We start from the raw sequence: 121896 nt of genomic DNA on the forward strand, positions 1-121896 counted from the left end.
CTGGCTGGAGACATATAAGGTTCTTCTTGCTGGGTGAGTTTTCCTGGATGCAATTCAAAGATCCACATGACTTAGGGGAGGGGAAAGGGCTACAGATCCCTCTGCCATGTAATGTGAGTCTATCTTGATGAAAACAGCTGAAGTTCAAAGCACAGAGCTATTGGGCATTCCTTGCTGGTGACCTGCTGCCCCCTTCTGGAGACACTGGGAACTGAACTCTTTTAGTTCATCTCTGATCTTCATTGCCTTGGCTGTCTCACCCAATCGTGTTTTGCCGGAGTATGAAAAAATGTCTGACTATAATCGGCAGTTTATTCAGTGAGTTGACTTCAAGTAACACCAGGATCTTTTTTCATTTCCTGGCTGGAGGATGGATCTTCAGTTTTGTGAGCATTCTCTTCTGCTTCATCTCTTTTTCTATGAAAAGGTTTAAGCTAAAGCCCTTTTTCTTGGCAGTGCTGGACTGGCAGTGTTCCCTGACTTGGCATCCTGCCTGCCTAGTCTTGTCCTTAAAAGGGGGAATTTGGACTTTTGATTTCTAAGCTCCCCCAGGATCTGATTCCATTAAAAAAAAAAACACAAAAAACTTTTACTGGTGAGAAGTAGCTACCTAAGGTGAATATTAAAAAAACAACAACCAATAAACAAAAAAAAACACCTTTGATATTAAATGCACTTTCCCTCTATTTATTTGTTTGTTTGCCAGTCCTGGGCTTGAGCTCAGGGCATGAGCACTGTCCTTGGGTTTTTCTCAAGGCTAGAACTCTTACCACTTGAGCCACAGCACCACTTCTGGCTTTTTCTATGTGTGTGATACTGAGAAATCAAACCCAGACTTCGTGCATCCTAGGCAAGCATTTTACCATTAGGCCAAACTCCTGGGCCCTGTATTTTATTTACTTTTTTTTTTTTTTGGTAGGTCATGTGGCTTGGACTCTGGGCCTGGGCACTGTCCCTGAGCTCTTCAGTTCAAGGCTACCGCCCTACCCCTGGGCCTGAGCTGTCTTCAGCTCAAGGATACTACCCTGCCCCTTGAGCCACAACACCACTTCCAGTTTTCTAGTGGTTAATTAGAGATAAGGGTATCACTCACAGTCTTTAGTGCCTGGGCTGGCTTTGAACCATGGTCCTCAGATCTCAGCCTTCTGAGTAGCTAGGATTACAGGCATGAGCCTCTGAGCCCAGCTGTACTTTATCTCTTAATGAACAAGATTTCAGTGGAGTTGGGAGGGGGGAAAACAAGTGTGATTGGAGTGGGGGTTGAATTGCAAAGGACATCTTCAAAGTAGAAAATCAATCATTAGGAGGCGATGTTGATGTGGAGTTTACTTACAGGAAGCACTTTACTATGTAACTCTCCAAGTGAAAATATTTTCCAAATCTTTTTTTAACTTTTTTTATTGTAATTAATAAAAGGGTTACATGATATTTGCCAGATAGAAAGTGCATTAATTCACATACATTGATACCCTTTCACATGTCTTGGTACCCATTACCCTCCCCCCCACCCTATCAAATTTCAAATAACCAAATACAAATAAATTCAATATATCAGATAACAAAGTGAGATACTGTAACAATATGAGATACCCAAGGGACAGCAAAGGAGATGAGAGACAACATAGTACATTAAGGACAACAATCATTCATTATATGACTTATGTTTCAATATCCTAGAGAGCCTTTCATTTAGCGTCCTACTATATGGCCTTATGTATCAAGATTTTGCTCTATTGCAGATCTCTGCTAGTAGAGCCCAAGGTTTCTACTGATTATAACGAATGAGGGAAACCATTGAGCCTAAGTTCCTTTGAGTCTGGCTTACTTCACTTAATATGATTTTTTCTGTCTTTCCATTTCCTATCAAATGGGGCAATGTCATTCTTTCTGACAGCAGCACAGAATTCCATTGTGTACAAATACCACAACTTGTTTCCTAGCCAGTGCAATAAGGCAAGAAGCAAGCATAACGGGGATCCAAGTAGGGAAAGAGGAAATAAAACTATCCCTCTATGCAGATGACATGATTCTGTATTTAAAGAATCCTATAGACTCTACTCCCAAGCTCCTTGAGCTGATTCAAAACTTTGGAAGAGTAGCAGGCTATAAAATCAACCCTCAAAAATCAACTGCCTTCCTTTACGCCAACAGTGAGAGGAACGAGGCAATAATCAGGAAAGAAACTCCTTTCACAATAGCCTCAAAGAAAATAAAGTACCTAGGAATTAGCTTAACTAAGAATGTAAAGGACCTTTTTGATGAAAACTTTAAAACCCTAAAAAAGGAAATTAAAGCAGAACTAAGGAAATGGAAAAACCTCCCATGCTCCTGGATTGGAAGAATCAACATTGTGAAAATGACAGTCTTGCCAAGGGCTATCTACAAATTCAACGCAATACCCATCAATATCCCAATGACATTCTTTAAAGAAATAGAAGAGGCAATTCAAAATTTCATATGGAATAATAAAAGACCCCGTATAGCAAAAACACTTCTTAGCAGAAAGAACAGCACTGGAGGAATTTCAATTCCAAACTTTAGACTCTATTACAGAGCTATAATTCTCAAAACAGCTTGGTACTGGCACAAGAAGAGGCCTGAAGAACAATGGAATAGAACTGAGGACCCAGATATTAAACCACAGACCTATGGCCACCTAATCTTTGACAAGGGAGCCAAAAAAATAGAATGGAAGAAAGACAGCCTCTTCAACAAGTTGTGCTGGCAGAACTGGTTAAGCACCTGCAGAAAACTAAAGTTGGATCCTTCTTTGTCACCCTGCATTAGAATTAACTCCAAAGGGATCAAAGACCTGCAGGTAAAAGCTGACACACTGAAAACTTTACAGGAAGGAATAGGAGATACACTAGGCCTCCTTGGCACAGGTCGAAACTTTCTTAATAAGGACCAAGAATCACAACAAATCAGAGAAAGGCTGGATAAGTGGGACTGCATTAAACTGCAGAGCTTTAGTATGGCAAAGGACATAGCTAGTAAATTAATTAGGAAGCCTACAGAGTGGGAGAAGATCTTCACCAACCAAACAACGGACAAAGGCCTCATATCTAAAATATATCAACAACTCAAAAAATTGAATCACTCCAAAACTAATCTCCAAAGTAACAACCATCCCATTAAAAAATGGGTCAAAGACTTAGAGTCTTCTCTGAAGAAGAAACAAAAGTGGCCTATAGACACATGAAGAAATGCTCAACATCTCTGATCATAAAAGAAATGCAAATCAAAACAACTCTAAGATTCCACCTCACTCCAGTTAGAATGGCCAGGATCAGGAAAACAAATAATAATAGACACTGGAGGGGATGTGGCCAGGAGGGATCACTACTACACTGTTGGTGGGAGTGCAAACTCGTTCAACCACTATGGAAAGCAGTGTGGCAGTGCCTCAAAAGGCTAAACATAGAACTCCCCTATGACCCAGCAATTCCACTACTTGGCATTTACCCAATCATCCAGAAACAAGGGCATACTAAATCCACTAGCACAACAATGTTCATTGCAGCACTATTCACCATAGCAAAGATATTTTCCAAATCTTTATGTGACGGTAACACCTCTGTATAGCACCTTTATAATAACAATTAAAAACTAATATCTTCCAAATCAGAGACTATAGAAATAACTAAGGGTTACAGTAACTTCTGTGGTGATAAAATTCTAAAACATATACTAAAAGGATATGCTTATTTCAAAGTTCATTCTTATTTTACCTCAGCCACATGCAACCTTTGAGAGGTGCTGGTCTTGCTTTTCTGAAGTACTAACTAGGTGATTAAATCTTAGAAAGAAGGCTTTAGAAGCCACTAGCACAATAATGTTCACTGCAGCACTATTTACAATAGCAAAGTTATGGAAGAAACCCCGATGCCCCTCAGTAGACGATTGGATCACGAAGATGTGGTATTTATACACAGTGGAATTCTATGCTGTCACCAGAAAGAATGACATCTTCCCATTTGTAAGAAAATGGAAAGACTTGGAAAAAAATCATTAAGTGAAGTAAGCCAGAGGCAAAGGAACATAGATAGGCTCAATGGTTTCCCTCATTTGTAATAATTAGTACAAACTTAGGACTCTCCTAGCGGAAGACTACAATAGCTCAAAACCTAGATACATAAGGCCGTGTAGGATGAGGCTAAATAAAAGGATCTTCAGGATGTGGGAACAAGAGCTTTGTATTATGTGATTGTTGTTCTTGATGCACTATGTTATTTCTCTTCTCTTTTGTTACCCTTTGGTTAATCTCATATTGTTACAGTATCTGACTTTGTTACCTGGTACATTGTATATTCATATATTCATTTGTTTATTTGAAATAGGAAAGGGAAGGGGGGGAAACAAGATGATTGGGAGGGGTAGGGAGAGGGAAATGGAGACAGAAACATGAGAGGGGGTGTCAATGTGTGAGAAATAATGTACCCTCTGTCTGGCGAATGTAACTGTGACCCTTCTATACATTACAAAAAAAGAAGGCTTTAGAATTTTTTCTCTTAAATATTACTCCTTTAAAATTCCAGTGTAGTTGTGAAGTTGGTAGCATTGTTACTCTGTTAATAGATAATTGAGGTATAGGGATTCCATACAGAACTAAAACTGTAGAAGTAGGATAAATATCAATTTAAGGTAATCTCATTGCTATTTATTTATTTGTACCAATCCTGGGTCCTAAACTCAGGGCCTGGGTACTGTCTTTGGGCTTTGTTTGCCCAGGGCTAGAGCTTTACCCCTTGAGCCATAGCTCTACTTCTAGCTTGGTGGTCAGTTGGAGACGAGTCTCATGGACTTTCCTTCCTGGGCTGGCTTTGAACCACAATCCTCAGATCTCAGCCTCCAGAATAACTGGAATTTATAGGCATGAGCCACTAGTGCCTGGTGCTTTTCTTTTCTAATAATTGAGAAAAATCATAATTTTAAATCAACTCAGCCCATCCAGGAATCTTCAGATAGCAGCATGACATCTTACCTTTTTTATTTTTGAGCAGACAGGGTCTTACTGTGTTATCCTGGCTGGCCTTGAACTTTTTTTTAAATTGTTTTTTATTGTCAGGATAATGTGTAGGGGGTTAAAATTATATTCGTAAGGTAATGGCTGCATTGCTTTTTTTTTTTTTGCTGGTCATGGGGCTTGATATCTCTTCTCATGTTTTTGTCCCCCTTTCCCTCATCCCACCCCTTTCCAGTCATCTTTGCCTTGAACTTCTGAGCTCAAGTGATTTTCTTCCTGTGTCTGGAGGAGCTGGAACATGGGCACATGTTTTTTTTTTTGTTTTGTTTTGTTTTTTTTTTTTGCCAGTCCCGGTGATTGAACTCAGGGCCTGAGCACTGTCCTTGGGCTTTCTCAAGGCTAGAGCTCTACCACATGAGTCACAGCACCACTTCCAGCTTTTTCTATGTATGTAGTATCAAGGAATTGAACCCTGATCTTCATATGTGCTAGGAAGGCACTCTTACAAGTGGGCCAAATTTCCGGACCTGGGTTTATACTTCTGTGCCTGGCTACGAATTTCTTTCCAGTACATTGAGGGTTGCCATATTCATTCTAATGGTCCTGTATCTTCAGGCATGAGCTCTCATGGAAGACTATATAATAGCGTTCAATCTATGAATCCTGGCTAGTGTTTGGAAGATGTCCATTTAACAAAATGAGTATCAGTTGCTCAACTTGTAATCCTATGTGCTCAGGAGGCTGAGATATGAGGATTGTGTTTCAATGCCAGCCCAGGTAGTAAAGTTCATAAGACTTTTATCTCTGATTTACAGAAAAGCCAGGAATGGAGCTATGACTAAAACAGTTGGGTGCTAGCAGTAATCAGAAACGCTCAGGGACAGTACCCAGACCCCGAGTTCAAGCCCAGGTTTGGACTGGCGTGCGCACCTGCATCCCTACCTCCACACAGTATACTTTTCTGAAAACTACGATATTAGCTAGGCTAACTGCTCTTCAGTCTGATTTAGGTGAGCCCAGTTTTGAGCAGTGTGAGGGGCAACATGCCACTCTTTTCTCCTTCCCATTGCTGGATGTGGCTTAGCAGTAGGAGTGAGTTAGGAAATGGAGAGAATGTTGGCACTCTTCTCAGGACTATGGATATTTAATGGCTACTCTCATATATAACTTTTATATAATCTTACATTGAAATATTCCATATCTGAAGAGTCCAACAGCAGTATTTTACAAATTGCAGGTCAAAACCATCAGTGAGATCTAGAGATATAGCACAGGGTAGGGTGCTTACCCAGTATATATAAGGCCCTAGAGTCAGTCCCAGCACCATAAAGAAAACCAATCAGCCATTAGTGTCATAATAATCAACCTGGATGCTTTTATTAATGAACTAGGATGGAAAGCAATAGGAAATACCAGAATATATCATACATGTTTCAGGTGCTCTGTATTGCATGTTCTACTGGGTCATTATATAAATTGTTTCTTGCTAGGGTTTATGTTCAAAAGAGCTTGGAAGCCATTATCCATGGCACCTTATCAGTCCCCAGAAAGTTGTGTCATTTATGACAGTTGATGCCTCATCTTCCTTGTACCTAACTTCTTGTTTCACTTCCTGCAGTGACTTCTGCAGTGCCTTACATTTGATAGACTTTCCTGCTGTAGTTTCTAAGGAAACTCCTAACACATACTTTTAGATTTGTCAAGTGCTATTTGTGATTCAATTTTTTTCTGCTAATATCAGATCTCTGTTTAGGCTGCATTAGTCAACATAACCATTCCATTTTGGCCATCTTTTTCTTATTTCTGATTATTATGGCCCAAACATAGAGGAATGACCAAAACTAGTTGTGTTATGGCTATTGTGCCCATTTGAACTTTTGTCTCTCAAAGAGCTCTCTCAGCTGCTGCTCTGTTGTGGCTTCCTTCTGCTGCATCAGCTCTGCTGTCCCTTTGGTCACTCCCCAGGCATCTGGCTTTGACATGGAAGGGTTGTAAGGCCTGCCAGAAGCTATCCGAAGGTTCTGCCAATACTCCTTCCGGGCCCTGAGGGAGCAGAACACACAGTGGCATTGTAGTCGCACAACATCAGGCTCCTTCCTTAGCCTCAAGCTCCTCCCCCAAGCTTCTAGCCTCTGCCTAGAATACACTCATCTTTGGAGCCATCTTTGGACTCAGTGTCTCAATGAGGGCCCATGAAGGTGGATACAAAGATGTATCCACTCCTAGAATCTGTAGACCTGTACTATATATAAACAACTGTATCAGGTGGATATTTGTATCTAATTAATATCTGCTATATGAAGTAAATCTGATCCCTCCATCTCCTTCATTTTCTGGCTGATGGAATCCTTCAAACCCAAACCTCCCAAATCTCATCTTCTATATTTCTATTAGGCAGATAGTGGTTGTAAGTTTTTTTTTTTTCTTGTCAGTCCTTGGGCTTGAACTCAGAGCTTGAGCACTGTCCTTGGGCTTTCTCAAGGCTAGCACTCCACTAGCACTCCACCACCTGAGCTACAGCACCACTTCTGGCTTTTTCTGTGTATGTGGTACCAAGGAATCAGATTCAGGGCTTTGTGTATGATAGGCAAGTACTCTACCACTAGGCCACACTCCCGGCTAGATTTTTTTTAAGTCTATGCTTCTAGTAAAACAGTTTCACTGGCTTTATTTTCCCCAGTAGTCAGCAGTCTCCAAGTCAGGGACCACAACTTTCTTTAGTATTCCTAGTTCCCAGCAAAGGGTCAGATATTACATGTATTAAATTGTTTATTATTCATCTCTAGCACTGGAATGTAAGTTCTGAGGGCAAAGACCTTGCCTATCTTATCTACCATTGCATTCTCAGCTCTGGAAATTTGACATAAAACAGACATTTAGTGAATATTATTTTAAGGTTATTATTTTTAAAAATCAGGGCCAGGAGTTTGGCCTAGTGGTAGAATGCTTGCCTAGTATGCATGAAGACCTGGGTTCAGTTCCTTGGTACCACAAAAATAGAAAAGCCGGAAGTGGTGCTGTGCTTCAAGTGGTAGAGCTCTAGCCTTGAGAAAGCCCAAGGACAGCCCCAGGATTGGCAGAAAAAAAAAAATCACTACAAGGTCTGAGAATATGGTTTAGTGGTAGGAATGCTTGCCTAGTATGCATAAAACTCTGGGTTTGATTCCTCAGTATCATGTAACCAGAAAAGGCTGAAAGTGGCACTGTGGCTCAAGTAGTAGAGTGTTAGCCTTGAGCAAAAAAAGGACAGTTCTCAGGCTCTGAGTTCAAGCCCTAGGATTGGTCAAAAAAAAAATCCACTACAAGTCAATATTAGCATAAATGTTGCTTTACTAGAGTACAATGTGGTGTTCATCATTTAAATGATTTACATTTTGTATTCTTTTTTTTTTTTCCAGACATGGGACTTGAACTCTGGGTGCTGTCCCTGAGCCCTTTAGCTCAAGGCTGGCTCTCTCCCACTTGAACCACAGAGCCACTTTTGTTTTCTGGTGGTTAATTGGAGACTCTTATCTCCAATTAACCAGGCTTTTGTGCCTGGGCTGGCTTTGAACCACAATCCTCAGATCTCAGCCTCCCAAGTAGCTAGAATTATAGGTGTGAGCCACCAGTGCCTGGCTACATTTTATATTATTATTATTTTTTTTTTGCCAGGCCTGGGCTAGGGCTCAGGGCCTGAGCACTGTCCCTCAATTTTCTCAAGGCTAGGGCTCTACCACTTGAGCCACAGTACCACTTCTGGCTTTTTGCTATGTATGTAGTACCGAGGAATCTAACCCGGGTCTTCGTGCATGCTAGACAAGCACTCTACCAGTAGGCCAAACTCCAGGCCCTACATTTAATATTCTTAAAGCATTTTCCAGAAAGCATCCATAAGGAAGTTTTATAAACACCTCTGTAGAAAAATTTAAAGAGGTTGGGGCCGGGAGTTTGGCCTAGTGGTTAAAGTGCTTGCCCAGCATGCATGAAGACCCAGGTTAGATTCCTCGGTACCACATACATAGAAAAAAGCCGGAAATGGTGCTGAGGCTCAAGTGGTAGAGCTCTAGCCTTGAGAAAATTCCAAGGACAGTGCTCAGGCCCTGAGCTCAAGCCCAGGACTGGCAAAAAATAAAAAATAAATATAAAACTGTACTTAAAATACAGTGTAAGAAGAATAAATTCAGAAATAAGAAAAACATACAATAAAGAATAATAATAATGTATAAAAAAAAAAGAAAAATTTAAAGAGGTTGACTAACTCCTCATCTTCACAGAGCCAGGTAGTTCCTTCCTGCCTTTCAGTGGCCTCCCTTAGACATCTGCACAAGTTTGGGTCAGCAGCATTAGCTGAAAGGTACTTACCTTGCTCGTATCCAGGGTTTGGTGTGCATGTCTAAACCGCTTCCCCAGCTACCATGTTTTTCTGAAGCTGGTGGCAAAAAACCACGTTCTGGGGCCAGTTCCTCTGCAATTGCCCTGATGTGGTAGGGCTCAAATCCACAGCAACCACCAATGTACCTGACCCCTAGGTTGTAGGCCTCTCGAGCATATTTTTGAATATCCCATCGGGTGGCAACTCTGGGCTCCAGTCCTGTAATAAAAAGCATCATATTTGAATTCTTAGTAAAGACCGTTAAGTACTTTGTGTTTATACGTCTTAGTTTACATTGTGTGACTAGTTAGCAACCTTCTGGATAGTTCTCAATGATTGCTTTCCTGCTTCTCAGGGATGGTCTGTGAAATCAGAAATACAGGGCACAGAGAATAGTCCATGACTCTAGGTGGCTTGGTTATAGAGAACATCGTTTCTGCTTTGCGTTTTCTTAGAGTACCCACCCTTGGGGAAGGCAGCTGCTGTGTTCTTATGTGTTGTAAGAACACTCAAGCATCACCATGAAATGGCTCATGAGCTGTCAACAGACAGCAAGAATGTAACACCAACAACTTCCAAGGGTCATCTAAACCGTAGCTTCTTTCAGGCCTTCTGCTGCCTGCAGCACTGGCTAACATCTGGACTGTAACCTTTTTTTTATTTTTTGCCAGTCCTGGGCTTGGGCTTAGGACTGAGCACTGTTCTTGGGTTTTTTCAAGGCCAGAGTTCTACCACTTGAACCACAGCACAACTTCTGGCTTTTTTCTATGTATGTGGTACTGAGGAGTTGAACCCGGGTCTTCGAGCATGCTAGGCAAGCTGTCTACTACTAGGCCAAACTACCAGCCCCCTGGGCCATAACCATTTAAGAGATCCTGAAGGAAAGCTCCCAACAGCTGCTATTCTTGAATTCCTGACCCACAGAAATGGCAAGGAACAAACACAATTTAGAGTAATATATTGCACAGCAAAAGTAACAAATGCTTTATTGCCCCTCCTATCTGGTTCTTCCAAGTCTTCATCTTATGTCTTGCTTGTCTGAGCATCTCCAGGGAATAGAGGATATAGTCTTAAGGACTTTATAATAGGATGGGAAGCTTGTCTGTTCTGGCACCTCTATGGCCTTTTCCCATGCTTCTCGGCCACAGTGCCACCAAATTTCTGGCAGTTTGCTTTGTCTCATCAACATCTGTTATAGAGCAACCCAACCCAGCCCAAAGGCTTTGGAGTGTCTGAGCCATGTTTAAAAGAAGGAAACAAGTTTGGAGATCATAACTTGTTCTGATGAGAAAATAAAGATCTAGAAGAGTTTTTGAAGTTCTTGAAGTTACATGCCATAACAACAGAATTAGAACCACAACCAAGTCTCTGGTGATCCCAGCCTGAAGGGTAACTTTTATTCAACCTCAGAGCTTTTCTGATGGATTATCACACTTTGGGGAGAGAGTTGTCTTATCTTGTTTTGTAGGATTACAGGAATGAGCCACTGGTGCCTGGCTATAATCTAGCTATTTTTTAGATAGATCTTTCAATTTTTCTTCCTTCCTTCCTTCCTTCCTTCCTTCCTTCCTTCCTTCCTTCCTTCCTTCCCTCCTTCCTTCTTTCTTTCCTCCCGCCCTCCCTCCCTCCCTCTTTCCCTCCCTCCCTTCCTTTTTTCCTTCCTCCCTCTCTCACAGCATATTCCTTCTACCAGTGTGGTTAGGATTATGTGTTTACTGCTACTACTATACTGTAGAGATGGGGTCTTGCTTTTTGCTTAGGCTAGCCTCCTGATCCCTTGGATTACAGTTATATTCTACCATATCTCATCCAGACATGTCTTTGCTCTTGAAATTTATCAAACAAATATATTTAGACAACTTATAAAAAATATCCATCTTAGCTGGGCATAGTGGCTCATGCCTGTAATCCTAGCTACTCAGGAGGCTGAGATCTGAGAATCAAGGTTCAAAGCCAGCCCGTGCACAAAAGGACCTGAGACTCTTATCTCCAGTCTCTAGAAAATGGGAAGTGGGGCTTGTCTCATGGATAGGGCAATAGTCTTGAGCTGAAGAGCTCAGGGACAATGCCCAGGCCAATTACAAACCCCATGACCCACAATAAAAAAAATCCATCTTTCTGGGTGCCCGTGGCTCGTGCCTGTAATCCTAGCTACTCAGTGGGCTGAGATCTGGGGATCGTGGTTCAAAGCCAGCCCAGGCACAAAAGTCCATGAGCCTTTTATCTCCAAATAACCACCACTGGCACTGTGGCTCAGTGTGGTAGAGCAGTAGCCTTCAGCTGATCTGAGTAGCTTAGGGACAGCACCCAGGCCCAGAGTTCAAGCCCCATGACTGGGAGGTGGGGGAAGGAAAGAAAGAAAAATGTCTATCTTACCGAAGGGGAATTCTGGGAGATCAATAAATCCCTGTTTGCCGCAGTCAGGGGTATGGTAGGCCAGGGGCTGGCTCATCAGGTAAGCTTTCAACCCAGCGGCCTCCAGTCCCTCCTTCATGAGCTTCACTGTTTGTAAACTAATTGTGGGATCAAAGTGGCAGTTCACCCCAACGATAGAGGCTCCTGTAAGTGCAGAGAACAGGTCAGCATTAAGGATATATCCCATACCAGCAAGTCCCATGCTCCTCTGCTCATAGAGAAGCTTTGATTGGGATGAATCTGAGCCATACCATTTGGTCTTCCCTTCCCACAAACCTATCTCACTTGTGAGCAAGAATGATGGCTAGCCAGCAGGAAGTACTTTGTGAGAAAAGTGCTCTGGAGACTCTGGTATAATTGAAGTGTCACTTAAGCACATTTGGTTGTCCATCTTTTTATCCAAAAAAATCATTATTAGAGGTGCCTTTTTTCTTGTTTCAAATTTTAGCAATTTTTCAATGTTTGACATTAGGTTGCAAGCACAGTAATTTTTCAACATCCCAAACTGCTAGATGGTACCTGTGTTTGCCATAGTGCTTCTCATTTGAGGCATAAATAAATGTTTCCTCTTACCATGTCCATCTAATAATTGCAGCAGGCTTCTTGGGCATAGTAGCAGAAAGTAATTTAGGTGAAAGTTTCAGAACTCTGTTTTCTAGAAATGATTTTGTGTCTAGGACTAGTGACTTGGAAAAAAAAGTCTCAAAAATCTTTTGACTTGAGCTAATCAATATGTGTGACATCCTATCTATCATTCAGAAAAGTTTTCATTTGCTATTCCCTCCCCTGCCCCCAAAACTTACAGCTACATGAAGTTATCTTCCTAGGGCTTTCTTCTATGTGTGTGTGTGTGTGTGTGTGTGTGTGTGTGTGTGTGTTGTGTACGTGTGTGTACTGGGACCAGGACTTGAACTCAGGGCCTGAGCACTGTCCCTCAGCTTTTTTTGCGCAGGTTGGTGCTCTACCACTTGAGCTACACTTTGACTTACAGTTTGTTATTGCTAATTGGTGATAAGAGGCTCATGGATTTTTTATGCCCAGGCAAGCTTTGAACCTTGATCCTCATGTCTCAGCCTCTGAATAGTTAGAATTATAGACATGAACTCTCATGCCTGGCTCCTGTTAAATTTGATTTAACGAGAATAAACTGTGTTTTAAAAGATTTTTTTGAAAACTTTGCTCACATTTTTACTTGTATCTAGACCAAGGATAATTTATCATAGCAATTACTAGACATGATTTTGGAAATTTTCTTCTCCAGAAGGTGTAAAGATCTATCTAGACAACATACATTATTCCATCTTCTCACAATGTGAGGAATTCCCAAATAGAATCATTCCTGCTTTGGGCTTTAAATTTTTTTAAACTAAGGACTTTAAAATTTTTGATAAGTATATAATAATAAGATTGGCCATTTAAATCATTTTAAGTATACAGCTCACTGATGTTAATCCACAATAGTTTGTAGCCATCATCACTACTTTCAAAGCCTTTCCTTGCATCAAAGAGAAAGTTTATACCCCCCCTTAAGCAATTTCCTCCTTTCTCTTTGCTTTCTGGTAACCACGAATCTGCTAAGAATAGGACTTTCCATTCTAAATATATAAATGAAATCATAAAATATTTGTTATTTTGTGAATGGCCTAACTTGTGATGTTTCCAGAGTTTTTCCCTGTGTAAAATATACCACAGCAGTAGTTGTCTTCATGGCTAAAGAGTATTCCATTGCATGGATATACCATGTTTTGTTTATTCATCTATTAAAGGACTTCTGTGATGTTTCTTCCTTCAAAAAGGACTTCTTTTGGAGCACCTGAGATATTACACCTACACAGACATACCAAGAATAATGGCAGACAAGAGTCTTGCTGGATGTAATGAAACATATCCAAACCCTAGAAGTATCTAGTATTTAGGACAAGTGACAGGGTAGGCCTCACTGAGTTGAGCCTGCTGTTTGCACTTCATTCTTGTTCCAGGTAGACTTCACTCTCCATGATTCCTCAGCAATAGATTTTGTCAACCCCTCCCAGTGTTTTCAGCTCTGCTGATCTACCATGTGTGACTCAAAAACTCCCACTGATCCTCTCCTCTCCATCTTCCAAGACGCCTGCACTATGAGTGGTACATTTTGTATTGTATGAATTCCTTTTAAGCCTGTACTATTCCAGGATCCTGCTTAATCTGCTTCTCTTCTCCATTTATACCTACTTTTTCAGCCCAGGGCTTTAGTAGCATGTAAACCCACATCTCTCTCTCTATCCTAGACCTTTTCATGGAGTTTCCAAGGTGTACAATTCAACAGCATACTTAGTATTTTCACTTGGGCTATGATTATTGTTTAATTTTATTTTTAATTTCTGCCTGCCAGGGTTTCTCTTTTTAACTTCATTACACGAATGAATTAGTGATGCAGTGGCTATTTTTTGATGTCCATCTAGTGTATGGTTCCATATAAAAGGTTATGGGGAAATGTACATATATAGGACATTGCTGATGATATCAAAGATTTTTTTTTTGGTTGGTCAAGGGACTTGAACTCTGGGCCTGGGTGCTATCTCTGAACTCTTCAGCTCAAGGCTACCGCCCTACCCCTTGAGCTATAATGCCACTTCTGGTTTTCTGGTGGTTAATTGGAGAGACGAGTCTCACGGACTTTAGTGCCCAGGCTGGCTTTGAACCATGATCCTCAGATCTTAGCCTCCTGAGTAGCTAGGATTTTAGGCATGAGCCACTATGCCCGGCTTTACATCAAAGATCTTATAAGTTAGCTCAGAGCTTCCCAAAGTTTAGTCTATAGCAATACATTTTTATGTAATTAGGTCAGGTGGCAGCTCTTTACTCTATTACCTTCTTGGAGAATGAAAATATACACAAATGTATCAAATATTCTGCTTATTTCCTTTCCCCCCTACCCCCCACCGGTTCTGGGGCTTGAACCTCTGGGCCTGGGCACTCATTGTTCTTGAGTTTCTTTTTACTCAAGGAGAGCATATTACCGCTAGAACCACAGTACCACTTAAAACTATTTTTGAGTAGTTTATTAGAGATAAGAGTCTCATGGAGTTTCCTGCCTGGGCTGGTGTTGAGCCATGATCCTCAGCTCTCAGCTTCCTGAGTAGCTAGGATTATAGACACAAGCCACTGGTGCCTGACCTATGATAATTTCTACAGTATAGATACAAATATACGTGATTTAAAAAATGTTTTGGGGGGGCCTGGAATTTAGCCTAGTGGTAGAGTGCTTGTCTAGCATGCACGAGGACCCGGGTTCAAGTCCTTGGTACCACATACATAGAAAAAAGCCAGAAGTGGTGCTGAGGCTCAAGTGGTAGAGCTCTAGCCTTGAGAAAGTCCAAGGACAGTGCTCAGGCCCTGAGTTCATGGCCCAGGACTGGGGCCAAAAAATGTTTCTGAACTCAGGGCTTACTCAGGGTTACTGTCCCTGAACTTTTGTGCTCATAGTTAGTGTTCTATCTTTTGAGCTACAGCTCTATTTCTGGATTTTGGTTTTTAATTGCAGATAAGAGCCTCATGGACTTTCCCGCCTGGCTGGATTTTAACCACAATCCTTTGATCTCAGCCTCCTAAGAAGCTAGGATTACATGAGTGATCCGCTGGCACCTGATTTTTAAAGTTTTAGCATGGATTTATTTTAGTTTAAGTAGCTTATAGTAGGGAAAAATAGAAAAGCAAAAATATTTCCTGCTCTCCATGCAGGAAATGGGAGTTGAAGACTCCATGACTTGTTTCTACTGTGTTTGTTTCTTGTTGGCTCTGGTAGTATTGGGGCCTGAATTCAAAGCCTTGGTGTAACTAATAGCTAATAAATATTATTATATAAACAGGAAAAATTAGGTAAAATGTCTTTATTATTGCTGAGAGGGGTTGTGACCACTTAGGAGAGATGACTATATAAGCATCAACAAGTGTATAATTTAAACTGAATACTGAAAGATGAACTATATTAATTAGATAAACAAGTATAACTCTCTTATTCACTAGGCACAGGGCACTTAGTGCTGAACGAAGCAGACATGGTCTTTACCTTTGTGGATGTTATAATCTAGTAAGGGAGTCAGATATTAAACCAATAAACAATATGAGAAAGGTTATGAAGGACATGGGGTGGGTGGTGGTATAGAACATGGAGGGCATCTAAACAGAATGATCATGGAACTATGGGGTAAATGCAGGCTAGCATCCCAGATCCAACCCCAAGCCCTAAGAAAGGTCTTTTGGAATCTTTCTTGAAAACAATTAACTTGTTCCTCATCAGCCCTATTTTATATTTCCTACCCCAAATGAGGATTATACAACTCAAATCCTAAACATAACTATCTGTTATTGTTATTGACAAGCATGAAAAAATATTTTTATGAAAAAAGCCAAGTGTTGAGTAAAGAATCAGACATTAAATCACCATTCAAATTTTCTCCATTTCATAGTGACTTGGGTTCTTCCCCAGACACTGAATCAGTCCTTGGCTTTAAAATAAGGCAGTTTTGAAAACAATCCCTATAATTGAAACAAAATCCAATGCTAGGAATGAAAATTGTATAAAAAGATATATTAGGTGGTCAGCATTTCATATCAAAGAGGTTTTTTGATTTATTATACCAATTATAAAGAGCAAAACATGCGTATAACTTATGAAATGGAAAAACTTGGGCATAGAAGACAAGTAATTTTCAAGTTATTAATGTTTAAAAGCCTGTACTTGAGACAACTTTAAAATAAAACACAATGGTTCCTAATATTTCTCTTGACATACCAAAGTACTCTTCTCATTTCTATGTGCTCAGGTTTCTAGCAAGGTCTGTTAGCCTCCTTCTAAGGGTGCATATGCGTGTGTGTGTGTGTGTGTGTGTGTGTGTGTGTGTGTGTGTGTGTGTGTGTGTGTGTGTGTGGTTTTTGCATATGCGTGTGTGTGTGTGTGTGTGTGTGTGGTTTTTTCCTAAAAATCAAATCAACTCAGTTCTGTTGCCATATATTTCCTTGGAGTATGCCAAGGAGTACACATGGATTTTTTTTCAGAGATGTATGTTTGGGAATGGTATTTTAAAAGATTCATTAATTGCAAACAAATTACCTGCTTTCACCAAACGCACTGCACACTGGCCAGGGGTCACGCCGTGCAGATCTCCTTCAGGGCCAATGCACATGGTAGCAGCCACTGGCTTGCCAGATGCTTTCAGGGCCTCCACTGCCCACACAGCTTCTTCCACGTGTTCAAAATACTGAAATTAGTTAAGGTTGTAATACTGTTAACCATAAAACACTGATAACATCTTCTATTGTTTAATAAGTTTTCTTTTTTTAACACAGAATAGAATGGTATCATAATTAGCGTGTTTCAGTCATAAGACTTGAAAAGAAAAACTATGTATATTAGAACTAGATGTGTTAGCATACTCTCATAACCCTAGCACCTGAGAGGCTGCAGTAGGAAGATTGCAAGTTTGAGATTGCTTGGGCTTCCTAGGGAGACTACCTCTTAACAACTACACATCCCCCACCCCGACTGTTACACTCACTGAATCAAAGTCAACAGAAGTCTTACATTGGCAAAAGATTCTGCAGGACGCTGGTGGCCAACCCCTCTAACCCTAACTACTCAGGATGCTTAGATCTGAGGATTATAATTCAAAGCTAGCTCAGGCTGGAAAGTCTGGAAGTGGAGCTATTGATCAAAGTGGTAGATCACTATTCTTGAGCAGAAGAGCTCAGGAACAGTGCCCAGGCCCTGAGTTGAAGCCCCATGACCACCACTACCACTACCAAAAACAAAAGATTCCAAAAACTAAGTATGGTCTTTATTGGCTCTGGACTCCACAGGGACAACATGAGATCAACAGGCAGGGAAAAGTGCAGTTCATTTATCTGATGTTGGATCACAAGTGCTTACCTCTGCAATGAGGAAGTCCACGTTCTTCTTCATGAACACCTCTAACTGCTGAGTAAATATTTTCTTTACTTCAGTTTCACTCTTGCAGCTAAGATATGAAGGTGTCTGACTCACGCCTCCTGCCACCAAAGCATCTCCCTCATCAGCCACTTGCCGGGCAATGTCACAAGCAGCTTCGTTGACTTTCTGTCCCTGAAATGGGTGACGATACATCTGCATTTGTATATGAAATTAGAAACTATCATTGGCTAACCCCCCACATCTCTCTCAACTTGGTATTTACAATTGTAATATTACTCCAGAAAAGGGCAGATAGCAAACAGTCAGAGTTTTGCAAGGTGGTGCAGCAATAGCAGAATCAACAGTGCTAAAAATGACAGTGCCAAGGAACCTAATAGTAGTAGACAATAAATGGAGGCTATAGAATTACAGCAAAGGCCTGAGAGAGGGTAGAATATATGGAAATATCACAATGAAACTCCTTTGTGCAATTAATATAAGCTTATTTTTAACTGTTTTTTCCTTTCATAAAAGATCTGATAGAATATCTAGGTATAGAATATCTGTATCTAGGCGAGACCTGAGTTAGTAATGGTGATACTGGTGATGATAATGCCTGGCTTTGATGATTAATAAGCTTAAGGTTTAGCTACAGCTTAAGGTTTAGACAGAATTTATGACATTTGGTGGTTTTGCATTTTCTTTTTTCATTTTTCTTTTTTGCAGTCCTTGGGCTTTTTCCTCAAGGCTAGCACTCTACCACTTGAGTCATAGTACTACTTCCAGTTTTTTCTGTGTATGTGGTACCAAGGAATCAGACCCAGGTCTTCATGCATGCTGGGCAAGCACTCTAACAGGCCAAACTCCCAGCTGCTGTTAGGCATTTTCTCAGTTGACAAATGCAATAAGGTTTTTGCTAATTATTTTGACATTGAAAATTGACCTTGGGATAGAGGTTAGAAGTTTTGTGGAAGAAGGCTTCACTGTGTTACTCAGAGTAGCCTTGAATTTTTAGACCCAAGGCATCCATCTTTCCACCTCAGCTTCCTAAGTAGCTGAGATTATGGGTGGTACTACCAAGCCTGGCTGGCCTGGGGCTGAGGCCAGTGGCAGAGCACTTGCCTCACATTTGTGAATCCTTGGCTTCCATCACAAAACGAAAACAAAGTAACAACAAAGAAAGTTTTATCCTCAAAACAACAAACAGTAACAACACTAATTAGAATGGAATGTTAGATCTCCCTGTTTATTATAGAGAAGAAATTGCGCTGGGAAAAATGGTTTGCCCAACAACACAAGATATGATTGTAGCTGAGTCAGGCACTATTCCATGAGTTCCTATACTGCTTGAGCCTGTGATCTTTCCTGACACTGTGCACATTAAAAAGTGCAGATTTGTAGAGATGTCTACTTAGCAACTTAATCAAGAGACTGGCATGATGATTAATCATTAAGTAGTTTTCTTTAATCTGCTTCATTAAACACTGTTCTGTTCATTTGAGAGATTCTAGCTAAAACCCAACACTGTTATTCACTGCCTTTCTTCTTTTTGTCAGTGGTGGAGCTTGGACTCTGTGCCTGGGCACTGTCCCTCAGCCCTTCAGCTCAAGGATCCCTCCCTACCCCTGGGATTGGCACTGTCCCTGAGCTCTTCAGCTCAAGGCTACCACCATACCCTTGAGCCAAGTCCCACTTCCTGTTTTTTAGAGGTTAATTGGAGGTAAGAATCTCAGGTCCTTTTGTGCTCAGGCTGGCTTTGAACCTCAATTCTCAGATCTCAGCCTTCTGAGTAGCTAGGATTTCAGGTGTGAGCCACCATGCCCAGCTTGCCTTTCATTTTTATAGTAGTAGACACAAAACTCAGAAGAGGCTGTAGTGTTTCCCCATGAAGATTTGGGTGGTGGAGAGAATGTCTCTATGCTGTCAGGGCAGGTGCCACTCACTGATATCTTTTCTGCAACATAGTTTCCTCTGTTCTCCAGCTTGTCTTCACTGGCATAGAAGGTGAAGGTCTGCATGACATTTGACCCGGCTCTGAGAAACTCTCGGTGAAGCTGTCGAACTGGGAGATTGCGTAGGAGAAAACCTGTCATTTCTGTCCATGTATTTATTAATCCACAATATTTTCAAAAAATTCAGGTAAACAGACATTAAAAATGACTCTTGAGACTCTTAGTTGTGTCACATTTGGACATCTTGAGGATTAACAAGAGAGAGATCTTTACCTCCTATTAACCTGATATGGCTTAGTAGCTGAAGCTGGAGGCTTATAGTCCTGCATTTACTCTTACAGATATTTGGTTTCTATTATGATTATTGTTAACTTATTCCACATTTACTGGCTCTTTTTGTGCATGGCACTCAAGGAAGAACCGTCCTATCCTCAGAAAACTGAGGATTCAAGAATAACTGACTGTAGATGGACAATGTAGCAGGAAGAAGGAGTTTCAATCAGAGCCATGGAGTAAAGGCATGAAGAAGGTCCCATAGAAGAAGAGTCATCTGAGCTACACTTTGAAGAATTCAGTGCTCCTAGCAAACATGGAAGGTGCTAAGGGCATTCCCTTTAGAGGGAACAACTTGAGCAAATATAGAAAGGCAGGAACAAATTGGGTATTTGTGGGGGATGACAGTCTGAGACAAGCCAAGTTTTTCCTATGATTTTTATAAAATGAGGAAACTTTAGTTCTCAGTGGGAATGGAACTTTGAAAGCATGCCTAAACTAGTGAGCTTCAATCTTGTTTTGTAAAAACATCTTTTTTTCATATATTTTTATTGTAATTAATAGAAGGGTTACATTATATTCACCAGATAGAAGGTTCATTACTTCATAAACATTGAAACCCTTTCTCATGTCTTGGCCCCCATATCTCTCCCCCCACCTTGTAAAAACATCTTACAGGGCTAATCCCTGCCTAGCTATGTGATACACCCAGTGCAGCTGTTGGTATGAAGAGGTCTTACATGGGGTGGTAGGGTTATAGGATGCCTGTGTGCGAGCCTAACCATTCACTTGTTCTGAAGGTAGATTTCTAGAGAGCTCATAAAAGCATCCCACAAAAATGTGCAAATTTTTTGTACACATGTGCATTTTGCAGTGCATTAAGACTATACTGTCATCAGACTTTCCAGAGGTCAATGATGCCAAACTGTTGATGACAACTTATTCTGAATTGATTTGCTTGTTTCCTCAGGCTGCTGCTTCTTTTGAGGAGGGAATACTGGGAAAGGAACTAAGGGCCTTGTATGTATTAAGTGCTGTACTGCTGAACTATGTTCCCAGTTCTTGATTTTATGAGACAGAAGAAAAAGCAAATAGTAAACACATGTAAGCCCAAAGTAAGCTGGATATACCTGACCAAATAATAAAAATGAACTGTTTCTCATAAAGAGGAAAATAGAGCCTAGACAAAGGACAAAGGATCAACTGGTCTTGGAGTAGGGTGTTTGAGACTTCAGAGGTGGGCAGCTCTTGATGATGGCAAAGTCTAGGAGTAGGTGGCTAGTTGGGGGTGGGGGTAACTACCAGGCAAAGTGCTCATGGATCATCTGTATGGATATTGAAGTCAGGTAGACTGGTGATGAGGGAGTCAGCCAGCTCTAAACTCATATAATGTGAGGCAGGAGTCAGGAGGTCTGTAGCTGACAACAGCAGGGAGGGCCATGGTGCTAGATATTATGTAAATCTATCTGGACTTAACTAGCAGGGCCCAGCAGTTTATATTGCATTCATGTATCTGTTTTTACTTTCCTCGTGGACTTGGATCAATAGAAGGTCATTCTGAGAACATAGAATAGAGCTGTGCACCAACCTGCCTCAGGGTACTCCACGGCAGCTTCAGGGGTCCATGGGCCAGCCTTTACGTAGCCCCGCTTCTCCAGTGCAAAGACAAACCCTCCATCTCCAATCACAACCTCGCCTGCGTTTAAACGTTCTAGGATGCCCTGAAATTATAGATGAGGATAAGAAAGGAATTTGTTTGTTTGTTTATTTATTTTTGTTGGTCATGGGGTTTGTACTCGGCCTGGGCACTGTCCCTGAGCTCTTCAGCTCAAGACTACCACCCTACCCTTGAGCCAAGTCCCACTTCCCATTTTCTAGGGGTTAATTGGATATAAGAGTCTCAGGTCCTTTTGGGCCAGGGCTGGCTTTGAACCTTGATCCTCAGATCTCAGCTTCCTGAGTAGCTAGGATTACAGGCATGAACCATCTCGCCTGGCTGGAAAGGAGGTTCTTTTTTTTGTTGTTGTTGTTTTTGTCCTTTTGCCCTGCCAGTTTTTTTCCCCCCAGCAATTCATTTTTTATTTAGGATTGGTTCTGAAATGTGTTACATACTTTCTAAGAATTTAGAAAAGAGCAACAAAAACACAAATCTTGGTCTGAAGGGTAACTAGAGGAAGCACTAAAATAATTTTTAAGTAAATCCTTTTTGAAAGTCAAAAAAGTTTTTTTTAGAATATTCTCAATGTAATAAGCAATGCTTCGATCCAAATGCAGCTGTACTTTCTTATTCCAGTAGTCATTCCTGCTTCGAAAGGTGTTTATTTTTAAGACAACTTTGAGTTTTAGTGCTTTTGCTAAACATCCTTGAGAAAGCATAATTTCTTTAAAATTCTCAGGAAAAATACATTAAATACACATAAATTCATGGAAGAATACTCAGAGTAAAAATGTGTGTATTTATGTGTATGTGCTGTGTGGGGTAGGGTCTTTCAGAACATATGAAAGCATATTCAGGCTGGTGGTGTAACTCAGTGGTAGAACATTTGCCTAGCTCACCCAGGCTCCTGGTTTGATTCTCAGCACACCTCCTCCTCACCACAAAGGCACATTCTTTTATTTATTTACTTTTTGGGGGTCAGTCGTGGGGGCTTGAACTCTGGGCCTGAGAGCTGTCCCTGAGCTCTTCAGTTAAAGAGTGCTGCTCTACCACTTAGCCACAGCTCTACTTCCAGTTTTCTGGTGGTTAATTGGAGATAAGAGTCTCACAGACTTTGATGCCCAGGCTGGCTTTGAACCAAGATTCTCAGATCTCAGCCTCTTGAGTAGCTAGGATTACCGGTGTGAGCCACTGGCACCCAGCTAAATGCACATTCTTTAAAATGTTTACATATAGGGCTGGGAGTTTGGTCTAGTGGTAGAGTGCTTGTCTAGCATGCACGAAGACTTGGGTTCGATTCCTCAGTACCACATACATAGGAAAAAAAAAGCTGAAAGAAGTGGTGCTGTGGCTCAAGTGGCAGAGTGTTAGCTTTGAGGAAAAAGCCCAAGGACAGTGCTCAGGCCCTGAGTTTAAGCCCCAGGACTGGTACAATAAAAAAGTTTACATATAAGGTTATTATCAACTGTAGTTATCCTAATGGACTCTCTTTTTTTCCTTTTCATTCTCTTTCTGTGTTGAGGATGAAACTAGAGCCTTGTGCATGCTAGGTAAGTACTCTACAATTGAGCCACACCAACCCACAGCCTTAACACACATGTTCAGTGGTGACTGCTAGGATGCCTGTTCTACTGGAGGATTAAAGCTGTTAAAGAGGGTGCTCAGAGTTTGGCCTAGTGGTAGAGAGCTTGCCTAGCATGCACAAAGACCCAAGTTTGATTCCTTGGTACCACCTACATAGAAAAAAATCCAGCAGTGGTGCTGTGGCTCTAGCCTTGAGAAAAACCCTGAGGCTAAGCCCAGGACTGGACTGGCAAAAAAAAAAAAAAAAAAAAAAAAAAAAGCTGTTAAAGAGGTAGAAGTTCTTACAATACTATTTACTCATTTCAAAGACTGAAAAGTCACAAGACACTCGGAACAAACAGAAGGACAAAGATTCTAACATAGGTGACTAAATCCTTTAAAGGACTTTTCTCTCTGGCATGAAAGTTCATTTTCCATAGCAGCAGCTTTGCTATACATCCTGGAGACTGAGATGATTTATATCCTGCACCACACCGAGAACAGGAAAAAAGATGAGTAAAACATTTATGAAATAGTTTCTAGCCAATTCTTCATACCTATTCCATTTGTAATACTCTGCAAGAATCACCCTGACTTTAATGTTTAAGAAATGAATTTTGAATTGAATATTTTAAAGGACTTCATACACTAGAAAGCTATTTACTAGCATAACTATTTTTGTTTGTTTGGTTTTTTTTGTTGTTGTTTTTTTTTTTTTTGCAATTTTGGAGACTCATAGACTTCAAATAAAAGGTACTCTACCTTCAATCTAGGTTGCTGTTTCTGGTTTTATAAATGAGAAATTAAAGCCCAGAGTCCCTGAGTAATTTATACAAACTCTTTTTCCCCTTAAATGCTATCCTAGATTTGACTATAAATTGAATCAAGGGGGAGAGTGAGACAACCTTGAGAAAACTGGACAGTAAAGAGGAAGTTGGAATCTAGTCACTCTCATATATTACTAATACCAGTGGACAATTTTTTTAAGTGAATAGAGCAAGGACTGTGTAAATGTGTGAGGCATTCATAGGATTGTGTACCCAAATTGTCTTCATTTTCTCAGAGCCTTTCTCACTGTAATCCTCTTCCTTTCCACAGCCCCATTCCAGGCCATTTGGACAGCAGGTGCTCAGAGAGAAGCCAGGAGCAGGAAGTTAAATGGAGGATTATAGTATTCTTAAATACCTTTTTTAACCAAAAACTTTTCAAGCCAGCCTGGATGACCATAGGTTACCAAACAACACGTAATTATCTGCAGGTGATTTTTGAAACCCAAATATTTGGCATGATTGCAATATGTCTAAATGCTTGTCTTAAAATAGCAGCTTTGATCATTGTGATCTAATTAGCAAGAAAAATTTGTCTGTCTACACACACACACACACACACAGACATTTCTACCAGTGCAGTTATGTCCTAAACATGAAAAGAAACACATCAGTGAGTTGTAACTTTTTACCAACTTTTGTTTTGGTAAATAATTCATGAATTCTGGCAGTTGATACCTCTCATTAAATGTGTGTTTTCAAACTTTAGTATCACAACATTTTAACACAGCATCACTGTGTTAAATCTGCTGTTTGGTGGCAGGATAAGAGGGGCATTTCAATGAATATACAGGAATGTGCTCTGAAAAGGATACTATTTCATGAAAAAGTACTGTGTGTGTATGTATGTGTGTGTGATCAGCCCATTTTTGTTGAAAAAAATGCCTATTTGCCTCAACAGCAGCTAGCAGAATGTTTCTAGTTGTATTACTTGTTGTTTATAATAAATTTGCATTAGCCTTGCAACATATTTTATACTCATACACACAAACATGTCACTGTTCACATTTTATCGCTGATGGGAAAATGAGGGAAACTCTTTACCCCATTGGATCCACCTGTTGCTTAGTTAATTCTTTAGAGACCATTCTTTAAAATGTTGAAATTTTTGAATTTGCAACTTGAGAGAAGAGGTTAGAATCCATGGCTATAGAATGGGGCCAAACCAAGAAAAACAATTAATTTATCATTCTTTCCAGTCTACAAGGACTATTCACTTAATAAAATATATGTGAAGGGGCTGCCAGTACTTCTTAACCTACATCAACTGATAACAACCTGTAATTTGTCATCTCAGTGTTCAGGCCATGGCCCTGAACATGTTTTATCAAATGAACCTTTTCTCCTATGAGGAAGACTTTTCAGTTTGTTGGTGGTTCCTTTAGAAAGTGGACAACCCATCAAGGTTCTGCTGCCCTCCAGGTCCTCACAAATCAAAGGCTAACAGTTGGCATGGATCATGCTGCCTCTCAAATATTTTCTAGTGCCAGGTGTGTGTGGCAGGTGGTTGTGGCAACAGCAGGTCAATTACGTTTTGTCCTCCCTCATCCTTCTCTTCCTTCCCCCCATCTATAGGAGATGCTGGTCTGCCTCTCCCAGAAAGCACTGGGAAGTGATAGACTTGTTAGGAGCTAGATCGGCTAGGTTTGGGCTTAAAAATTTTTTAAACAGCAGATTTTCCACATCTTGCAGTGATTCTACCCAGTTTTTCTCAAACTGTTTTTGAAGCTGGTGTGGTGAATTTTTCTGTGATTGTTGAAACAAAATTGTCGGTGAAACCTACCATCACCCCACTGAAGTCTGCCCTTGTTGTGGAAGCCACCAGACACAGGAAGAACCAGCCAGGCAGGGAAGCGCCTGGGGACTCCGCGGCTCCCGCTTAGCTCCCGCTCCCAGGCGCAGACCGAAACGGTTGGACCTGGGTCCTCGAGCTCCTACCTGCCTGGCTACAGCCCAGCTTCTACTCTGTGCAGGCCGCAAACCGCGCCACCTTCAAGGGCAGGAAATCGAGCCTGCGGGTCTCTGAGGAGTAATCTGGTCTTGGGACCCTGGGTTTCGGAGGTGTCTTAGAGCTGGGAAGTACCTTTGGGCACTTGTGGCAAGGGTCGCTGGGCTTACTCTGGTCCAAAGTGCAGCTGGGGATGGAGAGGAGAGAGACGAACTCCAGGGGCACTCTCTGGACTTAGAGTTTGTAGTAGGGGCTTAGAAGTCTGTGGCGCCTGGAAGGAGGACATTCTGAGTTGAGGCCGCAGAGAGGAGAGTGCTTCGTCTGCAGCCGGGTTCCAGGGACCCTTCCGCTCCCCCTGACGTTAGGCTGGCCAGTGGAACCCAGAACACCCTGGCGCTTCCGGGACACTCACCTTCTTGGATTTTTTCGCCCCAGCGGGTGCCATCTTCGTGATGTGGGATGGGCACTCAGCAGCTGTGGACCCACCAGGCGAGCCTTCCCTCTGGTAAAGCTGGTGCTACAGCAGCCCCAGCCTGCCTCAACCCTTTATACTACCTGGCTCGCCCGCGGGGTGGATTTCCACCCCAGGCTTGGTCCAACAAGAGCCTTGGGCAGGGAACACGCCCACCAGCCAGCGATTCGGCCAGCTGATCATTAGGAAGCTACCCGCTGAAGATAAGTGGAGATTGTTTTCCCAAGTGGGTGGGAACACTGACCAAGAAGATAACGGGAAAAATGAGATTGCCATTTGCCCCAACCTTGATCTAGTGCTCTCTTGCCCAGGTGCGCGTACCTTTACGTACGAAAGTCACCAGAGGAGCCCCCTAAGATTTCCATTCGATACTCAAATATTTGTTAAAGGTCAGGAACTCTATTATTGAGAGAGGAAGAACTAAGTTCAGTTTGAAGTGTGATCGGAGTGACACACAACCAGATTAACATAACTATGGCATTTACAGAAGAGGCTAATGCTAACCCTGAAATTATGAATATTTCCAAATGATTACTACCTTATGTGCAAACGTGCTTTGCAATGTCTAGTGGTACAGTAATTTTTTTGCATGCAATATTTTTATGCTGTTGTTTATACAGTAATTTATAATGTGAATTTCTTTGCAATATTTAAAAAGGAAAGATCAATTGGCATTTATATAAGAAAATGGAAATGTATTTTGAAGTCCTCAAAATTCAGCATGAACACTTTATATATACAACTGTATAGATCTTAGAGCTGAAAACAAATGGAAATGTTAACAGTAAGCTGTCTGTTGGTGGTAGAACTAGTGCTTGTTATAATTCTACATGTTTTATAGTATTTCCCAAAATATTTTTATGTTCACATTTTTCTAGTACTGTAGATTGTACTCAGGGTCTCATTCGTACTTCATTACTGCTCTACTACTTAAGCCAAGCCTACTGTCCTACTTAAAAAAATTCAAAATCGTTTTCAAAACTAATTTTTGTGGTATTTTATTAGCTTACATTTTATAAGGAGGTGTTTCATTGTGACATTTCCAGGTATGCATACAAGGGATCTAGATCAAACTCACTTCCTCTATGCCTACCTTCTATCTCCTTCTTCCTTCTTTGGACCATATTCCTCACTTACCTTCTCCAGAGCCTACCATCTTCCTGCTATTATTCTAGCCCGCTTCCCAAGAGAGCCTGTTTTACTTTTATTTAGTGTGTCATTTCACCATGTTTTTCAGATGTGCACATATTAAGTTTTGCTCAGAATTAACCCTTTCTATTGCAGTGGTTCTATCAGTCAATAAAGGGTGACAGCAGGCCTTACCAATTTTTCATGTTTGTCCCAAGGTAGCATAACTTTGAAGAGATTTTAAACTAGTAGCATTAATTTTAAAAATGAGTTATGAGGCTGGGTATAGTGGAACACATTAAAATCTCAGAGGCTGTGGCAGGAGGAACAAGTGTTTTAGGCCAGCTTAGACTACATAAAATCTGTTAATATAAAATAAATAAATAGTTTTATTAGATATTGATCTAATCCTATAGCAAAAAATTAAAAACCTTATAAATCCTTCCCCAGCTGTCTTTGCCCATTCAAGTTATTTCAATTTGAGTTTCTTTCCTGGAGATAACCACTATTACTGTTAACTACATTTTCAGAGGTACTTTTTGCTTATCTAAGTGTATACATATGATTAAAAAATTGTATTTGACCCCTAGACACAGTGAGTCATAACTGTCATTCTAACTTATAGCTATCATAACTGTAATCTGGAGGCTGAGTTCAGGAGGATTGTGATTCCAGGCCAGCCAGTCTTCCTTTTCCCCTCCTAAAAAAACATCTGGGACTCCATCTCAGTCAAGAAAAAGCTAAGGATATTGGTACACACCTGTCAATCTAGCTATGTAGGAAGCATACATAGGAGGATCATGATCCAAGACAGTCTGGAGGGTAAAAAAACTAGTCCCTGTGCAAAACATAGTGAGAGCAAAAGTGCATAGGGATATAGCTTAAGTGGTAGAGCACAGAGCACCTCCCTTGGAGGTGCAAGGGCCTGAGTTCAAACTCCATAAAACCTTTCAAAAAGGATTTGTAGTCAGGTATTGAGATACTTTTGTCATTCTTCTGCTTCTCAAGTAGCTCTCTATCTCTACCAAATTAGATCCATTAAAAACTAACAAAATAAAATCAATTGACCTATTATTTCCATCATAGATAATAATGACCATGTTCAAGTGCATGCTGAAGGCCAGGCATTAAGCATACATTTCTACACATAGTATTATTTAATTCTTGAGGTTCTTCCACTTGGTACTCAAGAGTCATGAAGGCAGGCAAGTAGGAAGGTTATCGGCAAGATCTCTGGTTCTTTTGTCAGGAACCCAAAGAACCAAGTCCACATGGCTACTGCTTAGAAAACAAGTTCTGTAAGACATTGTTCTTGGGAGGCTGCCCAGGATCTCTGAGCTCTGCCTGGGCAGCAAGATGAGGGAGATAACTGCTATTGAAGTCCTCTGCCTGTGCAAAGTTGTTCAGAGCTCAAAATAAATACTGACAGGGAAGAGGAGGGTTAGAGCTGAATTTCATAACCCAAGAGTTTATTCTGTGTCTAGCTTCTGCTTTCCTGTACTTATAAACCAAGAAATATTTATTCAACAAATATTTATCAAGCATTATACTTGGGGCTGGAGAGAAGATCTCTCTCTCTCTCTCTTTCTCTCTCTCTCTCTCTCTCTCTCTCTCTCTCTCTCTTTCTCTTTCTCTCTCTCTCTCTCTCTCTTGTTAGCAAGATAAATAGAAAGCCTACAGAATGGTAGATTTTTTACTAGTTATATATCAGACAAAGGCTTCATATACAAAATTAAACCTTCCAAAAATGGGCTAAAAACTTAAAGAGAAACTTTTCAGAAGAAGTAAGAACACATGAAGACATGTTCAACATAAAAGAAATGCAAATCAAAACAACTTTGAGATTTCTCCATACCTCAGGTAGAATGACAATTATCAAGAAAACTAACAATAGCAGATTCCAACAGGGATGTAGTCAAAAGGGTATGCTACTACACTAATGGTGGAAATGTAAATGTATTCAACCACTCTGGGAAGCAATTGGAGGTTTCTTAAAAGACTAAACATAGAGTCTCCTTGTGACCCAGCAGTTCCACTCCTGGAATATCCAATAGACCACGATCAAGAACACACTCTAGTTACCAGCACAACCATGTCCTTTGCTGCACTGTTTACCATAGCGAAGATATGGAATTGACTCAGGTGCCGCTCAGTGAATGAATGGATTAAGGAACTATGGATATTTTTTTTGCCAGTCCCGGTGCTTGAACTCAGGGCCTGAGTGCTGTCCTTAGGTTTTCTCAAGGTTAGAGCTCTACCAATTGAGCAACAGCACCACTTCTGGCTTTTTCTATGTATTTGGTACTGAGGAATTGAACCCGGGCCTTAAAGCATATTTGGATATAATGAATTAAACAGGATTCTAAACAGTCACATGGGTGAGACTAAAGGAAGATATTCTTAGGAGAGGCTCACAAAGGCTCAATAGCTATGTGCATATATACATACAAAATGATGTTTATTGAAATGAACTTGAAGAAAGGAAAATGAGTGGGTTTTTTGTTATTTTGCTTTTTGTTTTCATGTTTGTTTTTTTCTCCTTTGTGGCTGTGTTTGATTTGTGTACCTTTTATAAATAACTTTATCTGTTTGGGGGAAGATAAATGGGAGCACAGAAATGATGGGACAAAGGGTATACTAATTCAGCAGTGATACTAGATCTATGTTGAAAATAAACTATGCAATTTGTGGGAAGGGGTTTAAGAGGGAAAAACTGGGAGAAAATGAGGGGTGACCCTCAGTACTATATGAATAAATAAACATACACACAATAATCAATTTCAGATTTGTGTGTGTGTGTGGGGTCCTGGGGCTTGAACTTGGTCAGGGCACTGTCCCTGAGCTCTTCAGCTCAAGGCTACCACCCTACCTTTGGGCCTGGACGTTGTCCCAGAGCTCTTCAGCTTAAGGCTACCACCCTACCCTTGAGCCAAACCCCATTTGCCATTTTCTAGAGGTTAATTGGAGATAAGAGTCTCAGGTCTTTTTGTGCCTGGGCTGGCTTTAAACCTCCATCCTCAGATCTCAGCCTCCTGAGTAGCTAGGATTACAGGCGTGAGCCACCACACCCACCTGGCTTCCAGATCTTTTTAGACTAAAAAACCTTTGTCATTTAAATCATTCAAGCTATCTTATATTTGAACAGTGTGTTCATGGTATTTCATGTTTCAACACTGTAGAACTGTTTACCAACTAGTGACATGGAATGTGTCCAACCTCTGTGTTGGCTTTTGGTAAAACCACTGTTTGAAATGGAATGTGAATTTATTATGAGTACGGTGCACTCTGCCCTTGTGCTGGGCTGTTCTGCACACCATTCTGTTGCATTGTCTTTTCTGGCTCTCATGGTTGGATACTATTTAAGGTTGTCAAATATACATCCATCTCTAAGCCAGGTGCAGGTGGTTTATACCTGTAATCCAGGAGTCTGGGGATCATAGTTCAAAGAAAAATCCATGAGACTCTTATTTGCAATTAATAAAAAAAATAAAATCCACCCAGAGTTCAAGATCCAAGACCAACAACATAAATAAATAAATAAATATCCAGAAGTAGAGGACTTGTGCTCTTGTTCTCACTCTCTCATATTTGTATATACATACACATACATTCATATATACATGTTTACATTCATATATGTACATTCACATATGAATGTATATATATTACTGAGGGAATTTATAATTAATAATAATATAATTATATAATTAATCCCCTCTAATAGTCCCCTAAAATAAATATTTCACTGCTTGCTGTTTTCTGACTATCATTGACCTCAGGCAATTTTTATTACCACTATCCAGATCATAAGGAGTGGTGCAGAGGGAGTTTCTTGGAAAAGTCTTACCCAAGGACAGGCTTTTTTCACTTTACCATTTCTGGAAATTCTTCATTCCCTGTGTTCTTGGTGAAGGTCACATTCAGACATCAATTCCAGCACAGTAGGCATATCAAACCACATCATATGACTATTCTTTTTACACTGGCATTGGTGTAGTCACATGTAAAATTAGAAGCTAAGGGATTCTCATATTTGTCTTTGCAGTTGGCTTGACATAAACTTACGGCATAAAATAGCTTTTTCTTAGAGTACTTCACTTTTCCTTTGTGTAGTAAGTACTTTTTTACATACTTAACAACAAATTTGTACAAGCATTTTTTAAAATTCAAGGATAAGTAGTCACAGAATACAGGGCTTCATGTATGCTAGGTAAGCACTCTACCACTAGGCCACACTCCTGGCCGAAGTGTTTCTTTTTATAGAAATATATGTGAGGGGCCTGGAGTAGGGGATGCCTAACATGGCATGTAGTACAAAACACTACAGATACTATGCATTTATGTCTTATTTCCTACTCCATAATTTCATGGACGTTAGCATTCTCAGTATACAGTTTTGTTTTGTTTTTTTTCCTTACTAAGACTTTTCACCTTTTCACTTAGAAGAAGTACTCTACCGTTTGTTTCTCTTTGGCATATCTGACTTGTCAGCATCTGTACTTTTATACTTTAGGACCATTACTGCCTTGGGATCATTATGAAATAAAATAAGAATCAAACATAAATTCTTTACTTATGATAACTGAAATGCTAAGTGACTAATGGACAAATAGTGTACATGGCAAGGATATACTGGAGAAGGAGTGGCTCATGTTTGAAGGTAGAAGCAGATAGGACAGCACATAACAAGACTCTATCAGCATATCAGATAATTACTTCCAAATCTTTTCAGACTGAAGTTGATAGAAGGCAAGCAAAGCCACACATAAAGAGCCCATTGTACCTTTCAAATGCCTACCATGAGCCCTAGAATAGAGTAACAGACAAAAGTATTATCTCTTCCTTCAGGATGATTTTGGTATTGTCCCAATAGTTTGTAAAAGCTCTTCAATATCAATAAACATGGAAATAATTCTATGAAATAAACCCCAGATTTAGTTTCTTAAACCAATTTTTCCATTACTGTCCTTTTTCTACTCTAGAATCTGGTCCAAAATATAACATTACATTTAATTCTTACATTCTCTGATCTGTGGCATTTTCTCATTTTCTCTGTGGTTTTCATGACCTTGACAATGTTGACTAGTACTCATTGGTGCTTGGAAGAATGTTCTTCAGCTTAGATTTGCTTGACTAAGTTGTAGAGTTTTGGAAGGAAAGCTACAGGAGAAAAGAGGGTGCATTTTCTTTCCTTCTTTTTTTATTATAATTAAAGAAGATACTGGATATAGATAGAAAAGGAGAAAGTTTGATTTACTTCTGAATTACATAGGTAAATGCCAGGGGTACAGAACTTATAAATACATGGGCCAGGGTCTAGTGGTAATGTGCTCGCTTAGCATGCACAAAGCCCTGGGTTCGATTCCCTGGAACCACATACACAGAAAAGGCCAGAAGTGGTGCTGTGGCTCAAGTGGCCGAGTGCTAGCCCCCTGAGTTCAAGCCCTAGGACTGGCAAAAAAAAAAAAAAAAAAAAGAACTTTTAAACACATGTTAGTTTTGTACTTCCTACTCTTCATTCAATAGTGTTCAGTAACCATTATGGCCCCTCTGTGAATGGGTTTTTATTTCTCTCATTTTTCATATCTGAAGCTTCAGCATACCCAAATGGGGTAGAAATAAATCTTTCTAGAACATAGCAAGCCAAAGTAGTCATTCTGGCTGAATGTTGACAGGAGCAAGGACTTGGACCATTTTGACCAAAGAACCATTCTGCCTGATGACTGTTTTGTAGGAGGTTTTGAAAAGAATTCTTGGAACAGCAATAAAATCATTTAGACCTTTCAACATGACTTGTTTTTCAACAATGACCTTGAGTGAATTATTGAACTTTTCTGGGTCTCTGTTTTCTCACATCAACATTAATGGAGTTGAACCAGCAAAGATATTTTCTTTGGGCCTTTAAAAGCTATATATCTCTTTTAGTATTCCACTTGAAAGAAAATCTGGAAAAATAAATGGAGCAGGTCAAATAGTTAAATGCTAGCACTCTATTTTAAATTCGCTCCTCATTGTCATAAAAAATTCTAAAATTTTAAAATGCATTTTCCCTGTATATTTTTATTTCAGTTATTTTCTCTAAATTGTATTTTCAGCTTTTGACTTGAAGTATATTGTATGTGTATGTGCATTTATAAAATACTTGTTACATATGTATGTACAATGTATGCTAAGATTCTAATGTTATAACACCATAGGGGTAATTTTAGCCAATTAAATATTTCTTTAAAAAATGTTTTCTAAGCAGTTACTTTTTAAAGTATGATGCTCAAATGTAAAAAATTTCATATACATCAAAACAAAATAAGTAGTTCAGTAGAAAAACAGAATTTATATTGACAAAATTACTGAATGATAGTAAATATAATTGGGAAATGACAAAAGATTTATTAGAACAACTTAATAATAACTCATAAAACTGGTGAATCAAGAGATGAGTATATAAATAAATTACAGTGTGTGTGAATAATGAAATGTCCTTTATATTATATCTTGGAATAATTCCCAGTAATAAGAATATACGACTAGGTAACCAAAAGTCCTAGCACATAATGTTAGATGACAAATCATTTTACACAATACATTTCTTTTATTTTTCTTTTCCAAATTCACTTTTTCAGCTTCTGTAACAGTTACAACATACCAGGCTTGTGGCTTTTATCCCCCTAATTAGACTTATAAACTTGAGACTGAGTGAGAAGTCAGTGGGATGAAGCAGAGAAGAGACCCTTTTCTCAGGTGTATAATTTGGCCAGGGGCACAATTTGGAGGGTTGCTCTTGTATCCAGTGTCAGCTAGGTATGAAAGGCCAGCAGTGGCAGCAGTATTTACTCTGAGTTTGATTTTGATGTTGTTCACTCACAAAAACTTAAATCTGGCCCTCTTGGAGGTTGTATGCATTTCCAAATCAACTTTAGTAAGTCCTTTTCCCAATTAAACTAAACAAGGTGAGTTTTGTTAGTGACAACCAAAAACATTGACTAATAAGAGTTTGTCTCAATAATCTCTTGTGCATCCAAGATCTAAGCTTAACTTTCCAAAGCTAGTAATAATAATAATAATAATGATCTTCCAGATGTTTGTTCTTAACTCAAAATTGTTTTTGTTCATCAAAATGCTTTAGCAGTAGTTACTCAGTCCACTAATCATATGCTTAGAGCTGGAAAGGATACAATGATTAATCAGGCTTAGAGCTGAGCATCTAATTCTGCATGACTTAATACTTATAATTTATTATAATGATGTTTAATATTAATGAGGACCCAGCCTATTCTAGATGTATTGAATCTTCCTGATTGCCTCCTGATTAGACACAGCTACTGTTTCTACAGACAGGAAAACAAAGAACTTTCCAAAGTATGGTACTTGTCCAAGGCATCAGGCTAATAAATCAAAGAATTGAGGTCCACCCAGCTGGTCTAGCCCCACACCTGAATCCTTCATGCCCCACTTGGGAAGAATATTTCTATTGCTGTGAAAGTGTGGATTTAGCCAATACCATTTATGTTCTTCATGCTTAAAACTGCTTCCCTGTCATCACAAAGCTGAAAGGAACCACAGAGCAAAGAGGTCTCCTTTCCTTTTTTTAAAAGATGTCAACAGGAGACAGGAGCTTGAGACTGAATGAGAAGCAAGTGGTGTGATGAGCTGAGCGGAAACAAATAATGAAGAAGACCATTTTCTCCTGGGGTCTGTGCCCAGGGCACAGTTTGGAGGAATACACTAAGCTAATTGAGGACCTTAACCTTTCCTTTGCCTTTTGTTGGCAATGCTAAGAGGCACTAAAATTTTCAAAAGAACTACTTGACATGCTTAGCCTTTCTGCTTCTGTTCTTAACCCTTTGTTGATTAACATGAACACAACAGCAAAAATGAGCCTATCCTTTCCTATCCAAGACCTTTCAATGTCAGTCTGTGGGTTCAGCTTGGTGGCAGAGCACTTGCCTAGTATGCGTAAGGTTCTGAGTTCAACCTCCAGCACTAAAAAAACAAAAGAAAACACTCTTAATATTATGTCAAATTGCTCTGAGTAAAAGCCAATATCCTTACTAAGACTTACAATCCTCAGGCATCTGACTAACACTGTTTTTTAGTTCTTACCTCTTGCTACTCCCATCAGCCCTTCTCTAATTCCTGTCCCTAGGCTTTTAACTATTATCTGAAAAGACTTTGAATTCTCTGGGTTTCTCTTCCCTCAAGATATATAAGTGGTTATTGCCCTTATAGACTTCAGGTGTTTTTTATAAAATTTCTGGGTACTAGCCGGGCGTGTTGGCTCACACCTGTAATCCTAGCTACTCAGGAGGCTGAGATCCGAGGATCAAGGTTCAAAGCCAGCCCAGGCACAAAAGGACCTGAGACCTTTATTTCCAGGTAACCTCTAGAAAGTGGGAAGTGGAGTTTGGCTCTAAGGCAGTAGCCTTGAGATGAAAAGCTCAGGGACCATGCTCAGGCCCAGGGGTAGAGCGATAGCCTTGAGCTGAAGAGCCGGGACAGTACTCTGTCCAAGTTCAAGCCCCATGACCTCCCCCCCCAAATAATTCTGGGTACTTTAAAAGCACCCAACACCACGCTTTTGGCTTTTCTATTCTCTTTCCTTCTTTCCTCCCTTCTTTTCTTTCTTTTTTATTTTTTGGTGGTATGAGATTCAAACTCAGGGTAGTTTTACTGGGTAATTGGAGATGGAAGCTCAGACTTTACTCCCAGGCTAACTTCAGACTGCAACCCTCTTAGCCTCCTAAGGTAGCTAAGATTACAGGAATAAGCCACCAATATCTAGTTTATCAGGTCTTTTCTTGAAAGTAACTTTCTAGTAAGGACTTGCCACTGGTGCCTGTCTAAATTAGCAACTCTACCTCACTGATGCGGGACCTATGATGGTCAGTGTTGGCCCAGGATAGGAAAGCTTCATAGGACATAGGACTTTTAGTGCTAAAACTAGATTCGCACTAAGGCAATAAAGATAGTAATCCCAGTGTCTGGAAAAGTGCCTGTCTTCTAACAGCTTTAAGTATTTGTTGACAAATACTGATCCTCATCAGTAATAGAGATTATAGGCATGAGCCACTGGACTTGGCTGAATCATAATGTAGTTGTTTTCAAGGGGGTACTTTTGTTGCTCATAACCCTGAGTACCAACTATCTTCTCTGTACATCCCCATCTATTCCAGTCAAGACCTTCCTGTGGCTTTCCCCTGAACCATTCTGCTTGGCCAGCCTGCTTTTCTGTCCATAAGCTTCCTCATCTTCAGCTTCTTGGGTAGCAAAGAGCCAGCATTTTCTGATGCCCCTTCTATACTCAGCCAAATAGCAGACATCAGATGTCCCCCCGCAGTCAGCATTCCCTGGCTATGTCTCTAAGACTCTGTAAACCAAAGTCTTTTCAAAGATTTAAAAATTATTGATTAAATAAAATACGTGCCAGTCTTCAAGGCAGCTCTCTGTACAGCTAAAATGAATTGCTTAACTTACTTGGGATTTTGCATGAAGTGTCAAGGCATAGCTGTGATCATTGCAAAGCAGTAATTGTTTTTCCAGTGACCTTCACCACGTGGCTTCGATCCTGTATGGGTAGTTTCTATGCCAGCCACTTGCTGGTCTGCATTGCTGATTCTTCCCACAGCAGGGTTATCCAAGGGCCATCTGTTAGTCTTGATAACTCTCTAGGACATCAAATACCTACTGTGGAACTGGAAAGAACTGGTGCAAGCTGGTTTTTCTTAACGTTACTTAATCATTCTTTTTTTGTTATTTCAGTTACCTTCTTCTTGTATCTTCATTAAAAAAATCAGAACTTTAGAACTCTTGCTTTTAAAACTTAGCATGCTAAAATATTTAAATAAAACTATAAATAGCAATTTGACAGTGTATATTTTAAAAATTTGAATTTTTCTCCAGAAATTAATATGTACCTACATGTCCAAAAAATTAATGGTGTTTATTTGCTCATTTATTTCCCCAGTTTTCCCCATAATAGATTATTTTTCCCTTAAAGCAGGATTTATTCTAGGACATTTTGCTGTTTCCATTTGTTTGCAGCCATTTCTAAAGTGTCTGTAGGCTCTAGAAACCCATGGACACTAAAATCTGTGCATGTTCAACTTCTCTATGAAATGACATAGCGTTTCTGTATAACTCAAACATATGCTAGATTACTGATAGTACCTAATATAATACATATTATTTAAAAAATGTTACACTGTATCATTTATGAAATTCATTGAGAAGAAAAGAGTCCATTCAGGTTTGATTATTTTCCCTGAAAGTTTTCAATCTAGGGTTTGTTGATGCAAAACCCATAGATGTCTAGGGTTGCCTATACTTGTGTCAAAACACTGCTGTGGGGCCAGACAGGCCAGCTGTCCTGAGGAATGTATGACTCACTTTTTCTTTGTGATGGTATGGGTTGTGTGTGTGTGTGTGTGTGTGTGTGTGTGTGTGTGTGTGTGTGTTTGCCACACCTCCATGACCTTCTCCAATTCTAATTATGTCTCTAAAGTTCTGTCTCCAAATGTCATTACACAACTTCAGTGTTTTGGGGGAGACATTCAAAGGCTATCATGGGGCATAGGAGCAAGATAAATACCACCAAAATCTTGATGCCAGTGGTTCAGTCCTGTATCCCAGCTACTTGAGAGGCTGAGATCTAGAGGACTGAGATTTGAAGCTAACACAGGCAGAAGAATGATAGACTCCAGCTCCAATTAATCAGCAGGAAAGCAAGACTGGAGGCATGGCTTAAAGTATAGAGTGCCAGTCATAAACAAGAAAGCCGAGCAAGCAAGAAATCCCAAGTTCAAACCATGGTATGGACAAAAAAAAGTTATCTAATGAGTGACCAGGTCAACCTGGTTTTCAGAAAAATGTTGTAAAAACATACTTGGCATCTAAAAATTTATATTCTACCTCTTCCTTTTTATGGCATTGTACAAAAGATACAAAGCAAATATTTTGCCCATCTCCAATAAGTTCTTTTCTTTTCCAGTCCTGGGGCTTGAACTCAGGGCCTGGGCACTGTACTTGGACACTTTTTGCTCAAGTCTAGCACTTTGCCACTTGAGCCACAGTGCCATTTGTGGCTTTTTCTTTGTATATGGTACTAAGGAATCGAACCCAGGGTTTTGTGCATGCCAGGCAAGTACTCTACCACTAGGCTACACTCCTGGCCCCAATAAGGGTATTTTAGAGGGAAATTTGTTTATGATTTTTTGGTGTAATATAAGCATAGATCAAGAAGGTTTTAAACTGTAAATGTTGTATGTGTTGAGGGGGGAAGGAAGAGGCAGTATGAAGTAGCTATGAGAAGCACAGAATCTGAGAGTTGATAACTAGAAGTTGTTCCAAGGGAGAGAATCTGCTGCTTGGGAACAGAGGAATCAAATTGGTTTGCATAGATTCCATGTTCATGGATCATATGTGACTACTCAGAAGCTAACTGTGTAGTATGTCAAAGCCTGTAGCTTCAGTTGCCCAGCTTCTCACATCAGCTCTACTGACTGCACTGTGTTTCTGTGATGACATTAGTGTTAACCTTGCTGCTTTGTCTAGTTTTTAGGTTGGTATATCTCTTGCTCATACTACTTGTAAGCCCAAGAAAATGAGATGAGGTGGGGCTCTGAATATTTTGACCCCTTCTAATGCAATATCTGAGTGGATGGGAGAAAGGTCTCAGTCTAAGTTAGTTCAAGACTCCTTTACTGCAAGCATGCGTCCCAATTTGGTTTCATGCCTTTCCTATTAAATCCACCTTCATTGAGGATAATTGTGTGTACATACATTTACTTCTTTTTTTTTTCATGATAAAAACTTATTTGTTTTCATTCTCTTATGGCTTTTCCTTCATGAATTTGTGATCAACACTTTGATCCAGTCTTATAGAGGTAGTACACAATGAAGTCTATCATAAGAGACTCAACCATTTGGTTTAGAGGAAATGAGGAAGAAGAGTTACAGAAAAATCTAGCTAACTTTATGTTTTTGAAGAGTTACCATATGGAAGGAACCATAAGTTTGTTTGACAGACTCAAAGTCTAATAGGCTAGCAGGTTGATAGTAGATTTTTGGTTAATATGTGGAACAACTTTTTGAGAGTGAGATGTGTCTAAAAAAAAGTAAGCCTTACATCAGGATCAAAAGATTAATCAAGTTGATCTTTTAAAAGATCAATTTTTAGCCGGGAGTTTGGCCTAGTGGTAGAGTGCTTGCCTAGCATGCACAGGGGTCCGGGGTTCGATTCCTCGGTACCATACACATAGAAAAAAGCCGGAAGTGGTGCTAAAGTTCAAGAGGTAGAGCTCTAGCCTTGAGAAAGTCCAAGGACAGTGCTCAGGGCCTGAGCTCGAGCCCAGGACTGTCAAAAAACAAAAAACAAAAAAACCCCTTTACATTTGGCCGAGAGTTTGGCCTAGTGGTAGAGTGCTTGCCTAGCATGCATGAAGACCCGGGTTTGATTCCTTGGTACCACATACATAGAAAATGTTGTGGCTCAAGTGGTAGAGCCCTAGCCTTGAGAAAGTCCAAGGACAGTGCTGAGCTCAAGCCCAGGATTGGCACAAAAAAAACAAAAAACCTTACATTTGAGCCAGGCGCGGTGGCTCATGCCTATAATCCTAACTACTCAGGAGGCTGTGATCTGAGGATCCAGGTTCAAAGACAGCCCAGGCACAAAAGAACCTGAGACTCTTATCTCCAATTAACCTCTGGAAAAATGGGAAGTGGGACTTGGATCAAGGATAGGATGGTATCCTTAAGCTGAAGAGCTCAGGGTCAATGCCCAGGCCCAGGGGTAGGGTGGTAGCCTTGAGCTGAAGAGCTCAGGGACAGTGCCCAGGCTGAGTTCAAGCCCCATGACTCACAAAAACAAAAACAAAAAAAGTTACAGTTGAATGGGGCGTCTTGGCATATACTTCTAAGCCCAGTACTCATAATGCTGAGATTGGAGGATCATGAATTTGAGACTAACCTGGGATATTTTTTTAAAGCAAAAATAAATAAGCCTTAAACTACATGTTATTATATATTTTGAGAAGAACTATAAGAATTGCAAGTCTCCAGACACAAATTATAAATGTATAAGGAATCAAAAAAATAAATGTATAAGGAATCAATATAAATGGTCTTATGTGAAAGGTACACCACAAATATTTGCAATTACTATTTTTTCAGTTAAAAAGTGCAAAATAAAATACTTTAAATTCAATGACACAAAAATCTGGATGTATCCTAGGAAACTAACATCTATGTGCAGGATAGAGGAAGGGCAGAATAATGACTGGGAATACAGACTGCAGAGCCAGACCATGTGTGTTCCCAGCCATTACTACCTCTACCCTTTATAATTGTGTGAACTCAGGAAAGCTAGTCAGCCTCGTCAGACTTCAGTTTCTTTGCCTGTAAGATGCTGTGTATTGGGGGGGGGGGTGGAGGGGCGGGTAATGGGGACCAAGACATGTGAAAGGGTATCAATATATGTGAATAAATGCACCTTCTATCTGGCAAATATCATGTAACCCTTTTACTAATTACAATAAAAAATATATAAAAAAATAAATAAAGAAAGAAATAGAAAAAAAAGATGCTGTGTATTAAAAAAAATCTGTCAGCAGGCAGACCAACTAGACTTGACTTTTAAAAAGGTCTTCAGAAACTGTTCACCTATTTTAAGTAAACAGCAAGTATTTCATTGAGTATCTATGGTTATGTTAGGCACAATGCTAAATAAAGAGAAACATAAGAAGTATTTTAAATAGGTTTTGACCTTTGATAGGTTATGATCTAGCTATCTGTGCATATAAAGACCCATGCCAGAAGCTTTAAGTAAAATTTATTTTTGAAGTGTTATAATCATTTAGAATGCTATAGACAAATTTAAGAATTCTGCCATTGCTCAGAACTGTTTCTGCATATTTTCTATTGCAATTACCTTTGGAGCCATTATACAGCAAAGTAGACTCAGGGCTTTAGAGTGCTCTATAGTCTTTAAACACCTAGATCAGAAACCTAAATTATTCATTAGGGCTAGTTCTCAGAAACAACTTCCTCTTCTTCTTCTTCTTCTTCTTCTTCTTCTTCTTCTTCTTCTTCTTCTTCTTCTTCTTCTTCTTCTTCTTCTTCTTCTTCTTCTTCTTCCAGTCCTGGGCTTGGGCTCAGGGCCTGAGCACTGTCCTTGGGTTTTCTCAAGGCTAGAGCTCTATCACTTGAGCCACAGCACCACTTCTGACTTTTTTCTAGGCAAGCACTCTACCACTAGGCCAAACTCCCAGCCCAACTTCCCATTATTTTCAAATGTCAAATTCACCTTGAAAGATAAGTTTATTCATGATGATCTTCAGAATAATACAGGGCAACATTCATAGACACTTAGTACTCAGAGTCAAGAACCTATCTTACTGCTCTGCCTCTTTGGCAGCATCTTCTTCTATGTATCCATTGAGCAGAAGTTCAGTATGTATGTGTTGGTTGGCCTGAAGAGACTGTGTAGCTTAATGGCTAACAGCAAGGCAGAATGATGATATACAGAGGGAATTTGAAGTCATGTCTTTCTGTTCTGCTGTTTCCATTTTCTTCCATTATTCCTTACGAATCTGGCTTTGATAGTGAAGGACAGAAAGGTCGACCAGAAGCTGGAAGCAGAGTTTCCCAGTACTCCCTTCTAGCCCTGTGTTTTAACATACACAGCATTAATCAATTAAAATGCATATTTTATTTATATTTATGTTTATTATTATAAAGGTGATGTACAGAGTCATTACAGTTACATAAGTTAGGTAATGCGTACATTTCTTTTAGGATGGTATCACCCCTTCTCTTACTTTTTCCCAGTTTTTTCCCTTCACATCCCCACCCACAAGTTGTATAGTTCATTTTCAACATAGAGTAGTAAGTAATCACTGTTGCATTTGTTTACTTTTTGTCCCTCCATTTCTTGCTCCCCATACCCTCCCAAAGGTCAAAAACAAATAAGGAAAAAGAAAAACCCTGTTTCCAATTAATACATACTTTTTAAAATGATTATCTCTAAATAGTTGTATGAGTGTGTTTCAATTTAATATGTCCATTTATGTGTACAATGTATCTTGAGAAGATATACACTTTGTTTAAGTCTCATATGTCATATATATAAATGTATGTATATATATGTATGTGTATAAATATTTAAAAGTATTTGCATATGTGTATCAGATAATAGGGCTAACTGCAACTTTTGTTTCAATGTGCAGAGAAACTGTCCATTTTCAAGGTCTTTTCACCCATTTTTCTGCTTATAACAATTAGAGAGTTTCACATTGCCTTTCAGAAAAAGACAATTTTGCATATTTTATGAGTTACATTCATTCTGAAGTTCTTGGAAGGCTCTTTACTCAACACTTCAATGCAAAGGGAAATAAAGAAAATAATATTTAATAATGAGACAAAGCATAATCTTAAAAAAGTAATTAAGATGAGGTTACAAGTTACTTTATTAATGGATCTTACTTGTCATTTGATAAGGAGAGTAGATTACAAATGTCCTGGCTATAGATTTGTTTGTTTTGTGATATTGAGGTGTGAACTCAAGGCCTTGTACTTCCTTTATTATTGTTGATGGTGGTGGTGGTGGTTGTGAGACTTAAACTTAGGGCCTGGACAGTGTTCTTTTGTTAAAGGCTAGAGTTCTAACACTTTGAACCATAGCATTACTTCTGTATGTTGTTTTGTTTTGTTTGTTTGTTTTTCTAATAGTTAATTGGAGATAAGAGTCTCATGGATTTTCTTACTTTGAACAATGATCCTCAGATCTCAGCCTCTTGAATAACTAAGATTACAGGAGTGAGCCACCAGTACCTGGCTTGCACTCACTTTTTTTTGTTGTTGTTATTTTGGTTGTGGGGCTTGGATATGGGCCTGGGTGCTGTCCCTGAGCTCTTCAGCTCAAGGCTACCTCCCCACCCTCTGAGGCACAGCACCACTTCGCCACTCCGGTTTTCTGGTGGTTAATTTGGAGATAAGAGTCTCATGAGATGTTTAGTGCCCTTTAGTGCCTGGGCTGGCTTTGAACTGTGATCTTCAAATCTCAGCCTCCTGAGTACCTAGGATTACAGGCGTGAGCCACTGTGCCCACTTACACTCAGTTTTTAATTATATTTAGGAAATACTTCCACTAATATAACACCTGCAAGAAGGATCTTCTCTGACAAGTGTTTTCTAGACAAGAAGTTTGGCTAAATAATTTGATGGCCACTTCTATGATCTAATATAATGTATATTAAGGCAAGTTGTTTTCATTTAAAAAAATGGAGACTGCTTCAGTGAAATGAATAAAGAAGTAGAGAATGAATTAAATGCAGGAATAAAAAGAAGACAGCAGAGGTTACAGGAAGGAAATGGAGAAAGAAAAAGAAAAGGAGAAAATAAGTATGTAGTAAGCCAAACAATATAATAATACGGGAGTCCCAAAGAAAAATATCTTTAATAATAAAGTAATGGTAACAAATAGTATAATTTAGGATCTGGAAACCCTCAGAGAAGGTGAAGGCCTATAATTTTTCTTCTAGCAATGCAAAGGGAAGTTAATTAAAAATTCTTGGAAAGCCAAATGTTATACAAGTACAAAGAGAGCCAGTCCAAGCATGAAACAAATTGAAACAGTGCATGAATTTGGATGAAATGTAACAAAAGAGAATTCATTTGACCTTGATGCTGAGAACATTGTCCTACAAGTGACTCAAGTTGTGTAAAATAGCATTATTTCTCTATTCCCATGGTCCCACCACTTTGTTCTGTAGTGAAAGTTCAGAAATTTATTCATACAATATTGACAGTTTTATGAAAGGGACCCAACCCAGAGTCACTTGTTACAAATATCAAAAGGACAAGATACACATGAAAGGAAAGTTTCAATACAGGTAGTCAATTACCCACTAGATTTTCTCCTGACAATACACAGGAAAATCTAGATCAGGAGAACAATGGTCTGAATGGTGAAGGAAGAAGGTGCTGTCACATTGGAATCAGACCAAAGTTTGCAATAAAAGAGTGACATTTTGACTCAAAATGTTGAGGGAAAAGAGCCAGCTTGAACATAGCTAAAAGCTGGCCCAAATGAATCACTAAGGAAGGAAAATGTCCCCCTCTCCCCCCCCCCCAAAAAAAATAGGATATGTCTGGAGTGACTTTCTGGAAAAAATCAGGGTCTCAGGAGGAAGGAGAGACCTGCCAGGTGCTGAGACTGTAGTCAGTCTCTATTAGAGAGTGCCAGTCAAGTGATGGCAGCTTTCTTCCTCTTTCTACCATCCTTCTTCTTACTCTGAATCTGGATATTTGAAAGCATAGAAAGAAAGAAGTATAGTTCTGGCCTTCTCTGGTTTCCTGCCTGATCAAGCCTTCTGCCAGACAAAAAAGTTCTAAGTCTGAAGCATGTTCTGGCTTTGACTTTATATCCAATTGGATATTCTTTGTTTTTTTCTCTTTCTCTCCTACTGGAAATAGACCCCAGGACATTGTATTCTCTACACGGGCAGTCTATCTCTGAGCCGAACTTTTAATTATGAACTTGAGAGACTGTGTTTGTTAGGTGTATTATCGGGACATACTCAGAAAAGTCTCTAGGGCAGCTCAGTATTTTCAAACAGGAACAAAGAAAGGTATTTACCCACTGAGAAGATTTAAAGGGATAGAGGGACACAAAGATCAATGTGAGTTTTGATTCTGTTACATAGGTTAAGTATGACAAATAAAATGTTATAAATATTTTTGTGTTTTAAAATTTTTACATTCAACATACAATTAGACCAAGCTTGGAGGATTTGATTATAATTACAGAAGAGAATATAGAAGTTATAAACCCTAGTGATGTGAAAGTAATAGTATGGTTTAAAGATGCTAAAAAGAAAAGGAAGGAAAGTAGAAGTTTAGAAGAATCAATTGTGTGTGTGCAGGGTGTGCGTGTGCGTGTGCGTGTGTGTGCGTGTGTGTGTGTGTGTGCGCGCGCGTGCATGTGTGTGTTTTGATATTGGAGCTTGAACTCAGCCTTGTGCTCTTGCTGTGCGTTATTACTTAATGACCCACTGCCACTTGCACCATACCTCCATTCCTGGATTCTTAATGGTTAATAGGAGATATTAAAACTCTCTCAGATTTGTCTGCCTAGGATAACTTTGAATCAGAATCTATATATTTCATCCTCCTACGATTATAGACCTGAGCCACTGGAGCCACTGGAGAATAGAGTCAAAAGATTTTGTTTTATATTGATGAGAGAAGAAGTAAGTTGTTATTATGGTTCATACCTATAATCCTAGCTACTAGGGAGGCAGAGATTGGAACACTGCATTTTGAGGTCAGCCTGAGAAAAAGAAATGGAGATGTTCCCAACTCATCTCAGTCAGCTGGGTGTGGTTGTGTTTGTCATTTCAGCTACTCAGGAAGCATAACTAGGAGAATTCCAACATAGACTCAATATTCAAGGGTTTATTTGAGAAGTAATGAAAGCAAAAATGGCCAGGGGTCTAGTTCAAGAGGTAAAGTACCTGTCTGGCAAGCACAAGGCCCTGGGTTCAGGCTCTAGCATTGCAAGGAAGAGACAAAGGAAGAGGAGGAAGAAAGAGGAAGAACAAGAAGTGGCGGAGGAAATACAAAGGAGGAAGAAGGCAGTAATTATATAATAGGGTGCTTCTGGCAAACAATGACATTTCTGGGAATGGTGCTAATATCAAAAGGTAATTTTTACATTTATTCTCTGTGTGTGTGCACACACATGCGTGTGTTTGCATACCAGTCTGGGGCTTGAATTCAAAGCTTACGCATTATTCTTGAGCTTCCCCGCTTCCACCAGGGCTAGCATTTGTGTGTGTGTGGGGGGGGTGGTCATGGGGCTTAAACTTGGCCTGGGCATTGTCCCTCAGCTCTTCAGCTCAAGGCTACCAACCTACCATGAGCCAAGCTCTACTTCCCGTTTTCTAGAGGTTAACTGGAGATAAGAGTTCCAGGTCCTTTTGTGGCCAGGCTGGCTTTGAACTTTGATCCTCAGATGTCAGCCTACTGAGTAGTTAGGATTACAGGTGAGAGCCACTATGCATGGCTAGCCATAGTTCCATTTTCACCTTACATTTTATACATTTTCCTACAGTTTGATTTTTCATTGCCATGTTCACACGGTGTTCAAAACAATAAAGAAAACACAATTTGAAGAAAAAAGCATGAATACTAACTTTAAGAAAATCCTACCTTGCTCTAATCCAAGGTTTGGTATGCATATCCAGACTGCTTCCCCAGCTGCTGTGTTTTTCTGAAGCTGGTGGCAAAAACCCACGTTCTGGGGCCAGTTCTTCTGCAATTGCCCTGATGTGGTAGGGCTCAAATCCACAGCACCCACCAATGTACCTGACCCCCAGGTTGTAGGCCTCTCGGGCATATTTTTGAATATCCCATCGAGTGGCAACTCTGGGCTCCATGGCTGTAATACAATAATATGGCATTTCTGTTACAGTCCCCAAGTCCTCCCTTCCTCTTTTCTTTTCTTTCCTTTCCCTTTTATGATAGGATCTCATTATGTAGCCTGGAACTCTTGGATATTTCTGCCTTAGTCTTTCAAGTACTGTGATTACATTTTCAAATGATAGATGCTCTGATGGACATTTTTTTTTCCTAATCAAAAAACTTTATAATGGGCTGGGAATGTGATTTGCCATAGAAAAAAAGCCAGGCATGGTGCTGTGGCTCAAGTAGAAGAATTCTAGCCTTGGGCAAAAGCAGCTCAGGGACAGTGCTCAGACCCTGAGTTCAAGCCTGAGGACTGGCAAAAACAAAACCAAAAAGGCCTTAAGCTTTAAATTATGTATTCTTCAGAAAACTTCCTGGGTTAATGCTGAACGCTTTTGTTCTGTACATTCTCATAGCATATGACTGTGTGAGTTTTACAGTGGCACCTTTGGCATGATAAGAAATATGGAGACCTCTATATATGCCAGAACTTACCAAAGGGATACTCTGGGAGATCCACAAACCCTTCTTTGCCACAGTCAGGTGTATGAAAGCCCAGGGCCTGCACCATGAGGTGAGCTCGCAGCCTTGCAGCCTCAAGACCCTGCTTCATGAGCTTCACTGTCTGCAAACTTTCCATGGGCCCAAATCGACAGTTGACACCAACAATGTTAGCCCCTATTTGGAGAAATCAAGATGTTTTACATTTATTTATTTATTTATTTATTTACTTTCAGTACTGAGGGCCTAAAGTTTGCTAGCCAGGCACTCTACCACTTGAGCTAAGCAACTAAACTATTCTTACGGTGATTATTTTTTGAGGTAACATTTCCCTCGGTGCCAGGGCACCACTGGGAAGGCTTCCAGGTCACTGGGAATGACAAGTATGCACCGTTGTTCCCGCCATTATGTTTCTTTTATGGATAATAGACATGCGCCTGTGCTTGGCCATTGAGTAAGATGAGGTTTAACAAACTCTTATATCTGTGCTAGTCTCAAACTGTGATTTCCTGATTTCTGCTCCCAACTAGCTTAGATTATAGGCTTGAACCCCTATGCTGGAATTGGTCTTTTTTGTTTGTTTTGTTTTATTAATAATTAGAAGCTACCTTAGAAATTAGCAATCCCAAGATTTAAGAAACAGATTCCAGCTAGTTCTTTTCTTTCCTTTTTATTCCTATTTCTTTCACAGTATTAAGCAAACTTTGTTAAATTTTCAATGCCACATTACCTGCCTCCACTAACTTCACAGCGCATTCTCCTGGTGTCACGTCATGCATGTCTCCTTCTGGTCCTATGCACATGGTTACTGCCACAGGCTTTCCTGCTTCCTTTAAGACTTCCACAGCCCACACAGCTTCTTCCACATGCTCAAAATACTAAGGGAAATGGCACCTTTTTCTATTGCTTCTCATTGAAAGTAATATTTTAGATAGTAGAACACAAATGTTGCAGAAGTTATAAAAATTACCAACTATATAGTACGTGGTAACACTTGCTAAGGAATGTCTCCAATCAGTGGACTAAACAATAGCTTTCTGAGTATTTTAATTAATTTCTTCAACTGTAATAGGCAGATTTTCATTCAAGGGTCATTGTCTAGTGAAATGATGACTTTGTAAAACAAAAACCATGCCTACACAGTTCCTTGTTTTTAATAACAGCACCTTTGAAATTATAGTTTCAAAGAAGTGAACTTTTTACCTATCTAAACTCTTAGGGAACTTGGCAATCTCCAAAAAATCATTTATCATACATTATATTTCAGAGTGCTTTTATGTCCTTTCTAGTTGAATATTCATAAATGTTCCATAAAGAAGTTGGGAACATGAATTTCCCAAACCAGAAGACTGAGACACAGCACAGGACACATACTTATCCTTGCCGACTCCAGTCAGGGCATCTTGTCTTGTGAACCCATGTCAGTTTCAGGAAGGCTTCCCCAAACCTGCTTCACTGCCATAATGGAAAAGATGACCTTAAGGTAACTGGAGAGAAGTCAGCAGAAATCTACCTGTTTCCTCTCTCTCATTCTTTCCTTCTCTTTTTCTGCACTAGGGATTGAACTGAAGCCCATGTTCTTGCTATACCAGTACTCTCAAATGACTGAGAGCTTTTTTAGTTAGATTTTTCAGATAGGATCTCATATGTTTGTTCCGCTGGCCTCAAAAGTGATCCTTCTCCCCTTCAAAAGCAAGTAGGTAGAATTACATGCATGCAACACCAGAGTTGGTTCTTTCTTCAGTCTTGATTTAGGAATTTGCAAAAGCCTCATGTAAGGAATGATGGAGGGAATAAAAAGAGACGTTCCTACATCAGCTAAACTGTGTTTCATCCAACTGGAGAACAGCTGCAGCAATGCGTGATGTCTCTGCAAAGGACTCTTCAGTGGTTCACTGAGGCATGGGCAATGCTGGGCCTTGGGAGAGTTGCTGAGGCAAGATTTGCATTACAGTGAGTGGAGTCATTGAGGGAAAGAGCAGTTGGGCCACTGTTTTCTTGTTCCAGGACTTGAGTTAAGGGCATGACCCTAAACAAGAACAGTGGTATTGAGAGCAGAAAATGAGGGAGTGTGAGTTTACTTTTGAAGGCAGCAGGAACAGAATAGTATAGCTGCTTGTGCGAATTAGAGATCTAGTGTAATGAGTTGGCTATGAACTGTCCCCCCAAATGCCCATGTGTTGAAAGCCTAGTTACTAGCTTGTGGGGCTATCCATTGAGAAGTACAGATGGTAATAGCTGTGATTCCATCTATGGATTAATCCGTGATGATTTCACATTTTGATGATACATGGAGAGGTGCTGGGAAAGTAGGCCTTGTTGGCAGAGGTCCACCATGGGGGGCATGCCTCTGAAGGATAGGCTGTCCATGGCTCCTTCCTATTCCTCTTTCTGGTATTTGACAGCCATTAAGTGAGAGCTAACATACTTCCTTGAGGTAACCTTGCCTCATCACAGGCCCAGAAACCATGGAACAAACTGACTTGGACTGAATGAAACCTTGGGCCCAAATCAACCCTTTCTCACTTAAATTTATTTTTCTCAGCAAATTTGTATAGTGATGAGAAGTTCTAACTGATTGTTTAAGTGTGTTGTAAGTTGAGGGAAACCAAAGGAATGGAGTGATCAAGGCCTGCATGCAGGAGGAGAGGGCAACTGCTTAGTACTGAGGATTGCTGGGGGCCTGGATGACCCTGAGCAGCTGCTACTTCCTAGGCTTTGCTACCTCACTGTCTTCAGCCCACCTACAGTACCTTCCAACCTCTCATGGAGAGGATGCCCTGAACCACTGCCCCCTTCCTCTTTTCCTGTGGACCAGAATGAATCAGAGTCTGCAACTATTCAGACTTGGAAAAAGCAATCAATAAGGCTCAGACCTCACTTGGCACTGCCCTTTGGCCTTAGAGAAATTGTACAAACAAGTAATGTTGGCTTGGACTGAGGTGCATTCAAATAAACCTTTGCCCATCCACATGGAGGAAACAAGGGTACCCTGCAGTCCAATACCCTAGTGAAAGTTGATGCAATTTCCCCTGTGAAAATAGCAGGTTTACCTCTGCAATCAAGAAGTCCACGTTTTCCCTGGCAAAAACTTCCAGTTGTAGCCGGAAATTTTTTTTAATTCTAGCTTCATCCTTGTGGTATTTGTACATGGACGTCTGGCAGATGCCGCCAGCCACCAAGGCATCACCTTTGCCAGCCACTTCCTTGGCAAGGTTACAGGCAATGGCATTTATGTCTTCCCACTGGGATGAGAGATCATAGCTAATAAATACAGTTATTGGTGCCTATTAAATGCTGGTTTGTTAAATGAACAAATTGTACATTAACATTTACAAGGATTAGCACTTTAAAATATTTAATATACTTCACAGAATTGCCACATCCTTCCTCTCATCTATTCTGCCCAACAGGTCTACTAACATAAGTACTATTGCTTTCTCCATTTATAGAGAGTAAGTCAATGCTTAATAAAGTCTTTCATAAAGTTATGCTGTCAATTGTTGGCAAATTTAGAAATGACACCTAATTTCACTTCTGAGCTAGTACTGTCTTATGTTCCTTGACAGACAAAGCAGTAAAAGCACCGTGTCCTTTGTATAACTAACTTAAAGATAATTGTTTTTTGGTGGGTCCTGGGGCTTGAACTCAGCCTGGGCGCCTCCCTGAGCTCTTTAGCTTAAGGCTACCACCCTACCCCTGAGCCTGGGTGTTGTCCCTCAGCTCTTCAGCTCAAGGCTATTGCCCTACCCTTGAACCACAGCCCCACTTCCCATTTTCTAGAGGTTAATTGAAGATAAGAGTCTCAGGTCCTTTTGTGCTTGGGCTGGCTTTGAATCTCGATCCTCAAATCTCAGCCTCCTGAGTAGCTAGGATTATAGGTATGAACCACAGCACCCAGCATAGGTTGATTTTTTTTTTGTTTGTCTTTGTGCTGGTCCTGGGGCTTGAGCTTGGGGTCTGGGTCCTGTTTCTGAGGTGCTTTTGCTTGAGGCTACCATTCTACCACTTGAGATACAGCTTCACTTCAGGATTGTTAGGTAGTCTAGTAAAGATAAGTCTCACAGACTTTTCTGCCTGGGCTGGCTTCAAACCGTGATCCTTAGATCTCACCTTCCTGTGTAGCTAGGATTACAGGAGTAAGCCACAGACTTTTGTAATGAAATATCTAACACAATCAGATCGATCTCTTAACTTCTTCTTCTTCTTCTTTTGCCACTTCTGCTGCTTCTTTGTGTGTGTGTCAGTTGTGGGGCTTGAACTCTGGGCATGGGTACTGTTCCTGAACCACTTTCTCTTTTGGCTTCTTGGGAAGAGGTTCTGTTTGTGGTAGATGGACAGATACTGCCTCCCTTCCCATCTCAGTTGACTTACCTTGCTTTCCATAGTGTCTTCACTGGCAGAAAAGGTGAATGTCTGCATGACATTTGACCCTGCTCTCAAGAATTCCATGTGAAGCTGACGAACTGCAAAGGCGCCAAGGTGTTTTCAAATTAAAATTCATAGAAGCTCTTATATTTTTTAGCAGTCACAGCAGTGAATTTACTCCTCTCTCTCAGTCAGAACCAGTTTTCAATCCAATACTGATGAAAAGTCATACATTTTGTCAGGAGAATTCAAGGACAGAGTGGATGGCAAAGAACAACCTGATGCTGCCCCGTGGATGAGCCTCAAGGCTTGATGGGTTACTAATGCACTTGAAGCACTGGCAGCTCACAGAGAAGACAAGATATATGGCCCCCACAGCAGACTGAGGCAACAGCAAGCATGAGGGAAACCAAGAAACTGCCCAAATGATCTTCTCCCTTTCTCTGAGAGTCACCTCTGCTTCTTTTTCCTTTGCCATGTTCCTTTTCACTCCTTATCTTTATCCTTGCTCCTTTAGTGCTTGTAGATTAGCAAAAAGAACTTCCAAAATTAAGAACTTCTACAATTAAGGTTAAGGCAACACAGGAAAGATCCTTTGTGTCTGCCACAGAACTCTGAGTATCTGGTGTGGCAATGGTAATGGCTGTTGGGTACTAATGCCACTCATATGAGTTAGCTTATCACTCCTCACAACTGGTTACATCCTGTCCCATGTGACAGATGCAAAGGGGTCCTCAGAGAAGTCAAAGGACTTGCCTAAGAGTATACAGCTGGTCTGCAGGATATCTGATATGTGATGCATGTATGAATAAAATCAAGGGGACTCAAAATTGCATTCCCAGCTTGCATTTGGATCTTCCATTTTATTTTCCTACCTTAATTTAGGAATGCAGAGCAAGAATAGACTTAAAGTTCCAATTTGATCTTACCAACCCATCCCATCACAATTTCTTCCTCTAATTCTTTTTATTTTCTAGCCAGGAGGATGATGTAAAACTGTTCATTTCTTTGTGTCTCATCCCTAGAACCTGTCATCTGTGCTTTTAGCTTGGTGACGTCATTAATCACTATTACTCCCTCACTGTGATAGCATCTAGTGGGGCAGGATGAAATGAAAGTAGTAACAAGTTTTGATATTTTAAGGAAACACTTGAATATCAACAAGATTTCATGGAAAAAAAAACATTTTTTTTTTTTTTTGCCAGTCCTGGGCTTGAGCTCAGGGCCTGAGCACTGTCCTTGGACTTTCTCAAGGCTAGAGCTCTACCACTTGAGCCTCAGCACCACTTCTATCTTTTTTCTATGTATGTGGTACCGAGGAATCGAACCTGGGTCTTCATGCATGCTAGGCAAGCACTTTAACCACTAGGCCAAACTCCCAGCCTGGAAAAAAACATTTAAATGTAGATTTTAGCAATGATTATACAAGAAGGTACATTTGTGTGTGACTAAGCAAGAGACATCAAGGGCAAGAAGGAGGGGGGAAAACGGGAGATAGAGAAAGAAGAAAAGGATTGGGTGGGGGGGGCAGGGAGGAGAGGTCCTTTTTCCCACACTTATATTGCCATTATCTCCACATTCTGACAACTTTTCTAGTAGCACAGTCTTATCTTTCTAGTCAGTCATGAGGCTTCAATTCAGAGCTTGAGCATGATCGGTCTTGAACTTTTTGCTAAAGGCTAGCTAGCACTCTACCTACCACTTTGAGCCACAACTCTACTTCCAGTCTGGTGGCTAACCCACCTATAATTCCTTGATTTAAGCAAAATGTCACACAAACTCACATGGGGTCTTAGGTGATGTGGGCACCAACCTGCATCTGGATGCTCCTCCACAGCTTCCGGAGTCCAGAGCCCCGCCTTCACGTAGCCTCTCTTCTCCAGAGTGAATAGAAAGCTGCCATCCCCAACGACAACCTCCCCACTGTCCAGACGCTCCAGAATGCCCTGGAGAAGACAAAGGAAAATCACATAAGCTCTCTTCATCCCCCATGTTTGTTTTTGTTTTTAAAAGCAATTTCTAGCCAGGTGCTGTTGCTACTCAAGAGGCTACTCCTAGCTACTCAAGAGGCTGAGATCTGAGGATCGCAGTTCAAAGCCAGCCTGGGCACTAAAAGTCTGTGAGACTCCTATCTCCAATTAACCACTAGAAAACCAGAAATGGTGCTGTGGCTCAAGGGGTAGGGAGGTAACCTTGAGCTGAAGAGCTCAGGAAAAATGGCCAGGGTTCAAGCCTCACGAAACTGGGGGGCAGGGGGGAGGAAAGTATAGCACTTAAAAGATTTAGTAGAAGAAGTTAGTACTGCCTTTTTATCTTCTTAGTAACCTTATTTTAGGCAAATTGAACATTTCTACTTATAACCAAGAGAAAATATCTGAAGACTTAAAAAAAAAAATCCCTGTAGGGGCTGGGAGTTTGGCCTAGTGATAGAGTGCTTGGCTAGCATGCATGAAGGTCTGGGTTTGATTCCTTGATACCTTATACATAGAAAAAGCCAGAAGTGATAGAGCCCTAGACTTGAGAAAGCCCAAGGACAGTGCTCAGGCCCTGAGTTACAAGTCCCATGAATGGTCACAAAATAATAATAAATAATAATAATAATAATAATAATAATAATATCCCTGTAGTCTGCATCTCATATATCAGTTACTATTGTGTCCCTCAGGGTTTCATATAGCTTAGGTCAGCGTGAGATATATTTCATTTTTGCTAACATGGCCAGAGTGCTTCACTTGCTCTCAGTTGTTTTTCTGGCTGCGTAGTAATTGGTTGAAATGTATTTTATCTAAAGTCCCTTTTTACTGTGCACCTTGGCTATTTCTCTTTATAGAATTAATAAACTAGGGCAGGGAAACGGGCACCAAGACATGTGAAAGGGTATCAATGTATGTGAATTAATGCACCTTCTATCTGGCAAATATCATGTAACCCTTTTACTAATTACAATTAAAAAAAAAGAATTAATAAACTAGCGGCTGGCGTTTCTCATGCCTGTATCTCACCCCTTCCCCATTCCAATCATGAGGCTCAAGTGGGTTGTTTTGGAGGTGCTGGGGATGGTCTTCCTCCAAATTCATATCCCTTCTAATTTTGTTTCGTCCTCCACGCTCCCCACCTCCACCTTCCCAATATGGAGGAATAAAGCTGACATCTTGGTCAAGACACCAGGAGTTGAGAACTGACTACTTGGTGGAGAAGGCTGAGTGGGACTCAGCACCCACCACTCCTGAGAATTGGGAGCAGCCGTCCTTGCTCAGGGCTGGTTGCAGACCGGCCGGGGACTCTCACGGCCTGGCTGCCACTTTTACCAAAAGGAAAGGGAAACTTGGGACCGGCGTGGGTGAAGGCCCGTGGCCAGGCAGGACTGGGTGTTCCAGTCTGAGCCAGGAAAATGAGTGTCCTCTGTGTTCCTTAGCCTTCAGAGCCCAGCTCCTTCGTCCACCACATCAGTGGCCCCGAGCTGGTCGCACCCCCTCCCCCACCCCCCTGTGTCTGTTTCCTCACCTGTAAAGTGCGCTGTGCAGTGCTTGGCACTGAGTGAGGGCTCGTGACTTAGTAAACCGAGGCTCGGAGTCCGTTCCCACCCCTGCCTTGCTAAGGACTCAGGCTTTGGCCAGGTGCTCGGGTGGATTTGCACTTGAGTGACTCAGAGAGCCATGGCGAGGAAACGAGGAAGGAAGGAAACTCACCTTCTTGGGCCGGGGACCTCCGGTGGCGGTCATCGCGCTGTGGCTCTGAGGGCGCAGATCCCCTGGCACTCAGCTGTCCCGGCCCCGCCCCCTACTGGGGGAGGGGAGTGAGAGGGAGGGGAGGGTCTGGCCGCTGGCGAGAGATCACAGCCTCTGGCTCCCCGGGCATCGCCACGGGCGCCGGCCGGACTCAGGTTCCTCCAGCCCTATCTCAGCCTTGCCATGCTCCGCAGGGGCTTGCAGAGACTAAGGGGGCTCCAGCTGAGCTGCCCCGGGCGCCCGCGCTCAGTGAGCGGCCAGGAAGGGTGAGTGAGGCTTGGGGCCAGCTGCTGCGGGGCTGGCAGCTAGGGGATGGGTCAGTCTTCAGAGTCAGAAGCGCTTCAGTCTCTGGGAAATGGGCTTGGAATTGCTCCCTGAATGATCAGTTCATTACAAAGAGAAACAGTATGGAAAAGTTCCCCCGTGCAACTCTGATTTACTTTCCCTTTATTTTTTTTTAGAGTTATCACTGTCTTGGAGATTGTTTCATTATCAGCAGACATCGATTTCCCTTATTTATTTAGTTTTTAAAATCAGCTACATTGCCGAGCTACATTGCTCACGCCTGTAATCCTAGCTCCTCAGGCTGAGATCTGAGGATCAAGATTCAAAGCCGGTCTGGACATTAAAGACCATGAGACTCTTGTCTCCAATTAACCCCTAGGAAGCGGGAAGTGGCATTGTGGCTCAAGTGGTAGAAGTGCTCAGGGACAGCGCCCAGGCCCAGAGTTCAAGTCCCACACCCGACCAAAAAAGAAAAAACAACCACATAGTTTTTCATCCTGTCAGTATTCACACCATAATTAAATATTTATTAGCATTTAGATCGTTTCCACTCTCCTTTCCTCTCCCTCTTCCACTTCCTTTCTCTCTCCCTTTTCCTCTCCCTCTCCTCCTCCTTCTCTGCTGGTCCCTGGATTTGAACTTGGGGCCTGGGCACTGTCCCTGAGCCCCTTTGAGCGCAAGGGTAGTGCTCTACCAATTGAGCCACAGCACCACTTCTGTTCTGCTTTTTCTGAGTAATTTATTGGAGATAGGAGTCTCATAGACTTTTGTGTTTGGGCTGGCTTGAAATAGTGATCTTCAGATCTCAGCCTCCTGAGTAGCTATATTTACAGGCATGAATCACTGGCCTGGCTTCCAGTTATTTCTTACTGCAAAAATGTGCACAAAAAAACATGTTATGTAGGGGCCAGGAGTTTGGCCTAGTGGTAGAGTGCTTGCCTAGCATGCACGAAGACCTGGGTTCGTTTCCTTGGTACTGCATACATAGAAAAAGCCAAAAATGGTGCTGTGGCTCAAGTGGCAGAGCTCTAGCCTTGAGGAAAAAGCTCAAGGACAGTGCCTAGGCCTTGAGTTCAAGCCCCAGGACTGGCAAAAAATAAATTTATGTATATATCATTGGTCACATTTGGTATTCTACAGTCAGTGTTTAAGTGAACTGATTATTTGGTATAGGATAACATGCATTTGAAAGTTTGAAAAAAAGTAACATTTCCAAAAGATGGTAAATGAGCTTAATTCTTTCTACAAGTGTAGCACTTCCTGAATCTCCATGGCTTCTAGGCTTTGCACATTTTAGTGTGTTTTTAAGTCTGACAGGTGAAAGTGGCTATTCCCATTTTAATGAGCCTATATTTAAATAGAGCAACATGGAGCATCCTTTTGGCTTCCAAGTGTTGACAGATTATTCAGTGTACAAGGAAGGCTTCTGGCTAAGACCCCCTCAATACTGTTACCAGTGACTTCATTATTATTTTGCATATTATGTCCTCAAATTCTGGAATCAAAATATCTACTTTTGAGTTCCATCTCTCCTTCAGTTGAACTGATATTTACTTAGTATCTGTGATGTGCTAGGTGGGTCTGGTACTGGGAATACAATAGTCACCAACTTATAGTTCCGTCTATATTAGTTACACAGAATGTGACCCAATACTTCTGAGTTTCTGTTAAATGGAGATACTCATGTCTGCTTTGCCTAACTCCCAGGGCTGCTGTGAATTGTGAAAAAGAGAATCCATGTGAAAGTGCTTTGCAAACCTCAAAACATCACAACACTTACAATCATAGTGACATGGCATGTAGAACAAAAGGAAACTAGTTTAGTAGCCTTGAGTTGATTTATTTAAAAGTGGTTGGGCAAATCACATACGATATTTAGGACTACTTCAAAATATATTTTACTCTAGCACTTGTATATTTTCATTTAATTTGCAACAAAGGCTTACATACAGGTGCAACCAGTGAGTCTTCTTTTACAACTCAGAGCTAATTGTTGAGTATGAGATTTTGGTCCCTATAAGAAGGAGTATGATTGAGAGGGGATAAGGGGAGAGAAATGGGCACAAAAACATGAGAAGGAGTATCAATGTGTGAGAAGTAATGCACCTACAACCTGGTGAATGTAACTGTAACCCCTCCATACATTACCCCAACAATAAAAAAAAAGGAATATGATTGCTGCAATAGTTGGAAGTGATGGGAGAATTGTTAACTCTTTCATTGGGTTTGAGATTAAAGTTGATGTTAAAACAGCATGCTAATTAAAATGACTTCATTTTGGTTGAATAATTTTTATTGACAATCACAAAACATCAAGTTGTTTGATTTCAGCAAACACTTGGTCAAAGAGATAATATTTCAGGTTCTAATATGGGAAATAGATGGCTGACTTGCATTTTTATTGCTCTTTGTTTTTTCTGGTATGATTCCACTTTATTTGATTTCTTAGTATATTTATGGACACTCTCAACTACTTCAAGAAGGATTTTTTTGGTAGGTTATGGGGCATGAACTCAGGGCCTGGGCACCGTCCCTGAGCCTCTTTGTGCTCAAAGCTAGTGCTCTATCACTTTGAGCTACAGTTCCACTTCCAGTTTTTGAGTGATTAATTGGAGATAAGAGCCTCACAAGGACTTTTCTGCTCAGGGTGGCTTCTATCGTAATCCTCAGATTTCATCTTCATGAATAGTTAGGATTCCAGGTGTGAGCCACTGGTGCCTAGTACTCCAAAAGGATTTCGTATGACTATCCACATATTTTAGAAATATATTGCATAGTTGAGAAGAATACTATGAATAAGACTATGCTGTGGCCCCATTTGGTAGATAGGAGGCTGAGATTCTTTATCTACAATCACCCTAAGATAGCTGATCAGTTAGAGAGGGACTGAGGCTTGAACCCAAGTTACCCAACTTGACATTCTTTATCCTCCTTTCACTTTGACCACTCAACTAATCATACTCTTTCTCTTTTTTTTTTTTTTGCCAGTCCTGGGCTTGAGCTCAGGGCCTGAGCACTGTCCTTGGACTTTCTCAAGGCTAGAGCCTCAGCACCACTTCCAGCTTTTTTTTTTCTATGTATGTGGTACCGAGGAATCGAACCCGGGTCTTCATGCATGCTAGGCAAGCACTTTAACCACTAGGCCAAACTCCTGGCCCATACTCTTTCTTTTAAACACACATAATGCATTTCATTCAAAGTCTGAGATATCTTTCAGCCATTTAAGAATGAATTTCTGAAAAAAAATTTCTGGCTGGGAGTTTGGCCTAGTAGTAGAGTGCTTGCCTAGCATGCACGAAGCTCTAAGTTTGAGCCCTTGGTACCACACACACACAGAAAAAGCCAGAAGTGGTGTCCTGGCTTAAATGGTAAAGCACCAGCCTTGAGAAAGCCCAAGGACAGTGCTCAGGCCTTGAGTTCAAGCCCAAGGACTGGCACACACCCACACAAAAAGAATGAATTTCTATGTACGTTACTGTTTTCTTATGCAGAATACAAAGAGATGATAAATGTAATTTAAAATCCAGGAAAAGCAGCCATGACCCAGTCTTTCATGCATATAATTTTAGCTACCCAGCAGGTGGAAATCTGAGGATAGCAATTCAAAGCCAGTCCAGGTAAGGAAGTCCATGCAACTTTACAATTAACTACAAAAACCTGGAAGTAGAAGTGTGGTTTAAGTGGCAGAGTATCAGACTTAAAGTAAAAAGCCCTGGCCCAGAATTCAAGCCCCAGTACCAGCACAAAAACAAAAAGCAAAAACAAAAACAAAAAATTGTTAAGCAAAAGTCCTGGAATTTACCATACCACTAAAAAATAAAGATATGCTCCAACAATTTTGTAATTATGTATAAAGCATCCATGAATCAACTAAAATAATCCTTTGTTGGCTAAGTCTGGAACAGTTTTGCATTAAAATAAATGATGAGACTAGGCAGGGTGGCTGATACTTGTAATCTCAGCTATGTGGAAGGCAGAGAAAAAGAGGACAATGTTTCAAGGTCACCCGAACAAAAAGATTGGCACCATATCTGCAAAATAAAGAAAAAAGGGCTGGAACGTGGCTCAAGTGGTAGAGTCCCTGACTAGCAAGTGTGAGGACCTGAGTTCAAATGCCATTATGGAAAAGAAAATAAAAGAGAACAAAGAAGAGGCAAATAGCCCAGCTAGGTAGACAATCATGCAAATCCATAAGACAGGGCTAACTACTGAAAACCCAGTAATGATGGGCAAGCTAGGAAGCAGGTGCAAGTGAAGAGAACACTGAAAAGCACCTGGGAGCAACCTGTCCCTCAAGATGATCCAAGATTTATAGGTGCTAAACTTTGTGATGGTTATGGTTTTTCATGGGAAAAAATGGTCACAAATGTATCTTTTATATAATAAAAATATTTATTCATTGAAGCCTTTCATGGAGGAAAATGTAGTAAGGAAGAAGAGAAAGAGAAAAGAGAGAGAGAGAGAGAGAGAGAGAGAGAGAGAGAGAGAGAGAGAGAGAGAGAGAGAGAGAGAGAGAGACTGTTCATTTCTTTAGCTATATGAAGCATCAGTGTCATTATATGAGATGGACCAAGTCCTTGTTTCTTCCTTCATGACCCAGGTTGCTTACTCCGGGATCAGGTGTATAGATAATGAGACAAAAATCATTATCGTTAGAGAAATGGGGATGGGAAAGCATGTTAATCAGAATAAAATTGGGTACAAAATTTTTGATTGTTATTATAAAGGTGATATACAGGGCCAGGAGTTTGGTCTACTGGTATAGTGCTTGCCTACCATGCATGAAACCCTAGATTCGATTCCTTGGTACCACGTACGTAGAAAAAGCCAAAAGTGGTGCTGTGGCTCAAGTGGTAGAACACTAGCCTTGAGAAAGCCCAAGGGCAGTGCTCAGGCCCTGAGTACAAGCCCAGGACTGGCAAAAAAAAAAAAAGTGATGTAGAGAGGAGTTTCAGTTATATAAGTCAGGTAAAGAATACATTTCTTGGAGCCAGGAGCATAGCCTAATGGTAGAGTGCTCCCCTAGCATGCACAAATCCCTGGGTTTGATTCCTTGGTACCACATACACAGAAAAAGTCAGAAGTGGAGCTGTGGCTCAAGTGGCAGAGTGCTAGCCTTGAGCAAAATGTGTCCAAGAATACATTTCTTTTTGACATCCCTTTCCTTCACCACCCACAAATTATGCAGTTCATTTATAACATAACATCTAGTGAGTACCACTGTTGCATTTAAAGTTAGGTAAAATTACCACTTTCAAAATTTGTTTTCTTCCAGAGAGGAAAAGCTCTCTTCACCTACTGAAACAAAGTGGAAAGACAAGGCAGAAACTGTGATAATTGGAGGTGGCTGTGTGGGAGTGAGTCTGGCCTATCATCTGGCCAAAGCAGGCATGAAAGATGTGGTCCTGTTGGAGAAATCAGAGCTCACAGCTGGATCCACATGGCATGCAGTAAGTAAAACCTCCAAACTGTTCTGTGCCCCAAACCAGGCACCATTCACAACTTCCAGGGCCAGCTTGTATTTCTCTATGGCTCTCGAGGACAGTAGGCTGCTTCAGTACAGCTCAGGAAAGACTCTACAATCAGCCTGGCATGTTCTAGTGGAGACAGCCAAGAATGGAGCACATTGCCCTGGAGCCATGCTCCTGGAGCTCACAGAGCCCAGGGCTGTGGCAGGGAGAAATCAGCCCCATGCAGCAAAGAGTAAGAGGTGCAGAAGGACAGTGTGTGAGGTGGAGGCAGGCTCCTTCTCAGAGGTGGCAGTAAGCAGAGTCCAGGAAGCACTGAGCAAGGAGCAAAGGAGCTGTGAGGTTATCTTGCAGAGGGAAATCAAAGCCAGCAGAAACAGATTTGAGAAGGATGGCTGACAATTCTCCACACCAAGATTGTTGAGAAGGGTACCCTGTTTATCTTAGAATGACTTATTTGTTCATTTACATACTGATTTAATGTTTTAGAATAGCTTACAGGATTCCCTGGGATTTGGTTTCTTAAATATCCCCAATATACCCTGAATCTCAAGTCCTTTAAAAAAAAATACCAGGTTTAGAGATATTTAGGTGTCAGTTTCTTGATCAAAATTAACTATGCAAAATAGTTTTCCCTTAAGCACAGGAAATGCAAGAAAAGTAATGTCTTCTAATTTGTCACAAACATTTATGGGCAAGAGAACATGGAACACTAAAGTCTAGTGGCCCCAGAAACCTTCATATAAGGTTGGAACTTTTAGGTACCAAGTGAGCATGGCCTTGTTCTTCTAAGTCCATGAATAATGGGAGGGCTCAGGGATCTCCTTCCATGTCACAGCCATTAAAACCAGCCTCAAGTACAGCAAAGCTAGAATCAGGCCATCACACTGTTGGATTTCAATTGTATTCTGGTGTATGCAGTTGAACAATAAAGCATTTGAATCATCTAATTCTCCATAGAGTATGATTAATAAGCTTAATATTCAAAGACTTTTCTACACAGTAAATAACAGGAAATTTATTTAAAATATTTCATTCATTCCAAGTTGTTTTGCCTGCTTTATAACTTCAAGTAACATGTTAATTTATATTTGCATATCACAAGTAAACAAAGAAACATACATAATTTAGTGATTACTGTCAAAGCTTGAGTGGCTTTGGAACTACTGAGAAAGGATGGGTTAGGGCTTTCTGAGGCAGGTTCCTGGACATTGGGAGGACTGTTAGGAGAGCACCATTAGAACGACTACTAGTACCTCTAAACACCATCCATTGCATTGTATTTAGTGTTTAGCTGTGCTGTATTTAATTTAATGACTTTTTTTTTTTTTTAGTTGTGGGGCTTGAACTCTGGGCACTGTTCCTGAGCTCTTCAGCTCAAACCTAGTACTCTACCACTTGAACCACAGTGCCACTTCCAATTTTCTGGTGGTTAATTGGAGATAAGAGTCTCAGGGTCATTTGTGCCTGGGCTGGCTTTGAATTTTGATCCTCAGATCTCAGACTCCTGAGTAGCTAGAATTATAGAATTATAGGTGTGAGCCACCGGTGCCTGGCTAATTTGATGACTCTTTAACTCCAGCATTCCTTCTTCATTCATGCTAAAAGGATTCATTAAGTTTTGACTTAGTCAAAGGTTTATAATCCATTTATATCAGCTATCTGTCATCTATCTATCTATCTATCTATCTATCTATCTATCTGACAGTCTACCATTTGACATTCTACCACTTGAGCCACATCTCCAGGCCATCTTTTTGCTTCTTAATTGAAGATGGATTCTTGTAGACTTTTCCTGTGTGGGTTCACCTCACAATGCCGTTCTCTAGGTTTCAGCTTCCTGAATCCTGCATCTGATTGGGCTAAATATTTTCAGAAATGAATTTGTGTGATTCCTTCAGATGAAAGATCATTAAGTCCTAGTTTGAGGAGTGGGGAAGAAGAGAATATGTGGGATAGGTAAATCTAGAAGGATAATGGAACTTTCTGGTGATTTGCCTGTACCTGAGTTACATGGATGAGAGGTACATATGGTGATCAGAACCTCACATTAATACTTGTGAATATCTATTTCATCAACTGACAGGGTATATACTGAAGGCGAAATTGGGATCTGGAAAGCCAAGGGCCTGTTATTAAACCAAAAACATCCATGTGCATACAGAGTTGTAAAAATGTAATGTAGAAGGAGACTGGGTACTTGACCATCAATCAGCCTGACTTGGCAGTTCCAAACTTTTCTACTCTGTGTTATGCTGCTATCCCCAAACTAGTAAACTAAGTTAGGAGTTTTGTTTTTGTATGTGAGAAACAGTGGTGCAAATGTCCAGATACTTGAACAAATATAGAAGCTCTGAAATTCTGGCACATAAAGGATGAATAGTAAATTTAATGGGAATGATGTCAAGTTTTGTAGAAACATAATGCCCAACACTATTACAGAAGAATATTCTTAAGTAGATTTTATTTATTTATTTAGTGTGTCATGGAGCTTGAACTCTGGGGCTGGGTGCTGTCCCTGAGCTTTTCAGCTCAAAGCTACTACCCTACCCTACCCTTGAGCCAAGCCCCACTTCCCATTTTCTAGAAGTTAATTGGAGATAAGAGTCTCGGGTCCTTTTGTGCCTAGGCTGGCTTCAAATCTTGATCCTCAGATCTCAGCCTCCTGAGTAGCTGTGAGCTAGGTGGCTCACAAGCATGAGCCACCGTGCCCGGTGTAGATTTTATTTTCAACAGATTTTTCTCTGAGGACAAATTAGCTGCAAAATGAGGTTCTAGATACTGAATTAAGAGAACTTGCTTCATATAATTGCCTAGATTTTTTTTGAATACTACAATTGCCACAATTGAAAGAAAAAAGTCTTGGCATAACTAATACTTAGAAATCTTTTCCAGAGGGTAATTAATCCATATTTATTCAACAAATATTTGTGGGGTGCCACTATTGCATATGGAGCTGATTTAGCTTCCACAAAAGTCTATTCAACCTATTCAGCAGGTTCTGATTCCAAAAAGTTTTCTAGGTCTTAAAATGGGCAATTTCAGGAAAGGACAAGAGGACTGCTGTTCAAGGGAAAGATGGGGGGGCCACAACCATGGTTCGATGGCTGCAGCCCATGATATATGTCTTTATCAGATTCTTCCTAACACAAACTGGACATTGCTAATCTAAAAATCTGAGCTCCAAAATGAGAAAGCTTTTGAACTCTGACATGATACCAAAGGTAGAAAAATCCTACTCCTGGCATCCAGTGGTCTAGTGTATACCGATTTTGTTTCATGCACAACCTGATTTAAAATATTATAGACTATCCAGTGGCCTGAAACTGGCCTGTAATCCTAGCCACTCAGGCTGAGATCTGAGGATCACAATTTGAGGCCAGCCCGGCAGGAATATCTCCAATAAATTCTTCAGAAAAAGCTGGAAGTAGCACTATGGCTCAAAGAATAGAGCATGAGCCTTGGGCAAAAAGACGTGTGGGGGCCATTACCCTGGCTGAGTTCAATCCCCAGGACCAAAAAAGAAAGAAAGAAATAGAAAAAGAAAACCACACACAAAAAGCACAAACAAACAAACAAAACCAACAGCGTGAAGGTTCAGATGTGTATCCAGTACATATGAAACATAAATGAATTTCTTTTTTCATCGACTTGGGTCCCATCCCTAAAGTTCTTCATTATGTAGGCATATGCAAATATTCCAATCTACCCCAAATTCAGAGGCCAAAACATTTATAGTAACAAGCATTTCAGATAAAGGATATTCAACTATAGAAGACATCCCTAAATCTACCACCAAACTCATCCTATTTCTGAATCTCCAGGCAGCCCTTTCCCTAATAATTTTCAGGTGCTTCATGCACATGTCTGTGCCTCTGTTCATATTCTGTGTATCTTGCCATGAACCTTATGCTCTGCAGAACTCAAGCTGTTACTGAAATGGCCTCTCCCCAAGGATTGGCTAGTGCTTCTCTGTTTCTTAGCAACCTTAAATTGTTGCTTAGAAGATAAATGATCAACATGTTAAGAATATTATTTTTTATATGTACATGTTTTCTTTTTTCTCTATCTTTAAGGCAGGTTTAACCACCTACTTTCATCCTGGAATAAACTTGAAGAAAATACATTATTATAGCATCAAACTTTATGAGAAATTGGAGGAAGAAACTGGACAGGTAAGCGAATTTATCTTAGAATTGTCTGAAATAGCTAAGCTGTCTGATGGTTTTGACATGTTGTCCTGAGTGTCCTGGGACTGATGCTATGTGTACTATTAATTGTGGGAGGGTACTAGAGTGAAAGCTTTTTGCTTTAAAATCTGCTTTAAAATCAACCTAATTTCAAGTGTACTACCCATGTTATTAATTAGTTTTTGGTATTTTCGATGAAGAATGAATAAAAAGCAGCTTTAAAAATGTCTTTAGTCAGTTATTTTATCTGTAAGCCAACAACTTAGAGCCTATAAGTAATTGGATTTCATAGGATCTGACAATAGAGTGCCAGATTGAAATTCAGCTTTGAAAAAGTACTCCACGCAAAACTTCCACTTCTATTTTCATCCTTTCTCATATTGACTTATACTTGTAAAATGAAGTGACAGGCAAAGTGGCCATAGGCTCAAGCTGAAGACTACTTAAATTTTCTTGCTGTTCTTGTTGATAAAAATTTCGCTTTCCACATTTGGTAGGATGAAGGTCCATGGCCTGAGGTGTGAGATGTCCATTGGCCAACCTCTGCCTGCCTTTCCCATATTTTCTCTTGCCACATGTCTCTGTTCATATGCTTACTACTTGGATGTGCCTAGCTCTCTCAATCCACTGTTTCTTCAATTTCGTTGCTGTCCAGTTTTTGTTGTTGTTTTCCTTTGCTTCCTTAGTGTGAAATGACAATCCCTTCCTCTTCCCCAAGCTGGGAAGCACATCTCTGGGTTTTCACAGTGTTTGTGCAAACATTTCTCTGATCTGACCCAGAGAACTATTGTGATTGTTTCTTGACTGGTTGGTCTTCCTGGCAGAGCTTGAGACCAGGGCTGTGTGTTTTTACCTTTTAGCCAGGTCCTTGGCAAATGGAAGAACTTTAAGAAATGGCAAATGCATGTTTAATTCAATTCATAATCACAACTGCAAAATTTTGATTCTTCATAATCTCTCTTTCAGTCCCCCCCTCTCTCTCTGCCAATATCAAGATTTGAATTTTGGACCTTGTACTTGCTCAGCTTGCTTGCTGGTATTCTACCACTTGAGCCTCACCTCCAGTCTAGCTTTTTGCTGGATATTTTGAGATGGAGTCTCACAGACTTTTCTGTCTGAGATGGCTTTGAATTATTGCAGATTTCAGCCTCATAAGTAGTTAGGGTTACAGGTATAAGCTTTGGTGCCTGGCTTGTCATTTTCTTTTCATAAGATCTTTCAATGTACACATTACCACTTACTTTTCCAGGTTATTATAATGGTGTATTGAGCTGTATTGTCTTTACTCATACACTGATACCTCCATGTAGGCAAGGTCTTTGCCTTTCTTGTTCAGTATCTCTGGGGCTTAGAGTATTGTTTGGCTCAGAGGAGCATTTAGTAAACAGTTGTTGGATGGGTGTCTTTTTTGTAAGACACAGATATTTCATGCACTTACCCTTTCAGAACATAGTAAATTACTTTCCTTGTATACTGCATTGGAGAGTACAAAATAATAACTTACTTATGAGATTTCATTGGAATTATTGTCATAGGCGGTGGGATTCCATCAGCCAGGCAGTATCAGAATCGCTACAACTCCTTTAAGGGTAGATGAATTTAAATATCAGATGACACGGACTGGCTGGCATGAAACCGAGCAGTACATCATTGAGCCTGAACAAATCCAGAAGTTGTTCCCTTTGCTCAACATGAATAAGGTATTTATCTGAAAGTCATTTTCAACGTGTGTGTGTGTGTGTGTGTGTGTGTGTGTGTGTGTGTGTGTGTGTGTGTGTATGTGATGGGGCTTGAACTCTGGGCCTGGGTGCTGTACCTGAGCTCTTCAGGTCAAGGCTACTGCCTTATCCCTGAGCCTGGGCATTGTCCCTGAGCCCTTCAACTCAAGGCTACCGCCCCACCCTTGAGCCACAGCCTCACTCCCTATTTTCTAGTGATTAATTTGAGATAAGAGTGCCCAGGCTGTCTTTGAACCATAATCCTCAGATCTCAGCCTCCCAAGTAGTTAGGATTACACACGTGAGCCACAGCACCCACATCATTTTCAATATTTTTTTGGCCAGTCCCGGGCTTGGGCTCAGGGCTTTTTTCTATGTATGTGGTACCTAGGAATCGAACCTGGGTCTTCATGCATGCTAGGCAAGCATTCTACCACTAGACCAAACTCTGGGCCCCATTTTCAACATTTTCTAGCATGAATTAAAGTTAGAACAAAGATATTTTAAGAAGTGAATTAAAAGTAGAAATACTTGGGCTGGGAGTTTGGCCTAGTGGTAGAGTGCCTGGCTAACGTGCATGAACACCTGGATTCGATTCCTCAGTACCACATGCATAGAAAAAGCTGGAGGTGGTGCTGTGGGTTCAAGTAGTAGAGCTCTAGCCTTGAGGAAAGCCTTAAGACAATGCTCAGGCCCTGAATTCAAGCCCCAGGACTGGCAGGAAAAAGAAAAAGTAGAAATACTTTATACCCACATTTTGAGGGGGAAAAATAGATGGGGTTGTTTTGGGTAAATCACAAGATGAGCTATTAAATTTGCTAAATTAAAAGATGGGAAAGTGATTTAATACCTTAATTTTCTGCTAAAAATGATTATTGTATTGTGTGTGTGCCAGTCCTGAGACTTGAACTTGGGGTCTGGGTGCTGTGCTTTAGCTTTTTTGCTAAACGCTTACATTTAACCACTTGAGCAGCAGCATCACTTCTGTGTTTTTTGTTTTGGTGATGGTGGATTGGAGATAAAAGTCTTACACACTTTTCTGCTCAGGCTGGCATGGACCATGATTCCCAGACTGCTGAGTAGTTAGGATGGCAAGTATGAGCCACAGCACCGAGCTAAGCATAACTTTCTATTATTATATGTTCCATACATCAACCTATTTGAAAACTTGAGGGAAAAACATAACCTGACATGATCATTCTAGGAATGTGGTTATAGTTTTAAAGAAATCAACTTAAGACATCCTATGTCATATTGTTCTTTATCATCTACTCATAGCATAACGTCTTGCCTTACAGACTTTGTGCTAGGGATAGATCTATATTGATAACCATCCACTACATGGTATGTAGGTGATTTTTCCCTACTAGTTAGTCATCTTTTCTGAATATCAATAACACTGACCAAAATGACAGAACACATTTATATACCAAGGACCAAGTTAAGCCCTTCATATGTGAAATTCCATTTAAGTGGCACAATAGTATTATAAGGTAGTTGTTACTATTAAACACAGGAAACTGAAGCATAGACAGATAATTTACATTGAGAATCCAAGTTGCTTGTCTAGAAAGGCCTGGAACAAGAATTTGAACTCATCCCCCTGACTACACTGTATTGTGTGGATGTCCTGGGTACCCCAGGTGGGCTGTTAGGCAAAGCAGATGCTGTTTCCTTGCTAGTGGTGACTGCAAGAGCCCCATCTCCCCCGTTTGTGTCATTACTATAGTTACTGGCATGTTTGCCCTCTGAATCTTTACAGGGTTTAGGCATTCCCTTTATAGTTTTGCATGGCAACAAAGTGATAGCAGATTGGTTGCAAGGTGTATTTTCTGCATTGAAACTCCATGTCTGCTATTGGTAAGGATATGTGTGTATCTCTTTTGTTGTTGGTCCTGGCATGTGTGGCTAGATATTTTCAAGGTGTCAGACAATGGAAATACAGAGTGTAAGGTGTTCTCAGGATCTGGGCAGGGTACTATAGCAAACAGATATACAATCATTCCAGTCAGGTCATAGCCATTGCAAAACACCAGTGTGACACTTGGAATGGCAATTTTACTAAAACCAAAAGTTCCTTGAACTTGAATGAGAAAGTAAAAGGGCTGCATTAGTAGTCAAAAATTTCCTACGGAGCTAGGCACTGGTGGCCCGTGCTTGTAATCCTAGTTACTCAGGAGATCAGGGTCTGTGGATCGCAGTTTGAAGCCAGCCCAAGCAAGAAAATCCATGAGACTCTTAATAAACTACTCAGAAAAAGCTGGAAGTGGCTTTCAAGTGGTAGAACACTTGCCTTGAGCACAAATAAGCTCAGGGACAGAGCCCAGATCCTGAGTTTAAGCCCCAGACTGGCAAAAAAAAAACAAACCCTAAAACAAAAACTTCCTACAGGGTGAATATGATGATCAAAGTAAATTCTATGCATGTGTAAACATGTCATCCTAAAGCCTCTTATTTTGTTGTTGAATTAATATACATTAAAGCCAGACAAATACTTCCCACAAAGAAAAGTTTGGATCCAGATGGTTTCACATTTGAAGAATTAACACTAATCCTTCACAAAACCTTCCAAAATTAGAAAAGAAATGTGTTCTATGAAACCACATGACTCTGACATGAAAAACAAAGACATCACAAGAATGGTGTGCCTCTTAGGAATAAGATATGCAAAAATCCTCCAGCACACACTAGCTAAATGAATTAGCCACATACCAAAATGTTCTTCAATCTGACCCAGTAGCAGGTATCCCAGAAAGGCAGGATTATTTTACCATATGGAAATCAAGCCTAATAACATCATAGTAATTGAATTGAGGACAAATATCATACAGTCATTTCAGTAGATGCAGAGAAATTAGTTCACAAAATATTTCATGAAAGCTCCTTGTTCTATTTGATGCTGAGAAGAATTTTGTTGACTAGATGAGACCTAATTATAATATTTTCAAGTCTATCAGTTCATTTCATCTTAGTTTTTTACTCTTTGTTTCCAACAAGTAACTAATTGGAAAATATAAATTTTCAAGACAGATACACACGTGAATTTATTAGTAGTACTGAACAATTAAATATAAATTATAGTGGATTTTGTCAGGATTAGATAGGACTTTAACTGTCAGAAACCAATTTAGTAATGATCTAACAAGATACAAGTTTCTCTCTCACTGAAGCATTTCAGGCCTTGAATGGTGATTCTTTTTCATGAAGACTTCAGGAAACCACCCACCATCTAGATCCTTGTTCTGTCATTTTCGGAGTGTGACACTTGTATTATAATCCCAAGATGGAGCTAGAGTTCCAGACATTATGTCTGCATTCCAGATGAAGATATGTTTCCCTCATACTAATGTGACATTGGAGATAGGGCAAAAAAAGAAATTGTGCTAGATGTCTTTTTAAGACTATTTGTAGAAGCTGCTATATGACACTTTCATTTGCCTTTCAGTTGGCCAGAGCTTAGTAGTGTTTTTAGCTACAAGCTAGAACTAATAGCTTCCAGGAAGGCCGGAAACTGTATTCACTTGTTCTTAGTGGCCATGTGTCCAAATGAACAGAACATTTGAGTAGTACTGCTATGAGAGAAAAGAAGAAAGGATGTTAGAGACAATTGCAAGCCTCTTTTCCATATTTTTTCTTTGTGTGTGTGTGTGTGTGTGTGTGCTGGTGCTAGGCTTTAACTCAGGGCCTGGGTTCTATCTCAGCTTTTTCACTCAGGCCTGGGTACTTTATCACTTGAGGATTTCATGGAATTTCCTTCCTGGGCTGGCTTTGAACTGCCATCTTCAGATCTCAGTTCCTGAATAGGTAGGATAGGCAGGCATAAGTCAGTCACTTGTGGCTGGCTTATTGACTCACTGATATGTACTTTCTACCCTGGTTCTGGAGTTTGAACTCATGAATTCATATTTGCAAGGAAAGTACCACTGGAGCCATGCCTCCTGTCTTTTAGCTTTTACTTTATTTTTCAGATAGTCTCACATCAACTTCATTGGAGTTAACCTTGTGCCACTATCCTCCCACCCCTGCCTCTGTCCAAAGTAGCTAAGACATAAGCATGTCCCACCAGCCTCCACATGTACTCTTAAAGCCCAGTCTTGTCAGATATTTGCTACAGAACATATTTAGACAGAGTCATAAGTATATATGTATTTAAACACTTATTCTTTCATAATTCAGATTTTAGCTGGACTGTATACTCCTGGAGATGGTCACATTGATCCTTATTCTCTAACCATGGCCCTGGCTGCTGGAGCTAGGAAATATGGTGCCATGTTAAAGTATCCTGCACCAGTGACTTCCCTGAAACCCAGGCCAGATGGAACATGGGATGTGGGAACACCACAGGGATCTATAAGAGCAAATCGAATTGTGAATGCTGCAGGTAAGCACCATTTCCTTCTGAAACACCACAGTGTTTATGGTAAACTGGGGATGAACTCTGGGGCCTCAAGCTTGCTAGGCAGGCACTCTATCACTTACTTGAGCCTTGCCTTTGGCTTTCAGGTTTAACTCCATTACTTTGCCCTTTGTGTGAGTCCATGCTGTCTTTGAGATACCACTCCATCTGAGAAACTGTATATTAAATTCTACTGCTTGATTTGCAAAACATCCTCTGAGAAACACTATTACAAAGTCATTTCTATAGGAGATTGTAGTGAATATATTCTTTTTTTTTTTTGTCAGTCGTAGGACTTGAACTCTGGGTCTGCGTGCTATCCCTGAGCTCTTCAGCTCAAAGCTACTGTCCTACACCTTGAGCCACAGCACTACTTCCAGTTTTCTAGTGGTTAATTGGAGATAAGATTCTCCTGGACTTAGTGCTCGGGCTGGCTTTGAACTGCAGTCCTCAGACCTCAGCCTCCTGAGTAACTAGGATTGCAGGTATGAGCCAGGGCACCCAGCTGTTGTGAATATATTCTTGGTCAAACAAACCTAAGGAAGTTTTTAATGCTCATAACTCTTGCTGTGCAATACTTGAATTTGGTTTTAGCAGCCACCTTTCAAAATTAACTTCATTTTTTCCCTCTCTCAGGTACAGCACATGGACCCTGGAAGGTGCTGTTTTGATGTAAACTTTTGTTCTGTGTGATGGTAGCCTCTTTTGACCCCATTTCCAATTTTCCTCTTAAACCTGAGATAACCCTGCAAATTTCACCTAGGAATTTTATTTCATTAATATGGTAAACCAGAAATGTGTCTGTTATGCTACATCAAAAAGAATTGCTGGATTTGATGAAAACATCATTGTTGTCAGACAAAACATCTGAACTTGTTCATAAAACTTGACTCTTGCTGGATTCAGTGACTCACGCCTGTAATCCTAGCTACTCAGGAGGCTGAGATCTGAGGATCACAGTTCAAAACCAGTGCTGGGCACTAAAGAATCTAAAGTACGGGAGACTCCTATCTCCAATTAATAACTAGAAAATGGGAAGTGGGGCTGTGGCTCAGGGGTAGGGTGGTAGCCTTGAGCTGAAGAGCTCAGAGACAGCGCCCAAGCCCAGAGTTCAAGCCCCATGACCCACCCTCTCCCCCACACAAAACAAAAAACAAAAACAAAAAACAAACACATAAAAAAACCTTGACTTTATTTTAAGCTCATTTCTACCAATCAGTCTTATTTAAAATGGAAGTCATTTCCAGTGGTCATTTTTTCATATATTTTTATTGTAATTAATAGAAGGGTTACATTATATTCGCCAGATAGAAGGTGCATTAATTCACATACATTGGTACCCTTTCTCATATGTTGGTCCTCGTTTCCCCCCCCCCATCCCCACTCCTCATCTTGTTTTCCCCCCTTCCCTATCCAATTTCAAATAACCAAATACAAATACATCCAATATATCAGATAACAAAGAGAGATACTGTAACAATATGAGATAACCAGGGGACAGCAAAAGAGATGAGAGATAACATAGTACATTAAGGACAACAATCACTCATTATATGGCTTTTGTTTCTATATCCTAGAGGTCCTTTCATTTAGCTTCACACTGTGTGGCCTTATGTATCTAGGTTTTGCTTTATTGCAAATCTCTGCTATGAGAGCCCAATGTTTCTACTGATTATGACAAATGAGGGAAACCATTGAGCCTATGTTCCTTTGAGTCTGGCTTACTTCACTTAATATGATTTTTTCTAAGTCTTTCCATTTCCTAACAAATGGGACGATGTCATTCTTTCTGACAGCAGCATAGAATTCCATTGTGTACAAATACCACATCTTGTTGATCCACTCATCAACTGAGGACATCTGGGTTGGTTCCATATCTTTGCTACAGTAAATAGTGCTGCAATGAACATCGTTGTGCTAGTGGATTTAGTATGTCCTTGTTTCTGGACAATTGGGTAAATGCCAAATAGTGGAATTGCATAGAGGAGCTCTATGTTTATTCTTTTTTTTTTTTTATTTAGGTAGTCATTTTGTTTTATTTTATTTTATTTTTGCCAGTCCTGGGCTTGAGCTCAGGGCCTGAACACTGTCCTTGGACTTCCTCAAGGATAGAACTCTACCACTTGAGCCTCAGCACCATTTCTGGCATTTTTCTATATATGTGGTATGGAGGAATCGAACCTGGGTCCTCGTGCATGCTAGGCAAGCACTCTACCACTAGGCCAAACTCCCGGTCCTCTCTATGTTTATTCTTTTTTTTTTTTCTATGTTTATTCTTTTGAGGCACTGCCATACTGCTTTCCATAGTGGTTGAACGAGTTTGCACTCCCACCAACAGTGTAGTAGTGATCCCTCTTGGCCGCATCCCTTCCAGCATCTGTTGTTATTAGTTTTCCTGATCCTGGCCATTCTAACTGGAGTGAGGTGGAATCTTAGAGTTGTTTTAATTTGCATTTCTTTTATGACCAGAGATGTTGAACATTTCTTCATGTGTCTATAGGCCATTTTTATTTCTTCTTCAGAGAAGACTCTCTTTAAGTCTTTGGCCCATCTTTTAATGGGATGGTTGTTTCTTTGGAGATTAGTTTTGGAGTGATTCAATTTTTTGAGTTGTTGATGTATTTTAGATATGAGGCCTTTGTCCATTGTATGGTTGGTGAAGATCTTCTCCCATTCTGTAGGCTTCCTAATTAATTTACTAGGTCATTTTTATTGGCTCTTCAGTTGCTTTTCAGGTGCTCATGGGCATTTTCCCGTACTTGTCTCTTTGCTTTGAATTTAATGGGAAAGTATAATCTTAGCTAGCTTTAGGCTAATTTGACTATCTTTTGGAGGAGAGAATGACTTAAGTCACACAGTAAAGAGTAAAGAGATATTGAGCTTGCTGTGGAGTTTGTCGTAATATACACATTTGAGACTTATGCAAACATTTCCGTTTTATTTCAGTGATGAAGTACATTAATAACCAATTAGACTCAGAAATTGGTAAATATGTTTGAACAGGATAGAAATTTGTTTTTCTCAATTTATGTTCTTAATTGAAACAAGTATATTGAAGATCCTGTAGTAGTTGGAATTGCTAAAGTAAATATTTTTGACTACTTATATTTAAACTGCTCTAGTGAATATAACTAGAGTATGTGGTTTTACTATATTTTCCTACAAAGTCCTAACCTAAGCAATGCATATCTTTCTACATCAAAAAATAAATTCTTTCATGTTGAAAAGAGACATATGGCTCTGATGATTGTAGATTGGATTTCTTGTTTACAAATGGGTAGGCATTTCTGAGATTGTTATAAGAGCTTGACCAAGTTAACTGTAGGCCAATAACAAAGCAGCAGAATGCAGGGTATGGTTTAGATGTTCACATAGAAACAAACTTAGACTCATAAAAGAATATAACCTAAATTCCCAGACTGACTCATTTAAGTTTTGGTTAGCCTCAACTTCATGATAGAGGGCTCTTGATTTTATATCAAAAGGAAGATGAGGAAGAGAAAGAAGAAAAGGAAAAAGAGGAGGAGGAAGAGCTGTGTGGTGCCTGTGGAGACTAAGATCTAGAGGATCTCAGGGCCAGTCAGGAAAGGAAAATCTTTTAGACCCCATCCTCTAAAATAACCAGCAAGTAGTTGGGCTGAGGTATGGCTCAAGTGGCAGAAAGAGAGAGTTAACCAGACAGGCTCAAGGTCCTGCCTGAGTCTAAACCCTAATACTGACAAAAAGATGAGAAGATGGCACATAGACAATTATGCAGAATTAATCAATCCCCTAACCTTGCTTTTTTATCATTTTAGATTCTAAAATTTCTTCAGACCAGGGAAGGTGTCTTGGAGTCCTTAAAGTCTTTGTACAGCATAGAATCACTGAAATATGGTGATTACAGTATGTCTAACTTGGTTGCTTTTCTGAACCAATACCCATATCTGAGTACTGAAGTGCCAGTGTGAGAAATAATCAAGGGTCTTCTAGCCACAAGTTTCCCACCCAGTTCAGTTTTGGGGAAATGATATAAAATGAGAAAGATATTGTTTTGGAAACTGCCCACTTACTGGGAGTGCTCTCTCCCCTTGTGGTTCCTCTAGTGTTTTTGTCTTTGTGTGTTGCTTTTATTTTTTTTTTAGTGTTTTTTTTTTTTTTTTTGCCAGTTCTGTGGCTTGAATTCAGGATCTGGGCACTATCCTTGGACACTTTTTGTTCAAGGCTAGCCCTCTGCCACTTGAACCAAAGCACTACTTCTGGCTTTTTCTGTGTATGTGGTACTGAAGAATTGAACCCAGGGCTTCCTGCATGCAAGGCAAGCACTCTACCACTAGGCTCTGCTCCCAGCCTCTTTTTTTTCTTCTTTCAAATAATTTTCCATTCCTTCTGTTTATGTACTTGTACTGGAGCTTGAAATCAGGACCTGGATACTGTTAATTAGCTTTTCACTCAAGATTAAGGCTCTAACACTTGAGCTACACCTTTTTCTCTGTTTTTTTTGTGGTTTATTTGAGATAGAAGATCTCACAGAGATGCGAGCCTCTTCTGTGATCCACAGTTCTCATGTCTCTGTCTCCTGAGTTGCTAGGATTACTGGTGTGTTCCTCTGGCACCTGATTTCTTCTCTGCTCATCTTCCTTACTTACAGGGAAAATGCCTGGTTTTGTTTTTATTTTTGGTTTTTGTTGTTGTTGTTTTTGTTTTGTTTGGGGGGTTGTAGGTCTTGGGGATTGAATTCAGGGCTTGGGCACTGTCTCTGTACTTTAATTTTTCCTCAAGGATAATGCTCTACCGTTTGAGTCACCCCTTCACTTTAGGCCTTTTTACCCCCTCTTTTCCTTCTGATTAATTGGATATGAGTCTCACATACTTCCTGACTTCAATCCTCAATTCTCAGCTTCCTGAGTAGCTAGCCTTACAGGCATGAGCCACCATTGCCTGGCCAGGAAAAACTGCTTTTTAGGAATGAAGTTTCTTTTTTTTTTTTTTTTTTGCCAGTCCTGGGCTTGAGCTCAGGGCCTGAGCACTGTCCTTGGATTTTCTCAAGGCTAGAGCTCTACCACTTGAGCCTCAGCACCACTTCTGGCTTTTTTCTATGTATGTGGTACCGAGGAATTGAACCCGGGTCTTCATGCATGCTAGGCAAGCACTTTAACCACTAGACCAAACTCCCGGCCTGGAATGAAGTTTCTTTATGTTACAGACATCTTCAGAACTCTGGACAATGGGTCCAGAAATGGGTGGCACATAGTTGTAATCTCAGCTACTTAGAAGGCAGGCAATAAGGAAGATGGCAATTTGAGGCCCACCTGGGCAAAGTAATTAGCAAGGCCTCATCTCAACAATAAGTTGGACATTGTATGAAATTAATTCCAGTTACTTTAAAAAGGCAAGGTAGAAGGATTAAGATCCTAGACTGGCCATGAGCAAAATATCTAAGATACTGTCTGAAAAATAACTAAAATGTTCTGGGGGCTATGGTTCAAGTGATTGGGTTTGCACAGGATATATAAAGTTCTCAATTTGATTTCTAGCATTGCAATGAGCTTTCTTATATTGTTCTTTGAACTTTACAAATAGTACTTAAGTCTTCTAGATGTTTTTAAGTACAAATTTCCTATCAGTGTCATATGAGGTACTTTTACAGATGTGGTGACATTTTCAAATGATTCTCTCTCTCTCTCTCTCTCTCTCTCTCTCTCTCTATATATATATATATATATATATATATATGTATATTCCTTAAGGCTTTTGGGCCCGTGAGGTAGGTAAACTTATTGGACTTGAACATCCTCTCATCCCTGTTCAACATCAATATGTCATTACATCAACTATACCTGAAGTGAAAGCTTTGAAGCAAGAGCTCCCTGTGATCCGAGATCTGGAAGGATCCTATTACATGCGGCAGGAGAGAGATGGCCTTTTATTTGGTCCATATGAAAGTCAGGAGAAAATGAAAATTCAGGACTCTTGGGTCACCAGCGGAGTCCCTCCAGGTGGGTTCAGCAAATCATATCATGTATACATGTGACACATGTATTCATTGTCTTCATAGCTAGGGACCTGGTGTAGATTAAGACAGGACCATGGTCCTATATCATCAGACATTTGGGACAGTACAGCGGCGGGGCTTGAGGTGCAACTGGCAGTGGAGAAGCTGAAGAAATCTGTTGGAGCTGTTTTGAAAGGTCATTTTTACATGCCCATACCCACCATCTATTTCTCCATTTTGTTTTTCTTGATCTGCTCACTGTCTGCTTGGTCCAGTTTCAAGAGTTGAACAAAGCTGCTATTGTGCTTTCACAGTTGGTACCACATAGGCAGCAGAGGCAGGGTATCTGTCCTCTAAGAAGGGAAGCCTAGCAGTCTCTAAAGAGCAAAGCAGGTTCATACTACAAACCAAGTATGTCCAAGGGACATAAATGAGAAAGGTTCAGGGCTGGATCCTGGAACAGGTGTAGTATAATTTATTTCTCAAGTTCTGTAAGGGAAATGGGCTAGGTTTTGTTTTTCAGGAAACATTTGCACAAAAGCAGATTAAGAATTGGATTGCCTGAGGAAGCACCTTTGGTTCTAATCTGTAAATCTAGCTGAAAGTTCAGCAGGATACGTAAGTATTAGGGGGAATACAAGAATAGAAGAAATTATACTTTCTAGAATTATTCTTTAATAAGCAACTTAGGATGGGAAATGAATCCCTCTCTTCCCATGTAACAGAAAGTGGCTATAGAGTTTGGATTTTGCTCAGTGGGCTGTGCACTTTCTGGTCCTGAGAGGAATTGCTGCTGACCTCAGAGTGAGAAAGCCTCACTCTCTTCTTCATGCCACATCCTTTCTTCCAAATAAATGCTGAATAAATATTTAAATAAGTACCAGCTGAAGAAAGAGCCAGATTTCATGAGTAAAAGTTCCATGTGACTAAAAGCAATTGAATAGCCAAGCCTGCCATGCTACTGCCTTGACATCCAATGCCTCGGGGCAGCTGGCCAGTAGCTTTGTGAGGAAATCATCAGAATGGACAGAGAGCTGTTGTTCTTGTTTTCCAGTACTAGGGATTGAACTAAGGGCCTTGAGCCTGCTAGGTAGATTCTCTACTACCTGAGTCACACTGCACACTGTACTTCAAGCTCTCTTTTACATCAGCTGTTTTTCAGGTAGGGTGTCCAGTCTTTGCCTGGGACAATCTCAGAGTGTGATCCTTCTACCTATGCCTCCTGGATATCTGTTTTACAGATGCATACCACCATGCCTGGGCCTGGCAGACTGTGGACAGTGGCCCACTTTTCTCAATGTGACATTATAAACTAATATTTGCTCTTACCTGGCTGGATAAACCAGGCTCTTATGGTTAAGTGAAGGCTAAAAATCTCTCTTGACAAAATTATTGTTTTTTAATGTGGATGGGTTACATATTGGCAACAATATATAAAAATTTAAATTTCATTAATACAAAAGATTATTTTGCTTCAAAAATGATATAATTCTCAGTAACAGACTAGGTTTTAACAAAGGAGGAGAGAGGGGGAAGTATCTCAGTAACAGGTGTCTATAGACAGGGACTGTTTCAGAGGCTTAAGTGATATAAAGTGATGTAAGCTGCACTTGTCAGTGAAACTGTGACATGACATCATGCCGTGTCTTTCAAGGCTTTGGAAAGGAACTCTTTGAGTCTGATTTAGACCGCATTATGGAGTATGTGGAGATGGCCATGGAAATGGTTCCAGTCTTGAAGAATGCTGACATCATTAATATCATCAATGGTCCTATAACCTATTCTCCAGACATCCTGCCCATGGTGGGGCCTCATCAGGGAGTCAGGAACTACTGGGTGGCTGTAGGATTTGGGTGAGTATCACTGTCAAGGGGTTTGGTGGGGAGGGTGGGGGGAAGGGAAGTGGGTGGGTTTTCTCCCTTTTACAATCATAGAGTAATATAAGAAACAACAAATTTCCATTTTGAAGGACTGACTACTTAATGATCTAAACACTTGTATAAGATTAGCTTAAGAATGAGAAAGGGTAGCAATGTTTGTGAAGTAGTGCACCTTCTATCTGGCAAATACAATGTAATGCTTCTATTAATTACCATAAAAATATATTTTAAAAAAGACTAGCTTAAAAAAGATAATCATAGCCGGCATGGTGTCTCACACCTGTAATCCTAGCTACTCAGGAGGCCGAGATCTGAGGATCAAGGTTCAAAGCCATCCCAGGCACAAAAGGACCTGAGACTCTTTTTTTTTTTGCCAGTCCTGGGGTTGGGCTCAGGGCCTGAGCACTGTCCTGGGGCTTTCTCAAGGCTAGAGCTCTACTACTTGAGCCACAGCACCACTTCTGCCTTTTTTTTCTATGTATGTGGTACTGAGGAATCAAACCTGGGTCTTTGTACATGCTAGGCAAGCATTCTTCCAGTAGGCCAAACTCCCAGCCCAACTTGAGACTCTTACCTCCAATTAACCTCTAGAAAATGGGAAGTGGGGCTTGGCTCAAGGGTAGGGAAGTACCCTTGAGAATAGCTCAGGGACAGCACCCAGGCCAAGTTCAAGCTCCATGACTCACAAAAAAAGAAAGAAGGAAAGAAAGAAAGAAAGAAAGAAAGAAAGAAAGAAAGAAAGAAAGAAAGAAAAGAAAAGAAAGGCAATCATTTCTTCTAACTTTCTCTCTACTTCCTGCAATTTTTTTAGACCCTGTTTCTCACCTCACTTTATTTCTAAGTTTAATAAAGGACACAGTGTTATTGGTTACTGGGTGCTGGTGGCTCACACCTGTTGTAATCTTAGCTATTCAGGAGGCTGAAATCTGAGGGTTGCAATTTCAAGCCAGCCCAGACAGAAAAGTCCCTGAGACTCTTATCTCCAATTAACCACCAGAAATCCAGAAGTTAACTGGCAGAGTGCCAGCCTTTTCTGTCAAATTTCCTTTTTACTTTTGAGTCATCCTCGATGCCATTATTGGCCTTCATGCCATTATAGGATACAGGAGCCATACATCATTCTGAGTCCTACTTGACCAAACTGTTTTTATTTTGCTCTCAAATCAATTTCTATTTGCACTGACCATAGAATTCTACTTTCATTGCAATTTTGATTATATAATCCCTTTTCACACTGTTACAATCACATAGGTCAATTTGCTCCAGTTTTACAATGTTATTTTTCCTAACACACTGTGACAAGAATAATCCAAAATATCAACTGAATTAATATAATGATATATTTCCACCATAATTTGTGTTTGTCCAACATGATTTACTTCTCTATAACAATTTGAGTTGCTTCCTATTATGATTGAATAGCTTTTTGATATTTTATTACTGATATTTATTCCATTAATTTGGTGATTACTGATGTCAAATTCACTTTGCCATTATAGCACATTTCTAGTATTCTATTTTTCTTCCATTTTATTTGGCCAGTTATTCAACTAATACATAATGATTGCCAACTCTGTGCCTGGCCTAGCATTATACTGCTAAGAGAATATAAGCTGAAGCCTTTCTATTCTCCTTGATAAGGAGTATAGTAATAATTGAGCAGTTCATTTTTCTAAAATACCAAAACTGATGTAAATAAATCTAGAATTTTCAATCTTAGAACTATACTTCTACCTTGTATGTCCCCAAATTTTTAGGGCATGGAATTCTTGTGTTAGTTTTTTGTTCTGTTTTTCCTTGTGGAGCTAGATACTGTAAGGTTTTTTGTTTTTGTTTTTGTTTTTTTAGTATTTTTGTTTTTCTTGGTCAGTTGTGGGGTTTGAACTGAGGGGCCTGGGCACTGTCACTGAGCTTCTTTTTGTGCTCAAGGCAAGTGCTCTACCATTTGACCCACAGTACCACTTCCAGTTTTTGAGTGGTTAATTGGAGATAAAAGTCTCATGAAGGGACTGGGAGTTTGGCCTAGTGGTAGAGTGCTTGCCTAGCATGCATGAAGACCTGGGTTCAATTGCTTGATACCACATACATAGAAAAGCAGGAATTGGTGCTGTGATAGGGACTCTAGCCTTAAGAAAGCCTAAGGACAGTGCTCAGGCCCTGAATTCAAGCCCCAGAACTGGCAGCAAAAAAAAAAGTCTCACAGGGAAAGGGACTCTTCTGCCCAGGATGCTTCAAGCTATGAGCCTCAGATCTCAGCCTCCTGAGTAGCCAATTACAGATGGCATGAGCCAGTAGTGTCTGGTGTATCTTATTATCTTTTATATAGTTGCCATTTAGCAAAGCAATACAATATACAAAATACCTTAATATCACCCCTTTCAATATTCTTACCCATCCCTCTCCTACGTACTCCTTCTTTATTCTTAATTTTGTATGCTATATATTGGATTCTTAAATGCATTCTCCCTCTCTTCTCCTGTTTATTTGTCTACCCCTTTACCCCACCTTACCCTACCCCTTTCAAGTACCTGCTTCCTGGTATTTTAATATGCCGAACTTTGATTTTACCTTATTAAGGAGTTTCACTGTAAGTTTACAAATGAAATATAGCTTCCAGAACGGGAACATGGCCTAGTGGTAGCATGCTTGCCTAGCTTGCACAAAGCCTTGCGTTCAGTTCTCCGGAACCATATACATAGAAAAGGCTCACATGGCACTGTGGCTCAAGTAGCAGAGTGCTAGCCTTGAGCAAAAAGTGTCCAAAGACAGTGCTTAGGCCCTGAGTGCAAGCCCCAGGATTGACACACACACAAAAAAAGGAGAAGCAAGACGGCACCAAGACAATAGGAACTCAGCCAACAGAATCCAGAAACAAATTTTTAAAATTATACACTATGATCAAGTAGGCTTCATCCCACAGATGAAAGTCTGGTTTAACATTCACAAATCAATTCATGTAACACATCATATCAATAGAGCTAAGGATAAGAATCATATGATAATTTCTCTGGATGCTGAGAAAGCATTTGACAAAATCCAACATCCATTCATGTTGAATGCACTAGAAAAAATAGGAATAGGAGGTACATTTCTTAAAATGATTAAAGCCATATATGACAAACCTACAGCCAGTATTATACTAAATGGAGAAAGACTAGAACCATTTACCTTAAAATTAGGAACTAGACAGGGATGCCCACTCATTCTACTTCTCTTCAATATAGTGCTAGAACCCCTAACCAGAGCAATAAGGCAAGAGAAGGACATCAAAGGGATCCACATAGGGAAAGAAGAAATTAAAATAACGCTTTTCACAGATGACATGATCCTATACCTGAATGACCCAATAAATTCCATTCCCAAATTCCTAGAACTAATAAAGCACTTTAGCAAAGTGGCAGGATACAAAAATCAACTGCAAAAGTCAGTAGCCTTTCTGTATGCCAACAATACACAAACAGAAGGCCAAATCAAGAAAATGATCCCATTCACAATAGCCCCCAAAAGAATAAAATATTTATTGCAGAGTTGTAAAGAAATTATTTAATGAAAACTATTAACACCTAATGAAAGAAATTTAAGAAGATACCAGGAAATGAAAAGACATCCCCTGCTCATGGGTAGGGAGAACCAATATAGTGAAAATGGTCATACTGCCAAAATTGATATACAAATTCAATGCAATCGCCATCAAAATCCCAAAGACATTCTTTACTGAAATAGAAAGTGTAATCCAAAGGTTCATATGGAACAAGAAAAGGCCTAGAATATACAAAACAATTCTAGGCAAAAAGAGCAATGCAGGTAGTATTACAATACTAGACTTCAAACTCTACTATACAGCCATAATAACAAAAACAGCATGATATTGGCACAAAAATAGACCAGAAGATCAATGGAACAGAATAGAAGATCCAGAAATAAAACCACATATCTATAATCAACTTGTATTTGACAAAGGAGTCAGAGATATACAGTGGAACAAACAGCTTATTCAATTATTGGTACTGGCAAAACTCGGCAGTCACATGCAGAAAACTACAAATTGATCCTAGCCTTTCACCATGCAGAAGCATTACCTCAAAATGGATCTAAGGCCTCAATATCAGACCTGAAACCTTGAAACGGTTACATGATAGAGTAGGAGAAATGCTGGAACCCATAGGCACAGGCAAAAACTTCCTGAACAGAGTCCCAGGGTCACAACAGATTGGAGAGAGACCTGACAAATGAGACTACATAAAAATAAAAGTTTCTGTACAGATAAAAGCATAGCTTTTAAAGTAGAAAGACATCCAACTAACTGAGAAAAGATATTTACCAATAATACATCTGACAAATTCTTAATATCCAGCATTTATAGGGAACGCAAGAAACTAATTCCCCCCAAACCGAATAAAATCAATCACTAACTGGGCAAGGGAACTAAAGAGAGACTAAACAAAAGAAGAGGTTAAAATAGCAGAAAAACATGAGAAAATTCTCATCATCCATGGCCATAAAGGAAATGCAAATAAAAACAACCCTAAGATACCACCTTAGCCCAATTAGAATGACCAATATTCTGAACTCAGACAACAACAAATGCTGGTGAGGTTGTGGAGAAAGAGGAACCCTATTGCACTGCTGGTGGGAATGTAAACTAGTTCAGCCACTCTGGAAGGCAGTATGGAGGTTTCTTAAAGAACTGAAAATGGACCTTCCCTACGATCCCACCATACCACTCCTGGACATCTATCCTGAGCATGATAATCCAGGATATGATAAGGACACCTGCTCAGCTATGTTCATCTCTGCATTATTCACAATAGCCAAGTGATGGAAACAACCCAGATGCCCTACTACAGGTGAATGGATACAAAAAAATGGAATTCTACATAGCTAACAGATAAGATAAAATAATGGCATTCACTGGGAAGTGGATGAAATTAGAGAGAATCATGTTGAGTGAGATAAGTCAAGACCAAAGGAACAAAAGGTACATTGTATCCTTAATATGTAGATATTAGATCCAAATAGTACAACAGTGATAACTCAATATTTGAGTACCCAAGGTTATGTACATGGTCTTGGAAATAGAAACATAACTATAATAGACATAAAAATCTATGATGGGCTATATACTCTATAGATATAATGTTCATTACATATATTAATATGTGTCTATGACATACAAACCCTTAGCTTAATTTTAATTATGTTCTAAAATCTAAGTGCCAGTGATTGTATATAGAGAATCCCTTCTTGAATACTTGTTTGTTGAACATGACATTTGAAATATGATATAAAATCAATGTTAATAAAATCTTGAATTAAAAAAATAGAAAAGAAAGAAAAAAAGAAAATCTAGCTTCCACATATAAGATAAAATGTGCATCCTTTGTCTCTCTGGGCCTGACTTACTTTACTTAACATAAGATTTCCAGGTCTTTCCATTTCTTTACAAATGGTAAAATATCATTCTTTGGAATTGATGAGTAAAATTCCATTGTGTATATATTTTTCTTGATTCACTGAGGGGCATCTGAGCTGACTACCTTCACTATGATGAATAGTATCACAATAAACATGTTTGCGTTGATGTCTTTACAGTATCTTGGGTTTTAATCCTTCAGGTTAATACTTAGAGTGAAATTATTGAATCATAGGGTAATTCTGTGTTTAATTTTTGTTTTTTTGTCAGTCATAGTTTGAAGTCTGGGCCTGGGCACTGAACCTGAGCTCTTCAGCTCAAGGCTACTGCCTTACCCCTTGAGCCACAATGTCACTTCTGGTTTTCTAAGGATTAATTGGAGATAAGAGTCTCACGGACATTAGTGCCTGGGCAGGCTTTGAACTGCAATCCTCATATCTCAGCCTCCTGAGTAGCTGGGATTACAGACATGAGCCACCATGCCTGGCTTGTGTTTACTTTTTTGAGGAAAATCCACACTGCTTTTCAGAGTGGTTGAACTAGTTGACATTCCTACCAACATGATGTCAGGGTTTCCTTTTGGCCACATCCTCACTAGCATGTTATTGCTTGTTTTCTTGATAATGGCCTTTCTAACTGAGGTAAAGTGGAATCTCAGTGTCATTTTGATTTTCATTTTGTTTATGAGCAGAGATGGTGGACATTTCTCCATATGTCTATTGGCTATTTTTACTTCTGAGAAGACTATCAATAGTCCATCAGACCATATACTAATTGGGTTGTTGGTTTTCTAATGGTTCAATTTGTTTTAATAAAAAATTGTATTTACTTAGAAGTATTCAGAATGTCAACAAAACAGCTGGAACTTTTTTTTGCAATTACAGAGTGGTATTCAGTTAACAGAACAATAATTATTTTGTATAAGCTGTGTCAGACAACTGAAGATGAAAAAAAACTACCATCCCCATATATAACTAATTTGTGCTGTTTACCAACAAGAACATGCTTTCAATTTCCATGCCAATTTACAACCCTCATACTGTACCAGGCAAGGTTATTGGCTATTGAAAAGACCACCAGGTCAGGGCTATTTAAAGACACATTCAACAGTGTGTTAACTATACAAAAAAAGACACTATACAGTTTTAAAAACAAATCTTACACAGCCTTACATTTCAATTTTTTTTCTTTAAAAGGAGTGAGTTGTGTACAGGGGGGTTAAATGCTTTATAGACAAGAAAATAAAACTGCGCTAGAACCAACTTATTCATCATCATCCTCTTCATCTTCCTCTTCTTTCTCATCCTCTTCATCTTCCTCATCCTCCTCCTCTTCCTTCTTTTTCTTGCTCTTTTCAGGCTTCACAACCCCCTTTTTTGCGGCATCTGGCTTTCCTTTAGCTCGGTAGTCAGGAATATCCTTTTTGTATTCTTCCTTCAGCTTAGCAGCTTCTTCTCCTCAGGCTGCTCGTGCTCTGCAGCAGTGTTGTTCCACGTCTCTCCCAGGTTTTTTTTGCAACATCACCAATAGACAGGCCAGGATGTTCCCCTTTGATTTTAGGGCGATATTCAGAACAGAACAAGAAGAAGGCCAACGGAGGCCTCTTGGGTGCATTGGGATCCTTGAACTGCTTTTTTGTTTCCTCTTCAGGAGGGATGTAGGTTTTCATTTCTCTTTCATAACGAGCCTTGTCCGCCTTGGCCATGTCTTCAAATTTCCCTTCCTCTTTAGCAGACATAGTCTTCCACCTTTCTGAGCACTTCTTAGAAAATTCTGAAAAGTCGACTGAAGCATCTGGGTGCCTCTTCTTGTGCACCTCCCAGCAAGTTTGCACAAAGAATGCATATGATGACATTTTGCCTCTCAGCTTCTTAGGATCTCCTTTGCCCATGTTTAGTTTTTCCTCCAGGAGGCACAGAGTCACTTGGTGCCCATCCAGCTCTCACTTGCCTCTGTGCTGTTTCTATGGAGCTCAATGTACTGCAATAGTCTAAGGGTTCCATTTTTTAAGTTCTCTATATATTCTGTATATTAGGCCATTGTCTGATATGTCTCTGGAAAAAAAATCTTGTATTGTGTGGTCTATCTTTTCAGCTTTTTGGCTATGTCCTTTGTCTTGCAGAAACTTTTTAGTTTGATACAGTCCCATTTTTCAAATCTTTCTTTGATTTGCTCTGCTTCTGGATCTTTATTCAGAAAGTTTCCACCTGTGTCCAGAAGTCCCAATGTTTCCCCTACTCTTCTTATAATAGTTTCATGGTTTTAGGTGTGATATTGAGATCTTTTTCCATTTTGAATTGATACTGGTGCAAGGTGATATATGAGGTTCTAGTTTCAGCTTTCTGGTTGTGGATATCCAATTTTGCCAGAACCATTTTTTAAAGAGGTTGTCTTTCTACCACTATGTTTTTGTCTCCCTTAGTGAATATTAAATGGCTTTAGATCTTCTATTTTGTTCTATTGGTCTTCAAGCCTGTTTTGGTGCCAGTATCAATCTATTTTCATTAGTGTGACTCTGTAATACAGTTTAAAGTTTGTCATTGTTCTTCCTCTGACACTATTTAACATCTGATCACTTGTTCTTCTCTTTAATTCTCTCCCAATAATCCTTGACCTGTTCATTTTCTCAGAAACATCTCTTTGACTTGAAGTAATAAAGTAAGAAGAATATGTGGAACTGTACATGGCCTAGGTAAAACCATGATTCCTCCATTCTGATGCCAAAATACAGACATGTTCATAATTTTAAAGTACCTTCTATGGAAACAGAAAATAAGTTGATCTTTCCCACCAAGTGGCCCATTAGTTATAAAATCCACATCTTAACTCTTTTCCCCTGTCCTTCCCATAGGTCCCTGTGAATGTCTCTTTGAATTCTGGCTTCTCAAGTTCCTTACACAGAGGCATTGCCAATGAAGTCAGAACTAAACTGAGTCTGAGAAGAAATGGATGCAGCACATGTTTCCCCCATGCTTTCCTATTAGTTAAGATATCACAGCTTGAGAGGGACAGTCAGCATCAAACACATTGGTCCAATCCCATCTCTATTTTCCTCAAGTGAACACCTTTGCTAGCTAGGAATTATAGGGTACCGTAAATAAGTTATCTCTTGAAGTTATCAAATCAGGCACATTTAGTTTGTTTCTTAGCCTTACATTCATTTTGTTTTGTTTCTTTTGGTTTTGGGTCATGGGGCTTGAACTCTGGAGCCTGGGTGCTGTCCCTGAGCTCTTCAGCTCAAAACTACCACCCTACGCCTTGAGCCACAGCCCCACTTTTCATTTTCTAGTGATTAATTGAAGATAAGAGTCTCACGGTCTTTAGTGCCTGGGCTGGCTTTGAACCTTGATCATCAGATCTCAGTCTCCTGAGTAGCTAGGATTACAGGTGTGAGCCACGATGCCCAGCACATTCATTTGTTTTTGAGTAAAAAATGTTGAGCCTAAAAAGATAGTTACTAGTGTGTTCTGAACAGCACAGAGTGCTCAAAATTTAAGGCCCTATAAACTATTTAAATGTGTTTTCATCATTTGGGAATAGTATGTGTTAATAATAGAGTATCTGTCTCTATGTTTGAAAGATATGGCATAATCCATGCTGGTGGTATAGGGAAGTATCTCAGTGACTGGATCCTACATGGCGAACCTTCTTTTGACCTGATAGAATTGGATCCCAACCGCTATGGCAAATGGACAACAACTCAGTACACTGAGGCCAAAGCCAGAGAATCATATGGATTCAACAACATTGGTAAATACTAATCTGCTGAAGAGTTTGCAAAACTGAATGGCCGTACCTCTGACCCGAAATGTTTTTTATTCTGTGGTAGAAGTGGTCAAAATGTGCCATTAAGATGCAACAAATAATATGTGTGTAACTATATATATTTAATATGTAGGGTGCATCACGTAAATATATGTATTACCTTAGCCTTTGATGATCACCATAAGTGACACTTTGATTGCTTTATGCATAAATTTGTGTGTGTGTGTGTGTGTGTGTGTGTGTGTGTGCTGGTACACGGGGCTTGAATTCAGGGCCTGAGTGCTATTCCATAGCTTTTTCACTTAGGGTTAGTGTTCTATCATTTAAACCACACTTGTACTTACAGTTTTTGGTGGTTACTTAGAAATAAGAGTATCACAGACTTCCTTGATTGAACTGACTTTGAATTACAATTCTCAGATCTTAGCCTCCTGAGTAACTAGGATTATAAGTGTGAGCCACCCCTGCTCAGCCTCCTTCTGGATTTTAAGCTCTGTATTTTCCAATGTGTAAGTTCCTTGTAAGTACTTACTCATTCTGATTACAATCTATTTAAAGTTCTGCGTTTCCTTTCTCAGTTGGTTATCCAAAGGAAGAACGGTTTGCTGGGAGGCCAACTCAGAGAGTCAGCGGTCTCTACAAAACTCTGTCAGCTAAGTGTTCGATGGGGTTCCATGCAGGTTGGGAACAACCACACTGGTTTTATAAGCCAGGCCATGACACCCAGTATAGGTAAAAGAATGACAGCCTGCTTGTGCTTTCTGACTAAGGGGTTAATGACAGAGTTGGAGTAGAAGACAGCAATGATTCACTAATGCCCACTCTTACCCCACATTGCACTCCAATTTAAGACCCACTGAGTGCAGTTTTTTCCCAGTTATTATCTAGCAGTGGAAACATTAGTATAGACAATAAATCTTTGGCCTACATCTAGGACTCATTTGCCATGAAAGTTCTGTAACCATGCCTAGGGAAGCTTCTTCCACTTGACATTCACCAGAAGCTTGGCAGAACCTTCCTCACCCCCATCAATATACTCACATGGCTTCAGTTGGCTTCTTAATGTTTGCCATGGTATGGGATGCTTAATGGAATCATGGAAGATATAACCACAAATTGAAGGACCTGCTGTGCCACGTTGTCTATTTATCATGAAATAATTCAGGGTACCAACTTTGTGGTGTATATGTATTGAGCCAGGCAAACTATATGCACAATTGGTAAAGTAATTAATGAGATAATTTTTTGAGTGTTTCAGCTTAAGCTAAAACATGGAATAAGCTACATTAGTAATTAGTGGCATATAGCTAGTTCCAAATTTCTGCAATGTGCCGCATCTCATTCTTATATTTAGGGTTAATGGTTGGTGACTAGTTATTATTTTTTTCTCATGAGAATCCATAACCAAGGGAAAACAAATAGTAAATCTAGAAGGGAAGTTATCTTATTTTCAGGCTTCATTTACTTTTCCTGATTTTTTTTTTTTTTGTGGGTCATGGGGCTTGAACTTGGCCTGGGCCTGAGCACTGTCCCTGAGCTCTTCAGCTCAAGGCTATCACCCTACCTCTGGGCCTGGGCGCTGTCACTGAGCTCTTCAGCTCAAGGCTACCACCCTACCCATGAGCCAAACCCCACTTCCCATTTTCTAGAGGTAAACTGGAGATAAGAGTCTCAGGTCCTTTTGTGCCCAGGCTGGCTTTGAACCTTGATCCTCAGATCTCAGCCTCCTGAGTAGCTAGGATTACAGGCGTGAGCCACCATGCCCACCCAGCTACTTTTCATGTTTTGAATCTATTTTAAGACCAGATCTAAGTAGCACAAAATATTATGGTGGTCTACTATTGATGAATAGATTTGGACTCTGCAGACAACTGATCCAAATTATTTTGGAACCAAATTATTATTATTATTATTATTATTACTATTGTCAGTCCTGGGACTTAAACTCTGGTCCTGGGCACTGTCCCTGAGGCTCTTCAGCTCTAGGCTATCACCCTACCCCTTGAGCCACAGCCCCACTTTCCCATTTTCTAGTAGGTAATTGAAGATAAGAGTCTCAGGTCCTTTTGTGCCACGGCTGGCTTGGAACCTTGATCATCAGATTTCAGCCTCCTGAGTAGCTATGATTACAGGCGTGAGCCACCGCACTATGCTGATCCGAACTATTTTGTGGCTAAATGTGGGTTTGGCTTTTCCTAAATGACTCAGATAAAAGCCAGCTCTCTTCTTCACATTATGCTCTTTCTATCATTTCAATAATTAAACTCCTAAAAACTCATTTTGCAGATTTGGCATACCTCTCTGAAGTTAATATGTCATGTTAGAAGTCCACTTGGTTAAAGAGAAAGGAGCTTTGAAAATGGGCAAGGAGACCTTTGTCCTGAACTCAGCTCTCTTATTAACTTTTGCAAAAGTCTTAGAGATCTAGGTCCTCACTTGCACTTTTGCTGGTAGTGCCATAAACCTGCAGATCAAGGGCCCTAAGTACCAAGTACTGGATTTTAGCAAGTGAAAATGGTTTGTATTTGTGTTACTGTTTCAGAAGCACTGAACTAAATAACTCTCCCCATAGTGGTGATATAATTAGACTTCTAAAACACTCCCAGTACAACTCTACTATACAACCAGGATTGAAAACCCCTGGACAGGTCCTTTACATTTTATTTCAGATCTGAGCATTTGCAAGTTTTCTTTTAGTTTTGAGTTAATTAATATTTAATTCACTCAGAAATGAGATAGATGAGTAAATTTAAAAGGTCAAGTTCCAATGTGTGTAGATGATTTACAGAATAGAATTTGAAGTTTTGTTTTTTTCGCCCTAACAGAATTTTATGCTGAGTGAAAATCTTTAAAATATCCTGTTCTGTCATTTTTGGACAATAGATGACTATTGTTTCATAACTCTAAATATTGTGTTTCAGGCCAAGTTTTTGTCGCACAAACTGGTTTGAACCTGTGGGTTTAGAGTATAAACAAGTTATGCAAAAAGTAGGTGTGATTGACCTGACACCATTTGGCAAGTTTAATATCAGAGGCCAAGACTCCATTAGATTGTTGGACCATCTCTTTGCAAATGTCATTCCAAAGGTAAATAGACAAGGTCTGGGATTCTAGCCCATTGGTTTTTCCATCCCTTCCACCCCCCCCCCAACCCTGTTTTTCCCCCAAACCTAAATTCATTATATTCTTTTACTTAATGATATCTATGTGAACACTAGAACTCTTCAACTGACCAAGAGTATGCAAGCTAATTTTTAAATTTTAGTTTTTTGTTAAGTAAGTAAATTAATCATTTAAGTACCTAATGACTTTGCTTGACTGTGCTCATGGGAGCCTGAAGTTGACCTCAGTTAAATAAAGCGTAATTTTTATGTCAGGCAGTTTTAAATGATTGTTCAAGTTGAGAACTGTTTATTGACCTTGGTTTCAAAAATCATTTGCTTTTTAAACAAACCCTGTTCAAAGGAATTTTAAATAGATACTTCAGTATGTCAAAGAGCATATATATAATTTCCCTTGGCATTCAGTTTCTTTGAAATGATAAAACTTCTTCCTTTTATGAGGAAGCTTTTTCCTATCAAGCATCCCACTGTGTTGATTTTTTTCTTTGATCTGTCAGTTAATGAATTTGCAGATTCTACCTTTGATATATTTTTTTACTGGACTGGACTGTTTTGTTTAGATATGGCTATTATGTATTGAAATAACTTGGTTTAGTCGGGTGTGGTGGCTCATGGCTGTAATCCTAGCTACTCAGGTGGCTGAGATCTGAGGATCGTGGTTCAAAGCCAGCCACTAGAAAACCAAAAGTTGTGCTGTGGCTCAAGGGGTAGGGCAGTACCCTTGAGCTGAAGAGCTCAGGGACAGTGCTCAGTCTCAGAGTTCAAGCCCCATGACCAAGAAAAATGAAAAACAAAAGCAATAACTTGGTATGTCCTAAGTGTTATGATTTCAGAAGCACTGTGGTCTTCCACAGTAATAATTTACAAATAAAATGTTGTATTTATGAATGACAAAAATAAGGGCTGGGTTTAGATAGTTCATGCAATTGATAGGAGGCTTCTCATTTTAGCACAAGTACCCACATTTTTATTTACATGTGTGTTAAAAGTACATCATAAGATTTTTTAATTTATCTAAAGTAATGTTAAGTTCTTTTATGTAGGTGGGTTTTACAAATATTAGTCACATGTTAACACCTAAAGGCCGAGTATATGCTGAGTTGACAGTTTCTCATCAGTCTCCAGGAGAGTTTTTATTAATAACTGGCTCTGGATCAGAACTTCATGATCTTAGGTAAGTAGATACCTCATTCAAAAATGTATGTATTATATATTGACTCAGTCTTACTCTGAGTATTTCTTTTGCCAGTATTTGAAGAACTATCTATCTTATCATTTTTTGTGTGTGGGCACGAGGCTTGAACTTGGGGCCTGGGCCCTATCCCACACCTGTTTTGCACAAGAGTAGTGCTCTGCCACTTGAGCTACAGTGCCACTTTCAGTTTTCTGGTGGTTAATTAGAGATAAAAAGTCTCATGGACTTTCCTTTCCCAGCTGGCTTCGAACTTGGATTCTCAGATCTCAGCCTCCTGAGTAGGTGGGATTATAGGTGTGAGCCACCAGCACCTGGCTGCAAAAATATATATATATAATTATTTATTTATAAATATATATTTATATTATATATAATATATAGTATATAAAAATATATAACATATATACATATACACCACACACACACACACAGGTCTAGAGCTTGAACTTAGGGCCTGGGCACTATCCTTGTGGTTTCTCAAGGCTAGTGCTCTACCACTTGAGTCACAGCACCCCTTCTGGCTTTTTCTGTGTATGTGGTGCTGAGGAATTGAACCCAGGGTTTCATGCATGCTAGGCAAGCATTCTACAGCTAGGCCAAACTCCCGGCCGTGTGTGTGTGTGTGTGTGTGTGTGTGTGTATTTAATGGTGGTACTGGGACTAATTTCAGGGCTTCCTATTTGATAGACAGGTACTCTAATGCTCCTGGGGCCAACTATGTGTCTCATCAACTTTTTTTTCAGGCTATCATCAAACCATGATCCTATCATTCTTAGTCTTCTAAGTAGTTAGTTATTATAGGCATGAACTACCAGCACCTGGCTGAAGAAAAACTTAAATTCTTCCATCTGGTTGTTTTGAATAAACTTTGTAACTTCTCTAGCAAATTACTTGAAGTGAAGACCCTCCTCTCCCAAAAGGCTGTTTGTTCATCCATTAGATTTAATAGAAGTTAATAATATGAATTTTTATTTATTAAGTATTATCATTGTGTTTGATATGCCTTTAACAATACTTCAACTAGTTCTAATGTTTTGCAAGTATATATTACTCTCACTTTCAGATGAGGAAACTGAGGTTTGGGTTAAAGCAGCTGGCTCAGGACAGTTCTTGATTTGGATGTCACATTTAACCTACTTCACCTCTCTGTATTATTTTCATCCCATGTGGTACTTGGTACTCACCAATTCACTGCTAAATCATTGGCCTACCGATTATAGTCTTTGCATGACTGTTTGGTCTTCAACGTTCAAAAAATACTCATGATGTCCTTTATTCAGTATCTTTCTCTGACAGAATCTCACCATAGGAATAAAATGATTCAACTTATGTGTTGTAGTGTAATATATATTGGGTACTGTCTTAGTAACTGAGCTTTGCCTAAATTCAGATGAACACTTTATGGTAGACTTGCATATCTCTAAGGACTGTTCAATAACTTATAAACTAGCTCTATATCTGAGTTCCCATAACTTCTCGAGACTTAGATATTGAAACTCAAGTGTTTATCTTTTTCTTGTGATCGTCAGAGCATTTATGCATCTAGTGGTAGGCTCATTATTAACCTTTAGTAACAATAAGTATGTCTCTTCACTACAGGTATTTGAGAAAATTTGGGTTTACTTTATTTTTTTGAGCACTGAATCATTAGCTTAAATGCAATAGAGCTGTCACTATTAAAAGTAGTATATGGCAAGCTCATTTAGATCAAAGGTTCATTTTGTACTGTGGAAAATTGTCTCCACATTCATAAATGGACAATTTAAAGAGATTCACTTAATATCCCAGAAACTTAAATTTCCCCAGGTTAAAAAAAAAATCAAGTTATTGTGTACCATGACCCTCTGGGGCTTTCTAGGCCCAGTACATGTGTCAGAGTAGAGAATGCATTATTCAAGTAATCTTTATACTAGATTTATGATTCAAATGCAGATGGATTGAAGAAGTAGCAATCAAAGGTGGCTATGATGTTGAGATTAAAAATGTAACGGATGAGCTTGGCGTCCTTGGAGTTGCAGGACCACATGCAAGGAAGGTCCTTCAGAAACTGACCTCCGAAGATCTTAGTGATGATGTTTTCAAGTTTCTTCAAACAAAGTCTTTAAAGATTTCCAATATTCCTGTCACCGCTATTAGGATATCTTATACTGGTAAGACTTGGAAAGTAATGTAGGGTAAGCCTTTGGAATTTAAAAGGAGATGCTGTTAGTGCTCTACCACTCGAGCCACAGTGCCACTTCTGGTGTTCTGGTGGTTAACTGGAGATAAGAGTCTCACAGGGTGTTTACGTGGGTTTTTTTCTTGTAAATTTTTTCTTGTATTTTATTGTCGGGATATTGTATAAAGGGGTTATAGGTATATTCGTTAGGCAATGAGTACATTACTTCTCGAACCTTGATACCCCTTCTCATGTTTTTGTCCCCTTTTCTTCCCCCACCCCTTCCTAATCATCTTGTTTTCTCCCTTCCCTGTTTCAAATTAACAAATAAATGGATATACAATATACCAGGTAACAAAATCAGATACAGTAGCCACATAAAATTAACCATCAGTGGAAAAAAAGGAAAGGAAATAACTTCACATAGTACATTTTTAAGAATAATAATCACAAAGATAAACCTCTTGGTTCCATATCCTAGAGTTCATTTCATTTAGTGTCATCCTGTATGACCTTATGTAAATAGCTTTTGAGCTATTATGATCCTTTGTTAAGAGAATCCTAGATGTGTAATAATTGTTACTAAAGAGGGAAGCCATGGAGCCTACGCTCCTTTGGGTACATGTTTGCAAACACATGCATACACATTTTTGTCTATGTGACTGTGAAGGAAGATTTCTTCCACCTAACCCTTTTGGGGTTTTTTTGGTGGGGCTTGAACTCTGGATCTGGGCACTGTCCTTCAGCTCAAGACTAGTGCTCTGCCACTTGAGCCACAGCACCACTTCCGGTTTTCTGGTGGCTAAATGGAGATAAGAGTTTCACAGACTTTTGTGCCTGGGATAGCTTTCTACCTCTGTCCTCAGATCTCACCTCCTGAGTAGCTAAGATTACAAATGTGAGCCCTGGTGCTGGGCCCCTTTTGCCTAACTCTTAAAGCAAGTCTCTCTGTTTGCTTCTAGTCTTTGGAATGATTCCACAGATTTATCATTGTGGCTTCCATCTGAAAGGATAGAAGAAAAGAGTAGGAAAAGATGGCATTGGAATAGTTGAAGTACCCAGGCCAACAAACTCCATTTAGGAACATTTACAATGGAGAGAGAGAGTCTCACTTAGAGACCACTGTGAATGTAATAACCTTTCTCCTGGAGCAATGCCACTTCCAGATGGTGTGTTCAACTAGGAAGTTTTCCCCTAGCGTCCAACCTTGCCCAGGCCAGGTATTTGATATCAAATGTTCTTCAGTTCCCCAATGGTATTTAGGTACATTTCTGGCTTCCTCTACACCTGCTGGTCCCTTCATCGTGAGAATATTTTGTACAAGTGTTCACTCAAGGACATGTGGCTCCTATTCTGTTGGTGTCCTGAAAGAGCACATCTCAACAGTCCTTGATAACGGAGAACAAGATTATGCAGTGTTGAAAGTCAAAGTTCTTCCTGGGGCTTCTACTCTTAACCCTTTTTTTTTTTTTTTTTGGCCAGTCCTGGTCCTTGAACTCAGGTCCTGGGCCCTGTCCTTGGGCACTTTTTGGATAACCCTCTGCCACTTGAGCCACGGCACCACTTCCGGCTTTTTCTATGTATATGATACCAAGGAATCGAACCTAGTGCTTTGTGCATACTAGGCAAACAGTCTACCACTAGGCAATGCTCCCAGCCCCTACTCTTAACTTTTAGTATCCTTCTTCCCCCAGTCTTGACAAAACTCATGACCAGAATAAACAAAATAAAACAAACAAAAAAGAATGAAAAAACAAGTACTAGTTTTTGGGTTAGGTTTTCTTTTTGCCCACTTATTTAATGATGAATGAAATGACCAAGTGGGGAGGGAATAGGAATCAAAGAAGATTATAGCTACCCCATAATGAAGATAATTTAAATAATTCTGGGTGAATTGTGTATGTGTGTATGTTTATATTTTTTTGTCAGCATTAGGATTTGAATTCAAGGCCTTACACTTGCAAGGCTATTGTAATGCCATTGATCCATGTTTTCAGCCATTCTTTCTGCTAGTTATTCTTTTTTGTTGCTGTTGTTAGTTGTGGGACTTGAACTGTGGGCCTGGGTATTGTCCCTGAGCTCTTCAGCTCAAGGCTACTGCCCTACCCCTTGAGCCACAGTGCTACTTCAAGTTTTTTGGAGTTTCATGGACTTTAGTGCTCAGGTTGGCTTTGAACTGTGATCCTCAGATTTCAGCCTCCCGAGTAGCTAGAATTACAGGCATGAGCCACTGTGTTCAGCTAGTGCTAGTTATTCTTGAGACAATTTTACTTCCTGTGCTTGTACCACAGTCCTCCTATTTTTCATACCATTGCTATGATGACAGACACATACCACAATGACTAGCTAATAGTTGAGAAAAAGGTTTCAAACTTTTCCGTCCAGGCTGGTCCAGTCCTTCCAATCTCAGCCTTGCAAGTAGCTAGGACTATAGATGTGACCCACCAACACCTGGCATGAGTGGATTGTATTTTTAAACCTATGATTCTTGGGTTAGGTGTCTAAGCCTCAAACCTCTTATCCTGATAAAATATGTTAGGATAAGGATTCACCTAATATCAGTGTCCTGAAAATTGCAAGTGTCATTTTGAAGCTTGAGTCAAGAATAGAAAGTAAATCCTGCATTTTTTTCTATCATAAAATGAGGTGGTGTACTTTCCACCCTCTGCGTGGAAGTCAGGATTGCATGCCAGTAGACATGTGATTAGACCTTTGCAATGAGATCTTATAGCAAGTTTTTGTAAGGTAGTCTCTTAAAAATCAGCAATGTCTACATATGATGAATGGACTTTCTCCTGGTTCTGTATGATTTAGTTCACGCACATTAGGCCTAATGATAACTGTGTTCCTGTGGGTTTATTTCAGGTGAGCTGGGTTGGGAGCTGTACCATAGGCGAGAAGACTCAGAGACACTTTATGATATTATCATGAATGCTGGCCAAGAAGAAGGAATCGACAATTTTGGAACATATGCCTTGAATGCCTTAAGACTAGAGAAAGCTTTCAGATCCTGGGGATTAGAGGTTTGAAATGATAGCATCTTTATTAAAAGTTTATGTTCACTATTTTGCTTGAATGCTAGTTTTAACTACATTGGCATTCCTTCTGAATGTAAGAGAAATGACATATTACCAGACAATTTTACCTAATGAAGAGAAGAAGTTTTTCTTCTAGGTTATCCATGGAATGTTCAGTAGAATTCAGACATAATTAAGTTTGCTTTTTTTTTTTTTTGGCACTATGGAGTTATGGAGTTTGAACTCAGGGCTATCTGCTTGCTAGGCAGGTGCTGTGCTATTTTTTTAATAATTATTTTTCCAGTCCTAACGCTTGAATTCAGGGCCTGAGCACTATCCTTGGGCTTTCTCAAAGTTAGAGCTCTACCACTTGAACCACAGCACCACTTCTGGCTTTTGTGTGTGTGTTCATGTGGTACCACAGACTGGAACTTGGGTCTTCGTGCATGCAAGGCAAGCATTCTACCACTAGGCCAAACTCCTGGCACCTTGCTGTGCTATTTGATTCATGCCTCCAACCTTGTTTAGCTGTGGTAATTATTGAGATAGTCTTACTTTTTGCCTGAGCTGACCTGCTGTACCCTTCCTGCTGTAGCTGAAACAACAGGCACCTAGCATTAAGTTGAGCTCTTTCTGTTGAGATAGGGATCCTATGTACTTTTTGTTTTGACCAAATTGGCTTGGAACCGATATCTTTTTTATCTCCATTAGGAGATCAAAGGGCTTGAGATCTGGCATAATGTTTATTTTGCCTTATTTCATCCTGATTGTACAGAAAACATAGACATCTGACTGTGAGGATCAGACCTACCTCATGGGATTTAAACATGAGCTTTCAGAAATCTCTCCTCAGTTTCTTCTTATATTTTTTGATGAATTAGAACCCTATTTTCCCCCTGAGGGGCAAGGTTGGTTGAGGTTGGTCTAGCCTTCTCTCTGGTAATTAAGAGTTTCTGTTTGTATAGTGTATACAACATTTGTATATGTACAACTCCAGGAAGTTAATGTCATTATTCCTGTTAAACAGGCAGTCATACTAGATTGAACCACTTGATTCAGAGTACACAGTAAGCTGCCAAAATGTCTTTATTCTCAATGTGATAATCTTGGATTAACTTTTTTTTCAGATTCTGTAGTTGTTTCTTTGGAAGGCATCTAGGTTTTAATCCTAAGAAGTAAGATAAGGAACAGTGATAAAAGATGAATTTCAGAGTTCATCCCCTACGATATACTAACTACGTTTCCCAATCCCCCAGAAGCTCTGCTTTTCTGTGAAATGAAATATTTATCCCAAAGAATTAACATAGATATTAGAAGTAACCCATAAAACAGCAGGCACAAAATAAATTTATTTTAATTTGAAAGCCAAGAAAGGAGCCCTTGGTAATTTTAGACTATAGCAGAAGGAAGTCAGTGTATAAGTAGAGATGCATCCTAGTGAAACTGAAAAGAAGCCTGGGGCTAGTTCTGCATGAAAAGTATTCTCTGTGGGAGACTCATCCTATAACAGGGCCTTTGGCAAGCAACAACCAGCTACCTGTACAAAAACAGAACAGCTCTTAGCCTAGACCCCAAGAAATGAAGCAACAGAAGAGCCCTTTGGGAGCTAGACATTTCTCTGGCCTATTGCTTTTTATTCTCTGATGTTTTCCTCTGGAAGCTCTGCGCCATCTTGGGTCCCTGTGGTATCTCAACAGTACCAGAGCGCCCTCTAGTGCTATAACAGTCAATCTTGTCTGCTTTGTTTTAATTTTTTTTTTTTCTTGAAAATATTCTGAAACTTTGAGAGGATAAAAAATAAAAATAATTTAGGGACCTGGGTGCGGTGGCCAGCCTGGGCACTAAAGACCTTGAGACTCTTCATCAAATATATTTTTAATTTTTTATTGTAATTAATTGAAGAGTTACATTATATTTGCCAGATAGAAGGTACATTCCTTAACAATCATTGTTACCCCTTTTCATGTTGACCTTGAAACTCTTACCTCCAATTAACACTAGAAAACAGAAAATAGGAAGTGGGGCTTGGCTCTAGGGTTAAGGTGGAAACCTTGAGCTGAAGAGCTCAGGGACAGTGCCCAGACCCAGAGTTCAAGCCCCATGACTCCCCCTGCCTCCCCCCCCCCCAAAAAAAAATTAGGGGTTGGGAGTTAGGCTTAATGGTAGAGTGCTTGCTTAGCATGCACAAAGATCCGGGATCCATCCCTCAGTACCACATACATAGAACAAGCCGGAGGTGGTGCTGTGGCTCAAGCAGTAATGCTCTAGCCTTGTGAAAGCCCAAGGACAGTTGTCTGGCCTTGAGTTCAAGCCCCAGGACTGGCAAAAATAAATAAATAAATAAAAAGAAATAATTTAAAGTAGCTCAAATTGGTTAAGAGCTGTGAAGAAAAAAATTATGTCCTGTATGATCTTATATTCATTTGGTTAATATAAGTTCTATATTGTCTTTACATGTTTAAGTATTTTTAGGGTTTAGATCAATTTCCTTACAATAAAGAAAGCAGAAAAATAGAGAAAATTAATTTCAGTTATATCAGCAAGTATTGGCTTTAACATTGACTTAATGTCTACGATAATGATTCATCTGTATTTGGGAAATCTGAGATTTAACCCTATCATTTTCCTTTTCCTTTTTTTTCAACTCTATGGAAGTCATTTTCCTGCCACCGGCTTTTTTCTTTATTTCAATTCTCAGATAATTACAATCTAAGCATTTTACTGAATGCCCATTCCAAACTTTAATTATGTGAAATTATTATATAAAGCTAAGTGAATGAATCAGATCTTTGTTAAAGATAAAAAGCTTTGAAAACATACTGTGACTTTTAGTTTCCATGTTTGCTTGATTCAAAAGATAGTGTTAGCTAAGAAAGTGGTGCTATGACTCAAGAGGTAGGATGGTAGCCTTGAGCTGAAGAGCTCAGCGACAGTGCCCAGGCCCAGGGGTATGGTGGTAGCCAAGGGCTGAATAGCTCAGGGATAGCACCCAGGCCCAGAGTTCAAGCCCTACGACTGACAAAAAATAAAAGATAATGTTAGCCAAAAGGACTATATTTGATTTATAAACTCTTAGAGACCAGTAATCCATAATTTTTCTCTTTCAGAATCTGTATTCAAAAATCAGTGTTCTCCCTCAAAAAGCATGGCAATATCTAAGATCTAATATGTATGTTTTCCTTTTAGATGAACTGTGATACAAATCCCTTTGAGGCTGGACTGGACTATTTTGTCAAGTTAAATAAGGTATGTCTATATTACCAGATGTACCTGAAGTAAATACTGAAATTATGACATTGTTTTCTGGCAGAACCATGCTTTAAAACTTAACCAAATGTGATCATAAGTACTAAGCATTGCTTAGTTGCTGTGTATCAATCACTTGTCAAAATTTGATTAGTTCAAACTGTCAGACCATGCTTGTTGATTTAAGATAGCAAAACCCAACACCTTTAAAAGCTATGTTTACAATGAAACATAAAAAATAGTAAAACTAAGATGATACCATTTGGATTTCAGTAGATGTTCTTGTAGAAATTGTGCCATGTGGTGTATGTTATAGTACCTCTGCTAGCCTGGGAAGCTGCACATTAGCTAAGCAAACGTTCTGCATCATTGCCTCTCCCTGATGCCCCCCCACAGCATGAAGCTGCCTTGGCATTTTAGATCTATCCAGGGTCTTACTAAGCATTTCTGTATGTAACTGAAGCTTCTGAATCCAAGAAAATGACATTTTAAATGTGACCAGCATTAGATTTGTATTTACTGAGAAGCCAATACAGGCCCAGAGAAACAATTGATATTAACACTCCAAAAGGAGTCTTTACATCAGTGGTTCTCAAAGTGTGGTCCTCAGTCTAAAATCATCAATGTTCTGTTTCAAACAAGGTCATGTCATGCAGCCTAGGCTAGCCTTGAACTCAATATAGTAGTGCACTATCACACCTGGGCCTGGATAGAATGATCTTAAGCAACAAACTCTATTTGATGACAGCGCGCGCGCGCGCGCGCGCGCGCGCGTGCGTGTGTGTGTGTGTGTGTGTGTGTGTGTGTGTGTGTGTGTGTGTGTGTCGGTCCTGGGGCTTGGACTCTGGGCCTGGGTGCTGTCCCTGAGGTCTCCAGCTCAAGACTACCACTCTTCTGGTTTCTAGTAGTTAATTGGAGAAAAGAGACTCACGGTCTTTAGTGCCCAGACTGGCTTTGAATCAAGATCCTCAGATCTCAGCCTCCTAAGTAGCTAGGATTACAGATGTGAGCCACCGCTCCTTCTTCCTTTCTCTCTTTCCTTTGTTCATCTCTACCTCTTGAGTTATATCTCCACTCTAGCATTTTTGCTACCTGGGTTGTCTTCAAACCTTAATTAGCACATCTCACTCAGCCTCTTGAGTAGCTAGGATTACAGACCTGAGCCACTGACATCCAGCTCCTAATTTCTTCTTCAGGCATCTGTCTGTAAGGGGGGAGGAGTGGAAAGTCGTTTGTTTCTTAATTCAGTGAAGATCTGAGCTACTTCATTTAACCTAACACCAACTATGGTCCTGAGAATAAACAGAAAAGTAGAAAAATAGGTGGAGTCAGACCATAGTGCTGCACAGTTCGCAGTAGACTTGAAGTATGAGTGATCAAGCCCAGCATCTCTCACATGCTATGAAGTACTCTACCACTGAGTTACAATCCCAGCCCTGATTTTTTGGTCACTAAATCTTAGCTTTGTGGCTTGAGGAAACCATTTAATTTGATCTCACACGTAAGATTCCTAATCTTCAAAGTAATCTCCTTTTGCAAGTCTAAAATTTATGAACTATCACTTAGCACATTGATCGTAGATACTGGTATTCTGTCATCTTTATGAGTCATATAAATTTAATTTAACTATCTTTATTATCCTAGCCATTTTCACTGCTGAGTGATAAGACAAAGACAGGGAAGGAAAGGGGTTACATGTAGACTGAAAGACTGTCAGAATATACTAAATTAAAAGCTGTTGGATCATTATACTCATACACATTCAATTTCAGTTATGAAACAATATCTAAAAGCTGAAGTGTGCTGCTAGTTAACTGCTTTAAAATTTAGGAATCCATGGAAACCTAGATCTTAGAATAAATAGAAGTCATTTTTTGATTACTTTTATTTGTATTTCGATTTTAACAGCATAATTGAGCATGAGGTAAATTTAAATACTTAAACATTTTGAGAAGGATTAGTATGTATACCGAAAAAACAACTCTACAGCAAAGAGAGTGAACATATTCCTTACTCCATATCTTTTGGTAACTATTGCCGCCCCACACCCCATCTTCGCCAGGCTAACATTTCTCTTTCTTTTCCCCTGTAGATTTAGTTTGCATGTTCTAGAACAAATACAAAAATATATAAATGTAACTGTATGGTTGTACTCCTTTGGGAATGTGGATTCTTTTTTTTTGACTTTTCACTCCATTTATTCTTTTTTTCATATATTTTTATTGTAATTAATAGAAGGGTTACATTGTATTCACCAGATAGAAGGTGCATTACTTCACAAACATTAATACCCTTTCTCATGTCTTGGTCCCCATTTCCTCCCCCACCCGCACCCCTCATCTTGTTTTCCCCCCCTTCCCTATCCAATTTCAAATAAACCAATAAACATATACACAATATATCAGATAACAAGGTGAAATGCTGTAACAATATGAGATAACCAAGGGACAGCAAAAGAGATGAGAGATAATATAGTACCTTAAAAACAACAATCACTCATTTTATGGCTTTTGTTTCTATATCCTGGAGGTCCTTTCATCTATCTGGCCTTATGTATCTAGGTTTTTCTCTATTGTAAATCTCTGCTAGGATAGCCCAAGGTTTCTACTGATTATGACAAATGAGGGAACCATTGAGCCTATATTCCTTTGAGTCTGGCTTACTTAATATAATTCACTTAATATGATTTTTTCTAAGTCTTTCCATTTCCTTACAAATGTGGTGATGTTGTTCTTTCTGACAGCAGCATAGAATTCCATTGTGAATAAATACCACATCTTGTTGATCCACTTATCAACTGAGGAGCATCTAGGTTGGTTCCATATCTTTGCTATCGTAAATAGTGCTGCAGTGAACATCGTTGTGCTAGTGGATTTAGTATGTCTTTGTTTCTGGACGATTGGGTAAATGCCAACCAGTGGAATTGCTGGATCATAGGGGAGCTCTATGTTTAGTTTTTTGAGGAACTGCCATACTGCTTTCCATAGTAGTTGAACGAGTTTGCACTCCCACCAGTAAGTGGTGCTGGAAGAGCTGGTTAAGCACCTGCAGAAAACTAAAGTTGGATCCTTCTTTGTCACCCGGCACCAGGATTAACTCCAAATGGATCAAAGACCTGGAGGTAAAAGCAGATACACTGAAAACTGTATGAAAAGGAATAGGAGATACACTGGGTCTCCTTGGCACAGGTCGAAACTTTCTTAATAAGGACCAAGAATCACAACAAATCAGAGAAAGGCTGGATAAGTGGGACTGCATTAAACTACGGAGCTTCTGTATGGCAAAAGGCATAGCTAGCAAATTAACTAGAAAGCCTACAGAGTGGGAGAAGATCTTCACTAACCATACAGTGGACAAAGGCATCATATCTAAAATAAAAAAATTGAATCACTCCCAAACTAATCTCCAAAGAAACAACTATCCCATTAAAAGATGGGCCAAAGACTTAAAAAGAGTCTTCTCTGAAGAAGAAATAAGAATGGCCTATAGATACATGAAGAAATGCTTGACATCTCTGGCCATAAAAGAAATGTAAATCAAAACAACTCTAGATTCCACCTCACTCCAGTTAGAATGGCCAGGATCAAGAAATCTAAGAACAACAGATGCTGGAGGGGATGCGGCCAGGAAGGATCACTATTCTTTGAATTTTTTTTCTTTTTTATTGTTGGGGTAATGTTTAGAGGGGTTACAGTTACATTTGCCAGATAGTAGGTGCATTACTTCTTACACTCCTTCTTATATTTTTATCCCATTTCCCTCCCTCCACCCCCTCCCAATCACCAAATAAATGTATATATGATATACGTCAGATACATTAACAATATGAGACTAACCAAAGGGCAAGAAAGAGAAAAGAAATAACATAGTACTTTAAGAACAACAATCATACAAGATAAAGCTCTTGTTTCCATATCCTAGAGTTCATTTCTCTTAGTCTCATCCTATATGACCTTATGTACCTAGATTTTAAGCTATTGTGATTCTCTGCTAGGAGAGTCCTAGATGTGTACTGATTATTACAAACGAGGGATACCATTGAGCCTATGTTCCTTTGAGTCTGGCTTATTTCACTTAATGATTTTTTTCCAAGTCTTTCCATTTCCTTACAAATGGGGTGGTCATTCTTTATGATGGCAGCATGGAATTCCATTGTGTATAAGCACAACATCTTCTTGATCCAATCATTTACTGAGGGGCCTCTGGGTTGGTTCCATATCTTCACTATGGTAAATAGTGCTTCAATAAACATCGTTGTGTAGTGGGTTTAGTATGTCCTTGTTTCTGGACATTTGGGTAAATGCCAAGTAGTGGAATTGCTGGGTCATAGGGGAGCTCTATATTTAGTCTTAAGGAATCACCATACTGCTTCCCATAGTGGATGAACAAGTTTACACTCCAGTCCCTCCTGGCCACATCCCTGCCAGCATCTGTTGTTATTAGATTTCTTTATAATGGCCATTATAACTGGAGTGAGGTGGAATCTTAGAGTTGTTTTGATTTGCCTTTCTTTTATGGCCAGAGATGTCAAGCATCTCTTTAAAATAAAAAATAAAACTAATGTGAACATCAGCCTGTGATATTTGTATGGATATATACTTTCTCTCTTGGAGAAATAACTAGGAGAGGAATACATGGTTAAAATGGCAGGATATGGTAAGCCTTAGAAAACTTTCTATTTTTATCTTCTTTTTAAAGGTTTTATTTTTGCAAAGTCATGTACTTTTGTTGGGTTTTTTTTTTTTTTGCCAGTCCTGGGGCTTGAACTCAGGGCCTGAGCACTGTCCTTGGGCTTTTTCCTCAAGGCTATCACTCTGCCACTTGAGCTACAGCACCATTTCTGGCTTTTTCTATGCATGTGGTACCAAGAAATTGAACCCAGGTCTTCATGCATGCTAGGCAAACACTCTACTACCAGGCCAAGCTCCCGGCCCCAATATCTTTTCTTTTTTAAATTGTTATTTTTTGCCAGTCCTGGGGCTTGAACTCAGGGCCCGAGCACTGTCCTTGGGCTTTCTCAAGGTTAGGGCTCTACCACTTGAGCCACCACACCACTTCCAGGTTTTTCTATGTATGTGCACTGAGGAATTGAACCTGAGTCTTTGTGCAAGCACTCTACCACTAGGCCAAACTCCAGCTCCTAGCATTTTGTATCTGTATCACTGTCAAATGTTTTTCCTGGTTAGTTTTTTTTAATCTTTAGCTATTAGGGATATTATAGGATCTAATTATAGTTTTCTTTCCTTAGAGACTACTAATATTGCACACTTTTTTTTTGGGGGGGGGGGCCTGGAGATTAAACTCAAGGCCTGGGCATTATCCCTGAGCTTGTTTTGCACACGGTACTAGTACTCGACTACTTGAGCCATAGCTCCACTTACAGCTGTTCTGGTAACTTATTGGAGATGAGAGTGGCATGGATTTTCCTGTCTTGGCTGGCTTCAAAATGCCATCCTCAGATCAAGGCCTTCTGAGTAGCTAGGATTACAGGCGTCAGGCATGAGCCACCAGTGTCCAGCTCTTTTGTCTTTTTTAAACACAGGAAGGAAGATATCCAGAAGCCACTTAAGACTGTGTCTTCCTCCTCCTGATCTCCCAGAAATAGAAGAATAATGCATATCTTTTATATGCCTGTCTCCTAGTTCCCATCTTTTCTGTGAAGTGTCTGATTAAATATCTTGGTGTGTGTGTGTGTGTGTGTGTATACATGTTTTAGGGCTTGAACTCAGGGCTTGGCTTTTTTATTCAAACCTGGAGCTCTATCATTTGAGCACACCTCCATTTCCGACTTCACAGTGATTAATTGAAGATAAGGCTCTCTCAGATTTGTCTGCATGGGTTGATTTTGAACTGGAATCCTCAGATCCAGGAGTTCCTGGTTAAATCTCTTTATCATTTTTAAATTTATGATTTTTTTTATTGTCTTGGAACTTGAACTCTGGGCATGAGTGCTGTCCCTGTGCTCTTCAGCTCAAAGCCAACACTACCATTTGAACCACAGCGCCTCTTCTGATTTTCTGGTAGTTAATTGGAGATAAGAGTCTCATGGACTTTCGTGTCTGGGCTGGCTTTGATCCACAAGCCTCAGATCTCAGCCTCCTGAATAGCTAGGATTACAGGCCCCTGGCAAAATTTATGATTTTTATTTCCAACATCTAGCTTAGGGTTGGTCCTTTGCAGATAGGAAACATGTATATTTTAAGCACCAGTTTCTTTTTTTTTTTTTTCGAGTCCTGGGGCTTGAACTCAGAGCCTGAGCAGTGTCCTTGGGCTTGTTTGTGACACAGGATATTCCAATGATTCTCTTGTATCTGGATTTTTTATGTTTTTGTTCAAAGGATTTTGTTTTTAAAAAATTAATTTTATGACTTTCTTAAAATTTCAGATAGAACATTAATCCACATAATTGGGAAAGAAAGAGCTCACAACTGCTTTTCTATCTTTTTTTTTTTTTTTTTTTGGCCCCCTTCTCTTTCTGGCCCCACTCGGGAGCTCTGGTCCTGCTCGCTCCGGCCCCGCTCGCTCCGGCCACCACTCGGTTGGGCTCTGTTCACTTCAGCTCAGCTCGCTTCTTTCGCTCTCTGTCGCCGTGGCTGTCTTGTCTCTGCCACTTTTCCGGTTTGGTTGTGTATGTGGGATACCGAGGAATCGAACCCGGGTCTTTGTGCATGCTAGTCAAGCACTTTAACCGCTAGGCCAAACTCCCGGGCCCTGCTTTTCTATCTTTCTTCCAGGCTGCAACAAGCTACTCTCCTGTCTCTGTAGCACACTTCTTCCACTGACTCTGCTCTCTGCCATTTTTATAATCATATCAAAGCACACTGACTTACTTTATTATATTTACATTGACTTCTAGGTAATATATGCCTGTAATATGCATATCTTTAATAGATGAGTACTATCCACTTGCTATGTACTATTTCTTGTATGTGAATGCTATATCTAGTGCATATTAGAAGTGGCTGCTTTAATGGCTCTTATTGCTATTTTAGGTCCATAAATTAATAAAACACAAGCCAAAGCTATTTTTAAAATTTAATTTTATTGCTGAGGCAATTTTTATACTATAGTGTCAATGCCTCAGAAGTTTAAACATTTTTCAAAGACATCAACTGCTATTTATATAGTCCATTTGACAATGAATCGTTAAAGAAATATATTTCTGTTCTTGGGTCATTCTGAAAGCACCAATTTCTATTAGAGCATAACATTCAGACACATTTTCTTTTCATTGACAATAAATAACTTGGTGGTAGAGTAAAACTCTATAGTCTGGAAAGGCCAACCAAGAACAATGAAAGTGAAATACTGTTACCACTTATATATCTTCCTCTGTCCACAGCAGGGTTAATGTGGGAAGGGAAGGATGGGGCAGCTGCGTTCTCTGTGGTCCTTACTTTCATTGAGCATTTGGTAGGTATCATGTTTAGGGATTATTCACTTAGAGTACTCTTTCCTTCCTTCCTCCCTCTCTTCCTTCCTTCCTAGCTCTTACCTTGCACCCCTGAAGGCCCAGTTACTGACAGCTTTATCACACCTAGTTTCACCACATTTCCATTGGTGTTCTGTGGCTCAGTGCCTTGATGAAGGGATACTCAAGAGTGGAGGAAAAGAACAGGGCTGGGTTTTCTGCGATCTTGGTTCTTAACTGATTTGCTGATGGACTGTATTTGGCTTACTTAATTCTACCTCTTTTAGACCTCCAATCCACCATCTGTGGGGCATGGAAGATAAAATTATAGTGTAAACACAAGCATTTTAGAGAAGGACTTAGCAGATCAAGTCGTTCTGAAACCACACTCATCTTTCAAAATTGAACCCCAGCAACTTCTCCCATGAAATGGTTGCTGCCAGGTTGTTGATGAAGTCCCACACTATATGGGCCCCTTTTATATATTCTGTTTGTTGCCTCCTGTGCCACAACTAAACACACTAAATTTACACCACATGTGAGGCGAGTGTGATACCACCACACTCCAGAAACACTTCCTTAAGTTTCCAGCACATTTGTGATGTATACCCTCCTAGAATATAATCATCTATGGGTGTGTTTCACAATTGCTGTTGCTGATTGATAATTCTATCTATATGAGCCTACCATGTTTTCAATCATCTCAAAATGTTCTTTGCCTTGTTCAGACGTTGAGGAAAGAGAATAAATCAGTACTGACACGTTGTTATATGGAGGAAAGTGAGTTATCTTTCCCTCTATAAGATCATGTTCTATTAGCTTTAAATACTTTATACAGTAGAGGCTTAATGATAGATGAATAAATAATTGCTAGAAAAGTCTTTACTAGAAGTCTTTCAAGACCTAAATAATTGACTCCTGAAGATCTAGACTCCAATGACAGGAAATAAGGACAATATAAGGTTCAGTGCACGTGCCTATCACACCAGAGTTAGCCATGTGAATTGTTCCAGCTGCATTTTCACTAATCTGCCATGAGATTTTTTTTACTGCAGTATTGACACTGATGTAGTCAAAGACTTTAAAAGGCATTTTACCTTGTCCTCATGTTACCTGTTACAGCAAGTTTTTTCAAATGTGTCATTTTCCTAATCTTTCTGAATCTAGATATACATATTTAATCTATAGAAACCTTAAAAAATTGTCTTGTGGGACTTGAACTCTGGGCCTGGGTGTTGTCCCTGAGCTCTTCAGCTCAAGCTACCACCCTACCCTTTGAGCCACAGTGCCACTTCCAGTCTTCTAGTGGTTAATTGGAGATAAGAGTCTCATGGACTTTAGCCTGGGAGTCTTTGAACCATGATCCTCAGCTCCCTGAGTATCTAGGATTACAGTTGTGAGCCACTGCGCCTGGCTTAATTTTTTTAATAGAAAACTTTCATTAGGACTTTTATCATGAATTTTCCTATATATTAATTCAAGTAAATGAAAGTCTTAGTGTCCCCATTATTGCTATATTAAGAAACATAGGTCTCAACCTTAAAGTTTTTGTGCACTGGCTTTATAAGAAAGTTGCATAGATGGTTCTCACACTGGAGAAGGAGAGTAAATTGGACTTTCATTTTGTATATTATTTTAACCTAGTCTAATGGGGCTGTCTTTAACTGTCAGCAGCTTAAAGTCACAATTGCCATAGAAATTATACCATGCTAGAATCTCTGAATTGGTAAAGGAGTGAAATGGGGTATCTGACAAAGGGCATGTTAGGCTCTTTCCTGCTGCTTCTCTGAGAGATCATATTTACTATAGTCAGCCTTAAATGTGTCAAGTGGATCCTGAATATGTAGATCTTAAGTGTTCATGATGGAGGGCATCTTTGTCATGAAGTATTGTTTTCTTTTGTGGCTGATGGAGATCTTAAAGTTTGTGTCTATCCTTCCATCCCTACCTCCTCCTTCCCCCTCCTTTCCCTTCACCCCCATTCCCACCCTCTTTTCCGTCCCCTCTCTTCTTTTTTTCTTTTTCTTTTCTTTCTTTCTTTCTTTTATTTTTTTCAGAGAGTGGTCTGTATGTATGTAGAAACTTTTTTTTTCTGCCAGTCCTGGGGCTTGAAAAAGACCCAGAGCCTGAGCACTGTCCTTGGGCTTTCTCAAAGCTAGACCTCTGCCACTTGAGCCACATCATCACTTCTGGCATTTTCTATGTGGTACCAAGGAATTGAACTTGTGTCTTTGTGCATGCTAGGCAAGCACTCTACTACTAATCCAAACTCCCTGCCCCTATATGAAACATTTTGAGAACCTTATTTTTATTACAATCTCTAATACATTTTATGTGTACTGTAAATTCCCTTTTCATCCCATTACATAAGGCATGCTTATTTGGCTCTTGTTATAAAAGACTTACCCTGTCTTCTCATTGGAGGTCAGCACTCCCTCTTGGATACTATCTTTCTCTTAGCCCCTCACCAGTTTGTCTCACTTGTCAAGTGTTTCCTAGTATGGTGGTTGGGTAGCATTGTATCTCCCTGATCAGCTGAAGTGTCCCCACCAAGGAGTCTTTGCTCACTTATGTATGCTACTCAGATGTGAGGTATTTTTCAAAGAAGGAAGTCTTTGAGTTTGTCTTATTCCCACTTTCTTAAAAAAATAAATCTTGTAAGAATGAATTCAAGGTTTATATTCATACAGTGTCATTCACTCACATTAAATTGGGAAGAACCTTGAGAGGGTCCATAGGAGTATATTAGGAATAGGTATGTCATCTGTCATGCACTACATGGAGGAAGTGGGGGGCTGAGAAATGGAATATCAAAGAATATACTCTTCCTTTTCCATGCCCATGTCTGACTCATTTTGTAACCCACATGGGGCCAAGCATGATGCTTCATTTGTAGCATGTTTCCACATGCGCTTTCTTGTTTTTGTTTTTTTTTGGCCAGGTGTGGGGCTTGAACTCAGGGCCTGAGCACTGTCCTTGGACATTTCTCAAGGCTAGAGCTCTACCACTTGAGCCACAGCACCACTTCCAGCTTTTTTTTTTTCTATTATGTGGTACCAAGGAATCGAACCCTGGTCTTCTTGCATGCTAGGCAAGCACTCTACCACAAGGCCAAACTCCTGGCCCTCTGATGCACTTTCTGATGAACTAACAACCGTATCCCAGTGGGTTACCAGATCCCAGGGACCATTATTTTGAAGAAGGAAAAAAAATGTACAGCATTTTTTTTTAGCATTTTTAGGTTGTTTTAGCATCATATGTCAAAAAAGTGTCTTTCTTTCTTATAGAGAGCCAGTAGGTAAAAATTGAGTTGTACTTTGCCCATATCCCTGTTCAGACCTTTCGGTAAGTGACAAGAGCCTAGTTCCCAGCCACCACCACTATAATGTCTTATGCTTACCTGCCTAGGTGATTCTGGTAAAATTGTCACCCCAAGTTATTCCCTTAAATCTTACACAGTCTAAAAGACTTGGGGTCTAATACTGTCATTTGAAGACTAAGAAATATTTGTGTATATGTTTGATCAATCTGTATTTTTAGCTAATGTGTAATTGGTGAGAAAATAGTAAAGACAAATTTAAATGCTTGCATCTCTAACCTTGTCACAGCATCTGAGCACTCATTCATCATCATTATCTTGGGTTTCTGCAGCCAGCAGACTTCATAGGAAAGCAAGCACTGAAACAGATTAAAGCCAAGGGGCTGAAACGGAGACTGGTCTGCCTCACCTTGACGACGGATGATGTGGATCCGGAGGGAAATGAAAGCATCTGGTACAAGGGCAAGGTAAGAGCCGAGGACTAGTTGCTGGGGTCTCTGCATCAACTGCCAGAACATTCCCATTCTTGTGTACTTTTAGAGGCTTCCTTTTTCTCTACTTATTGGAAGAGTTTATGTATTTACTTATCAAAAGGATGACACATTTTTTTTAATTTCAGAGTTAACATTCAAGAAACAGGAAACAACTGAGAGGAAAATGATATGCTACTTATTTTTTAAAACAAAAGAGTCTGTGTGCTTTATTTTAAAAAAATAAGCCTGAAGACATAATAGAGGGAGTGGGTCTGATTGTGTAGAAATGTCATGATGAAACACCTTGTTATGTATGGTATAATATACCCAAGCACAGAGAAAGAATAAACTCAAGGAATTGAGGTACATTGGACCACAGGGGAGAATGAAATGATCTACTTGTTGACCATGTCAATGTCTGTATATCAAAAGGTAGATTTTATAAAGAAATTGGCATTCTGATTTTATTTCTCAGGGAGCTTTCAGAGAGAATTAGCATATTAGCAGGAAAAAGTTCTAAATGAAAACATTAATTACCACAAGGTTGAACCCCAGAAAGTTAAGTGGTTCCCACTTAGTTTTCTTTTTTTTCTTATTGTTTGTTGGTTGTGAGACTTGAACTCTGGGCACTGTCCCTGAGCTCTTCAGCTCAAGGCTAGTGCTCTACCACCTGAGCCACAGTGCCACTTCTAGTTTTCTAGAGGTTAATTGGAGATAAGAAGCTCATTATTTTTCATGCCAGGCCTGGCTTTGAACCACAATCGTCAGATCTCAGCCTCCTGAGTAGCTAGGATTATTGGCATGAGCCACTGGTACCTGGCCCCACTTAGTTCTTTAGGAAGAATGAAATTAACAGCTTCCCACTATGCCCACTCATTCTTTCTGTATTCAGAAAAACCAGTATCAGTCAGGTGCTTTTCCATGGAACTTCATACCTTCCACTTTTTCTGTGACACCCAATTTGGCTCAAGTTTGGATGCCTTTTGGCTGCTGGTGTCAGGCAGTGTGAGATGCTAAGTTGAGATCATGGGAAGCATAATGTCTTGAGCAAGGTCAGCTTCGTTAACAGCCCAAAGTCCGATTCTGTGACTGGCTTTTTTTTCTTTGTCACCGCAGCCTCTATATTTATTTTCATTTCCTTCACAAACCTTTGGGTTACTAAAAGAATGTAATATGAACCTGGTGCTAGTGGTTTAGGCCTATAATCTTCACTACTCAGGAGGTTGAGAGTAGGATTAGGTTTCAAGATAAACCAAATCCTTGAGAAAAAGTTCTCAAGATGTTACTTGAAAACAGCCAGAAAACACAAACAAACAAAAGAAAAACGCACAGGGCTGGAGGCTGAGAGTGGTAGAGCTTCAAGCCTAGCAAACTGAAAACACCGAGTTCAAATCCAGTATGGCAAAAAATTTAAAAACAGGAAAAAAAATGGTACTTGAGCTAAGGCATGGATCAGGTGTCAGGCTATTATCTAGTCAGTTCCTATTTATAGACCAGATAGATTTCATGTACCGTCTCATTTACTTTTACAATATCAGATATGTATGCCTTGCTCTATTTGAAACATGAAGCTTTAGGGTTCCAAGAGGTTGAGTTAATTCCTTGTGTTTAGATAGCTAGTGATTGATGGAATTCAGGTATAGTTGGTTTTTAAATGTCTTGTCCTTTTTCCCTCTGAGTCTTACTGAATATTCTAGTTTGTTCTTTTTTCTGTGCTAGAGACAATTTTATTTTTTTCCTTTTTTTAAAAAAATTATTTTATTGTCGGGCTGATATAGTACAGCTACATTCATCAAGTAGTGGGTACATTACTTCTTGAACATTAATACCCCTTCTCAAGTTTTTTTCCCACTTTCCCTCCCCCCACCCCCTCTTCAAATTTATTTTTATTTAGAAAATGTTTTTGACACTGAGGTTTCAACTCAATGCCTTATGCTTGCCAGGCAGGTGCTCTACCAACCAGTTCAGCCAAGTCCCTAATCCTTTTTGGCCTGGTTATTTTTTAAGTATTTTGGAATTTGGTTATTTTTGGAAGGAGTGTGTGTGTGTGCTTCAGATAGCCTCTGGCTGCAATCTCCTAGCTATGTCTCCTTCATACATGAGATTACAGACATGTATTACCATGTCCATCTGATTCACTGAGATTACTTTGCTCCATTATTTTCCCCCCAGATTAGCCTCAAATTATGATCCTTCCTATCTCTACTTCCTAGGTAGCTGCAATTACAGGTATGGGTCACCACACCAGGCTACCTTTAGAATTTAATTATAGACTCACAGTTCTTGTACATCTGAGAAACTGGGAGATGCTATTAATAAATACTATGAAGAAAACTTCAGAAATTTTGTTAGATCTCATGTTCTGTTATCTTTCTATCTCACTGGTAGACATTTATTTCCTGCTTACATTGGGCTGCCTGCTCTTCCTTTTAAATTGTTCCTAAGTTCCTCATTGCTTTTGCTTCCTCTTTTTCTTCTGTATATCCAGAGCCCCCTTTTCTTAATATATGTTCTCCTGCTTCAACGTAGCGGCACATCCAGTGTTCAGGAGGTGGAAGCAAGAAGATTGAGAGCTTCGGATTAGTCTGAGCTACATGGTGTGATCTTGTTCATCCTCTAAATTTTCCTACAACTCACATAACTTCTACTGTTGCCAGCTCTGCCATTAACTGCTTGATCTGACCTCTGAGCCTCAATCTATAAAACAAAACCACGGGATGAGATGAGGCTCTTCCCACTTTTTTTTTTCCAATCCTGGGGCTTGAACTCAGGGCCTAAGCACTGTCTTTGGGCTTTCTCAAAGATGAACTTTACCACTTGAGCCACAGTCCCACTACCAGCTTTTTCTGTATATATGGTATCCAGGAATTGAACCTAGGTCTTCATGCATGCTAGACAAGCACTCTACCACTGGGCCAAACTCCTGGCCCTCTTCCCACTTTTAATTAGTGTTTTTTTTTAGTCATCTATTTTTACATCTACTGTCTTTCATTTGTTTTATATTTTTTCACTTTATTCCCATCCAGCTTTCTCAGTACTTCTGAATATGGTCTAAATATTCTTTTCCCCACATTCTATTTCACTCGGCCTCTCTGGAGATTTAGTAATAGGTTAAAGAAAAGTACCAAACTGTGAAAATACCATTGCCTGCTAATTTCTGGTTCAGAGAGAAATTAAAGTAGGATTGAAATTCGACAAAAAAAATTAAAACAAAGCATGCTTTAATAATAACACTTACAGGGTGAGAACTGTTTCTTCAGTGCAGAAATAACTGCAAGCCCTTTTACTGCTGGGATAAGAAGACTGGTCAATGGAGAGCTGAGAAACTCCCTAAAGAGTGACTGTGGGCTTGTGGCAAGTGAGTCAGGGGACAGCACCCAGTGACTCACTCAGGGCTCTTCCTTTTCCTTAAGTTGCCCACGAAAATCAAGTTAATTCTTCTGGTTCAAAAAACAATCTTTACTTTACAGACTGGGAAGTGAAAGAAAGGTCACCAAGATAGTCTTTCAAAGAACAGTGACTAAAACCCCAGCCTCACTGACTCAAATCCTTGCCTTATGCCACTTAACTAGGATCTAAAGGAGAAAAACCAATCGGAAGTACTATTCTGCCCTGGCAATTAATAATATGCCAGATTAATGCATTTCAGTTTCTTGATTTTTTTCCCCTACTTCAATAAATTAGCTCTCACTAAGTAGGTTTAGAAATCATATAGAAAGCTTCTGATTTGAGGTTTCAAAGCGATCATTAAAAACTGGAACCGTGGAGATAAGGGAGTACTCTTAAAACCACAAATGTGTTAAGATCTAAAAGACTAGATGTGCTATAGAAAGACGGTTGACTACAGTGGGTGATTGTTGAATGCTCACCAAGGTGACTCTCATCCACAAGTATTCTGCCCACCAACTGTGCCCAGGGCTGCATAGTGGAGGAGGGAGGAGGAACACAATGCTGTATGGCCAGGAAAAGCCATTTGAGTAGGCATGTCTAGCACATTCAGCTTTTTTGTCTTCCTTTTACTTTGTTCCCCATAATACTAAATTTTGACTTGACAGTGTTTTGCATTTTTGGCTTTTACTTTTCTTTCATCCATTAGATCTGGTTTCCACTAACCCTCTTATATCTTATCTTCTTGGGCTTGTGATATAATTTCTTTTTTTTTTTTTTTTTTTTGGTTACATACTGCCTTTGTTTTCATCTCCTGGGTTTTGATTTCTTTTCTTTTCTTTTTTCCCCTTTTCTTTTTCTTCTCCCTCTTCTTTTTTTCTTCCCTTCCCCCTCCCAACCACCCCCCCCCCCACACACATACATGGGGCTTGAACTCAGAGCCTTGGTGCTGTCCCTAAGCTTTTTTGCTCAGGGCTAGCACTCTTATCACTTTGAGCCATAGTGCCACTTTACTGTTTTCTTGTGGTTAGTTGGAGATAAGAGTCTCTTGAAGCAATGTTGGCCCATTTGTAAGGAAATGGGAAAACTTGGGGAAAAAATCCTATTAAGTGAAGTAACACAGACTCAAAGGAACATAGGCTCCATGGTTTCCCTCATTTGTAATAATTAGTATGGGTCTAGGATTTTCCTAGCAGAGGAGTACAATAGTTCAAAAGCTATGTGCATATGGCTATATAGGAAGAAATTAAGGGAAATGAGCTCAAGGATAGGAAAACAAAAGATTTATCCTTGTGGTGGTTGTTTTTAATGTACTATGTGAAGTATTTCTCTACTCTTTTTTTCTTTCCCTTATGGTTTATCCTCTGTTATTGCTGAATATTGACTTGTATATACCTTTATTTGTTTATCTGAATTAGGGAAGGAAAGAGGAAAAACAAGATGATGAGCCAAAGGACAAAGGATGAAACACTATAAAAGCGATATTCATAAGACAATATATTGAATTCTACAACTTGGGAGGGGGTGGAGGGAAGGAAAGTGGGAGAAAAACATGGGAAGGGGTAACCATGTTCAAGAAGTAATGAACTCATTACCTTAAGAATGTGACTCTAACCCCTCTATATATCACTCTGATAATAAAAATTTAAAAAATAATTAAAAAAAGGAAAAAAAGAATCTCATGGACTTTGCTGCTCCAGCTAGCTTTAAACTGTGATCCTCAGATCTCAGCCTCCTGAGTAGCTAGGATTATAGGTGTGAGCTACCGGCAACTTGCTAGGTTTTTATTTCTTTTTTAGTATTTTTCTCTGGTCTGCAATTGCAAGTTACCTTAATTCATCCTCTGTGGTTTTGAACTTTTTTTTGTCCATTATTAACAAAGACAAAGTATAAATTTATTCATTTATTTCATAAGATTTTTATTGATTATCTCTATGTGTCAGCAATATTCTTTCCTTATCCTGGAAAATTTTATCTCTCATCTTGGACAACTTAATTCCATCCAACTTCAAAGTATAAAAGAAATCTTGGCTAAATGATTAGCCTTCATGGTTTTTGCTGTGGTGTTCTGTTTATATTTATTTCTGGCAATAGGCACCAACACTTTACTCATTCTTCTGGTATCTAATATGGCTGAGCTAAAATGTTACCATTTAAATGCCTTATAATTGGTAGGAATTGTTAAATAATGTGTATATAAACATACACATACTATGTATTTTCTCTAGTATAGAATGTTGACTTCACTTTTTTTGTGGGTAGGGGGAGTCAGTTCTCAGTTTTGAACTCTAGGCCTGGGTACTGTCCCTGTGCTCTTCAGCTCAATGTTAGCACTACTACTTTGAGCCACAGTGCCACTTCTGATTTTCTGGTGGCTAATTTCTGGAGATAAGAGATTCACAGACTCTTGTGCCTCTGCTGGCCTTGAACCCCTGTCCTCAGATCTCAGTCTTCTAAGTAGCTAGGATTATAAGCATGAGCCACCAGTGCCCAGTTGACTATTGATATATTAGTAAATATATATATATATATATATATATATATATATTTTGCCAGCCCTGGGCTTGAGCTCAGGGCCTGAGCACTGTCCTTGGACTTTCTCAAGGCTAGAGCTCTACCACTTGAGCGTCAGCACCATTTCTGGCTTTTTTCTATGTATGTGGTACTGAGGAACTGAACCCTGGTCTTCGTGCATCATAGGCAAGCACTCTACCACTAGGCCAAACTCCCAGCCCATTAGTAAATATATTAATTCAGCACTATTTTGGCAGATTTTCTAACCCCACCAGGGACAGTCAACTAAGTTGCATTGGATTTATTAAATTTTTCCCTTCTATTTTCATACTAGATTAATGACAAAAGAGGGTTTCTTTTTAAAGTTTAAAATGAAATCATTCTTTTTTCTATCAAATTCCTTAATATGAAACTGAGCAAACGAATGAATTTATTAAGAAACTAATTGCTGGGGTTGGGCAACCCTGCTGTAGAATTGGGATCACAGGTGTAACCAGGTGGATCACAAAGACCTAGCCTCAGACTATAACACCAGACCCTTCCAAAAATTAAAGCAAAAAGTCAGAGATGTGGCTCAACTCGTAGAGTACCAAGTACAAAGCCTTGAGTTCAGTATCATAAAAAAGAAGAAGGAAAAAAAACCCCTAAATGTCCTTATTCTAACATGAAAATATCCTTATTCTAAAATGAGAAACATACAAGTATGTCTTTGAGAAGTATTTTTCACAATTTGTAAATTTGTACCCTTTACAAAAAGTGATTACCTATCTCTCTGGTATTAGCTTTTAGACAGAATTTCTTAATACTTTCACACTGTAAAATTGATTCTGTATTTTATTCCATCTGGAGATGCTGAGTGTTGTTGGGTTTTATTTTTCAGGTGGTTGGCAACACAACATCTGGAAGCTACAGTTACAGCATCCAGAAGAGTCTGGCTTTTGCTTATGTCCCTCTAGAGCTAAGTAAAGTGGGACAGCAAGTGGAAGTTGAACTACTAGGTAAAAATTACCCAGCAGCCATCATTAGAGAGCCCTTGGTATTGACAGAACCAACAAGAAACCGCCTTCAAAAAAATGGCAGAAAGGACAAAGCTTGAAAAAAGGCAGTTACTGATCAGGCGAATTATAATTCCTAAATGACTATATTTGAAATGATTGTAATTGGTTCTTGGGAATAGAGGAAATCAAGAATTCATTTCAAAATTACCAAAGTCTTGGTTTAGAATTTTATTAAAACTTTAATTATGTTCAAAGCAAAATGTAATAATGAATTAATGATTTGTTATTCTTTCAAGTGAAGAAACTTAAAATGGATTATTTTTATTACTCCATCTTATAGTTTATGAAACCAAATCAGGAAGACACTACATATTATCAGTAGACATTGATCACTGTAACAGAATTAAAGAACTTTATGTAAGTTTAGGAATATAACATCTGGTTGATATCTGAAAACAATAAATTATCTTTTATATAATTGTAACATGACATTACTGCCAAACCTATTTTATTAAATAAGAAATCTTACCTTAGATGAAAAAGTGTTTTAACTTTTTTTAACAATACATATGGTGAATTTTTATTTTATTTGTTTATTTTTTTGCCAGTCCTGGGGCTTGAACTCAGGACCTGAGCACTGTTCTTGGGCTTTCTCAAGACTAGGGCTCTACCACTTGAGCCACAGTACCACTTCTGGTTTTTTTTCCCTCTATGTATGTGGTACTGAGGAATCAAACTCAGGTCTTCGTACATGCTAGGCAAGCACTCAACCATAAGGCCAACTCCCAGTCCTGATTTTTTGTTTGTTTGTTTTTGCCAGTCCTGGGCCTTGAACTGGGGGCCTGAGCACGGTCTTTGGGCTTTCTCAAGGCTAGAGCTCTACCACTAGAGCCTCAGCACCATTTCTGGATTTTTTTCTATATATGTGGTACCGAGGAATTAAACCCCAGTCTTTGTGCATGCTAGGCAAACACTCTACCACTAAGCCAAACTCCTGGCACCATCTAGCCTTGAATTTTTAATATTAGCATATTGGTAACATTTTTATTCAATTCTCTGAAATATTTGCTATTTCCATAATGAAGCTTTATGGGATATAAAGAGTGTCCTTTCAAAGATTGTTTTAGTAGAGAAATTCCAACACATAGACACATACACACACACACACACACACACACACACACACACTCACAAAATGAATAGTCTGCCAAAGAAGATGTTACTTGCAAACCTTCAGAAGTGCAGCTGAACCAAAATAGCTTAAGCTAGAGCACACACAATTTGAATACTGAACACTTCTCCTTGGAAAAGATGTAATGTGAGTTGACATCACATGACACCATTCTAAATGTCTTTTCACAAAGCATTTGACAACACAGGTGAAACCAAGGCAGGTATAAGAGCTGACTATACAGCCTTTAGAGTAAGGCAGTGTATGGCAAGAAAAACAATAGAAACAATTCTTTGATATACTTCTTGAAATTATGTGAGTTTAGCTGACTGAATAAATCAAAAGAGCCTTTCTTGGTACAAGATGGTCTCTCATTTATAATTAATTTATACATATATGTATTTGTTGCACATTGAACTTTTCCTAGATATTAAAGAAAGAAAGTTCTCTGTAAAAAGGGTTTAGATTCTCCCATTTGGGGGGACTTCTATAGTAAAAAAACAATAATGGTAGTAAAATACTGAACTTAAAGTGGTTAAAATACCATGAAGGCCAGAAAATAAAGAAAAATAGGAGGGACAGGGACATAGGAGGTGCATTAGATCAGGGTACATTATGTGCATATATGGACATGTTAAATAAAATTTCCTTGTACATCTTATTGATGCTAATGAAAAACGAACAAAATGGGGCATCAGTGGCTCACACTTGTAATCCTCACTACTCAGGAAGCTGAGATCTGTGGATTGCAGTTCAAAATCAGTGGGGGCAGGAAAGTCATGAGACTCTTATCACCAATAAACCAGAAAACAAGAAGTAGAACTTTGGCTCAAAGTGGCAGAGCACTAGCCTTGAGCAAAGAAGCTCAAGCCCAAGTCCGGAGTTCAGTCTCCGCTTCCCAAAGAAAAAGAACAAAAGAGAATAGAATATTCAGAAAGAAAGTCAATTGACAATTTGTGCCTATTTCCTAACTTTTAAGTAGTAGTCCTGGCTTTTTCATTTGTTGTATGCTGGGTGCCCTTAGGTATTCTAAGTCACCTAAGCACTCTCATTCCCACCCAGGGGTCCTGGCCTTGGATTCAGCCAGTTCATTACTGATGAATTATATACAGCTTATCTATAGAAAGATGAGTCAGCTCAATTTCTCAAGTGGGAATGTGAATTGTGAACCAACTTAGAAACTGATTGGTACCAAAACCTGAAGAAAAAATACATTTTCTATGTATTTTTCTCTGCATGTATATAGTTGCATAAACTATAAGATGGGATACTAAAATA

The 121896-nt window shown here is 39.7% G+C and overlaps 3 protein-coding genes, 1 non-coding gene and 1 pseudogene across 6 annotated transcripts; 2 read left to right on the forward strand and 3 right to left on the reverse strand.

Moving 5' to 3' along the window:
* Positions 1–6316: 6316 nt before the first annotated feature.
* On the reverse strand, positions 6317–26392 carry Bhmt (betaine--homocysteine S-methyltransferase). 2 transcript variants are annotated; one of them, XM_090331713.1, is made up of 8 exons: positions 26276–26392; positions 21457–21589; positions 19587–19705; positions 17644–17835; positions 16828–16975; positions 11697–11879; positions 9311–9539; positions 6317–7009 (listed from the first exon to the last, which is right to left on the reverse strand). In XM_090331713.1, the coding sequence occupies exons 1-8, from the start codon at positions 26306–26308 to the stop codon at positions 6823–6825; spliced, it is 1224 nt and encodes a 407-aa protein (XP_090187839.1). In that variant the 5' UTR covers positions 26309–26392; the 3' UTR covers positions 6317–6822. The 2 variants fall into 2 exon arrangements, with proteins under 2 accessions (XP_090187839.1, XP_090187840.1); XM_090331714.1 differs by lacking the exon at positions 26276–26392 and adding an exon at positions 25699–25797.
* Positions 26393–41754: 15362 nt separating this feature from the next.
* Positions 41755–55558, reverse strand: Bhmt2 (betaine--homocysteine S-methyltransferase 2). Of its 2 annotated transcripts, XM_090331715.1 has the most exons (8): positions 55480–55558; positions 53604–53736; positions 51797–51888; positions 50476–50667; positions 48153–48300; positions 47417–47599; positions 46667–46895; positions 41755–42119 (listed from the first exon to the last, which is right to left on the reverse strand). In XM_090331715.1, the coding sequence occupies exons 1-8, from the start codon at positions 55510–55512 to the stop codon at positions 42038–42040; spliced, it is 1092 nt and encodes a 363-aa protein (XP_090187841.1). In that variant the 5' UTR covers positions 55513–55558; the 3' UTR covers positions 41755–42037. The 2 variants fall into 2 exon arrangements, with proteins under 2 accessions (XP_090187841.1, XP_090187842.1); XM_090331716.1 differs by lacking the exon at positions 50476–50667.
* Positions 55559–55668: 110 nt separating this feature from the next.
* On the forward strand, positions 55669–120039 carry Dmgdh (dimethylglycine dehydrogenase). Its single transcript, XM_090331734.1, has 16 exons — positions 55669–55784; positions 61079–61253; positions 65348–65446; positions 66997–67161; positions 71356–71560; positions 77305–77553; positions 79204–79402; positions 88423–88592; positions 89186–89339; positions 91529–91694; positions 92773–92903; positions 94857–95074; positions 97948–98105; positions 101286–101345; positions 112408–112542; positions 119330–120039. Exons 1-16 carry the CDS (start codon positions 55702–55704, stop codon positions 119543–119545), a joined length of 2583 nt encoding a protein of 860 aa, XP_090187860.1. The 5' UTR covers positions 55669–55701; the 3' UTR covers positions 119546–120039.
* LOC150064304 (small nucleolar RNA SNORA40) lies at positions 57709–57834 on the forward strand. The gene has a single exon (XR_016535319.1). It is a non-coding gene; the product is annotated as a small nucleolar RNA SNORA40 (small nucleolar RNA).
* On the reverse strand, positions 86020–86748 carry LOC150064305 (high mobility group protein B1 pseudogene; annotated as a pseudogene).
* Positions 120040–121896: the final 1857 nt, after the last annotated feature.

This window comes from Megascapheus bottae, chromosome 4 (assembly GCF_031878675.1).
Source record: "Megascapheus bottae isolate mThoBot1 chromosome 4, mThoBot2.hap1, whole genome shotgun sequence".
Lineage (NCBI taxonomy): Eukaryota > Metazoa > Chordata > Mammalia > Rodentia > Geomyidae > Megascapheus > Megascapheus bottae.

Coding starts and splice junctions, on each gene's coding strand:
- Bhmt (XM_090331713.1), bottom strand. CDS start 26,308: ATGGCACCCGCTGGGGCGAAAAAATCCAAGAAG. Junction 11,880..16,827: donor AGTGCGTTTGGTGAAAGCAG/GTAATTTGTTTG, acceptor CTGCACTTACAG/GAGCCTCTATCGTTGGGGTG. Junction 9,540..11,696: donor TCTCCCAGAATTCCCCTTCG/GTAAGATAGACA, acceptor TTTTTATTACAG/GACTGGAGCCCAGAGTTGCC.
- Bhmt2 (XM_090331715.1), bottom strand. CDS start 55,512: ATGACCGCCACCGGAGGTCCCCGGCCCAAGAAG. Junction 51,889..53,603: donor GGAGGAGCATCCAGATGCAG/GTTGGTGCCCAC, acceptor GCGCCTTTGCAG/TTCGTCAGCTTCACATGGAA. Junction 47,600..48,152: donor TGTGAAGTTAGTGGAGGCAG/GTAATGTGGCAT, acceptor TTCTCCAAATAG/GGGCTAACATTGTTGGTGTC.
- Dmgdh (XM_090331734.1), top strand. CDS start 55,702: ATGCTCCGCAGGGGCTTGCAGAGACTAAGGGGGCTCCAGCTGAGCTGC. Junction 55,785..61,078: donor TCAGTGAGCGGCCAGGAAGG/GTGAGTGAGGCT, acceptor GTTTTCTTCCAG/AGAGGAAAAGCTCTCTTCAC. Junction 77,554..79,203: donor CACCAGCGGAGTCCCTCCAG/GTGGGTTCAGCA, acceptor GTGTCTTTCAAG/GCTTTGGAAAGGAACTCTTT.